The sequence below is a fragment of the Macaca fascicularis genome, chromosome 14 (genome assembly GCF_037993035.2).
Source record: "Macaca fascicularis isolate 582-1 chromosome 14, T2T-MFA8v1.1".
Lineage (NCBI taxonomy): Eukaryota > Metazoa > Chordata > Mammalia > Primates > Cercopithecidae > Macaca > Macaca fascicularis.
Window position 1 is genome coordinate 420,202 of NC_088388.1, and position 112,878 is coordinate 533,079.

General features: G+C 59.6%; 8 protein-coding genes and 2 long non-coding RNA genes across 83 annotated transcripts; 3 read left to right on the forward strand and 7 right to left on the reverse strand.

Moving 5' to 3' along the window:
* Positions 1 to 10,737: 10,737 nt before the first annotated feature.
* On the reverse strand, positions 10,738 to 16,098 carry HRAS (HRas proto-oncogene, GTPase). Of its 5 annotated transcripts, none has more exons than XR_012422878.1 (7): positions 15,666 to 16,098; positions 12,727 to 12,887; positions 12,265 to 12,443; positions 11,954 to 12,113; positions 11,777 to 11,858; positions 11,131 to 11,255; positions 10,738 to 11,022 (listed from the first exon to the last, which is right to left on the reverse strand). XR_012422878.1 is itself a non-coding variant. In XM_045372483.2 (6 exons), the coding sequence occupies exons 2-5, from the start codon at positions 12,835 to 12,837 to the stop codon at positions 11,136 to 11,138; spliced, it is 570 nt and encodes a 189-aa protein (XP_045228418.1). In that variant the 5' UTR covers positions 12,838 to 12,887; positions 15,682 to 16,098; the 3' UTR covers positions 10,738 to 11,022; positions 11,131 to 11,135. The 5 variants fall into 5 exon arrangements, 3 of the variants coding, with proteins under 3 accessions (XP_045228418.1, XP_045228415.1, XP_045228414.1); XR_010581136.1 differs by lacking the exon at positions 15,666 to 16,098 and adding an exon at positions 13,925 to 14,069; XM_045372483.2 differs by lacking the exon at positions 11,777 to 11,858 and having other exon boundaries at positions 15,682 to 16,098.
* A 198-nt stretch (positions 16,099 to 16,296) lies between these two features.
* LRRC56 (leucine rich repeat containing 56) lies at positions 16,297 to 31,444 on the forward strand. 28 transcript variants are annotated; one of them, XM_005576753.5, is made up of 15 exons: positions 16,297 to 16,394; positions 17,319 to 17,656; positions 18,076 to 18,222; positions 18,467 to 18,593; positions 19,177 to 19,367; positions 20,024 to 20,111; positions 23,571 to 23,631; positions 26,632 to 26,728; positions 26,797 to 26,997; positions 27,842 to 28,013; positions 28,376 to 28,552; positions 28,627 to 28,691; positions 28,814 to 28,956; positions 29,145 to 29,278; positions 30,488 to 31,444. In XM_005576753.5, the coding sequence occupies exons 5-15, from the start codon at positions 19,191 to 19,193 to the stop codon at positions 30,799 to 30,801; spliced, it is 1,629 nt and encodes a 542-aa protein (XP_005576810.1). In that variant the 5' UTR covers positions 16,297 to 16,394; positions 17,319 to 17,656; positions 18,076 to 18,222; positions 18,467 to 18,593; positions 19,177 to 19,190; the 3' UTR covers positions 30,802 to 31,444. The 28 variants fall into 28 exon arrangements, with proteins under 28 accessions (XP_005576810.1, XP_045228406.1, XP_005576811.1 ...); XM_045372471.3 differs by having other exon boundaries at positions 20,027 to 20,111; XM_005576754.5 differs by having other exon boundaries at positions 19,180 to 19,367.
* LMNTD2 (lamin tail domain containing 2) lies at positions 31,385 to 35,834 on the reverse strand. 7 transcript variants are annotated; one of them, XM_015434204.4, is made up of 13 exons: positions 35,491 to 35,756; positions 35,239 to 35,391; positions 34,808 to 34,895; positions 34,532 to 34,687; positions 34,202 to 34,276; positions 34,029 to 34,117; positions 33,465 to 33,727; positions 33,121 to 33,217; positions 32,823 to 33,006; positions 32,627 to 32,746; positions 32,365 to 32,561; positions 31,937 to 32,135; positions 31,385 to 31,638 (listed from the first exon to the last, which is right to left on the reverse strand). In XM_015434204.4, the coding sequence occupies exons 1-13, from the start codon at positions 35,676 to 35,678 to the stop codon at positions 31,507 to 31,509; spliced, it is 1,941 nt and encodes a 646-aa protein (XP_015289690.3). In that variant the 5' UTR covers positions 35,679 to 35,756; the 3' UTR covers positions 31,385 to 31,506. The 7 variants fall into 7 exon arrangements, with proteins under 7 accessions (XP_015289690.3, XP_073868806.1, XP_065385388.1 ...); XM_074012705.1 differs by having other exon boundaries at positions 34,362 to 34,687; positions 35,491 to 35,546; XM_065529316.2 differs by having other exon boundaries at positions 34,532 to 34,895; positions 35,491 to 35,834.
* On the forward strand, positions 35,758 to 40,703 carry RASSF7 (Ras association domain family member 7). Of its 7 annotated transcripts, none has more exons than XM_045372477.3 (6): positions 37,689 to 38,179; positions 38,465 to 38,595; positions 38,852 to 39,549; positions 39,872 to 40,000; positions 40,079 to 40,164; positions 40,244 to 40,703. In XM_045372477.3, the coding sequence occupies exons 2-6, from the start codon at positions 38,472 to 38,474 to the stop codon at positions 40,326 to 40,328; spliced, it is 1,122 nt and encodes a 373-aa protein (XP_045228412.2). In that variant the 5' UTR covers positions 37,689 to 38,179; positions 38,465 to 38,471; the 3' UTR covers positions 40,329 to 40,703. The 7 variants fall into 7 exon arrangements, with proteins under 7 accessions (XP_045228410.2, XP_045228412.2, XP_073868858.1 ...); XM_074012757.1 differs by having other exon boundaries at positions 37,689 to 37,735; XM_045372475.3 differs by lacking the exon at positions 37,689 to 38,179 and adding an exon at positions 35,758 to 35,877 and having other exon boundaries at positions 40,079 to 40,703.
* Positions 40,704 to 43,966: 3,263 nt separating this feature from the next.
* Positions 43,967 to 45,382, reverse strand: LOC102126287 (uncharacterized). 3 transcript variants are annotated; one of them, XR_010581137.1, is made up of 2 exons: positions 45,307 to 45,382; positions 43,967 to 44,807 (listed from the first exon to the last, which is right to left on the reverse strand). It is a non-coding gene; the product is annotated as an uncharacterized lncRNA (long non-coding RNA). The 3 variants fall into 3 exon arrangements; XR_012422881.1 differs by having other exon boundaries at positions 43,967 to 44,722; positions 45,286 to 45,382; XR_006692412.2 differs by having other exon boundaries at positions 45,286 to 45,382.
* Positions 45,383 to 51,637: 6,255 nt separating this feature from the next.
* Positions 51,638 to 53,713, reverse strand: LOC107127225 (uncharacterized). Its single transcript, XR_001484785.4, has 2 exons — positions 52,286 to 53,713; positions 51,638 to 52,174 (listed from the first exon to the last, which is right to left on the reverse strand). It is a non-coding gene; the product is annotated as an uncharacterized lncRNA (long non-coding RNA).
* A 553-nt stretch (positions 53,714 to 54,266) lies between these two features.
* Positions 54,267 to 93,758, forward strand: PHRF1 (PHD and ring finger domains 1). Of its 18 annotated transcripts, none has more exons than XM_074012661.1 (18): positions 54,267 to 54,433; positions 59,733 to 59,979; positions 60,334 to 60,453; positions 65,993 to 66,198; positions 70,076 to 70,159; positions 71,401 to 71,519; positions 77,666 to 77,763; positions 78,089 to 78,264; positions 79,323 to 79,452; positions 81,815 to 81,942; positions 85,322 to 85,503; positions 85,808 to 85,927; positions 86,618 to 86,772; positions 88,207 to 90,843; positions 91,959 to 92,110; positions 92,262 to 92,522; positions 92,716 to 92,844; positions 93,411 to 93,758. In XM_074012661.1, exons 2-18 carry the CDS (start codon positions 59,886 to 59,888, stop codon positions 93,552 to 93,554), a joined length of 4,935 nt encoding a protein of 1,644 aa, XP_073868762.1. In that variant the 5' UTR covers positions 54,267 to 54,433; positions 59,733 to 59,885; the 3' UTR covers positions 93,555 to 93,758. The 18 variants fall into 18 exon arrangements, with proteins under 18 accessions (XP_073868762.1, XP_073868764.1, XP_005576814.3 ...); XM_074012663.1 differs by having other exon boundaries at positions 59,733 to 59,970; XM_005576757.5 differs by having other exon boundaries at positions 59,865 to 59,979.
* A 483-nt stretch (positions 93,759 to 94,241) lies between these two features.
* IRF7 (interferon regulatory factor 7) lies at positions 94,242 to 97,765 on the reverse strand. 5 transcript variants are annotated; one of them, XM_005576770.4, is made up of 11 exons: positions 97,703 to 97,765; positions 97,038 to 97,366; positions 96,790 to 96,952; positions 96,493 to 96,706; positions 95,887 to 95,945; positions 95,585 to 95,810; positions 95,349 to 95,435; positions 95,183 to 95,263; positions 94,721 to 95,110; positions 94,514 to 94,632; positions 94,242 to 94,428 (listed from the first exon to the last, which is right to left on the reverse strand). In XM_005576770.4, exons 2-11 carry the CDS (start codon positions 97,055 to 97,057, stop codon positions 94,273 to 94,275), a joined length of 1,515 nt encoding a protein of 504 aa, XP_005576827.2. In that variant the 5' UTR covers positions 97,058 to 97,366; positions 97,703 to 97,765; the 3' UTR covers positions 94,242 to 94,272. The 5 variants fall into 5 exon arrangements, with proteins under 5 accessions (XP_005576827.2, XP_005576828.1, XP_045228399.1 ...); XM_005576771.5 differs by having other exon boundaries at positions 97,666 to 97,703; XM_045372464.3 differs by having other exon boundaries at positions 97,635 to 97,703.
* A 1,917-nt stretch (positions 97,766 to 99,682) lies between these two features.
* On the reverse strand, positions 99,683 to 107,519 carry CDHR5 (cadherin related family member 5). 8 transcript variants are annotated; one of them, XR_012422868.1, is made up of 15 exons: positions 107,395 to 107,519; positions 107,129 to 107,304; positions 106,808 to 106,858; positions 103,985 to 104,077; positions 103,736 to 103,837; positions 103,519 to 103,629; positions 103,262 to 103,432; positions 102,483 to 102,573; positions 102,220 to 102,317; positions 101,841 to 102,100; positions 101,574 to 101,687; positions 101,406 to 101,490; positions 101,010 to 101,165; positions 100,379 to 100,545; positions 99,683 to 100,200 (listed from the first exon to the last, which is right to left on the reverse strand). XR_012422868.1 is itself a non-coding variant. In XM_074012701.1 (15 exons), the coding sequence occupies exons 1-15, from the start codon at positions 107,477 to 107,479 to the stop codon at positions 99,778 to 99,780; spliced, it is 2,124 nt and encodes a 707-aa protein (XP_073868802.1). In that variant the 5' UTR covers positions 107,480 to 107,519; the 3' UTR covers positions 99,683 to 99,777. The 8 variants fall into 8 exon arrangements, 7 of the variants coding, with proteins under 7 accessions (XP_073868802.1, XP_005576824.3, XP_045228389.2 ...); XM_074012701.1 differs by having other exon boundaries at positions 101,841 to 102,041; XM_005576767.5 differs by having other exon boundaries at positions 99,683 to 100,203; positions 101,841 to 102,041.
* A 1,357-nt stretch (positions 107,520 to 108,876) lies between these two features.
* Positions 108,877 to 109,761, reverse strand: SCT (secretin). Its single transcript, XM_045372468.3, has 4 exons — positions 109,656 to 109,761; positions 109,472 to 109,573; positions 109,282 to 109,374; positions 108,877 to 109,108 (listed from the first exon to the last, which is right to left on the reverse strand). Exons 1-4 carry the CDS (start codon positions 109,724 to 109,726, stop codon positions 108,997 to 108,999), a joined length of 378 nt encoding a protein of 125 aa, XP_045228403.1. The 5' UTR covers positions 109,727 to 109,761; the 3' UTR covers positions 108,877 to 108,996.
* Positions 109,762 to 112,878: the final 3,117 nt, after the last annotated feature.

Sequence of the window (112,878 nt, forward strand, 5' to 3'; positions counted from 1 at the left end):
GGTTTCACTGTGGTCTCGATCTCCTGACCTTGTGATCCGCCCGCCTCGGCCTCCCAAAGTGCTGGGATTACAGGCTTGAGCCACCGCGCCCGGCCCCAAGGTGGTCTTGAACTCCTAGCTCAAGCAATCAGCCCACCTCAACCTCTCGAAGTGCTAGGATTACAGGTGTGAGCCCCTGCACCCAGCCGGGAGATATTTTCTTTTTTTTCTTTTTTCTTTTTTTTTTTTTTTTTTTTTGAGACAGAGTCTTGCTCTGTTGCCCAGGCTGGGGTGCAGTGGCTGGATCTCAGCTCACTGCAAGCTCCGCCTCCCAGGTTTATGCCATTCTCCTGCCTCAGCCTCCCGAGTAGCTGGGACTACAGGCGCCTGCCACCTCGCCCGGCTAGTTTTTTGTATTTTTTAGTAAAGACAGGGTTTCACCATGTTAGCCAGGATGGGCCAGGAGATATTTTCAAAAACACAATTACAGCCTGGTGCAGTGGCTTGAGCCTGTAATCCCAGCACTTTGGGAGGCTGAGGCCAGCAGATCATGAGGTCAGCATATCGAGACCATCCTGGCTAACATGACGAAACCCCCCGTCTCTACTAAAAATACAAAAAATTAGCTGGGCGTGGTGGCATGCACCTGTAATCCCAGCTACTCAGGAGGCTGAGGCAAGAGAATTGCTTGAACCCGGGAGGCAGAGGTTGTAGTGAGCCAAGATCACGCCACTGCCCTCCAGCCTGGGTGACAGAGCAAGACTCCATCTCAAAAATAAAACACAATTAAAATCAGCTGCCAAAAACAGCACACATAACCTAAATGAAGGCAGAAAAGGGGACACAGATACAAGAAACAAATAGCGTGAATGGAAAAATTTTAAAATCTAAATCCAAATATATCAATAATTACATTAAATGCAAATAGTCTAAGCATATTAATCAATGCTTTTTCTTTTTTGAGACAGTGTCTTGTTCTGTCATGCAGGCTGCAGTGCAGTGGTGCGATCACGGCTCACTGCAGCCTCAACCTCCTGGGTTCAGGTGATTCTCACTTTATCCTCCAGAGTAGCTGACACTACAGGCACACACCACAATGGCTGGCTAATTTCTGTATTTTTTGTAGAAACGGAGTTTCACCATGTTGCCCAGGCTGGTCTCAACTCCTGAGCTCAAGCAATCTGCCCACCTCGGCCTCCCAAAATGCTGGGATTACAGGAGTGAGCCCCCTCACCTGGCCTTTTTTGTTTTGTTTTGTTAAGTAAATTCTGACATTTTTTGTATACATTTTTTCTTTTCTTTTTCTTTTTCTTTTTCTTTTCTTTTTGAGACAGAGTTTCACCCTTGTCGCAAAGCGCAAAGGCTGGAGTGCAGTGGCACTATTGTCAGCTCACTGCAACCTCCACTTCTCGGGTTCAAGCAATTCTCCTGCGTCAGCCTCCCAAGTAGCTGGGATTACAGGCATGCACCACCATGCCTGGCTAATTTTTGTATTTTTAGTAGAGACGGAGTTTCACCACATTGACCAGGCCGGTCTCAAACTCCCGACCTCAAGGTGATTTGTTCGCTTTGGCCTCCCAAAGTGCTGGGATTACAGGCATGAGCCACCGCGCCCAGCAATATATAGTTTTAAAAAGCAGTCTGGGGGCCAGGCGTGGTGGCTTATGCCTGTAATCCCAGCACTTTGGGAGGCTGAGGCAGGCAGATCATGAAGTCAGGAGTTTGAGACCAGCCTGACCATCATGGTGAAACCCCATGTCTACTACAAATCCAAAAATTAGCCAAGTGTGGTGGCGTGCGCCCATAATCCCAGCTACTCAGGAGGCTGACGAAGGAAAATCACTTGAACCCAGGAGGTGGAGGCTGCAGTGAGCCAAGATCACACCACTGCACTCCAGCCTGGGTGACAGTGAGACTCCATCTAAAAAAGAAAAAAAAGGTGTTGGCGGGTGCCAGGCGCGATGGCTCACACCTATAATCCCAGCACTTGGGAGGCCCAGGCGGGCGGATCATGAGATCAGGAGTTCAAGACCAGCCTGGCCAATATGGTGAAACCCTGTCTCTAAAAATACAAAAATTAGCTGGGTGTGGTGGCGCGTGCAGTAGTCCCAGCTACTCGGAGGCTGAGGCAGAAGAAACACTTGAACCCGGGAGGCAGAAGTTGCAGTGAGCTGAGATTGTGCCACTGCACTCCAGCCTGGGCAACAGAACGAGACCCTGTCTCAAAAAAGAATAATAAATAAAATAAAAATAAAACTACATGATCTGAAGAAAAAAATTTAAGAGACCTAAATAAATGGAGAGACATACCACATTCTTAGATGGAGACATTATATCATACAGGTATCAGTTCTCAGTAATTGATCTATGGATTCATGGCAATTCCAATCAAAGTCCCAGCAGGACTTTCTGTAGATATAGACAAACTGATTCTAAATGTACCACGCATGGAAAAAAGAAAGAAGACTCACATAACCCAATGTTACGCTGACTCTGGAGTGACAGCGTGAAGCTAGCTTGGTGTTGGAGAAGGGGCAGACACACACCAAAGGAAGGTGACTTAGGTCATGGATTACTGACCAAGGTACACAAGCAATTCAATAAAGGAGGATCTTTTCAACAAGCAGCGTGGGAACAACCGTACATTCTTATGCAGAAAAAATGAATCTTGACCTAAACCTCATAACTTAGACCTATGATCCATTTTGAGACCATCTTGTGTAAGTATAAAATATAAAAATTGGTGGGGCATAGTGGCTCATGCCTGTAATCCCAGCACTCTGGGAGGCCAAGGTGGGTGGATCACAAGGTCAGGAGATCAGGACCATCCTGGCCAACATGGTGAAACCCTATCTCTACTAAAATACAAAAACAAAAATTAGCTGGGCGTGGTGGTGTGTGCCTGTAGTCCCAGCTACTCAGGAAGCTGAGGCAGGGGAATCGCTTGAACCCGGGAGGTGGAGGTTGCAGTGATCTGAGATCTTGCCACTGCACTCCAGCCTAGCGACAGAGCTGCGGCAGGCAAATCACCTGACGTTGGGAGTTTGAGACCAGCCTGGCCAACATGGCAAAACCCTGTCTCCACTAAAAATATAAAAATCAGCCGGGCTGGGCGCGGTGGCTCACGCCTGTAATCCCAGCACTTTGGGAGGCCGAGGTGGGTGGATCACCTGAGGTCAGGAGTTTAAGACCAGCCTGGCCAACATGGAGAAACCCTGTCTCTACTAAAAATACAAAAGTTAGCTGGGTGTGGTGGCGAGCGCCTGTAATCTCAGCTACTTGAGAGAATGAGGTAAGAGAATCAGAGGTTGCAGTGAGCTGAGATCACTCCACTGCACTCCAGCCTGGGAGACAGAGTAAGACTCCATCTTAAAAAGGAAAAAAAAATTTTATATATGTATGTATATGTGTGTATATATGTATGTGTATATATGCGTGTATATGTGTGTATATATGCATGTATATATGTATATGTATATATATGTACATATGTGTATATAGATGCGTGTGTGTATGTATATGTGTATACTGTATATATGTGTGTGTATATATGTATATGACTTGGGTTTTTCCTTTGTTCAAACAGAGACAGGATCTTGCTATGTTGCCCATGCTGGTCTCAAACTCCTGGCCTCAAGTGATCCTGCTGCCTCAGACTCCCAAGTAGCTGGGATTACAGGTGTGAGCCACTGCACCCAGCTAACTTTATTTTAGAGATGGGGTCTCCTGTGTTACCCAGGCTGGTCTGGAACCCCTGGGCTCACACAATCCTCCTGCCTTGGCCTCCCAATGTGCAGGGATTATAGGTGTGAGCCAACAAGCCCAGCCAATTTACAATTTTTACATAACAACATAGGAGAAGGTGGGCACAGTGGCTCAAGCCTATAATCCCAGCACTTTGGGAATCTAAGGTGGGCAGATCATTTGAGGTCAGGAGTTCGAGACCAGCCTGGCCAACATGGTGAAACCCCGTCTTTGTATCATCTACCAAAAATAGGGGAAAAAAATTTAGCTGGGTGCAGTGGCACACACCTATGGTCCTAGCTACTCGCTTGAGCCTGGGAGGCAAAGGTTGCAGTCAGCCAAGATTGCACCACTGTACTCCAGCCTGGGCAACAGAACAAGACCCCGTTTGAAAAATAAAACAACAACCAAAAAACCTGACACATTGGACTTCATTAAAATTTAACTTTTTGTCCTGTGAAAGGCCTTAATAAAAGAAAGAAAAGAACTACAGATATGGAAAAATATTTTTTTTCTTTTGAGATGGAATTTCACTGTTGTCACCCAGGCTGGAGTGCAGTGACACAATCTCAGCTCACTGCAACCTCCCCTCTTGGGTTCAAGCAACTCTCCTGCCTCAGCCTCCCAAGTATCTGGGATTACAGGTGCCCACGACCACGTCCAGCTAACTTTTATGTTTTTAATACAGACAGAATTTCACCATGTTGGCCAGGCTGGTCTTGAACTCCTGACCTCAGGTGATCCACCCACCTTGGCCTCCCAACGTGCTGGGATTATAGGCCTGAGCCACTGCGCCTGGCCAACGGGAGAATGTTCTCAAATCACACCTCTGACAAGGACTCATTCAGAATATGTAAAGAAGTGTTGGCCAGGCACAGTGGTTCACACCTCTAATCCCAGCAGTTTGGGAGGCCAAGGCGGGTGGGTCACTTGAGGTCAGGAGTTTGAGACCAGCCTGGCCAGTATGGCGAAACCCCATCTCTACAAAAAATAGAAAAATAAGCCAGGTGTGGTGCGTGCCTGTCGTCCCAGCTACTCAGGAGGCTGAGACATGAGAATCGCTTGAACCCGTGAGGCAGAGGTTGTAGTGAGCTGAGATCGCGCCACTGCACTCCAGCCTGGGTGACAGAAGTGACAGCGCGAGACCCTGTCTCAAAAAAAAAAAAAAAAGAATCTCAAAAACATAACCAAATAAAAAACCAGTTTCAAAAATGAACAAAAGGCTGGGTGAAGTGGCTCATACCTGTAATCTCAACACTAAGGCTGAGGCAGAAGGATCACTTGAGGCCAGGAGTTTGAGACCAGCCTGGCCAACACAGTGAGACCTGGTCTGTAGAAAAAATAAACAAACATTTAGCCAGGCATGCTGGTGCACGCTGTAGTCCCAGCTACTCAGGAGACTGAAGCAGAAGGACCACTTAGGCCAGGGAGGTCGAGGCTGCAGTGAGCTACCATCACACCACTGCACTCCAGCCTGGGGGACAGAGCCAGACCCTGTCTCCAATAAATAAATAAATAGGCCAGATATGATGGCTCACACCTGTAATCCTAGCACTATGGGAGGCCAAGGCACATGGATCACACTGAGCTCGAGGCTCAGGAGTTCAAGACCAGCCTGGACAACATGGCGAGACCACGTCTCTAGGGAAAAAAAAAAAAAATTTTAAATTAGCCTGGGAGGTCGAGGTTGCTGTGAGCCATGATCACTGCACTCCAGCCTGTCCGATATAAATAAAATGAAATAATAAAAAATAGGCCAGGCGGGTGGCTCATACCTGTAATCCCGTCATGATCCTTCCCTTTGGGAGGCCAAGGCAGGCAGATCACCTGAGGTCAGGAGTTCAAGACCAGTTTGGGCAACGTGGTGAAACCCCGTCTCTAATAAAAGTACAAAAAATTAGCCAGGCGTGGTGGCGGATGCCTGTAGTCCCAGCTACTCGGGAGGCTGAGGCAGGAGAATCGCTTGAACCTGTGAGGCGGAGGCTACAGTGAGCCAAGATGTGCGCCACTGCACTCTAGCCTGGGCAACAGTGAGACTCCATCTCAAAAATAATAATGAAATAAAAACAAACAAAACCAAAAATAAGATGAAGACTTGAACAAAAACTTCAGCAAAGGGCACCTGCAGCACACACAGCAGTGCTAAGGAGATGCCCAGGCTGTGGCCACCAGCAGACTGCAAACTGAAACCATAATGAGATCCCGCAACACGCCCAAGATGAAAATCACGGCGGCAGGACTCCGATGCGTCCTGGCTGAGAAGGCTGAGAAGGCAAGCGGCCTGGCAAGCTGGAGAGTCATGTGCAGAGTCAGGCACGCACCACAGGACCCAGCAACCCTGCCCCTGGTGTCTTCCCTAACAAACTGAAAGTCTATGTCCTCAGGGGCACGGTACGCAAATGCCTATGGAGGCTCCAGTCGTAACAGGCAAGACCTGGCAGCGAACTAAATATTCTTTAGCAGGTAAACAACCTGTGCTACATCCCTACAAAGAAATACTACTCAGTACGGGAGGCTGAGGCAGGAGAATGGCGTAAACCCGGGAGGCGGAGCTTGCAGTGAGCAGAGATCCGGCCACTGCACTCCAGCCTGGGTGACAGAGCGAGACTCCGTCTCAAAAAAAAAAAAAAAAGAAAAGAAATACTACTCAGTAGTTGGGTGCGGTGGCTCACACCTGTAATCCCAGCACTTCGGGAGGCCAAGGCGGGTGGATCACCTGAGGTCAGGAGTTCGAGACCAACCTGGCCAACATGGCAAAACCCCGTCTCTACTAAAAATACAAAAATTAGCCGGGTATGGTGGCAGGTGCCTGTAGTCCCAGCTACTGGGGAGGCTGAGACAGGAGAATCACTTGAACCTGGGAGGCGGAGGTTGCAGTGAACCGAGATTGTACCACTGCACTCCAGCCTGCGCAACAAAGCGAGACTCTGTCTCAAAAAAAATTTTTTTTTGCAATGTGTCATGCGCCATTGCTAACCACAGGCACCATGCACAGTGAACTCCGGGACTCACGCATCTTCCCAGACTGAAATCTGTTACCAGTTGAACAGCAGCTCCCAGCTCCGCTCCCCAGCCCCTGACCACGGCCACCCTACTTTCTGCTTCTGAGTTTGACTATTGCCTAACAGCAGAGGAATTGTGCAGAATTTCTCGCTTAGCAAAACGGTAGGGTAAGGTTTTTGTTTGGTTTGTTTTGTTTTTGAGATGGAGTCTCGCTGTGTCGCTCAGGCTGGAGTGCAGGGGAACCATCTCGGCTCACTGCAAACTGTGCCTCCCAGGTTCACGCCATTCTCCTGCCTCAGTCTGCCCAGTAGCTGGGACTACAGGCGCCCGCCACTACGCCCAGTTAATTTTTGTATTTTTAGTAGAGACGGGGTTTCACTGTGTTAGCCAGGATGGTCTTCATCTCCTGACCTCATGATCCGCCCGCCTCAGCCTCCCAAAGTGCTGGGATTACAGGCGTGAGCCACCGCGCCTGGCCTGTTTTTTGTTTTTGAGACAAGTCTTGCTTTGTTGCCCAGGCTGGAGTGCAGTGGTGCTATCTCAGCTCACGGCAACCTCCACCTACCGGGTTCAAGCGATTCCCCTGCCTCAGCCTCCCGAGTAGCTGGGATTATAGGCGCCTGCTACCACGCCCGGCTAATTTTCCTATTTTTATTAGAGACGGGGTTTCACCATGATGGCCAGGCTGGTCTTGAACTCCCGACCTCAGGTGATTCACTCACCTCCGCCTTCCAAAGTGCTGGGATTGCAGGTGTGAGCCACCGCGCCCGGCCTGAAACCCTGCATCTTTATCCAGGCCTCCCTGGATGGATGTTGGGAGAGTTTACGCGTGGCTGTGGGGGATGGCTGTGGCAGGCTCTCGGCTATCAGAGGGCTCCATTGCGAGGAGGCAGCTGGTGGCGAATCCTGAGCAGCGATGTGATCCGAGGGGCAGGCGGCAGGTGGGACGGAAGCTGATGTCACACAGATGAGTCCCCCACCTCCCGCCAGGCTTCCTCCACCCTCTTGGCAGCCCAGCAGGGTCTGTCAATCAGTGGGACCTGGTCAGCGGGCGGCTGGGGGACCTCAGGCAGGGGGCTTGTCCTTGGGACCTTGCAGCCTCCAGCAAGGGGGACATTCACGGCACCCAGGAGGGCTCCTCCAGAAGGTGAGACACGGGCACTGAACCCAGCCCTTTACACAAGACCTGAGTCCACCGAGGGAGGGGGCCAGCCCCCTCCCCGCATCTGCATCCCCATGACCACCCCAGGTGGAGAGGGCTGAGTGTGGTGCCCCTGCGGATGCTCTGACGATCGCCTCAGGCCACGGGGGTGACAGTGACTTAGACCTGTGTGCACGTGAGTGGGACAGCCAGGCCTAGCTGGAGAACACACACACACACACGTTCACCCACATACACGTGCACTCACACGCTGACAGTTCAGGGGGTGGACACTGACTCCAGGCCCGGTTGACCTGGGCAGGGCGCTGTTGTGACATCTGCAGCCACCCCACAATGTCACCGGTGCCAAGTGCCCAGCATGTGTGGAGTAGGTGGGGACACGGCGGGTGTCCGAGAGGGGCTCTGCATCCAAAGGCAAGAGGTGGGTCTCAGCACAGCTGCCCTACCCCATGGTATGGCGACGGTCACTACCAGGTGGCCTGCGCTGGCCTCCATGTGGCTGCCAAGGGTCATCCCTGAGCACTCAGCGGGTGCCCGTTCCACGCGGACTGTGCAAACGACTGTGTCATTCACCTCATGGCAACCCCATGGGGTGGATACGAACGCACGCATTTGAGAAGTGACATCCGAGGTCAGGGGGGAGGAGACAGACCCAACCTTGGCCGTGCTCTCCAGCCCTGCCCTGCGCTGGACCCAACCTAACCTCTGCAGCCTCCCTGCCCTGGACACAAATCTGGCTGAGACCCCAGACCCTGATGGGGCAGAGCCTGGCACTGCAAGAGCCGCCAGGATGGGCCCCCTGGGTGTGGGCAGAGGGTGGTCCTCAGTCCAGGTTTTTGCCAGAAGATGGGTCCCTGCAGGAGGGGGTCTCAGCAGCTCAGACTTCAGATGCAGTCACTGTTGCTTGCTGGGGGACGGCCAGACACGGAGCCCTCTGTTCTCCGGCAGTTGTGGACAATGAGAGAGCCGTGGATTTGCGGGTCAGGGTGCAGGGACGGGCTCTCCCCACACAGCCCTCCCACAGTCTTGTTCTCTGGGATTGGCAATTTGCAGGGGCGTCCCCAGCATCAGACCGGGGGGGGGGCTACACAGGGACCCAGATCCATGGGGCCTAGCCTCCGCAGGTAACCCCAGACATCAAGACCCTCCTTAAGGGGATGAGCTGGCTCTCCGCTGCCCATCAGCGCAGCTCCGGAATGCCAGGGGACAGGGCTGGAGAGCACGGCCAAGGCAATGTCCGCTCCCACAAGGGGGCCTGGTCCTCCCACACACTGGCCTGGCCAGGCTGTCCCCGAGGCCAAGGCCTAGTGGCATGAGGGGGCTTCGTGGAGCCCAGGGCAGTGGGCTGCTCTCTGGAGTCCCCAGGACCCTGGCTGTGGCTGGCCAGAGTCCCTGGACCCTGGGTATCAGGACAGACCCCAGGTTGTCCAGTGGTTCCCGTGCTGGAACTCCTGTCGAAGCCACCCAGGGACCTGGTGCTTTCCACAGTTCAGCATGGAGCAGCGGTGCTGGGCCCTGTCCCCTCCGCGTCTGTCCTGGATACCCCAGGACCACAGCACGGGTCAAGCCCTGCAACCCCAGTGGGGACCTGACACCAGGCCCTGCCCAGCCCCATAATGACCAAGAGGCAGGTCCAGAGACACCCCCCTGCACAGGGTCACCTGCATCTGACCCCCTCGGCAGGCAGTGACCGGCACGGTGTGGAAGGAGCCAGGGCAGTACCTGGCAGCCCCAAAGGGCTCCTGGCCTCAGGAAGTCTGTATCGATGGGGAAGCTGGTCACTTGGAGGCTGCTGGAGAGAAGGGCAAGTGTGGCATCTCCTGGACAGAAGGGTGAGTGTGGCGTCCCTGCAGCCCTGGCCGGCCAGCAGCACGCCCTGCAGTCTCTTGCCCAACCTCTGCGACGGGGACCCCTGACAGGGCACAAGTCCCCATCCCAGAGAGGCCTGGCCCAGCTTCAACCCGAGCCCTGGGAGGGGAGGGGCACCAGGGGTGCCGTGGGCCTCCAGCAGCAGCCAAAATGACCACACGGGTGACTGAGCACTCTGTGGCTGTGGCCAGACATAGAACTTGGCCCAAGGCAGGGCAAGCCCCTTGGAGCAGAGTGGATGGCTGAGCCTGTGCGTACCCAGCAAGGCCGAACCAGTGACGCTACCAGGCTCCAAGAGCAGCCAGCCATGAGGCAGGGGCGGGGCGAGGGTGGGGTGAGGGCAGGGGCGGGGGAGGGCGGGGCGAGAGCAGGCGGACCAGCTGCCAACCTCGTCCACTCCAGGAGGCAGGGATGGCCAGGCTCCCACGCCCTAGTGGCCGCCACCCGACCACCAATAAGGCAGAGGCCTGAGGCCAGTCGGTGCTGGAGCCCTAATTCCAAGGTCCACAGACTGCTCCAGGCCAGAGAGATGAAGAAAACTGGGTATGTGAAGGCCCAGGAGGCAGAGTCCCTATGTCTGCCATTCTTGGCAGGTGCATTTCACCATGGGAAAAAGTCAGGAAAAGCGACGCCTCTCACTGCCAAGGCGGCTCCCAGGTAGAGACCAGAGCCGCCGGCACAGATCCCCAACCCCTGAAATCACCTCCCTCTGGAGAACCGTGATGCCCTCCTAGTTGGTAGCAGCGCAGTAAGCTCTCCTTATGATCTGCCTGCTTGTCCAGAGCTCTCTGCCGGAATCCATGGACACTCTGGGGCAGGCAGGAGGAGACAGCAGCACAGCCCAGACCCCTGACCAGCCTCTCCCAACCTCCCCCTCCCAAAGGCTGTGGAGAGCCCAAGGCTGGACAGGCCCGAGGTTCCGACATACCTCACGCCAGGCCACACGTGCACCGTGTCCCACCCTCAGCCAAAATCCAAGGTCAAGACCATCCAATAATTTACTGCGATCCCATCTGCGCCTGACAAGGGCCCACAGAGGCCTGGGAGGGGAGCTAAGGGCTGGGGTTCTGGTAGCATCTGGGATGCTCAAGACAGTCTGTGCAAAGCATCCCTGGGAGGGTCTGCGGTCACTTCGGCCCATGGTCCCTGGGTGGCTGGGCTCCAGCAGCCCTTCCTTCCTTCCTTGCTTCCGTCCGTCCTTCCTCCTCCTTCCTTCCGTCTGCACCTCCTCCCTGCATCCGGCACCTCCATGTCCTGAGCTTGTGCTGGGCGGGGCACAAAAGAGGCTGCTGATCGCAGGCGAGGAGACCGGCAGGGGTGGGGAGCCCGGGGTCATCCGGTGGGCGTGGCGGCCGCCCTGGGAGCCCCCTCACCTGCGTCAGGAGAGCACACACTTGCAGCTCATGCAGCCGGGGCCACTCTCATCAGGAGGGTTCAGCTTCCGCAGCTTATGCTGCCGAATCTCACGCACCAATGTGTAAAAGGCATCCTCTACTCCCTGGAAAAGGAGAAATGGGATCAGGAGGGACAGGCCTGTGGCCCCCTGCCTAGGTGAGGGGTTCCCTGCTGTGCGATCAAGCCGTGCCTGGCCCAAGGCTCCCGACTCCACCAGCCACTTCCCCAGGCCCACCACACACACAGGAAGCTGGGCTCTGGTCATCTCGAAGAGCCCAGGGCCACCTGCACCACGCTACAGCAGCCCCTCAAAGGTCAGGGTGGCCCAGGACCCTCCTGAACTCCAGATCTGGCCAGGGTTTGACCACCCTGCACCCAGCTCTCATCTGAGCTATGGCCAGTGTCCCCAGCAGCCTCACTAAGACTCAGAACCAACAGGTGCCCGTGGGACACTCTGGGGACAAGAGGGGCTGGGCCCCAGGGTCACCGCTCCGGCCTGGCTCAGGGCAGCTCTCCCCAAGGACCTCCGCCTTCCCCGGAGCTGTGTCGGCCCAGGACTGCAGGGCGTGAGCCCAGACCCCGGCCCTTGCCTCCCTCACTGCCCTGCCGTCCCGGGAGACTTACAGCGCGAGGGGCCGCTGGGTCACATGGGTCCCGGGGGGTCCCAGAGGGTCCCGGAGCTGGAGCCAGAGCCAGAGCGGCTGCCCTGTGTCAAGGGAGAGGGGTGAGTGAGTGCTGCTCCCTGGCTGGGGCGGGGCGGGGCGAGTCCCTGGCTAGCTGTGGGCTGGAGAGCTGCCTCACCTGTCGCGTCTTGGCCGAGGTCTCAATGTAGGGGATACCATAGCTTCGGGCGAGGTCCTGAGCCTGCCGAGACTCCACGGTGCGTGCAGCCAGGTCACACTTGTTCCCCACCAGCACCATGGGCACGTCGTCTGAGTCCTTCACCCGCTTGATCTGCTCCCTGGGAGGAAAAGTGAGAGCTGGCTATAGGGGCTGCAGGCACGACTGCATCCAGGACATGCACAGAGAGGACAGGAGGCCCCTGTCTGGGCACAGCCGGCCTGACCCCACTTGTGCCTCATGGGCTCCCGGGCCAGCCTCAAGGGGTTCACCTGTACTGGTGGATGTCCTCAAAGGACTTGGTGTTGTTGATGGCAAACACACACAGGAAGCCTTCCCCCGTGCGCATGTACTGGTCCCGCATGGCGCTGTACTCCTCTTGGCCGGCTGTGTCCAGGATGTCCAACAGGCACGTCTCCCCATCAATGACCACCTGTTTCCGGTAGGAGTCCTGCAGGAGGACAGAGCTCAGGGACCCCTCAGGACCCTCCATGCGGGGAGTTCACAATGCCAGCCTCTCCCTGTACCTCTCATGCCCCTCTCATGCCCCCTCATGCCCCTCTCATGCCCCCTCTCCTGGGGTGCTGAGACGAGGGGCTCCCCTTCTCTGGAGGAAGCAGGAGACAGGCCCAGAGCACCATGCAGGGCCAGGGGCCGCAGCCACCCCTATCCTGGCTGTGTCCTGGGCTCGCCCACAGCAGCTGCCGGGACCTGGACGGCGGCGCCAGGCTCACCTCTATCGTGGGGTCGTATTCGTCCACGAAGTGGTTCTGGATCAGCTGGATGGTCAGCGCACTCTTGCCCACACCGCCGGCGCCCACCACCACGAGCTTATATTCCGTCATTGCTCCTCAGGGGCCTGCGGCCCGGGGTCCTACAGGGTCTCCTGCCCCACCTGCCAAGGATGGTCCTGCTCAGCCAGGCCCAGGCCCCACAGGGCAGCTGCTGGCAGAGCCATCTGAAGAGCAAACCCATAGCGGGCCCTGGGTCCCAACGCCAGGCAGCAAGGACTGCAGCGTGCCTACCTGTGCAGCTGCAAACCAGCGCGGGGGAGGGCTGTCGCCTCGCCCCCACTTGCTGTTAAGGACCCAGTGAGGGGAAAAGGGAGCCAGCCTCCAAAGGCAGGGCTGACAGCTGAGCGCTCTCAACCAAATTAGAAGCTGCTGGGTCGGCAGAAAGACTAAAGGGAGGCGCCCGAGGGCTGAGGTTACCGTCCTCCTAAACAGGTCTGGCCACGGCGGAGCGCGCCACGGCGTGCCCGGGCAGGCCAGTGCCAGCCTGCAGGCCCCGTGGCGCTGGTGCCTCCGACAAGTATTTGCTGAGCGCCTACTGCGTGCTAGGCGCCGCTGAGGGGAGGGCAGACCCGGGCAGCGCCCCGCGCCCCCGGCGGGGAACCGGGGGCATCTTTCAGCCACAGAAAGCTGGAAAAGACAGAGGGGCTCCTGGGAAGCAGGGGCTGAGCCACAGGAAGGGGCCGAGAGGCGGCGCGGGAGACCCGGAGAGGGGAAGGGCCCTGGGGCTGAGGCCCCCGGCCTCGTCCGCGACCTGTGATGCTGAATCGGGGGTGCCCGGGCGTGCCGTGGCCGCGGCCGCCTCCGCCCAGACGCGCCTGGTTATGAGGGCGCCGGGCCCGAGGCTCCCGGGGACGCCGGCGTGAGGACCGTGCCCAGAGCGAGGCCACGGGCGGGGCCCGGATTCCCGCAGGCCCCAGGGACTAAGGGGCCTCAGCCCGCCCCCGCCAGCCGCAGCCCCCGACGCCCGCTCACCTGTGCCTGGGGGCCCCGCCCGGCCCGGCCCGGCCCCACCCACCCACTACCGCCGCCGCAGCCGCTCACGCCCGCCGGTCCCGCGCCCCCGGCCCGCGCCGCGCGTATGGCTGCCGCCTGGGGGCGGGGAGGGCGCGCGGCCCGGCCGACCCCGGCCCGCACTCACCGCTCAGTGGCGCGACTGCCCCCGGGGCCGGGGCCGAGGCCAGGGGGGGGCGGGGGCGGGGGCGCGCGGTTCTCCCCGCGCATGGGCTCCGTCCGCGGCGGGTGCGGCTGGGGCTGCAGGCGCAGGGAGCGGGCGGCGGAGACTCGGCCGGGCTCGCGCACGCCCCACCCCGCGCCCGTCCGTCAGCCCTGCGCGACCTACCATTGGCCTCGCTACACCAGGCCCCGCCCCGCCCCGGTTGGCTGAGCGGCCCGTCTGTCAGGAGCCGCGGTCGGGCAGGGCTTCCGGGAGCAACGCGGGAGGCGGAGCCAGAAGGGCCGCGGCCTCGGGGGGTTGGGCTAGGCCGGCGAGCGGAGGCAAGCTCGGGGTTGCTCAAGGAGGGCGAGGGAGCAGGTGTCTGGGGGCCTGCGGCGGCATATCCGAGCAGGGCCGTGGACTCTCCCGGGAACAGGCCGGCGAGAGAACCCGACTCAGCGGCGCCCGTGCACTCGAGGCCCTCCCTGCGTCCGCAGCGCGGCGTCGCCCACCGCGGAGGTCCCGGGGCTCCGGCTGAGGAAAGGCTGGGATCCGTCGGGACCAAGGCGGGCCGCTCGGAGCTGGGGGCCCCCGGGTGGCCGCGGGGTCCGGTTGCCCGGCTCCCCTTCCGCGCAGGTGGAGTGGCCCCGCACCCGGACGGTGCGCACCCCGCCTCCTCCGCGCACCCCACCTACCACACGCACCCCAGCTCCCCTACTCCCACCTCAGCCCACCCCGAGGACGCCTTGCAGCTCCGGTGGGGTTTCGAGCGGCGGGCGCAGCCGTGCTCCCTGGGGCCAGGCGTGAGAACGCCCCCTCCACCACTTCTCTTACTTGGGCCTGCGTGGCAGGCGACCCTGCCCGCTCAGTCCCCCCAGACTTGAGGTTCCAACCATGCAGAAGCTCAGCGTGGTGCAGTTAAACGGTACCTACAGGTTGCCACAGGAGAGCGAAGTGCCCAGGGCTCACCCCAAGCACAAAGACCACATCCTAGCTCTTTCAAACCCCAAAAGACGTGTTTTTTTTTTTTTTTTTAACATTTTTTTAAATTGCAAAGGAATCAGAAATACATTCTCATTAAAAAGCAAAAGGGCCATCCTGGCTGACACGGTGAAACCCCGTCTCTACTAAAAAATACAAAAAACTAGCCGGGCGAGGTGGCGGGCGCCTGTAGTCCCAGCTACTTGGGAGGCTGAGGCAGGAGAATGGCGTGAACCCGGGAGGCGGAGCTTGCAGTGAGCTGAGATCCGGCCACTGCACTCCAGCCTGGGTGGCAGAGCGAGACTCCGTCTAAAAAAAAAAAAAAAAAAAAAAAAAAAAAAGCAAAAGGGGCCGGCCGCGGTGGCTCACGCCTATAATCCCAGCACTTTGGGAGGCCTAGGCCGGTGGATTACTTGAGGTCAGGAGTTCAAGACCGGCCTGGCCAACATGATGAAATCCCGTCTCTACTAAAAATGCAAAAAATTAGTCGGCTGCAGTGGCGCGAGCCTGTAGGCCCAACTACTCAGGAGGCTGAGGCAGGAGAATCGCTGGAACCCGGGTGGCGAATGTTGCGGTGAGCCGAGATCGCGCCACTGCACTCCGGCCTGGGTGACAGAGCGCAACTTCGTCTCAAAAAAAAGGCGTTTAAAAGAAAAAAAGGCGTTTTACGGTCAGGCAAACCCTGCCTCTGCCCAACCCAGTGCCCGCCCCGCCGCCACGCCCTCCTGCGCCGGTCGCCGCTGACCCGGGGCTCCACCCACGTGCGGTCCCGGGGGTCCCGCCTGCCGTCCATCCACCGCGCGGTCGCAGTCAGAGCCCGGCTCGGGGCGGACGCGCATGAACGCAGGTGAGAGGCGGCGACTGAACGGCGGGCGGCGGCGTGTCCCACGGGCCGGGCACTCGGGCGCGCTTCGGCATCCGGTCTGTGTTTCCTGGTCCTCCGGGGCGCTTGCCCCGGTGCTTCCTTTTGCTGTCGGCCTCACTTCCAATCGAAGGTCAGGGCGTCAGGCCTCGACCCCAGGGGCGACCCTTCCACGTGGGAAAGGTGGGCGGGAGCCTCCAGCAGAGACCGCCCTTGCCGGCCCCGCGTGGGAAGCGCCGGGATCGCGAGGAAACGCGACACGTGCACCGCGACGGCCCGGGCACGGAGCCGCAGGGAGCTGGCACCTGACGCGCCTGCGCCCACCCGACTTGGTGGCGCGTCACCTCCCCCGGGATCGCCCACCCAAGTGCCAACTCACGTGGCCCCGCCCTAGCGACCGTTGCTAAGGGGCGTGGCTCAGCCCCTCAGAACCCGAGCCTCCTGCGGCTTATAAATATTTGCGTATTCAAATGAGGACCCGCCCACGTTGCCATGGGACCCAGGCCGCAACCCCGCAGCCGGAAGAACAGCCTGGAGTAGGAGACAGCGCCTGGCGGCGGAGGGCGCCCAGGGCCGAGCTGCCAGGGCCGGACACCTGGGCTGAGCCCTCAGGTGAGAGCCGAGCGCACCCTTGGGGTGGGAGCCACAGGCCTCGCCGTATGCCTGGTGGCAGGAGGGAGCCTGCGCCGAGGCGAGGGCGCGGGGACTAAGCAGCACAGCCAACGGGGACCCAGTGGAGGCCCCGCACGTCAGATCTGGTCCCCTGGGGACCCTTGCCTCCACCACCCCCTGGCCCTGCACTGAAGGGGCTCCCTGTCAGGAGGCAGGAGGGGCCCCAAGCCTTGCCCCTGAGGGAGATGCAGAGGCAAGGACCCAGGGTGCTTGGAGTTCCAGGGTGGGGCTCAGCAGGGGAGCGGGCTCTGCCCTCCCAGCGTCCATGGTGAAGGGGCAAGGGCTGCAGGGGACCAGAGGTGATGAGCTACCCACCAGGGAATGGCACTAGCTGGGGTGTGGAGACAGAATTCCTCCAGTTTCCAATTTGGGGAGCATGGGGGCTCGCAGAGGGGACACAGGGTAGGAGCAGGACTGCGAAGTGTGCGGATGGGTTCAGGCCTGGGCGAGAACACCAGGAGCAGTGTCTGAGGTGGGAGTCCAGTGGGGGCTTGGGACTCCACAGCCTCCAACCCCTGGTCCTTGCACCCCTAGGCCTTGGGGCTCAGACCAGCCTGATACTCGGGCTCTTGGGCACAGAGGAGACAAGGGTGGCTGACTCAGCCCTTAGTGCCACCCATAGATGTCCTGGGGCTGCGCATGACCCGGCCAGCTCACGTACTCCATGAGGCTCAAGACTGGCAGGCCTGGGATGGAGGTGGCCAGAGTCTTTGGGGGAACGCAGTGGTGGGGTCCTGCTGTGAGGCCTGGGGCCTTCCACCATCTGGAGAAAGGCAGGCAGTGGGGGAGATTCTGGCTGGAAACTCCATGAGACTCTATTTTGAGCTTATCTTCTTTGATTCTTGGTGCATGGTCACCTTCCAGACCAGGCCACTGAGGCACCCGGAGCCTGAGCCGCGGCCCTGCTCCAACACTCCCGCCCACCACCTCTGTCAACGGCCGGCCAACTCGCCTGGCGCAGGGGCAGCTGTAGACAGGATGGAGAGGATACATCTTCAATGTCCATATGTGGTCAACAGATGAAAGCCACGGCCAGAAAGTTCTAAGTGGCTACATGTGCATCTGCCTGTTCACGGATTCCTTCCACAAATATTTGAGCGTCGTCTCCTGCGGCTGTGGATAGCAGAGGAGCACCCAGGCCACGTGCAGGCCACGTGCAGCCCACAGCGCTGGGGCGAGGCAGGCCCTCAACCGAACACATAGTAAGACACACAGGGCTCCAAAGAGAATTTGTCTCATCAGGAAGATAAATCTGGGAAGGCTGGGTGGGGAGAGGCTGGGTGAGGAGTGCTCTCAAGGAGTCAGTCCAGGTCCAGACGGAACAGAGGAAGGTGGTCAGGGAGGAGGATGCTGGATGCTCCAAGCACATTTCTCACTGCACCCCTGGAGCTCGTGATTCCAGGGTCTGCGGCCGAGGCAGATGTCTGCTTTTTTTTTTTTTTTTTTTTTTTTTTTTGAGACAGAGTCTCGCTCTGTCGCCCAGGCTGGAGTGCAGTGGCCGGATCTCGGCTCACGGCAAGCTCTGCCTCCTGGGTTCACGCCATTCTCCTGCCTCAGCCTCCCAAGTAGCTGGGACTACAGGCGCCTGCCACCACGCCCCGCTAATTTTTTGTATTTTTAGTACAGTCGGGGTTTCACCGTGTTAGCCAGGATGGTCTCCATCTCCTGACCTCGTGATCTGCCCGCCTCAGCTTCCCAGAGTGCTGGGATTATAGGCGTGAACCACTGCGCCCTGCCAGACGTCTGCATCTTTAAGGGGCAACACTAGGTAAGCCTGGTGCAGGTGGTCGATGGATACAGTGGGCTTAGAAAGAACGGGGTACAGGAGAGGGACACACTGGGCCAACACCCTCAGAGGCCTGGAGAGGGGCTCAGGAAGAACGGGGTGCAAGAGAGGACCCCTGTGGAGAAGGAGGGAAGTGGGATTTGGAATAGCAGCAGGCATCGTGTTGGGGAACCCAGAGATACCCTAGCATCGGTCACACACCTGACTCTGTCTTCCTCCTCGCCAGCTGGCCCCGTGGATGGTCAGGTCCTGGGCTGACCTGCTCACCTCTGGGTGCTGTGACCTCAGCCCGGCCCATTCCAGGTTCCCCTGGGCACAGTAACCTGGCCAGGAAGCCACCCTGACTCTTGCAGGTACTGCCTGAGGGCACATGCCGCCTCCTTGCCTGGATGTTTGACCCACAGCAGAAGAAAGCAGCTGCCTGCAGGAGAAGGGGTTTGGCTGGCACAGGGGTGGGGTAGGGGAAGGCCTGGGACCTGATCCTGGACCCCAGGCTCAGAGACCATCAGGTGGAGAAGGACCCATAGCCCACAGATTGAGGCAGCCCCGGGAGCCCCATAGCCACAGGCAGCTGGCCTGGCACCATCAGGCTCACAGCCCTCATGGTCCTCAGGTGGGGAGGCCTGGAGCCAGCACTCCCTGCATGGACCCTGAGGATGGGCAGAAACATAGGGAGGGCGTCCTACGGAGCAGAGGGGGTCGAGCCAAGGCTCGGGGAGGGGAACGTGAGGCCCTCCAGGCTGAAACTAAGCAGACTAGGGCTCCATGAGGCCCAGCCAAGCTAGGAGCCTTCTCTAGGCTCAGGGTGGGGGTGGGTGCCAAGGGCTTGATGTGTGTGTTGGCGGGGGCAGGGGGTTGAGGGCTGTGTCAGGGTCTCAGCCAGGCTACAGAGGAGGAGGAGCAACAGCTTGGAGCTTTGCGCTCTGCCTCTGTCAGCAGGTTACATGTGAATGGACCCAGGCTGGGACAGATCCCGTGGGCCTCGGCCGAGCACCTCCAGCTTCCGGGTGCGGGAGCTGAGCTGGCAAGGCCTGCACAACCCCTGCCCACAGAGCAAGGGCCCTGGCAGCCAGAGGGACAGCCTTGGAGAGCAGCTGGTGGAAGAGTACCTGTCCCCTGCCCGACTGGTGAGTGTGGGTGCTGGGGGCTGTGGCCACAGAGGCCTGTGTGGGGTGAAATCCCAGGGCTCCTTTCTGCTGGTGATCCAGCCTGCCCTCTGTCCCCCTCTTGCTGGTCTTGCCTGCTGATGGTTGGCCTCAGCCTGGCCCCTGCAGCTGGGTCCACTCCGCCCACTCTGCCTTTGGGACCCCTACCAGACCCCAAAACACCAGCAACACCAGGTGCTCGGTGACACAGATGTCCCCAGGCATTTGGGCCAGAACCCACAAGTAGGGGCTGAGCGTCCATTATCCTCCAACCAAAGAGGGGGTTGGTCCTTCACTCAAGCAGGAGACCAGACGGCTCAAAGCTCAGGGCAGGGCCAGGCGCGGTCCGGGCTCTGGGTGCCGGATGTGGTGTGTCTGCCCTGGGAGTCTCTTTGGAGATGGGCAGCCCCCAAGGCAGGTCCTTCTCTGGCAGTGGCCCTCCAGCCAAGTGCAGCCCAAGCTCTGCTCATGTCACGTCCATTTCCATCCCACCACCCAGACCAGGGCCAACATGGCCAAGGCAGGGAAAGGTCGGTGCCCACTCCAGCGGGAACCCCAGAGTCCTGCAGCCAGAAGCAAGGATGAAACTAAAGTGGGGAGAGCCAGGATCAGCACTGAGTCCCGGTTGGTTTCTACAGCAGGCCCTGGCCCGGGTGGATGACCTTCGGCTGGTGAGGGCGCTGGAGATGTGTGTGGACACCCGTGAGGGCAGCCTGGGGAACTTTGGTGAGCCTCATCCCACCCCACCATGGCCACAGCCATGGCCAGGCCTCTCCGTAAACAACGCACATTTCCTGGTTATGACAAAGCTGTCCTCACCTCTCGGGCCGCCTATTGACTTCCTTAGGGTTGATCTCTGACCTGAGGTCTGTGTCAGGTACAGGCAGAGGGCAATGCACTTAGGACCCCGCACACCACGCCAGTACCCCCAGCACACTCAGTACCCCACACACCCATGCCAGTACCCCAGCACGCTCAGTACCCCACACACCCATGCCAGTACCCCAGCACGCTCAGTACTCCACACACCCATGCAGTACCCCTAGCATGCTGAGTACCCCACACACCCATGCCAGTACCCCAGCATGCTCAGTACTCCACACACCCACGCAGTACCCCCAGCATGCTCAGTACCCCACACACCCATGCCAGTACCCCCAGCATGCTCAGTACCCCACACACCCATGCCAGTACCCCAGCATGCTCAGTACTCCAGACACCCACACCAGTACCCCCAGCATGCTCAGTACTCCACACACCCACACCAGTACCCCCAGCATGCTCAGTACTCCACATACCCATGCCGGTACCCCCAGCACTCTCAGTACTGCACACACCCACGCCAGTACCCCCAGCATGCTCAGTACTCCACATACCCACACCAGTACCCCCAGCATACACTCCACACACCCATGCCAGCATCACAGAGGAGCAGAGGACAAAATGGTGCCGAGTGCCACATGGCGTCTCCTGAAACTCATCTTGAAATAATCTCAGCCAGGCACAGGGGCCACGCCTGTGATCCCAGCACCGTGGGAGGCCAAGGCAGACGGATCACTTGAGCCCAGGAGTTTGAGATCAGCCTGGGCAACATAGCAAGACCCCTGTCTCTAAAAATAAAAAATTAGACAGGCATGGTGGCACCTGTAGTCACAGCTACTCAGAAGGCGGGGAGGTCAAGCTGCAGCGAGCTGAGATTGCACCGCTGCACTCCAGACTGGGCGACAGAGCAAGACCCTGTCGCAAAAAAAAAAAAGAAAAAGAAAACCACTCCCTCCCCACCGCCGCCAGGTTCCTTCTCCTTCGCCGTGTTCACGGTGCTGCTCGCCCCTGCTTGCTCCCGTGTGTGCACAGCACATCAGGCCGCTGTTCTTTTTCCTGAACTAGTTGAGAGTTGCACATGCAGCGCCCCTTTATCTACTGACACTCCAGTGTGTGTTTCCTGAGAGGAAGGACGTTCTCTCAAATGCAGTACAATGGCCAAAGTCAGGAATTACACCTGTATGTGAATCTCAGCCGTGCTGACGACCACGTCCAAACGTCACCAGCTGTCCCAACAGGCTGGAGGGCAGCGGCGCGATCTCAGTCCCAACAGGCTGGAGGGCAGCGGCGCGATCTCAGACCCAACAGGCTGGAGGGCAGCGGCGCGATCTCAGCTCCCTGCAACCTCTGCCTCCCAGGTTCCGTTTTCCTACCTCAGCCTCCCGAGTAGCTGGAATTACAGGTGTGCACCACCACGCCCAGCTAATTTGTGTATTTTTAGTAGAGACAGGGTTTCACCACGTTGGCCAAGATGGTCTCAAACTCCTGACCTCAAGTGATCCACCCAACTCAGCCTCCCAAAGTGCTGGGATTACAGGGATGGGCCACCGCGCCTGGCCTGTTTTTCTGGGTTTTTTTGTTGTTGTTGTTTTTTGAGACGGAGTCTCACTCTGTCGCCCAGGCTGGGGTGCAGTGGCCGGATCTCAGCTCACTGCAAGCTCCGCCTCCCAGGTTTACGCCGTTCTCCTGCCTCAGCCTCCCAAGTAGCTGGGACTCCAGGCGCCCGCCAGCTCGCCCGGCTAGTTTTTTTGTATTTTTAGTAGAGACAGGGTTTCACCGTGTTAGCCAGGATGGTCTCGATCTCCTGACCTCGTGATCTGCCCATCTTGGCCTCCCAAAGTGCTGGGATTACAGGCTTGAGCCACTGCGCCCGGCCTTTTTTGTTTTTTTTTTAAGACAGAGTCTCGCTCTTGTTGCCCAGGCTGGAGGGCAGTGGCACGATCTTGGCTCACTGCAACCTCCACCTCTTGGATTCAAGCAATTCTCCTGCCTCAGCCTCTTGAGTAGCTGGGATTACAGGCATGAGCCACCACGCCTGGGTAATTTTTGTATTTTTAGTAGAGATGAGGTTTCACCATGTTGGCCAGGCTGGTTTTGAACTCCTGACCTCGTGATCCACCCACCTCGGCCTCCCAAAGTGCTGGGATTCCAGGCATGAGCCACCGCGCCCGGCCCCACGGTGACCTTTAGAGCAGGGAAGGGTCTTCCCACCCAGGATCACTGGTTGTCTGCATTTCTCCAACCGACTGAGGTGAAACAGGCCCATCTCCGTTGGTCTTGTTTTCTGTTTTGCAATGGCCTGTGAGGTCCCTGACCACTGTGTGTGGCCACCCCGCGGCCATCTGCACTCACTCGAGCCCTGCCCACAGGCACAGTCTTAAAGCGCCTGTGCCCACACACTCTGCACCCCTTCTTTTATTTTATTTTTTTTTTTTTGAGATGGAGTCTCACTCTGTCACCCAGGCTGGAGTGCAGTGGTGCAATCTCAGCTCACTGCAAGCTCTGCCTCCTGGGTTCACGCCATTCTCCTGCCTCAGCCTCCCGAGTACCTGGGACTACAGGCGCCGCCACCACGCCCGGCTAATTTTTTGTATTTTTAGTAGAAACGGGGTTTCACCGTGTTAGCCAGGATAGTCTCAATCTCCTGACCTCGTGATCCGCCTGCCTTGGCCTCCCAAAGTGCTGGGATTACAGGCGTGAGCCACCGTGCCTGGCCACTCTGCACCCCTTCTCACGATGCAGGGATTCTGTCTGCCTCACAGGGGCATGCCCCATCCTACAAAAGACTCCGAACGCAGAGCCTTTTCCTGGGGTGGGGACGTGTCATGGTCTGGTCCTGTGCTGTGTGTGCGGCTGTGCATGATGGTCCGAGATGCCAGGGGAGGGGTGTGGAGGCAGCTCGGGGGTGGGGCCCAGACATTGAGTCAAGGGAGCACCACCCAGCCACGCCAGCCTGGCCCCAGTTTTCTGAGCCAACTCTTGGAGCCCAGTGGCCTCGTGCAGTCCAGGGACAATGGTCTGAGCTTCCCTGCTGTGTGGACACCCCTCCATGCTGTGCTGCGTTCAGGCTGTCTACAGATGGGGGCTGCAGAGCTATGAAGCTTTGGGGGCTCAGGGCCGCTGGGCCAGACCCTCTACCAGGCCCCATAGAATCAGCAGAGCCCTTTGGTGGCCAGAGGAGCCCACAGCCCTGGAGCAGCTCCTGGGTGCCACACAACCCCTCCTGTGGTGTGGGGAACGGCTTGTGAGGCTGGCCCACTAGCAACGAGGGGCCAGGGGGGCTGATGCCTCGGGGTGAAGGAGGGTGCAGACGTGGGCAGGGGTGAGGGGCCCAGCCAACCTCCTCCTCCTGCGGCCCTACAGGAGTGCACCTGCCCATCCTGGACCAGTTGAAGCTGAACGGCAGCCACCTGGGCTCCCTCAGGTGAGCGCCTGGGTGGGGTGGGCTGGGGCCCTGCCATGAGGGTGTTCCATGGGGCAGGCCCTGCAGGGATGGCGGGAGAACTTGGTGGGAGTAGACGGACTTGGGCTGGGACAAGGGACCCAGGGGTCTAGAGAACTCCATCCTGCTGACTGCCTGACTGTGAGTGACCCTGTGGAGGGTGGATGGGCAGTTGGGGGGAGCCTGGGACATTCAGGCAGGTGTGAGGGGGTCTCTGAGACGGTCTTTGTTGAAAGGACGAGGTCCTGGGCCAGCCTGACTTCCAGGGGTCCTGCCTATGCCCTGCAGCCTCTGGCTCAGCCCAGATGCACCCCCCTTGCCACGTGACCCCTGCACATGGATCTCTTGTGTCTACAATGGGTGGGAGCCCCCTGCGGCAGGTATCACCTCACTCAGAGCTGGGGCCAGGGTCAGGGCAGTCATGCCAGGTCGTGTGGCAAACTCCCCGAAGGTGCCCCTGACCTGGGCCCAGAGCCCCCACTGTGAGGTGTCCCTGGTGAACACCCAAAGCCAACCAAGGACTGGGGGCCAGGCCCCCGCACCGCTCATTGCAGCCCAGGACTTTGGCTGCACCATGCGGCCACCAGCTTGGGGTCTGGGCAAGAACAGCAACCACCAGCCAGAACCTGCGCATAGAACCCAGACCAGATGGCAGCCGCTGGGAGAAGCTCCAGCCAGAACCTGTGCACAGAACCCGGATCGGCCCCCAAGAGAAGTACCGGAAGCTCCATGCCCCGCAGCAACTCACAGCATTCGGAGCTGAAGACCTCGGCAGCTCTCATGTCATTGGAAGGGAAAGAACGAGGCTGAAGGAACATCCAACTTTATTCTGGGGGTTTGGGCAAAGTGGGTTTTGTGAAAATGCTGCTGGTTTTATGTAGCCTGTTCCCAGCAGCATAAGGCAGGGGAATTCCAGGGAGAATTCTAGAACATTCTCCAGCTGTGTGAACTGGGCTCCAAGGGCCACATCTCGTTATTTCCAGATGAGAAACAAATATCAAAATGGGCTGGGCGTGGTGTCTCACACCTGTAATCCAGAACTTTGGGAGGCTGAGGTGGGCAGATCACCTGAGGTCAGTAGTTCGAGACCAGCCTGGCCAACATGGAGAAATCCCATCTCTACTAAAATACAAAATTAGCTGTGCATGGTGGCGCATGCCTGTAATCCCAGCTACTCGCGAGGCTGAGGCAGGAGAATCGCTTGAACCCAGGAGGCAGATGCTGCAGTGAGCCAAGATCGCGCCACTGCACTCCAGCCTGGGTGACAGAGTGAGACTCTATCTAAAAAAAAAAAAATTCAGAGGAACTTGTCAGAAATAAAACACTGAAAGGAAAAACAAACTGAATCGTTGGCACTGAAACATATCCTAATAAAGTTACCGGCTTGAAGACAAAGGTAAAAATTTCGAGCAGCCAGGAAAAGAGATCAAGTTGTCTTTTTTTCTTTGAGACAGGGTCTCACTCTGTCGCCCAGGCTGGAGTGCAGTGGTGTGACCATGGCTTACGACAGCCTCGACCTCCTGGGCTCAAGTGCTCCTCCCACCTCAGCCTCCTGAAGTGCCGGAATTACAGGCATGAACCACTGTGCCCAGCCTCAAGTTTTTTGTTTTTTTCCAAGACGGAGTCTCGCTCTGTTGCCCAGGCTGGAGTGCAGTGGCATGATCTCGGCTCACTGCAAGCTCCACCTCCCGGGTTCAAGCGATTCTCCTGCCTCAGCCTCCCGAGTGGCTGCGACTACGGGCACCTGCCACCAGACCTGGCTAATGTTTTTGTATTTTTAGTAGAGACGGGTTTCACTGTGTTAACCAGGCTGGTCTCGATCTCCTGACCTCGTGATCCACCCGCCTCAGCCTCCCGAAGTGCTGGGACTACAGGCGTGAGCCACCGCACCCAGGCTCAAGTGGTTTTTTTAAGGTCAGAAAAAGCAAAGTGCTCCTCAGCTGTCACCACAGTGGACACCGGAACAAAAGCTTTCGCAGTCTCCTGGGAAGCGGTGTGAACTGAGAATCCGACACCCAGCCTAATGGCTGCATAAGCGCACAGCCAGCAGACGTCTGTGAGTGAGTCAGAGATCAAGGGGTTTCCATTAGCTGCCCTTGAAGAAATCGCTAGACACAAATCCCAGCCAATTAAGAGCTGAGTGGAAAAGCCGTTGAAGGCAGTAGGCTGAGGACAGACACTGACTCCGCAGCGCCGAAGGACGGACCACCGGGAATGCACCTGGGGGGGCCACAGAAGGAAGCTGAAAACGCAATGGGCGGAATGAAGCCCAGGTGAGACGCAGCCTACGGGTGCTGTGAGCTGGAGAGAAAGATTTCCGAAGAAGTCACCCAACCCTGGAGGAATCTGTGACTGCTCGGGGAAAGCCTGAGAGCTCAGGTGGCCCTTTCCTAAGGAGAGGTGTGGAGACGGCATGGCGGCGTTGAAGGGACGGCCTCCTAGCCGAGAGGGGCAGGTGCAGGGTCCCTGGGGACAGTGCATGGTGTAGTCAGTGTGGCTACAGTGGGGACAGGGCGGGCCTGGCAGGAAGCAACGTGTCCCTGCACACGTCAAGCCGCCCTGACCCACCGCCACCTCCAGCAGCTGGTCCCCACCAAACCTGCCAGTTCAGCACGGGGTCAGCCATCAGTGTCCAGGGGCTCAGGCTCCCAGGCAGCATTCCAGACCCTTACTCCGAATTCGAGTGCCCCAAACGCTATTGAGGGAACAATTAGAGAAGTGTGATGCCTGCAGCCTGCCATAGAAGAAGCTGAGCCACCCGCCGTGAGAGCAGCTTCCCAGGCCCGGTTCCGGGGCTTGGAGAAAGTGGGGGACATTGTACCCACACCAGAGCCAGGAGGCCAAGGCAGAGAGCCCCTTCCTCAGCCTAGAGGCCACCACAGGCGGTCACACCTGCGCCTACCCCTGGAGGCAGCCAAAGGCAGGTGGTGGCTGGGCAGAGGGCTAGGCACCGTGTCACCCACCAAACCCTGCCTTCTGCAGGGACCTGGGCACGTCTCTGGGCCACCTGCGGGTGCTGTGGCTGGCTCGCTGTGGCCTCACTGACCTGGATGGCATTGCCTCTTTGCCAGCACTTAAGGTGAGTCTGGGCACCCTGGGCTGGGGAGGGCTGGGCTGGGCCCTGGCTCAGAGCCCCGCGCTGTCCAGGAACTCTACGCCTCCTACAACAACATCTCGGACCTGAGCCCACTGTGCCTGCTGGAGCAATTGGAGGTGCTGGACCTGGAGGGCAACAGCGTGGAGGACCTGGGGCAGGTACGCTACTTGCAGCTGTGCCCACGCCTGACCACGCTTACCCTGGAGGGCAACCTGGTGTGCCTACAGCCGGCCCCCGGCCCCACCAACAAGGTGCGTGTCCCGGGCACCCGACCGGCATGTGCATGGCCAGGGGAGGCTCCCTGTGGCTCCAGCCCCGGGGCCTCCGCTCTGGCCAGGGACTTCTGTGCCCACCCACACTCTGTGGCCTGCTCACCCTGAGTTCATCTCCTCTGTCACCGGAAGTCTGACGGCTTCCAGGACATCCTCCTGGGCCAGCTCTGCCAGATCCCATAGGGTCACCTGCCCACACGCGATGTTCCTTAACCCACGCATGCACTGTGAGGTCCACACATAAGCCACGTGGAAACACAAAGAATCACGTGTACACGGCTGTGCACACACGCCTGTGTACGCCCTGTCCAGAGCCACCTCCAGCCCCACAGGCCTCACAGACCACCCTGTGCAGTATCTCGGAGCTGTGTATGCCCTGCTCAGAGCTGGCACACCTGTGCGTGCAGGCCCCGGGGTAGCTAACCCAGCACAGGCCACGTTTGCCCTGAGCTCACAGTGCTAGCCTCATTAGCTGCTGCTTGGTGCTGCCACATGCTGGGGTCAATATCTACCAGTGCCCAGTGGCTGCTGCTCCGTGGGCCAGAGCCCTGAGCTGAGGGCAGCTCCATGGGCCAGAGGGCATCCCTGGACCCGGCCTTGGGTCTGGAGAGTGGGGTCCTGTATCCTGAGCGGGTGAGAGCCCAGTCCCTGAAGTCCCTGGGGTCTGACAGTGACCCAAGCCCACCTCAGCAGGGTAGGGCAGCATCACCACCTCGGGGCCCCTGCCCTGCCCCATGGTGGGTCTGGGAAAGGGAGCCAGGGAAAGAGCCGGCCTGAGGAACCACTGGACCCAGACCTGTGCTCCCTCGCCCTCCCCCTGCAGGTGCCCAGGGGCTACAACTACAGGGCAGAGGTGAGGAAGCTCATCCCCCAGCTGCAGGTCCTGGACGAAGTGCCGGCTGCACACACAGGCCCACCGGCCCCCCCGAGGCTGAGCCAAGACTGGCTTTCGGTGAAGGAGGCCATCAAGAAGGGCAATGGCCTCCCCTGGCTGGGTACGACAGCTGCGCCCGGAGGACCCGCTGCTGAGCCCCAGCTCCCCCCAGGAAGAGGCCCCCACCCCAGGCCTCTCAGAGACGGACAGCCACATCTCATGTCCTTCCCCAGCCTTGACCCCTGGTCCCCAGAGCTAGGCACACCCCGGCCCAGGCCAGGACACTGTCTCTGAGCAGCCCGCAGAGGGAGAGAGGGGTCTGAAGATGAGGGCCTCTCTAGAAGGCTGCGGCGTCAGAGACCAGCCTCAGGCCATGCAGCGTGGGAATCGGGCCCCCTGGTCTGTGGACAGAGTCTGGGGGACGCTCCCGGGCTGACCAGCTGGCCTGAGCCTTGGTGACCTCTGCTTCTGAACCTCGGGCAGACTGTCCCCATGGAGCCCCCATCCGGAGACTCGACCCCGAGCTGTACCTGCCTGAGATGCAGCCCCGGGCCTCCAGGCCCTGGCCCTTCTCCCTGCTGGTCCATGGGGGCCCCCTGCCTGAAGGCCTGCTTTCTGAGGACCTGGCCCCAGAAGATAACACCAGCAGCCTCACCCATGGTAACTACTTGCCCCACAGCTGACCCTGCAGCCCCTCGGCCCCGAACCAGGCCCAGCCGTGTTGTCTCTTGCAGGTGCTGGCCAAGTCCTGTGTGGGAACCCCACCAAGGGCCTGCGGGAGCGTAGGCACCAGTGCCAGGTATACCCCACAGGAACCAGCCCCCCAGGGGAACCAGTGTCCAGGGTTCTGGCCCTGACAGTGCCCCGCCCTGCTGCCATTCCAGGGCCAGAATCCCCAGACCAGTCCCTTTTCCTCCCCAGGCCAGGGAGCCCGCGGAGCAGCTGCCCCAGCACAGGCCAGGAGATCTGGCCGCCAGCACTTCCTCCCCAGAGCCTGACCCTGCAGACAGCTCTGACTTCCTGGCCTTGGCTGGGCTTAGGGCCTGGAGGGAACTTGGCGTGCGGTGGGTGTCCCCCCAGCTCTACCACTGTGTGTGTCCTGTCCCATGGGGGGATCAGGGCTGGGGTGATCTACCTTGGCTGAGTCATCACTGGTCCCAAGGCTCATGGATCATCCCTGAGCCTCACATGTACTTGGGATCAACTCCAAGAAGGGACAAGGCTGGAGCTCCTCCTCCTCTCCCCACCCTAGCCCCCTCCCCTATAGGCACCCGGAGTCCCAACAGGAAGGGGCTGTAGCCCCCTGGGGCCCACGGAGGGTCCCTGAAGAGCAAGTGCACCAGGCAGAACCCAAGACTCCCCCCAGCCCCCCGAGCCTGGCCTCAGGTACTGAGCCTGCCCGCCTGCTCCCCAGTGCCTGGGAGTGACCCAACACCCCACCTCTGCAGGGGGCCCTTACCCCAGATTGGCCATGTCAGCCTGGCCCTACTTCCTCAGCCGGGCTCGGATAGGGACTGTGACAGGGGGGCCCCCTTCTGGGGGTGGGGGGCTCATGACTGTGGGAGTCCCAACCCAAGTTCTCCCTCTCCCAAGCCATGGTCCAAGCCCTGTGACCTTGTGGGACACCCGGGCTGGACGAAAGAGGGCTCCACAAAAGGGGATATGAACAGAGTCCAGAGGGGACTGGACAGAAAGAAGGAGCCACCCCAGGGTGCCGTGGCCAGGGGCAGTTTTCCGGGGCACAGGCATGTGCCCACCAGAAGACCAAGGCAGGGAGGGTGCTGCTGCTTCACCCCAAAGATGGCACGTGTACTCGGGGACACAGAATTAAGCCATGCAGTGCCCTTTCCGAAGGGCACCAGCTTCAGTGTGACCACAGCTGCAAGGCAGAGAGGACCCTCCCTCAGCGGGCAGGCAGGCTGGGCGGGCAGCACTGTGAGCAGGGGCGACCCCACAGTGGGCAGCTGACCCTCCTCTGTGCAGGAACCTGGTCAAGGGGGCTGGGATGGGCAGGGAACAGAGCAGGCCAAGCCTCTGCCCTTCCATATGGTGATGGGTGTCTGTGGAGGGGCAGAGGGGTCAATAGCTGGTTACTTAGTGGCCAGGAGCTGCAGGGGTGGAGGGAGGGCAGGCAGGGCAGTCAGGAGGAAGGGGAGCTGCAGTGGCCTCGAGGAAGGGTCAGGACAAAGGCATGCTAGGGCTCCAGTGGAGGCGGGTGCTGGGGGACCAGAGGCCTGGGAACCGGCCCGAGGCAGTCAGCCAGTGAGCAGACTCTCAGGGTCAGGACACAGATGACCCAGGGTCAGAGCCAGGCCTTGTGGTCTCCTTGTCAGGGACAGGACACAGATGACCCAGGGTCAGAGCCAGGCCTTGCAGCCTCCTTGTCTGTCCCAGAGGTGGGCCCGCCCAAGCGAGTCAGGGGTCACAGGGCTGGGAACACAGAAAGTGGGGTGCAGGGGTGCTGCCGCCTGTGGACCCCCAGCCTGGACCACTGCCTCGGGGCTGCAGGGCCATGGGTGGGCTGTGGCCTCCCCACCGGGTGACTCCCTTCCCTGACAGCCTTTCTGATGTGCTGTCACTCTGCTTGCTTTCTAGAGCCCTCCAGGACCTCGAGCCAGCACCTGGTGCCTTCCCCTCCCAAGCACCCAAGGCCACGAGATTCTGGCAGCAGCTCCCCACGGTGGTCGACAGACCTGCAGTCCAGGGGGCGTCGGCTCCGAGCCCTGGGCAGCTGGGGGCCTGGCCTGGATGATGGGGTAGCTGCGGTGCCTGTCCTGAGAGCCCTGGAGGTGGCCTCGGGCCTGAGCCCTCGAGCCCAGGGACATCCTGGCCCAAAGCCAGCACCAGATGCAGCAGCCAGACCTCCCAGGGCAGCTGAACTCTCTCACCCCAGCCCCGTCCCCACTTAGTGTAGCCCCCACTGCCAAGCTCGCCTGTGCTGGGGCCACGACCTGCCCACATATGTGGTCACGGAGCACAGACCATCTGGGCGGGTGTGTTGGGGGGTGGAAGGAGTGCCTGGCCCTGGGGAGGACCCTCTTGGTGGAGGGGAGTGGGGGACTGGAACCCGCCAGGAAGGCAGCAGAGGCTGGAACCGTTTAGGCCCACAACTGGGTTTGGCCTGGGGAGGGAGGGTCCCGCTCCCCAGCCCTTCCTTAGGGCCAGGCTTTCCCTCGGGCACGGAGGTGGGGGGACTGGTCACCGGCAGGCCTGTCAGAGGCCTCTCCTGCTACAGTTGGGCGTGGCCGAGGGGCAGGGGCTGGAGCTGCGAGTCCAGTCCGCCACCCCCTTGCTGGCCCCAGGGTAAGAGCCACCTCCTAGGCCGCTGTGGCCCAGGGTTCCAGCTGCTCGCCCCGAGGCCGCCGGGGGTGCGGCCCAGGCCTCCCGTCTCCTGGGATCTGTAGGACTCCCGCGCCGCGATAGGGCGGCCCGTTCCCTCCTCTTGGCGCAGGACGCCCCGAACCCAAGCGCAACATTTTCAACTCTCAGGTGTACAGAAATGCGGTTTACTTTGTAGGCCACGTTGGTTCAATAAATGATGCTGCGGACACAGCCCGCCCAGCCCCCGAGCCCGCCCGCGCCCTCCCTCGCGGTCCCGGCCCGCTCCTCCGCTCCTAGGCGCCGCGGCAGGTGTCCGTGGTGACCGGCAGGCAGCTGAGGAAGCGGAAGCCGAATCTGCTCTCCGCCGTGCTCTGCACCGACAGGGCCACCAGGGGGCAGCTCCGGTCCACGCTCTTCCGGCACACCTGCGGGGCGCGGGGGCTGAGAGGCGCGCGGGGCGGGGCGGGGACGGGAGGGGAGGGGAGGGGAGGGGAGGGGAGGGGAGGGGAGGGGAGCTGATGGGAGGGGAGGGGAGCTGACGGGAGGGGGAGAGGCGGGGAGGGGAGAAAAGAAGAGGGGAGGGGAGGGACGGGAGGGGGAAGGGCAGGGAGGGGAGAAAAGGAGAGGGGAGGAGAGCGGAGGGGAGGGAACGAGGGGGAGGGACAGGGGAGGGGACGAGGGGGAGGGACAGGGGAGGGGGCGCACCCGCACGCGCGCTCTCACCCGAACTTGGTGCTCCTTCCGGAGCCGACAGTTCTCCAGCCCCAGCCCGGCCTCTGCGGGAGGCGACGGCAGGGTGGGGTCACCCGGGATGGTGGGCAGGTGCTGCGGCACGGGGATCTCGGGGTTCTCGGGCCGCGCGGGCCCCTCCCGCGCGTGGAAGAGTTTCCCCGAGCTCATTGGGGGCAGCAGGCCCCGCGTCCTGGTGGGGGGAGGGTCGTGAGGGTGGCGGCCGGCCCGGGAGAGGCGGCCCTAGAGGGCTCCGTGCCTGGGGCTGAGCAGGGGCCGCGGGGCGTCCTGGAGGACTAGGGGGTGGCCGGGGCGAGGCCTGGGGAAGTTGGGGGCCGTCCTAGCGCGGGGATTCGAGGCACCGTTTCTCTGGGGCGGGGCCTGGGGAGGGAGGCCAGATCCCGGGGACCCGCGGTCCCCACCTTGGTCTCCGGCGACTGACCCGGGGCTCCCGCACCCGGCCTTTGCGCAGGGGTCGAGGTGGGCGCTGCGGCTTGCAGGTGTCAGCGCCGGGCCCGACTTCAGGGAGCGGGAAGCGGTCGATGGACAAGTCGGTGCCGTCGTCGAAGACCCTCGGGGCCGGAGTCTCGCGGCGTGGGATCTGGTGCTCACTGAGGACCTGCGGGGCGCGTCGGTCACCCCCACACCCCAGCCCCGGCCGGCCCCCCGGGGGCCCGCACAGACCTCGCCCTTGGGGCTCAGGAGCAGCGTCGCGCAGCCGCGGCTGGAGAGGAGGCGGACGGGCTCCCGGCCCGAGGACGCGCGCGGCGGCTTCTTGGCGCTGCGGGTCCCCTCGCCCCAGACCTGGAAGGGCGCGGAGCGGCGGGTGAGGGGCGGCCGGGCTGGGCCGTCGGGGCCGGGCTCCCGGGCCGGGGCGCACCGTGATGTGGTGCCGCGGGGCCAGCAGCGTGCCCGGCGGGAAGCGGTACAGGCGCTCCGGCAAGCCGCGCACCACCTGCTTCAGCACCATGCCGCTCAGGTCGGCCGTGCTCTCCTGCGACGGGTTGAAGATGCGGACGAACTTCTCCCGGCAGCTCACGGCCACGATCTTCAGGCCTGTCGGGCTGGGACGAGAGGGCGCTGTGAGGAGATGCGGCCGGTCCACCCGCACAGCTGCGCACCCCGCCGGGAAACCAGCTCCAGCCCGGCGCGGGAGGCCTGGGTCACTCGCCCCTTACCTCTGCAGGTGTTCCGGGCTCCAATGGTCAGGGTCTGTGCAGGGTTGGGGCGCCAGGAGTGGCTCGCCGTGCCTGGGTGAGTGGATTTTCTGCAGATCTAGAGAGAGCAGCGCTTTTGGGGAGGGGACCCTGGAATGGAGTGCCTCACAGGGACGTTCCCTGTGAGGCCAGAACAGGCCTGCAGCACCTGGGGGCGCGGGGAGCAGGGCCAGGGTCAGATGGGGCAGGAAAGGTGGTTGGACCTTGGGGGCTAGAGGACCTCCTTTAGGGCTCTGGGTGATATCACAGCTCTGAGGGGGCAAAGGATGGCTGAAGGGTACCGGGGGAGACCTGCCCCACTGCACCTTCCAGGTCCCTGCTGGAGCTCCTGGCCTGCACCAGCGCCTGCTTGGAGGAAGCGCGGTGGTCCCGGGGTGGGTGCCCTACCACCTGCACGAGGGAAGGCAGGCCCGGCCGGCAGCTGCTGGAGTCGGAGTCAACGCCCCCTGAGCTGCTGGTGTTCAGACAGGGCAGGCAGCCCCACTCCACGGTCTTGTGATGCCGCTCAGAGTGCTTTCCAGAGGACTCTGAGCTCCCTGTGTCCAGCTGTGGCCAGGGCCGGGGCTGCCTGTGGACCACACTCTGCTTGATGGCCACTCCAGCTCCAGACCCCAGCCCTGCCCCCATCCAGCCCCACAAGACAGTGCAGCAGGGAGCCCCTCTTGCCTCCCAGGACCCAGGCCCAGATCATGGCAGGACAGTGACGGTCCCTCAACCCTAACGCATCCTACAGGTCAGAGAACTGAGCACTGGAAGGTTGAAGGGACTTATCCAGGGACACTAAGGGGTCCTTTAGTGTTCTGGGTCTTCACCTGCCAAGGTGAGCCCTCCCTTCTGGCCCCTGGGGAGTCCCTGCTCTGTGCAGTTACTTTTGCTTTGAGTTGGGCTCCAGGCTGATGAAGAGGTTGGGGTACCGGTGGGCAATGCTGTTCCAGTCCACGTCCTCCAGCCGAAAGCCCTGGCCAGGAAGCAACAGGCATGTGGTCCTCCCCTCCCGCAGGGCTCCAGGTCCCAGACCACACACGTGGGAGGCCCAGCTCACCTCCCCAGTGGGGGCCTGAATGTTTTCAGAGAGGTCACTTGCACTTGGGTCCATCAGAGTCTCTGCCGTCACCACCTGCAAGAGGGGACCAGAGGCCAGTGGGCAGGGGCTGGGGTGAAGGGTACCCCTCCCCTACAGCACCTCTTCTCTTTGACCTCACCTGTGCTTTGAGGCCTCCTGATTCCTCCCTGCTGGAGCCCAGAGTTCCAGAGGCAGCCTGAGCAGGGCAGGCTTCCAGGCAGGCCAGGGCACCCCAGCAGAGGCACCCGATGAGAGGGGGAGGGCTGGGGAGGGCAGCCTGGGGCAGGAGGGCTTGGGGGACGGGCTCACCTCCACACTGCCAGTCTGGGATCGTAGCATGCGGCCCACCCACGAGGAGCGGGCCAGCTGCAGGAGGCAGGACTTCTGCAAGTTCTGTAGCTCGGCCTCCACCTCCTGCAGCGTGCGGGTGGTCTGCAACAGCCGCTCCTCCAGGTGCTCCTTCTCCTGCTCCGGGAGGGCCCGTGGGTGGTGGTGGGGGGGGTCTTCTGCAGAAGGCCCCCAGGCCAGCCGCAGCCTGGCTCCCCAACACCAGGACCCTGCCCACTCCCTGTGCCCCCGCCTCACCCACTGGGCTCGCTCTTTCTGTTCCTTCAACTCCAGGGTCAGCTTCTGGACCTGGTTCTGCAGGAACTTCTCCTGACTGTGGGAGCTCCTGGAGGAGGGGCGACCTCAGCAGCCCTCACCCCGCTCAGGCAGGGGGTTCCTAATGTCAGGTCAGGGGCTCCACTGCCACCTCGGCCCCAAGGGCACACAGTACAGCCCCACTGGGGCCAGCCAGCCTCTGGCTGGTCTGGGCAGGAGTCTAGCACCCATCCACATGCGCAGGGTTAGGGTTGAGGCTATAGCGTGTTAACTTAGGATCAGGGTGGAGGGTCAGCATGGGTGAGGATGAGGGTAAGGATCTGACTCAGTGGTTGGGATTGGGGTCAGACAGAAACCAGGAGTCTGGGCGAGGACAGGGCAGGGTTGGGTTGGTTGGGGACTGTGCTGCAGACCTCTTGGGTGAAATCCCTGCCACTTCCTCCAGGATGTGGCAGAGCCGGGTGTCCTTGCCATTCTGGACGGCCCACCGCAAGGCCTGGATCTCCAGTTCTCGCTGCTTCCACAGCAGCCGCAGTGTGCGAGGGTCCAGGGACTCAAGAGCCAACCTGCAGCAGCAGCAGCAACAGCAGCCCCTGCTGCTTACTCAGGCTGGGCCCCTGGCCACCTGGCCCAGGAGGCTCACCACTCCTCCCTCCCCTCCTTACTGCAGGTCAGCAGAGCAGGCCGCCCGTGTGGGGTGGGGCGTGGTGTCTGGCAGGCATGTGGGGGTCTCGGGGGCTGCAGGTGCGCCTGCTGGAGGTCCCCGGTGACCACTGACAGACTCTCGCTCTGTGGGGGACAGGAGAGCCTCTTCCTCGGCTTCTTCAACCCCCTGGCCAGACTTGGGGGCCATTCTCAATGTTCTTCAGGAGCGGAGGGGTGGGGGTCCCAAGCTGGCTATGTGTGCCTCATGTGGCCACACAGGTTGGAGCAGCCCAGGCGGCACCACTGCTCACAGAGCGTCGCTCTCTGAAGAGACTCACATGTGGATGTCCACACCCGTGTGTTTCTGACCAGGATGGGGCAGCAGGTCACCACCTGACATGTCCCTGGTATGTCCCCCTGCCACCCAGGTGCTGGCCCTTTGCCTGTGATGTGGTGTCCCTCTTTCTCTCTCTTGTACCCCCAGTTCAGGGCTCTACCCCCAGCACTCACCTGAGGCCAGACCTCCAAGCAGGCCTGGCGGGGAAGGGTTCTATACCGTTGCCATGGACACCAGCACCCAGAAAGGGAGGGGCTGTTTGTTACCAGGAGCCTCCAGGGAGACCCCAGACCAGGCCCCTGGGTGAGTTCTGGGCTGGGCCAGCCCAGCTTGGAGGTGTGAGAGGCTGAGCCACTGCTCAGCTTAGCGGGGGGACCACTTAGTGGCCAGCACCCTGAGGGAGGCCCCAGCATCCCCTACCTAGCCTGGCAGCACCTGCGGGATAAATATGGGGGCACTACTGCCTGTGGGCCAGCCCAGCATAGCCATGGGTGTGTGGGGGAAGCAGACAGGTAACAGTGACAAGCTGGGGACTGTGCTGAACGCTAACTGGGAATAGTATGCCCCTGCCCACAGCCTCTTTTTAAATTAATAATTAATTTTTTAGAGACAGGGTCTTGCTCTGGTGCCCAGGCTGAGGTGCCTTGGTGTGATCACAGCTCACGGTAACCTCGAATTCCTGGGCTTAAGTGATCTTCCCACTTCCATCTCTTGAATTGCTGAGACTACAGGCACCTGCCTCCACCACCAGGCCCAGCCCACAGCTCCTTTGACCTCAGTGACAGGCCCTCACCTACCTGAACCCCCAAACTGAAGCCTCACCTTTCCCAGCCATCTCCACACACTCTGGGCTACCCTCAGGGGACCCTGTGGGCATTCTCATTACCATGGCACGTATTCCCTCTGCTCCAGGACAAAAACGAGGTCCCAGACCTGACCCACAAGACCCAAGCATTCCAGCCTTCACCCTCCACCTCGCCCTCACTCATTCACTCTTCACCTCTGCAACTTTCGACTATGTAAGGGCTCCCTAGCGGAGCACAGGAGACAGCCGGGCAGGAGACCCCTCCACGCCCATAACTCGTTCTGAGCTGGGCGGAACTGGCAATCAATGCTCCACAATGGCAATCAATGACCGCGAGGCTGCGGGGCCCTGGGCGGGACAGTAGGGTAGGGGGTGGAGGAGCTGCTTCCAGCCAGCTTCACTGTGCGTAAGGCCTGGCACTGGGTCCAAAAGCGGCAGGAAGGTGTAGGAGAAGAGCCTCAGCCAGAGTCCGGGCCTTCCCCTGAGCGGGCACCTCCCGCACCAGGGCTCGGCGCCCGCCAGCTCCGCAGAGTTCTACCTCCCTTGCCGCGACTGGTGATCCTGCGACCCCGCGACCCCTGCGCGTCCAGGCTACTGCCGCTGCGGTGGGCTCCAAAGGCTGGCCCGGGAAGCGAGGGGAGGGGCTGGCCCCTCTGCCCCTCAACGCAGGCGGGGGTTGCGGGATCCCAGGCCAGAGACCCTCCCTGGGCGGGAACCCGCCACACACTAGAAGGCTGCTGACGAAGTCGGCCCAGGAGCAGGGTCGGACACCTGTCTCGACGCGCAGCCCGCGGGTAGCAGCCGCCGCGTTTCCGCGTTGTTAGCCGGGTGGAGGTGGGGGCGGGGACCGCGGCTCGGCCCGTCCCTCCGACCCGCCCACACCTGGAGTCTCTGGGGGCGGGGCGCTGCGGCAGGCCAATGGATCGGGGAGGGGCGTGACAGAGACAGCCAATGGGCGCGGGGAAGGGGGCGGAACACCCGCGCTGAGCAGCCAATAGAGGCGCTGGGGGCGGGGCGTGCGGGCCGCGGGCCAATGGGGGCGCGGGTCCGGGGCGCGCCGCGGCGCTGGGGGCGGCAGGTTGCGGCGGCGCCTGAGCGGGTACAGAGGCTGGCGAGCGCCCAGGTGAGCCGCGCGGGGTCCCGGGGCCTCTCGAGTGCGGGGCGCTCCTCTAGCCGGCAGGGCGCCGACTCCAACTGGGGAGAGTTTTCCGCGATGCCGGGACGGAGGGCGGGGGCGGTGCCGCACCTGCGCCCTCCCTGCGGAGCGGGGACGCCCTGGCTCCCGCCAGGCTGGGGTCGCGGCGCGGGCATCCCTGCCTGCCGCGGGGACCGGGACCTTCGGGGCGAGTGCAGCGATTGGGCGGCAGCGGCGGGGCTCCCCGCGCTGGCTGGGGCTGCTCAGACCCGGAGTCCGCTCGATCTGCAGGGTCGAGGTCTTGGTCGCGACCCCGAGCGCCTCTGCGGCCTGAGCAGGTCCGGGTGGGGCGTTCCCATGGCGGCGGCCGCGGGGCCTGGCGTGCGGGCGCCTCCGCGCCGCCCGGGGAGGGGGCAGTGCCCTCCGAGCCAGGTGAGGCGGGCAGGAAATCCTGGATCTGGTTAATGATTCTCCTTGTTCCGGGAGTGCGGGCGTGGCAAGAGTAGGCTGGTGAAGTGGGGGAGGATGCGTGCTCCGGAGGGCCGCCACCCTAGGAATGTGTGGCCGGCGGGTGGGGCTGGCACAGGAGGGTTGGGCCCATGCGGAGGGGTCGCAGCCCAGCCGTTTCTAGGGCAGGCCAGGAGAAGGAAGAGACGAGGACCAGGCTTCGATAGGGGTAGGTAGGTCCTGACCCTGTGGCCTGTACCCTCCCCACAGAACAGGGATGTTGTTGGGGCTGGCGGCCATGGAGCTGAAGGTGTGGGTGGATGGCATCCAGCGTGTGGTCTGTGGGGTCTCGGAGCAGACCACCTGCCAGGAAGTGGTCATCGCACTGGCCCAAGCAATAGGTGAGTCCTCTTGGGGTTAGGCAGGCTGGGCAGGTAGAGCTGAAGTGGGACCTGGTGGTCCGGCCCCATGGTCCCCCGGAAGGAGAGTGGTCCAGCCCCGTGGCCACCCCCCCCCGGAGGAGAGTGGTCCAGCCCCGTGGCACCCCCCGGAGGAGAGTGGGACTGGTTGCTGATCCTTTTGGTCCTCCCCAATTCCTTAAGCCAGGTGGACAGAGAGTTGGGGGGACATAGGCTGATCTTCTCCTCTCCCCCCCAGGCCAGACTGGCCGCTTTGTGCTTGTGCAGCGGCTTAGGGAGAAGGAGCGGCAGCTGCTGCCAGAGGAGTGTCCAGTGGGCGCCCAGGCCACCTGCGGACAGTTCGCCAGTGATGTCCAGTTTGTCCTGAGGCGCACAGGGCCCAGCCTGGCTGGGAGGCCCTCCTCAGACAACTGTCCACCCCCGGAACGCTGCCCAATTCGTGCCAGCCTCCCTGCAAAGCCACGGGCAGCGCTGGGCTGTGAGCCCCGCAAAACACTGACCCCCGGGCCAGCCCCCAGCCTCTCACACCCTGGGCCTGCGGCCTCTGTGACACCAACACCAGGTTGCTGCACAGACCTGCGGGGCCTGGAGCTCAGGGTGCAGAGGAACGCTGAGGAGCTGGGCCACGAGGCCTTCTGGGAACAGGAACTGCGTCGGGAGCAAGCCCGGGAGCGAGAGGGACAGGCACGCCTGCAGGCGCTAAGTGCGGCCACTGCTGAGCATGCCGCCCGGCTGCAGGCCCTGGATGCTCAGGCCCGTGCCCTGGAGGCTGAGCTGCAGCTGGCAGCGGAGGCCCCTGGGCCCCCCTCACCTATGGCATCTGCCACTGAGCGCCTGCGCCAGGACCTGGCTGTTCAGGAGCGGCAGAGTGCGGAGGTGCAGGGCAGCCTGGCTCTGGTGAGCCGGGCCCTGGAGGCTGCAGAGCGAGCCCTGCAGGTGAGCCTGGGGACCTGTTCCTCTGTCACTTCCCCACCCCTTACACCGGCAGATTCGGGGGTCACAGGGTCTGACTTGGGGAGCAGGTGAGCCTGGGGACCTGATCCCCTGTCACTCCCCCACCCCTGATACGGGCAAATATAGGGGTCACAGGGTCCGACTGGGGAGGCAGGTGAACCTGTGGACCCGATCCCTGTCACTCCCCCATCCTTGACACAGGCAGACATGGGGGTCACAGGGTCCGACTCAGGAGAGCACTCCCTCTGGGGCCTGAGCATGGAGCCCTGTGGCTATACCTCCTGAGGGTCCCATGTGCCCCCAGGCTCAGGCTCAGGAGCTGGAGGAGCTGAACCGGGAACTCCGTCAGTGCAACCTGCAACAGTTCATCCAGCAGACTGGGGCTGCGCTGCCAACGCCCCCACGGCCTGACAGGGGCCCTCCTGGCACTCAGGTCGGAGTGGTTCTTGGGGGAGGCTGGGAGGTGAGGACCTGGCCCAGCCCCACTCCAAGCTGACTTCCCAACCCACAGGGCCCTCTGCCTTCAGCCAGAGAGGAGTCCCTCCTGGGCACCCCCCCCCCCGAGTCCCATGCTGGTGCCCAGCCTAGGCCCCGAGGGTATGTCTGTGCTCCACCTCCCCCTGGGGCACTGGGCCCTCCTGTGGCTGCAGCCACCTCAGCCTGTGTCCTCCCGCAGTGGCCCCCATGAAGCAGAACTGGAGGTAGCAGCAGCTCCTGCCCCAGAGTGGTGTCCTCTGGCAGCCCAACCCCAGCCTCTGTGACAGCCTAGTGAGGGCTTCGAGACCAGCCTGCCCAGACCACAGAAGGAGAGTTGGTGGTCACAGAGGGCTCCTCCCCCACACAGTGGGAAGCCCTGGGTTTGGCCTCAGGAGCTGGGGTACAGGGGGGGACTGCCCTAGTCCTTGCCGGTCTGCCAGCACCCTGGAAAAGCATGGGGCGTAGCCAGCTCAGAACCTGCCAGGCCCCCAAGGCCACGACTGCCTGTTGGGAACAGGAGATGCATGGACAGTGTGCTCAAGCTGTGAGCATGTGCTTGCCTATGGGAGGGGTCCTTCACTGTGTGTACACGGCAAAAGCACGTGTGTGCCACTTCCCTTACCCCAACGTGAAAACCTCAATAAACTGCCGGAAGCGGCTTGATTGTGTGCCGAAGCTGCGCCGGGCAGGGTCTGAGGCCTTGAACTTGAGCCTCCACGGGGTGCCACTGAGCAGTACCTTGAGACACCTGGGGCACGCCACAGCTGGAGTGTCTGAGAATTGGGTCCCTCAGGCACCAGTGCTCAGTAGGGCCCAGGGCTGGGGCTTCCTGGGCTCCACATTCCACCTGCTCTGCCTCACCTAACCCCAGGGGCTCTCCTGTGAGGCCCCAGCCTGGTGGGCCTGCTGGTTCAGCCCAGCCTGACTGTCCTGGGCTTGTCTGCACCCCCTCCCACCTGATTTCCGTCATCCTGTTGCCTGGGCCCCACCAGCAGCAGGAACTGAGGACACCAGGACAAGCTAGACCCGCCCGTCAGGTTTACTGAGAACTTGTGGGGGCGGGTCCCAGACTCAGGTCAGCCAGGCCCAGGCCACTTCACCAACCCAGGGAGGGCATGGGTACTAGTGGGCAGGGGCTCCCTCCTCCTCCCCAGGTGGGTGTGAAATGTCTGCTATGAGCTTGAAGCTTTGATATTGGGGCAGGGGCCGGGCACAGTGGCCCATACCTATAATGCCAGCACTTTGGGAAGCTGAAGGGGGGGATCACCTGAGATCAGGAGTTAGAGACCAGCCTGGCCAACGTGATGAAACCTCATCTCTACTAAAAATACAAAAAATTGGCCAGGCGCGGTGGCTCACACCTGTAATCCCAGCACTTTGGGAGGCTGAGGTGGATGGATTACGAGGTTAGGAGATCGAAACCATCCTGACTAACATGGTGAAACCCTGTCTCTACTAAAAATACAAAAAATTAACCGGGCATGATGGTGGGCACCTGTAGTCCCAGCTACTCGGGAGGCTGAGGCAGGAGAATGGCACGAACCCGGGGTGTGGAGGTTGCGGTGAGCCGAGATCCCGCCACTGCACTCCAGCCTGGGTGACAGAGCAAGACTGTCTCCAAAATAAAAAAAAAAAAAAATCGTGTCCACATCCCAGCCCAGCCCCTGCCTGGGCCCTTGGGCCAGCTGTCACCTCTCCTGGTCCTCATGGTAAGCCATACACCCCCAACTCCAGGGGCCATGGTTAGAGTTAGAGAAGAATGTGGGGGACCCCTACAGCTGGGTACAGCCATGGGTGGGACTGGGACAGAGGATGGGGATGCCCTAGGTCAGGGGTGTCCAATCTTTTGGCTTCCCTGGGCCACACTGGAAGAATTGTCTTGGGCCACACATGGAATACACTAATAGCTGATGAGCTTAAAGAAAAAATCGTTAAAAAAAATATTGCAATGATGGCCGGGCGCGGTGGCTCAAGCCTGTAATCCCAGCACTTTGGGAGGCCGAGGTGGGCGGATCACGAGGTCAGGAGATCGAGACCATCCTGGCTAACACGGTGAAACCCCGTCTCTATTAAGAAATACAAAAAACTAGCCGGGCGAGATGGCGGGCGCCTGTAGTCCCAGCTACTCGGGAGGCTGAGGCCGGAGAATGGCGTGAACCCGGGAGGCGGAGCTTGCAGTGAGCTGAGATCCGGCCACTGCACTCCAGCCTGGGCGACAGAGCGAGACTCCGTCTCAAAAAAAAAAAAAAAAAAAAAATTGCAATGTTGGCCAGGCACAGTGGCTCATGCCTGTAATCCCAGCACTTTGGGAGGCCGAGGTGGGCGGATCACGAGGTCAGGAGATCGAGACCATCCTGGCTAACACGGTGAAACCCTGTCTCTACTAAAAATACAAAAAATTAGCTGGATGTGGTGGCAGGTACCTGTAGTCCCAGCTACTCAGGAGGCTGAGGCAGGAGAGTGGCGTGAACCCAGGAGGCAGAGCTTGCAGTGAACCCAAACTGGACCTCTGCACTCCAGCCTGGGTGATAGATGGAGACTCAGTCTCAAAAAAAAAAAAAAAAAAAAACCTCACAATGTTTAAGAAAGTTTAGATTTGCGTTGGGCTGCATTCAAAGCCACTCCATGGGCCGACAGTTGGACAAGCTTGCCCTAGATCATGGGGTCTTTGTACTCTGAGAGTGGGCGAGTTTGGGATGGACTCAGCTTTCTCTTGGGTGGCCCTGGATCTGGGTCTGGTGCTGCCCCCTTTCCCTGGAGCAGACAAAGGGAACGAGGAAGTCCTGAACTTGGGCAGGGAAGCCATCCACAGGGCTTCCTAGAGGCCAGGACCACCAGGAGCTCACTGCTGTGCAGGTGCAACTCAGCTTGGTTATTTCCTGCCTGAGGCAGGGAACAGGGAATGCAGGGAGGCCAGGCAGCAGCGGAAGCCTCCAAACGCTGGCGTCAGCAAGCCGGAACCCCCACCTGACCTCACTCCTGTCTGCCCGGCTCACAGTCGCCTGTCCCTGGGAGGTCCTTGGGGGCCTGGACCTGCCTGACCTGTGGCCCCAGTTGGAGCTAAGCCCAGGGTCACAAGGGGTGGAGCCTGGAATGCATAGGCCAAGTGAGTTGTGCCTGGGCAGCAGGCCTGGGGTCTGAGGGGCCTACTCCTCCATCCACAGCCCCCACTGACATTCTGGAGGGATGGTTGTACCTCTGTGACCAGCCCTCCACACCGTCACACAGGCCAGCAGGGGGCAATACCAGGTGCCATCCGGAGCCCACCCCCATGTCCTCCCGGGGGTCATGAGCTCTGCCCCACATGCCCCAGTCCCCCAATGGGAAGCAGGCATGGAGCTGGCAGAGGACGCAACGCGCTGTTCCTTTGTGTTTTTGAGGAACACCTGTTCCTTTTGAGGCCACTACCTAGGTGCCCGTCCCTGGTCTGCTGCTGCTAGCTCTGATGAAGCTAAGCGGCCTTCTTCCCCACCAAGAGGGTGTCCCAGCAGCCGCTTTGTTCCGGGGTGGGGAAGGCGGGGAGCCTTCCTCCTCACTGGCTGTTTCATTTTTTATTTTTTGAGACAGAGTCTCTCTTGCCACTCAGACTGGAGTGCAGTGTCGCAATCTTGTCTCGCTGCAATCTTCACCTCCCAGGTTCAAGTGATTCTCTTGCCTCAGCCTTCCAAGTAGCTGGGATTACAGGTGCCCACCACCATGCCCAGCTAATTTTTGTATTTTTAGTAGAGACGGGGTTTCACCACGTTGCCCAGGCTGGTCTTGAACTCCTGATCTCAAGTGATCGATCACCTGCCTCCGCCTCCTGAAGCACTGGGATTACGGGCGTGAGCCACCGCGCCCGGCGTCTCACTGGCTGTTTCAGGTGAACCAAATCCCATGGCCCCAAAAAGTTGCCAGAATGCTTCAGATCACTCAGCAAACCTTTGAGTTGCTGAAAAGTTTACTTTTGAGTTTTAAACTATACTTTGAAAACTATATTGTGAACTGTGCTGACGTGAGGAAAGGCTGGGCTCCCTAAAATCATACAGTTCCACAGCAGGGTGGACCCAAGCCCAGCCAATCCCCAGGCGATGCAGGGCAGAGATCCCACCTGGTATAAGTATGGGCAGAGGGCAGAGCCAGGCTGTATCGAGGGGCAGTGCTGGCGCCCTTCTCGCCCAGAGTTCCTACTCATCCCTAGCACAGAAGTGCTCTGTAGGGCCAGCTGAGGACACCCTGGTTCACTGAGCGTGGCCCACAGTAAGTCACCGTCTGGCAGTAAGTCAGCTCTGCAGGTGTGGACCCCAAGGCCACACACAGCCTTTCCCAGGTGCAGGTCCTGCCAAGCCTTGGTACGCAGTGGTGACAGGCAACCCCGTCAGGACAGGGAGCTTCCAAAGACCAGTTCGAGTCCATGCCAGGCGTCCACTAAATCTGCCTCTCCCTCTCCAGCGAGCGGGTGCAGCCCTCAACTCCTGCAGACCTGGGAAGGGGGGACAGGGCCTGTAGGCTCGGACTCGCCCTGGTCCCGATTTTCACAGTGGACTTCAGAAGGCAGGCTCAGCAGACAGGCTGCTGGAGGGTCCATGCGCCGATTCCTGCAGTGGCCCCACTGAAGCAGCAGACACACACAGAAGCACCAAATCCCTCACTCTCTTCCAGGAGGAAGTCCCCAGAGGTGGCCCTCAGGAGGATGGTCCTGTTGGTTCAAGATATGACCACAACACCTGTGCCTGCCCAGGGCCACCTTCGGCTTGGCAACAGGAACTCCGCACACCGGTACCCTGGACACACAAGGAAAACAAAGTTCCCTCCAAGAGGGTATCTAGCCCAGCCTCAGCCCCAGTAAGCGGAGGGCAGCAAAGCCCCCGAATGATTCCGCTTCCCCCCACCCGCCGTCCCTGGTGGCCAGACAGGCACACCCCGTCCACAGGGCACCCCCTCCCCACAGTGTCCAGCTGCCCTCGCGTCCCCGTGTGGCCGGTCGCCTGCCCGCCAGACCCGGGTCACGGGGCCAGGAGGGTCGCGCTGCCCAGGCACAGATCAGCCGCTGTCACACGCACAGTGGGTCTGGGGCAGCGCAGTGTGCGGTGGGCAGGGGCTGCCCTGCGCCTGGAGGGACTGCCGGGTGGGCGGGCGGAGGGATCGACCCCACCCCCGTCCCCTCCAACTTGGGCGTCCGAGCCCCGCCGCCCCAGCCCAGCCCGATCCCCCGCAGCCCCTGCGGGAGGGCGGCCTCTGAGGGGCGCCCCACCCGCTAACCTGGGATCCCTCGCGCGTCACCTGCGACCCCGGCGCGGGGTCGTCGCCGGCTCTCGGTCCAACTTCAGCTGCGGCCGCGGGCACCCTCGCGCCCCCTGCCCGCCCCGGGCCCAGCCGCCCCACGCCCAGCCCCGTATGCAAATGACATGGTCCCATAGCCAATGGCCGGCCGAGCCGGGCCCGCCCTACCGCAACGCAGCCAGTGGGCGCGAGGGGGATTCGCGACGCCCCGCCCACCGCCGCGCGGCCCTTCGCGGGCGAGGCTGGCGCGTTCTTTTCTGCACGTCGGCCCGGGGAGGGGCGGCACCTGCCGGGCGGGGCCTGCGGGGCGCCAGCTGCGAGGGCGCGGCGGGGCCAGGGCGGGTCCCCCAGCCTGGCGGATGGTACGGCCCGAGGTGGCCCTCCTCCCGCCTCGCGGTGGTACGGCCCGGGCTCGCGGGGCTTCTGGGCTGGGCGTAGGGCACAGCCTGGCGCCGGGTCCTCCGCCCGCGGTTGTGTGTGGGGCGGCAGGGCCGGCTGGGAGCTGCCCCTCTCCCAGCGGCGCGGTGGTACGACCCGGCCGCCTCCGTGCCCCGCACCCGTGTCCCGCGGGCCGCCCCCCCGACCCCGCTGGGTGCCCGGCTCACGTATCCCGGGCCGTGACCCGGGAGGGGCCTGCGCGAGCCCGAACACGGCGTCCTCGGGACGCACGCGCCATCCCCCGGGCGACCTGGGGTCCCCATACTACGCCCGGGACCGTCCGGCTGGCGAGGAGGGGGCTCTGGCTCTGCCTGTTGCCTGGCGACCCCCACGGGGCGCCCTTGGGGACTCTGGGTCCCTCCTGCGCGCTCTGTCTCCGCGGAAGCCTCTGGAGCCTGGAGCGGGTGCTGCACGGGGCTCGGGGGTCCTCGCAGCCCCGTGCCGGTCTTTTGCAGGGGCGAGGCGAGAGTAGCCTGTCTGTGCCCTGAAAAGGTGTAAAATCGAAGGAGCCTTGACAGTTTGACCTTCGTTAGGACGCGCAGGGCCAGCTTCAGACCTGGAAGTATCGGACTCCGGGGTGAGGCCCCAAAGTGGCAGCCAAGGGAGATTTGGCCGCTGGTCCCCCTTGGCACTGTCGCCCTGGTCCTCGGCCCGGGCTGCCCCCCTTCGGCTCCCTGGCCCTAAACTCACCGCCCTGCTCTTTGTCCTCCCCTGGCCCCATGACCTCCCTGCGTTGGCATCCGTGCAGGCCTAGGCCGCAGCCTGCTCGCTTCCCCAACCCCAACCCCGATGGAGAAGTGCTGGGGCCCCAGGGAGGCTCTGACCCAGCCCATGTCCTCAGGGGCTTGAAGGCTGGGAACATAAATTCAGGTGCAGAGTCTGGAGTGACTGAGACATGATCAGCAAGACATGACCGAGGTCTTTCTGACCCCTTGACCCCTGGCCCCCAATAGAACCCAGTGGCTCCTTGCACCTCCGGCCGCCTGTGGATGGGGAAGGTGCCCAGAGGAGCCTGGAGCCACTCTGTTCTATTGGGGGTCAGAGGTCAGCAAGATCTCGATCGTGTGGGTCATGAAGGAGCCCCCAAGAGTGGGTGGGAGCCCTGAGAAGGCCCGTGTCTTCATGGCAGGGCAGAAGCTCCCAGGGCAGTCAGACTAGGGGACAAGAAGGGGCAAGAGGACAGGGCAGCTCTGTGTTCCTGTCGTGCCCTGCTGACATGAACCCACTTCTGCCGCAGTCCTGCCAATTTCACAGGCACCTTTTTTCACCATCTGTAGTGAGTGGGATGGTGCCCCCCGAAAAAGAGGATATATCCACATCCTAATACCCAGGCCCCCCAAATGTGCCCTCACTGGGAGAAAGCGTCTTTGCAGATGTCATTAAGGGAAGCATCTTGAAACGAGATCATCCTGGACTACCTGGGTGGGTCCTAAATCCAATGATCAGTGTGCTTAGAAGAGGGAAAACAGCCTGGGCACAGTGGCTCAAGCCTGTAATCCCAGCACTCTGGGAGGCTGAGGTGGGCAGATCACCTGAGGTCAAGAGTTTGAGACCAGCCTGGCCAACACAGTGAAACCCCATCTCTGCTAAAAATACCAAAAAATTAGCCAGGCGTGGTGGTGTGCGCTTGTAATCTCAGCTATTTGGGAGGCTGAGGCAGGAGAATCGCTGGAACCCAGGAGGCTGGCAGTGAGCTGAGATCACGCCACTGCACTCCAGCTTAGGCAACATTGTAAGACTGTCTCAAACAAACAAACAAAAAAACAAAAAAAGAGAGAAGGCTGGGTGCGGTGGCTCACGCCTATAATCCCAGCACTTTGGGAGGCCAAGGCGGGTGGATCACCTGAGATCAGGAGTTCAAGACCAGCCTGATCAACATGGAGAAACCCTGTCTCTACTAAAAATACAAAATTAGCCAGGTGTGGCGGCACATGCCTGTAATCCCAGCTACTTGGGAAGCTGAGACAGGAGAACCGCTTGAACCTGGGAGGCGGAGTTCGTGGTGAGCTGAGATTGCGCCATTGCACTCTAGCCTGGGCAACAGAACAAGACTCCATCACAAAAAAAAAAGAAAGGCCGGGCACAGTGGCTCACGCCTGTAATCCCAGCATTTTGGGAGGCCGAGGCGGGTGGATCACGAGGTCAGGAGATAGAGACCATCCTGGCTAACACGGTGAAACCCTGTCTCTACTAAAAATACAAAAAAATTAGCCAGGCGTGGTGGCAGGTGCCTGTAGTCCCAGCTACTCAGGAGGCTGAGGCGGGAGAATGGTGTGAACCCAGGAGGCGGAGCTTGCAGTGAGCCGAGATGGTGCCACTGCACTCCAGCCTGGGTGACAGAGCGAGACTCTGTCTCTAAAAAAAGAAACAGGCCGGGCGCGGTGGCTCAACCCTGTAATACCAGCACTTTGCGAGGCTGAGACGGGCGGATCACAAGGTCAGGAGATCGAGACCACCCTGGCTAACACAGTGAAACCCCGTCTCTACTAAAAAATACAAAAAAACTAGCCAGGCGAGGTGGCGGGCGCCTGTAGTCCCAGCTACTCCGGAGGCTGAGGCAGGAGAATGGTGCAAACCCGGGAGGCGGAGCTTGCAGTGAGCTGAGATCCGGCCACTGCACTCCAGCCTGGGCAACAGAGCGAGACTCCGTCTCAAAAAAAAAAAAATAAAGGCCGGGCGCGGTGGCTCAAGCCTGTAATCCCAGCACTTTGGGAGGCCAAGACGGGCGGATCACGAGGTCAGCAGATCGAGACCATCCTGGGTAACCCGGTGAAACCTCGTCTCTACTAAAAATACAAAAAAACTAGCCGGGCGAGGTGGCGGGCGCCTGTAGTCCCAGCTACTCCGGAGGCTGAGGCAGGAGAATGGTGCAAACCCGGGAGGCGGAGCTTGCAGTGAGCTGAGATCCGGCCACTGCACTCCAGCCTGGGCGACAGAGCGAGACTCCGTCTCAAAAAAAAAAAAAATAAAGGCCGGGCGCGGTGGCTCAAGCCTGTAATCCCAGCACTTTGGGAGGCCAAGACGGGCGGATCACGAGGTCAGCAGATCGAGACCATCCTGGGTAACCCGGTGAAACCTCGTCTCTACTAAAAATACAAAAAAACTAGCCGGGCGAGGTGGCGGGCGCCTGTAGTCCCAGCTACTCCGGAGGCTGAGGCAGGAGAATGGTGCAAACCCGGGAGGCGGAGCTTGCAGTGAGCTGAGATCCGGCCACTGCACTCCAGCCTGGGTGACAGAGCAAGACTCCGTCTCAAAAAAAAAAAAAAAGAAAAACAGAAAAAAAGAGACATATACACAGAGGGAGGCCATAGGAAGTTATAGCCAAGGAACGCCTGGAGACGAAGCTGGAAGAGGAAGGACCTCCCCAGATCCTCAACAGGGAGCATGGCCCTTCCAGCCTGGATCTCAGACTTCTGGCTTCCAGACTGAGAGAATGCCTTTCTGTTGTCTAAGGCCCCTGGTTTGTGGCCGTTTGATATGACAGCCCTGGGACACACAGACATCTGCCTTCACTAGATACAAAATGCAGCCCTGCCGATCCCTCCCCCAGCTCTGAGAGGTTTAACTCTTTGTTCTCACCCCACCCACCTCCTCCAGCCACCCCTGCCCCCGCCTCCCCCAGGCATCCACCTGGCTCTGGGGCCCCCTGTTGCGGGGGGGGGTGGGATGAGTATCGGTAGGGGCGATGATGGAGCTCACTGCCCACCAAGCCCTGTATGTGCACACAGACCTGATGGCAGGGTGGGGGGCAGGGGTGGGAAAGGGCTGGACTGGGCCCTCCGGGAGAAGCTGGCCTGGGCTGGACAGAAGCAAGGGAGCTCCCAGCCCAGCTCCATCCTCCCTGGGCACACCAGGAGCATGCACGCCATGCTTGTGTCTGCAAGGGGCACAGGCAGCACATGGCAGCATTGACTAGCAATCTGGCCAGAGCCTCAGTGTGCGGGTCTGTGTGAGGCTGTGTGGGCAGAATGCACGTGTGTGCACACTGACACTAGCAGGTGATGGGGTGGTTGGGGGTGACCTGTCAGTGTGCAGGGGAGGTGCTGTATGCGGGAGGTGTCTGCCTGCTGGTGTGTGAGGCATCTATCCATGTATGAGCAGGTAAGGAGTCATTTTGTGTCAGGACAGTGTGTGTGGGGGGGGTGGGAATCAGTAGGTTGGAGGTATAGGTATGTGCCCGTGCTCTCAAGCACCACCACCTATGCACAGTTTAGGCCTAGTTTGGCTCTGGGCAGCTGCCTGGGGGTACTTCTCACACCTGAGCCTGAGTGTTACGTGGCATACCTGGGTTGGTTGTGCACTGACCAAGGATTATGCTCACTGAGGACGTCCTTCGTGTCTCCATGTGGATGCATGTGTTTATTTTTGAGACAGAGTCTCGCTCTATCGCCCAGGCTGGAGTGCAGTGGTGCAATCTCGGCTCACTGTAACCCCTGCCTCCCAGGTTCACAGCATTCTCCTGCCTCATCCTCCCAAGTAGCTCGGACTATAGGCACACATAACCATGCCCAGCTAATTTTTGTATTTTTAGTAGAGATGGGGTTTCACCGTGTTAGCCAGGTTGATCTCCAACTCCTGACCTCAGGTGGTCCTCCTGCCTCAGCCTCCCAAAGTGCTGGGATTGCAGGTGTGAGCCACTGCACCTGGCCCTATTGTTTTTTTTTTTTTTTTTTTTTTTTTGAGACGGAGTCTCGCTCTGTCGCCCAGGCTGGAGTGCAGTGGCCTGATCTCAGCTCACTGCAAGCTCCGCCTCCTGGGTTTATGCCATTCCCCTGCCTCAGCCTCCCGAGTAGCTGGGACTACAGGCGCCCGCCACCTCGCCCGGCTAGTTTTTTGTATTTTTTTTAGTAGAGACGGGGTTTCACTGTGTTAGCCAGGATGGTCTCGATCTCCTGACCTTGTGATCCGCCCTCTCGGCCTCCCAAAGTGCTGGGATTACAGGCGTGAGCCACCGCGCCCGGCCGGCTCTATTGTTTTTAAGACAGGGTCTCACTCTGTCGCCCAGGCTGCAGTGCAGTGATGCCATCACGGTTCACTGCAGTCTCAGCCTCCTGGTCTCAAGCAATTCTCCCACCTCAGCCTGCCGAGTAGGTGGGACTACCGGTGTGCACTACCGTCTCAGGCTAATTTTTTTTAAATTTTTTGTAGAGAGGAAATCTCACCATGTTGCCCATGTTGGAACTCCTGGGCTCAAGTGATCCTCCCGCTGTGGCCTCCCAAAGTGCTGGGATAACAGGGCGAGTGCCACGGTGCCTGGCCTGGGTGCGTGTGTTTATTATGACAATTACCAGCAGTCCCCCAGGTGGCCTGTCCTCCTTCCCAGGAGCCTCGGCGTGTCTGTGGATACCCCTGCATCTAGTGTCCAGCAGGCAGACACATGGCACATGCAAAGGTAGGGGAGGTGCCTGGTGCAAGGCAGAGGGCGGTCCCTCAGCCCGCTGACCACACGGGACCCCACCTGAGGCGTACCCATCTTGTCCTCACAATGACCGAAGAGGTAGCCATGAGCACCCACATTCCTGTTTCACAGCCAAGGACACAGAGGCATACAGAGGTTGAGAAACTGAGACTGAAGTGTGTGAGTTCAGGAGGCTGGCCTGGGTGACCGCCCTGACACCCAGCCCCTCTGGCCCACCAAGAGTAGATTGCTCCAGAGTCCTCCGCAGTCTCTTCGGCACCATCCACTCCTCCTTCCTTCAGGGGCATTTTCAGAACCCATAAGTGCCTGGTATTTCTCTCATTGCAAACAGAAAACTGTGGGCGAAATATTACTTAGGTGCCAAGGCAAGAGACTGAAGGCACAAACTGTTTCAGTATAATAAAGAAAAGAGAATAAGAATAGTCATAATACAAATTACATATAAAGATGATTATGGACAATTATCAATCATTGTTATAAACATTATTAACCACTAGCTTTTAATATTACTCTTTGTTGCATTACTAATATAACCAAGGAATAACCGACGGGCCTAGGGTCAGGTGCTGAAGGGACATCCTGAGAAGTGACGTAGAAGGCAAGAGGTGAGCCCTCTATCACGCCCGCATAAGGGCCGCGTGAGGGCTCCTTGGTCAAGCGGTAACGCCAGTGTCTGGGAAGACACCCGTTACTTAGCAGACCGCGAAAGGGAGTCTCCTTTCCTTGGAGGAGTCGGGGAACACTGCTCCACCGGCTTCTTGTGGAAGGCTGGATATTATCCAGGCCTGCCCGCAGTCATCCGGAGGCTGAAACCCCTCCCTGTGGTGCTGTGCTTCAACGGTCACACTCCTCGTCCACTTTCATGTTCCTCCCGTACTCCTGGTTCCTCTTTGAAGTTCGTAGTAGATAGCGATAGAAAACATAGTGAAAGTTTTAAAGTCTTTGATCTTTCTCATAAGTGCATTGAAGAAAACGCCGATGTATGCTGCCTTCTCTCTGTGCTTCGGCTACCTAAAACGGAAGGGCCCCCTGTCCTATGAGCACAGGACTTACTTCACCTTATCACTTAGAAGATCCACCCTCCTTACCCCGCCCCCTTGTATGCAATAAATATCAGCGCACCCAGCCATTCAGGGCCACCGCTGGTCTCTGCGTCTTGATGGTAGTGGTCCCCGGGGCCCAGCTGCTTTCTCTTTCCCTTTCTGTCTTGTGTCTTTACTTATTACAATCTTTCCGCACACGCGGAGAACACTCACTAAGCCCCCGTAGGACTGGACCCTACAGAAAACCACACCCCTCTCTTGCCCTGCTCCTCAGTTACCTCCACCTTTACCTTCCCCTTTGCAGTAAATCGACCTGAAAGAGAAGCTGGTGTTCACAGCCCCGCGCGCTCTCTGCTCACTCTCCAAACTCCAGCCCCTGGCCCCAGCGCCGCCGGCCCTCGGTGAATGGCAGCGACCCACCCTGCTGCACCCAGGCTCCCTCCCTCCCTCGGATGTGTGTGCAAGCCCTCCCCGGCCTCCAGAAGCCCCTCTCCTGGTTTTTCCTCCAGCCCTCCACCCCTAGCACCCCTGTGCTCCTTCTGGTCTCCTTTGCAGATTCCAAACCTCTTCAAGTTGGAGTCCCAGGGTTCAGGCCTTGGTCCTCAGGCACACCCCACATGCGATTCCACATATTCCTCTTCATCCAGTGCAGCAGCCTCTGCCCACTCCATCTCTGGCACGTCCCATTCCCCCAGGGGCGCTAGATAAAGGGACACCTGCGGACACACACGCTGAGGCTCCTGGGAAGGAGGACCGACCGCCTGAGGTCAGCTTGGGCCCCCCCACCCCACCATCTGTCGCTGCTCCTCGGGAGCTGCTGGTAGTTGTCGTAATAAACACGGAACCCACGATGAAACGTGAAGACGCTCCTCAGTGAGCATCCTTGGGCAGTGCACAACCTCCCCAGCCATGCCAGCCCGCGCTCAGGCCTCCCCCGTCTTCCCCATCTCTCCGGTGTCGGTTCTCAAGCTCGTCCTTCCCCGCCTCATTCCTCCAAAAGTCCTCAGCAAATCCTGGCAACTCCGCCTTCAGCATCTACCGGGAGCGGGCACTTCCCACACCCGGGCCCCAGCCCCGGCAGCCCCTGCACCGGGCGCCCGCGGGTCTCTGGCGCCCGCTCTGGACGCCTCCCCAGCGCTCCCCGCAGCGGCCAGGGGGTCTCGCGAGCCTGCGCCTGCTCGGGACCCCCAGAGCCTCCCCGGGTGCGCTGCAGCCACGCGGGCCTGCGTCCCGAGGCCCGTACGGCTTCTGCGCGACATCCTCAGGGCCACCCGGCGCCAAATCCACACGGGACGGCACGGCCGCGTCCTGCCGAGCCCGCCTAGTTCGCCAGCGCGCACGTTTCACCGCGCCTGCTGCGGGACGGACAGACGTGTGGCTAGGTTGGAATAGCCGGCTCACTGAAGGCTCCCGCAGTGTTTGGTCAGAGGAGCGCGGCGCTAGTAGCAGCGGACGCCAGGACAGCCCTCCCCAGGGCTCCGGCCGCGCGCGGGCCTGCGAAGGGGCTGCGGGCAGGGGGGCGGGGTTGCAGTGCGGGGGCGGGGCTGCGAGGGTGGGGCGGGGCTGCGGAGCAGCGGGCGCCAGACGGGGCTGCGAGGGTGGGGGCGGGGCCGTGGGGCTGCGGGCCCGAGGCGGGGCGGGGCTGCGGGCGTGGGGGCGGAGCTGCGGGCGCGGGGTGGGGCGGGGCTGAGGGTGTGGGGGCGGGGCTACGTGCGTGGGGGCGGGGTGGGGCTGCGGGCCCGAGGAGACACAGGGCTGCGGGCGTGGGGGCGGAGCTGACGTACAGGAAGCAGCTCCCATTCGCTCTGGGCGGTGGGCGGAGATCCGGGCGGTACCAGCTGTCCCGGCCGCGGGGGGGGAGGGCCTCGACCAGCCCACGGTCGGGGGTTAAACAGTACGAGCTTTTCCAGGATACTGATCTCTCCGGGCAGCAGTCCTGCATTAGACAGTGTTTCCAAGGTGGAAGGGAAACCGTTTAAACGCCTCGAGATCCCTGGCTGCAGGGAGTGGTACCTTCCTCATTTCAGCCATTTATTTCCCGCTCTGGTCCCAGTGGTTCCAGTCAACGGGCGGGACGGGACGCAGGGGCCCGGAAGAGGCGCCGTGCACTTCCGGGTCGAAGAGCGCGCGGCGGCGGCGGCTGCGGCCGGGCCGGGCCTAGTAGCGACTCTCGGTCGGGCAGCGGCGGCGAGCCCTCAGGAGCGGCTGCGGGACGCGAGGTTTCCGGGTACGTGCGGCGGCCGCGCCGGCCCTGGGGTCCCTGCTCCTCCGGGCCGCGGGCCGCCTGTGGGCGCCACGCGCTTTGTCTGCGGCCTGCACCGTGGGGCGAGGCCTGCTCCGCGCTGGCCGCGGGCCGGGAGGGCGGGCGGGCGCGCGCGCTGGGAGGCCCCGCCGAGACTGGGAGGCCCGTGGCCTGCGGGCGGACGTCCGGGGCTTGCGGGGACGCGGCGGGAGCCCACCTGCCTCGCCCCGTGGCACCCACGCGCGTGCCCCCTGCGAGTCCGCCCTGCCGCGTTTGGAAGAGCGCTGTGACTTCGCTGCCTTGTTGCCAGCCTCTGTGCGTGGTTGCCTTCATGGGCTTCGAGCCTTGTCTGCATGTCCACAGGCCCGTGTGGCTGGCGGTTTTCCTATTCCTTAACTCTTGCAGTTCTCACAACAGCCCCTCTGGAGTAGGCATTGTTCCCGTTTTACCGATGAGGGGATTGGAGCCCAGAAAGGCTAAGTAACTGGCCCGCGCCACACAGTCGGGGAGGGGCAGAGCCGGCGGCCGGGTCCGCGCCAGCCCCGACTCCGACCGTGCTCTTTTTGACGCTGCTTGTGTTACCCCTTCTTTGGAGTTTCCGCGCTTTACTTGTTTCGACAACAGCAGAACAGCAGTCAGCTGGGTGAACCACATTGTGGCCTGTGGTCACTGGACAGGCTCTGAAGCTGAGCTGAGGTTTGACTTCGGGGTTGGCATACTTGACCTCTCTCCTGGACCACCCGGTTTTCTTTCTTATGGGAAGAATGTTAAGTCAGAGTACTAGTGGATGGATGACGCCTCAGCATCATGGCTACGACAAGCCTGGCCGTGGCCCTCAGCAGCGCTGTGTTCATCTCAGGCCCGCGGAGACCTTTGTTCATACCTGACTTTTTGACTATCATTGCAGTTTACAGTTTTGAGGTCTCCTAGCTGATACAGCAAATGGTGAATACAAGAATAAAAGTTGGCCTGAGTTGAGATGTTGGACTTGGCTGCAGGCTTGTTCAGTGCCTGAGATGGGCACTCAGGTTCGAGGACTGGCATGGAAAGGGATTGCAGGCACCCCGGACACCAAAGGCCCTTTTCATTCCTCAGTAACAATTGGGACTGCCAGTGCGTTGGTTCCCCTGAATTCGAAGAGAGAGAGAAATAGCGTTTCCGGTTTTCTTTTCCCCTTTAATCCCCCAATCTGGAGTCTAAGCAGGAGAACCACAGTGGTCCCTCCACCCCAGAGCTCTGCTAGCCCAGCCGAAGGTGGCCAACAGCTGGGAAGGGCTGTGGTCTTTTCTGCGGAAATGGCTTCCTGGCCTGTGGCCTGGGACACGGCAGAGGTGGATATGGGGAAGGGAAGATGTGGAGCTGGGGCTGCTGGTGCAACCAGGAGGTCCTAAACTAGGGGTTCCCATTAACCCGCATCCTGACTGCGGGGTTCTTGGTGGTCCCAAAATGTCTTGTTTCTGGTGGTTGTGCTGGAGGGTATCTGCAGAGACTTCCTGGGTTATTTTCTCGTCTTTGGCAAAATAACCCCTAGTTACTGTTGTGGGATACCCAGGAAAGGATGTTGTTCAGCCTCACATAACCTGAACCTTCCTGCTGCTGTGGTGGAGGATTGTAAGAGGCCCATGGAGGCTTCCCTCACCAGCTGTGGTAAAGTTCAAAGGCCTCAGGACTTAGCCCCACAGGTACACGGACTCGCAGAGTTCAGCCTCTTTCCTGAGCTGGTATTTCTGGCGAGCTCCTATGTGCCAAACCCCACATGGCCTCACTGGTCTCTTCTGGCAGCCCTGGGGCAGGCCCAGCCATTGCCTGTCGCCCTTCCTAACCCTTGGAGGTGGTCCTCAATCTCAGTGCATCAAGGGAGAAGCCAGGAGCTATTTGTTCACATATTATGGCTCACTGCAGCCTCAACCTCCTGAAGTGAAGTGATCTTTGCACCTCAGACTCCCAAGTAGCTGAGACTACAGGCGGTTTCCACCACACCTAGCTGGTTTTTAAATTTTTTTGTAGAGACAGGGTTTCGCCATGTTGCCCAGGCTGGTCTCCTAACTCGCAGGCTCAAGTGATCTGCCTGCCTCGGCCTCCCAAAGTGCTTGGATTACAGGCGTGAGCCACCGCACCGGCTAATTCACTTTTTTTTTTTTTTTTTTTTTTAAAGGAGACAGAGTGTCGCTCTGTCACCCAGGCTGGAGTGTAGTGGCGCGATCTCAGCTCACTGCAACCTCTGCCTGCCAGGTTTAAGCAATTCTCCTGCCTCAGCCTCCCGAGTGGCTGGGACTCAGGCGCATGCCACCACGCCCAGTTCATTTTTTGTATTTTGGTAGAGATGGGGTTTCATTGTGTTGCCTAGGCTGGTCTCGAACTCCTGAGCTCAGGCAATCTGCCCGTCTTGGCCTCCGAAAGTGTTAGGATGACAGGCGTGAGCCACCGCGCCCGGCTGCCGATTCACTTTTTTTTTTTGAGACGGGAGTCTCGCTGTGTCGCCCGGGCTGGAGTGCAGTGGTATGATCTCCACTCACTGCAAGCTCCACCTCCCAGGTTCATGCCATTCTCCTGCCTCAGCCTCCCGAGTAGCTGGGACTACAGGCACCTGCCACCGCGCCCGGCTAGTTTTTTGTATTTTTAGTAGAGACAGGGTTTCACCGTGTTAGCCAGGATGGTCTCCATCTCCTGACCTCGTGATCCGCCCACCTCTGCCTCCCAAAGTGCTGGGATTACAGGCGTGAGCCCCCGCGCCTGGCCCGATTCACATTTTTTACTTTCTGTGTGAAATACATCATCAGAGTGAGGATTTGCACTCGGAGTAGTTGGACCCTGGGACTCCCCCCAGCCCTGCTCTGTTGTCTCTTAGGTGGTCTCCTTGAAGTGCTCCCTGGTAGATTCATGTGAGAGAATCTGCCTCCCTCTTTCAGATATGTTTCTCCAGGGCAGGGACTGCATTCACCTTGTGCTGCACAACGTAGGGGCGCAGGGTAGGTGTTGTAGCAGGCGTCCCAGGAGGATGTGGGGTCCGTTGTTAGGGTGGTCACAGCTATTGCCAGGGAGTTAAGGTCCTCTTAGCTGCGGCCTGAGAGCTACGGCCACTCTAGGTCTCAGTGCACGCCATGGGAGAGGGGTCACCCTCCTGTGTGGGCCGTGGCCCTTGTGTGTCTCTGAATGGAAGAGGGGTCACCCTCCTGGATGGGCCGTGGCCCTTGTGTGTCTTTCAGAGCCGGTGTCTCTAGGATTCAGACGCAGGACAAGCAGGGCGTCTCTGTGGAGTTGCTGGGTCCACCAAGCAGCAGGGCTGCAGACTCCCTTGAGCGGGGATCATGGCCAATTGTGTTCACCTTAGGGCAGCAGGCAGAAGAAAGGTCAATTACTGATTTGGCAAAACCACTTCTACAATTGCTGTTTCCAGGCGGTAGTCACATATGGCAGTTGACAGTTCGGTGGAGTTGACATTCGTCACAATTTTAGAAGGCATCATCTTAGAATCTAGGGTTGGCCGGGTGCAGTGGCTCATGCCTGTAATCCCGGCACTCTGGGAGGCCGAGGCGGGTGGATCATAAGGTCAGGAGATCGAGACCATCCTGGCTAACACAGTGAAACCCCGTCTCTACTGAAAAATACAAAAAAAAATTAGCCGGGCGTAGTGGCGGGCGCCTGTGGTCCCAGCTACTCGGGAGGCTGAGGCAAGAGAATGGCGTGAACCTGGGAGGCGGAGCTTGCAGTGAGCCGAGATCTTGCCACTGCACTCCAGCACTCCAACCTGGGCGACAGAGCAAGACTCCATCTCAAAAAAAGAAGAATTTAGGGTTTTGCACGGTCTTGTCAGATGGGAAGTGAGGCTGTCCTGCTCTCTGAGCCTTAACCCCATTAGGGATTGTTGTCCAGGGGTGTCCGGACAGCAGTGGCGGTGACAGCCCCTTTCCCCAGTTGCTGTGGTACACGTGCAACCCGCGGTGGTGGCAGGAGCTGAGCTCCAATGCGAGGAGGCCCTGAGCTCGAGGGCCCCTGGCTGTGGCCCCCCACTTCCTGGCCTCTTGTGCGATGCGCTTTCGTCTGACCATGGATGGAGCTTGGACCTGGTGGGGAAACAGTGCTGCAGGGCCGGCTTCACTGCCTCGCTGGATTCCTGGCTCACTCTCCTAGTCGAGAGACCTTTCCTCCCAGGGTCGCCTGGGAAACAAGGTGAATAGCACTGATGAGAAATGAACCACGTGCGCGCATCTCATTCCTTATCTGGGACCAAAGTTTGAGGCCCTGGTGTGGAAGGAGGAGCGTGTCCAGCTAGATTTCCCAAGGCTTTGTATGGTGTCCTGTGTAGCTTCACAGTGACCTTGCACAGTGGGAAGGGCAGGGGTCCTGGCTGATGGGTTAGTGCCTTGAGCAAGTGGCTTTGGGAGCCGAGGGGTGGGCGTGGCCTCTGTGCCTTCTGCCTCCTCAGCTCTGGGTACCACCGGGGACTCAGCAACACCCTGGTGGATGGGGTTGGGGTGCGGTCAGAGGAGCCTCCGGGCCTCCCGACACTGGCCAGCCTTGGCAGGGAGAGCACCCTGCGTGTCACCGAGCCCCCTCTTGTGCGCAGCTGATAAAGCCCGGCTCTGCCTCAGCTCAGGATGAGGCCATTTTGTTTGTATATGGTGTTGCGATTCCTCAGGAGTGTTGCAGTTCACTGGTCAGTGACCTTTTTTTTTTTTTTTGAGATGGAGTTTCACTCTTACTGCCCAGGTTGGAGTGCAATGGTGCGATCTCAGCTCACCGCAGCCCCCTCCTCCCGGGTTCAAGCAATTCTTTTGCCTCAGCCTCCTGAGTTGCTGGGATTATAGGTGCCCACCACCACGCCCAGCTAATTTTACTTTTTTTTTTCAGACGGAGTCTTGCTCTGTTGCCCAGGCTGGAGTGCAGTAGCACAATCTCAGCTCACTGCAACCTCTGCCTCCCAGGTGCAAGTGATTCTCCTGCCTCAGCTTCCCCAGTAGCCGGGATTACAGGCACCTGCCACTACGCCCGGCTAATTTTTATATTTTTAGCAGAGACAGGGTTTCATCATGCTGATCAGGCTTGGTCTCAAACTTCCGACCTCAGGTGATCCACCCACCTCGGCTTCTCAAAGTGCTGGGGTTACAGGTGTGAGCCACTGCACCCGGCCGACCTATTTTTTTTTTTTTTTAGTTAAAAACAATTTTTTTTTTTCCTGGCCGGGTGCAGTGGCCAGCTGGGATGTGGCTTCTCAGGTAGCTCTGTAAATGTGAATTGTGTGCAAGGCTTACTGGTGAGGGTTGTTCTGTGTGTGATGTCTTAGGGCTCACCCTCCACGTGCTGTGGCGGTGGATGTGACACTGGGATGCGGCCTGTGGGGAGAGGTCATCGCTCTTCAGAGGGCTCTTTGCAGCCTGGGACAGTTTCGAAGTTTCCCGGCTCTGGTTTCTTTCAGAGCTGAGCTCAATGTGCAGCAATGGATGACGACAGCCTGGATGAGCTTGTGGCCCGGAGCCCGGGGCCGGATGGACACCCACAGGTCGGCCTTGCGGACCCGGCAGGTGACTTTGGTGAGCTGCCCAGTGCCGGGTAGGGGCGTCCCCAGGAGGAGCAGGGTGCCTGGTGTTTCCCCGTGGAGGTCGTCTGTGTGTGTCGCTTGTCAACTTTCAGTCTAAAAAAAATTATCCTTTGATTTTAAATTGTGGAAGTAGTGTATTCTTTTGTCTTATTTTTAATGCAAACAACACAAATGTTGAACGAAAGAATGTTCCCTTTCCCTGCGTGTGCCCCCACCTTGCCAGCCCTGGGGAAGCTGTTAGCCGTTTGGCAGGTGCTCCTGATGCCTCTATGCCTGTGCAAAGCTACCTGCTCTCTGCTGCATGGTCTTGACGCCCCTGCGGCTTGTGTCTCACCCTGTTGTCTAGACGAAAGCAGCGAGGGCAGCAGTGGGGACTCCGGGGATGACAGCAACAGCGAGCACGGAGATGGCACAGACGGAGAAGATGAGGGGGCGTCTGAGGAGGAAGACCTGGAAGACAGATCTGGTGAGACAGCTGGTGTTCACGCCGGCTTCTGTGTTTCCTCTTGTCATGGTGGGGGCAGCCTTTTATAACACATCCTCCGTGAGAGTGCTGTCCTCACCACAGCTGGCCCCGTCCCCATGGTCACCTGCAGTGAGGTCTCGTCTTCAGCTGTAATGACAGCTTACTTTATTTGTGGTCTTTTTTTTTTTTTTTTTTTTTTTAAGACGGAGTTTTGCTCTGTCACGGAGGCTGGAGTGCAGTGGTGTGATCTCAGCCCACTGCAAGCTCCGCCTCCCGAGTTCAGGCCATTCTTCTGCCTCAGCCTTCCGAGTAGCTGGGACTACAGGTACCCGCCACCACACCTGGCTAATTTTTTGTATTTTTAGTAGAGATGGGGTTTAACCGCGTTAGCCAGGATGGTCTTGATCTGCTGACCTTGTGATCCGCCTGCCTTGGCCTCCTAAAGTGCTGGGAATACAGGTGTGAGCCACCGCACCCAGCGTTTTTTTGTTTGTTTGTTTTTTTGAGACGGTGTCTTGCTCTGTTGCCTAGGCTGGAGTGCAGTGGTTCAATCTCAGCTCACTGCAACTTCCGCCTCTTGGGCTCAAGCAGTTCTCCTGCCTCAGCTTCCCGAGGAGCCGGGATTACGGGCGCCTGCCACCACGCCTGACTAATTTTTGTATTTTTAGTAGAGACGGGATTTCACCATGTTGGCCAGGCTGGTCTCGAACTCCTGACCTCGTGATCTGCCCGCCTCAGTCTCCCAGTGCTGGGATTCCAGGTGTGAGCCACCGTGCCCGGCTGTGGTCCTTCATTTTGAAGTTCAGTTTGACAACGTAGTAGGTCTCTTCTCTGTTGAGGGCAAAAAATTAAAATGTCTAAGAACACTGAACAACATCATCTGTGATGTTTTTGGAGAGAATGTAACCGAACTGGAATTCCCCATGGAAGGAGCAGCAAGATCTTGGCAACCGCCTGCCCCCCAACACCCCGACAAAGGCATGCCGTCATCACCTAGGTACAGGATGGGTTTAGCGTGACCCGGGGTTTGCCATGACCGGGGACCTCCTGACCCGCTTGTGGTTCATACTGTCATCTGAACAGAACTCCTAAGAACTGACAGATGCATTGTGCGATTTTATGATTTTATTAAGAAATTCAGGCCAGGCGCAGTGGCTCAGGCCTGTAATCCCAGCACTTCAGGAGGCCAAGGCAGGTGGATCACCTGAGGTTAGGAGTTCGAGACCAGCCTGGCCAACATGGTGAAACCCCATCTCTGCTAAAAACACAGAAAATTAGCCTGGTGTGGTGGCACACACCTGTAATCCCAGCTGCTCGGGAGGATGAGGCAGGAGAATGGCTTGAACCTGGGAGGCAGAGGTTGCAGTGAGTAGAGATTGTGCCATTGCACTCCAGCCTGAGCAATAGAGTAAGATTCCATCTCAAAGGAAGAAAGAGAAATTCTGGCTGGCTGGGCACGGTGCTCACGCCTGTAAGCCCAGCACTTTGGGAACGTGAAGCAGGCGGATTGCTTGAGCTCAGGAGTTCAAGACCAGCCTGGACAACATAGCAAGACCTCATCTCTACAAAAAATACAAAAATTGACCAGGAGCAGGGGCTCATGCCTGTAATCCCAGCACTTTGGGAGGCCAAGGTGGGCAGATCACGAGGTCAGGAAATCGAGACCATCCTGCCTAACATGGTAAAACCCCGTCTCTACTAAAAATACAAAAAAATTGGCTGGGCGCGGTGGCTCACGCCTGTAATCCCAGCACTTTGGGAGGCTAAGGCGGGCAGATCACGAGGTCAGGAGATTGAGACCGTCCTGGCTCACACGGTGAAACCCCGTCTCTACTAAAAATACAAAAAACCGGGCGTGATGGCGGGCACCTGTAGTCCCAGCTACTTGGGAGGCTGAGGCAGGAGAATGGCGTGAACCCGGGAGGTGGAGCTTGCAGTGAGCCAAGATCGCACCACTGCACTCTAGCCTGGGCAACAGAACGAGACTCTGTCTCAAAAAAAAAAAAAAAAAACGCCCCACAAAAATTAGCTGGGCACAGTGGTGTGTGCCTGTAATCCCCACTAATCAGGAGGCTGAGGTTGGAGGATCACTTGAGCCCAAGAGGTCCAGGCTGCAGTGAGCTGTGATCGTGCCACCACACTCCAGCCTGGGCAACAGAACGAAACTCTGTCTCAAAAAAAAAAAAAAAAAAAATTAGCTCACTTACGATTGGTTGATGATTGTATGTACCCTTGAAATTCTTTTCGGAGAACAGTGCTTTAAAGGGCAGGTCTGGGCTGGGTGTGGTGGCCCAGGCCTATGGTCTCAGCTACGCAGGAGGCTGAGGTGGGAGGACCCTGGAGCCCAGGAAGTTGAGGCTACATTCCAGCCAGGGTGATGGAGCGAGACGCTGTCTCAAACAAAACAAAGGGGAGACAAGTCTGTGGGGTGCACTGGTGGTACCTCCTTCCCTGTGCCCGTTGCTGTCACCCTCCGTGGTGCGTAGTCTGTGAGGCCACCAAGGAGGCGGCCTTGCCCCAACCCTGCCCCGGTCCTGCCCCTGCCCTGCCCCGACCTTGCCCCGGCCCTGCCCCAACCCTGCCCCGGCTCTACTGTGGTGGCATCCTCAGAGGGAGGCTGAGCTCAGCCTCAGAATTTTGCCTTTCCACTGACATCACCCTTGGGCTGGAAAATCCGTGGTCCTCAAGTGGCTACTGTGATCTGTGTGTCACAGTCTTTCAGGATAACCCTGTGGTTATCAGGGTTAGAATGTTCCGGAAAGGTAACCCTTCTGTTTGAGACTGTTGGTGAGGGAATGGCGCTCATGGCCTGAGCCAGTGTGTGTTGGCCGTGTCCTTCCAGAGTTCGATGTTTAGCTCTGCACGCGACGTGCTCTTGTGGGTCTGCTGGGTCTGCAGGTCCCAAGGGGGCTCCCCTGCTTACTCCCAGCGCTGGGTTAGGGCTCTGGTTCGTCTGTAACAGGTCTGCGCACGGATTCTGGCATTGCCAGGGCTGAAAGCATGGGCCGTCAGGGTGACTCTCTGTCCTTGAGATCCTGAGGGCACATCGGATGCCAGCGACTCTGGGTTGCAGGCTGGAGTGAGGGTGACAGGAGCCTCAGCAGTGCCCCCACCGTGTCTGCGCTCACTTTCTAGCAGCAAACACAGCGCGTCAGGCAGCAGCTGGGGGACAGGGTCATAGACACTGAGAGCTGTGGGGCGTCTGGGAAAGGGACAGGCTCCGTGGACCTGGGGTGGGGACAGGCTTCTGGAGAATACAAGCTGCCACCGGAGGGGCAGGAGGAGGTGGCTGGGCAGGGGCAGCAGGGAGGCCAGGGCTGGGGGCTGTGAAGAGACAGAAGGTTTACAGAGGCCTGGAGCCCGAGGGCTGAGCGCCCTGAAGGAAAGGGATGGGAAGGCACCGGAGAGGTGTTGGTGTAGCCAGTGTCTGCAGAACTTTAGTGAACACCCCTCCCCTCTTTATTCCTCCAGGAACTTTTTTTTTTTTTTTTGAGACCGAATTTCGCTCTTGTTGCCCAGGCTGGAGTGTAGTGGCGCCATCTGGGCTCACTGCAGCCTCCACCTCCCAGGTTCAAGCAGTTCTCCTGCCTCAGCCTCTCAAGTAGCTCGGATTACAGGTGCATGTCAGCACGCCTGGGTAATTTTTTTGTTTTTATTAGAGACGGGGTTTCACCATGTTGACCAGGCTGGTCTCGAACTCCTGACCTCAGGTGATCTGCCTTGGCCTCCCAAAGTGCTGGGATGACATGCGTGAGCCACTACGCCTGGCCAGGACTGTTTTTTAATCATGAAGAAGTAGCCAGTGGATCCCTAACTGGTGGGAAACATGTTGAGGAGGGAGTTATTCCATGGGCAAGGCCCACGTCGCTGGGCCCAGGAACTTTCATTCTCGTTGCTTTTCCCACCCTGGTGTTTCCTGCTGGAAATCACTTGTTACACTGCCCTCTCCAGCTTGAGGTAGTAGCTCTTCAACTCTTTTTTTCTTTTTGAGATGGAGTCTCGCTCTGTTGCCCAGGCTGGAGTGCAGTGGCGTGATCTGAGCTCACTGCAAGCTCCGCCTTCCGGGTTCACGCCATTCTCTTGCCTCAGCCTCCCGAGTAGCTGGGACTACAGGTGCCGCCACCATGCCCAGCTGATTTTTTGTATTTTTATTATTTATTTGTTTATTTTTGAGATGGAGTCTTTGTCACCCAGGTTGGAGTGCGATGGCACCGTCTAGGCTCACTGCAACCTCCGCTCCCCAGGTTCAAGCGATTCTCCTGCCTCAGCCTCCCGAGTAGCTGGGATTACAGGCACACACCACCACACCCGGCTATTTTTGTATTTTTTGTAGAGATGGGTCTTGCCATGTTGGCCAGGCTGGTCTCAAGCCCCTGACCTCGCGGTCTACCCTCCTTGGCCTCACAAAGTGCTGGGATTACAGGCTTGAGCCACCACGCCCGGCAATTTTTTGTATTTTTAGTAGAGACGGCGTTTCACCGTGTCAGCCAGGATGATCTCGATCTCCTGACCTCGTGATCCACCTGCCTCGGTCTCCCAGAGTGCTGGGATTACAGGCGTGAGCCACTGCGCCCAGCCAGTAGTTCTTCAACTCCTAACATGAAAGATGAAAACTTAAAACTCTTCTGCTGCCTCCCTCGCAGCTGTCACTTCTCCCAGCCTCCTCAACAGTGTAAATTCCTGTTCTGGGTGTGCCTTTCCCTTTGCCGGGTAACAGCAGGGTCCTGGGAGTGATGCCCCACTGCTGGCAGGTCCTGCCCATATGTGTGGAACCGGGAGAGTCTCGGGGCTGAGGAGGAACCTGCCACCCATACCGAGTCTGCTCCTCTTCCCATGTGAACTTGTGTTCTGTTTCCTTTAGCGTTGTTTCAGTGGAGTTTGGTAGGAAGAAAAGAGCAGTGCACATGTGGGCTCTGCCATGTTGAACTCAGAGCATTTTCCTGCTGCTAGTCAGAGTGTAGCCTCAGAACCACTCCAAATTGACCAGAATGGTTGTGGTCAGTGGCTCAGTTAGGAGCCTGTGCTCTGCCTCCCACAGGGAAGAGGAACGGGCGACCTCAGAAGGAGGTCCCGTCTGCAGGCAGATGGTTCATGGTCTTCAGGCTTTGAGAAGGGGGCGTTGGAAACGGGGGCTGCTGTCAGGGGGCTGTTGCACTGAGGGGCTTGCTTGGAGGCTCCGAAATGAACCTGATGATCTCTGGGACCTATGCTGGGCCCCAGGGTTGCCGCTCCTCTTGAGGTCTGCCTCAGACCCAGGCTCAGCTTAAGAGGAGCTGATCTGGCACTCAGGACGCTCAACTTCCCACGCCTCGGTGCAGGGCGCCCGAGGCTTCAGGTTAGGTGCGGGGAAGGGCTCCTGGGGTTGTGGATGTGCTAAGCGTGCACGTAGAGATAAGTGGCAGGATGTGAGCCCCTGGGGAGGCGGGCTCTGCGTTGCAGACCTGGTGTCCGGAGTGCAGCCTGGCCTGCTTGCCTCCAGTGCCACAGTTCGCGCTGCCAGTCCTGCTTGCACCAGTTGGAACATTTCCTCTCTCTCCAGGTTCTGAGGATTCTGAAGACGATGGGGAGACGTTGCTGGAGGTAGCGGGTACTCAGGGGAAACTGGAAGCTGCCGGCTCTTTTAATTCTGATGATGATGCGGAGAGCTGCCCCATCTGTCTCAACACATTCAGAGACCAGGCCGTGGGGACGCCAGAGAACTGTGCCCATTACTTCTGCCTGGACTGCATTGTCGAATGGTCCAAGGTGAGTTCACCTCTGGTTGGGTTCTTCCTCCCTTCAGGATAGCCTCCCTGTTTATAGGTGACCCAGCCTGTGGTCAGCCTCTTGCGAGGTTCTAGCTCTCTGCTCTGCGGCTGACCCTGGAGCCACAGGATTGAGTCTGGCTTGGCCTTTGCTTTGTGAGCATCATGGCTCTTGGGAGTGTGGGTGAGCTCATGTGAGGCGTTTGTGGTGTATCGGTCAGTGGCAGGAGAGAGGACGGCTGTGGATCTCTCGGGACCAGCTGCAGAAACCCTGGATGACTTAGGGGCCATCTCAGCCTGCCAGCCAGAGAGGCAGGTGTGCTGTGGTGCTTGGGCGGTTTGCTGCCTTGACAGGTGGTTCTCTCAGTTGATACAGAAAACACCTGTAGTAGTCGGGCGCGGTGGCTCAAGCCTGTAATCCCAGCACTTTGGGAGGCCGAGACGGGCAGATCACGAGGTCAGATGGAGACTATCCTGACTAACACGGTGAAACCCCGTCTCTACTGAAAAAGTACAAAAAACTAGCTGGGCAAGGTGGCGGGCGCCTATAGTCCCAGCTACTCGGGAGGCTGAGGCAGGAGAATGGCGTAAACCCGGGAGGCAGAGTTTGCAGTGAGCTGAGATCCGGCCACTGCACTCCAGCCCGGGCGACAGAGCGAGACTCCGTCTCAAAAAAAAAAAAAAGGAAAAAGAAAACATCGGTAGGATACAGCACTCAGTCACAATAACCGGCATCAAAAGGGACTGTCCTTAAAACAGGTGAAGAGAGTTTACTGTAAACATGCAGTGTATTTTATATTTCAAAATGAACTTTTAGAAGCAATCAGCTCCCCCCGCCCTTTCTGAATACTTGATTGTGAAAAATGTCAAAAAAGTAGAACTTGCAGTCCGAGGATGACTGATGAGTCCCTGACCTCTGTACTCAGGGCTGAGCTCTGACACTGCCACCTCTTGACTCGCTCCCCTCCCTGCGGGTGCACCGGCAGCCCGTGCTGTCCCCGACTCTTCTCAGGACCATGACCTCACCCAGGATTCCCAGTGACTGGGTCTTCCTGTTCTGTCTCCCCGAGTAGCTGAAAACTGCCCGTATGCTTAGTCTGAAGCAGGACCCAGACATTACTAATGCTGCTGGTGGGGGCAGGCTGTGACATCACCCGAAGTCTGGCTCTGGTACTTCCTAGTCCTGTTCTGTTGTGGTGAGTCCACAGCCCACAGTAGATTTAGGCTCAGATTTTTCTTTTTTTGCGGGGGGGAGGGTTTCGCTCTTGTTGCCTAGGCTGGAGTGCAGTGGTGCGATCTCGGCTCACTGCAGCCTCCACCTTCCGGGTTCAAGTGATTCTCCTGCCTCAGCCTTCCGAGTAGCGGGGACTACAAGCACCTGCTACCACGCCAGGGTAATTTTGTATTTTTAGTAGAGACAGGATTTCACCATGTTGGTCAGGCTGGTCTTGAACTCCCGACCTCAGGTGATCTGCCCACCTCAGCCTCCCAAAGTGTTGGGATTACAGGTGCGAGCCACTGCACCCGGCCACTTTTTTTCATTTATTTTTTTGTAGATTTTTCTTTTGGTAAGTGAAGCTTTCATTTAAATTGAGGAACAAGATATGGTGTTTGCTGTGTATTTTCTGTCTGGCATTTATTAGATAAGTATTGGGCAGGAGAGGGAGAGCATTTACAAATAAGTTTGTCAGTATAGAAATCTTACAAATGAGTCCGAGCACAGTGGCTCATGCATGTAATCCCAGCACTTTGGGAGGCCGAGGTGGCTGGATCATGAGGTCAAGAGATCGAGACCATCCTGGCCAACATGGTGAAACCCATCTCTACTAAAAATACAAAAATTAGCTGGGCATGGTACCACATGCCTGTAATCCCGGCTACTCGAGAGGCTGAGGCAGGAGAATCGCTTGAACCTGGGAGGTGGAGGTTGCAGTGAGCTGAGATTGTACCACTGCACTCCAGCCTGGGCAACAGAGGGAGACTCTGTCTCAAAAAAAAAGAAGAAATCTTATAAATAAACTGTTAGAATACTGCTTAGCAAGATTGCTGGATACAAGGTTAATAAAGATTAAACATTGTATTTAGAAATAAGTCATAAAGATGTTTAAGACATTTAAAGAGCTTTTCCAACACAGCTGTGATTGAAGGAAGCAAGGCCCCTTCCCTTTCAAGACGTCTTACTCCATAGGGAGGGCGGGATGCTGATTCCGTCCGTCCCAGCAGGAGTTCAGAGCGCTTGATGTGTTGTGAAATCAGCACATGAGGACAGGAAGGCACCAAGAATTGCCAAGATAGCTTTGAAAAGGGGAGAAATTGCCTACTGGATATTACGGTTTATAAAACTACAGTGATTGAACTGGCATCAGTCCAGGAATGAAAACCAGTCCTAGGGTTTTGCAGGGGCCCTGAAAGAGACCTGGACATACTTGGGGAGACAGGCAGTGCCTGGGGGACCAATCAGGTGGGGGCTGCTCACAGCACACACACGATGCTGGATGGATTCAAGATTTTGAATTAGAAAGCAAAACTGAAACTTGGAAAGGAAAGCACGGGCAGCTCTGTGATAAGAAAAGGGAAGGATTTCCTAAACAATCTGAGAGAACATCTGCAAACAGGCTCTGAGCATGCGGGGCCTAGCCTGAGAGAATGTCTGCACACGGGCAGTGAGTGTGCGGGGCTCCGCAGCAGGGCTCCTCTGGGAACCCCAGTCCCACCACGGGAGGTGCTGCTGGGGAGGATGGCGCCCCAGACTCCAGAGGGGGGATGTCACACGCACAACCTCAAAGGCACATGTATTCATGGGTGTTTACCCGAGAGAAACAGAAGTGCACCCACACAAAGACACGTCCGTCGATGTGCACCACGGGGGAAGGGACACATGAGCCGTTTGTGTGGTGGCGTCTCTGCAGTGCTAGGGAGGGCAGAATGCCGTGAGCAGGAGTCCATGCCGTGACTCCACTCCTGAGAAACCCCAGGGAAGACGCACCTGGCCACACCCGAGACAACAGGAAGAAACAGCCAGGTGGGAGAGGGAAGGGCCCGAAGACCAGGGTGGGGACTCTGCAGGACATGCATTTGTTATTCAGTTAAAATCAGTGTTTTCTTATGTATGGTATAAAATTAATTTAAAGATCTTATGTGGGTCAGAACACTATTAATAAAGGCAAAAAAATGTTTGCCACGCATACCTGACTGTTATCCACACTATGAAAAGAAATTTTTTTTGAGATGGAGTTTGGCTCTCGTTGCCCAGGCTGAAGTGCAATGGCGCCATCTTGGCTCACTGCAACCTCCGTCTCCAGGGTTCAGGCGATTCTCCTGACTCAGCCTCCTGAGTAGCTGGGGTTACAGGCATGCGCCACCACGCCTGGCTAATTTTGTGTTTTTAGTAGAGATGGGGTTTCTCCGTGTTGGTGAGGCTGGTCTCGAATTCCCGACCTCAGGTGATCCGCCTGCCTCAGCCTCCCAAAGTGCTGGGATTACAGGCGTGAGCCCCTGCTCCCGGCCTATTAAAAGAAATTCTAAAAATTTACTAGTGAATGTCCAACAATCTTTTGGAAAAGTTGGCAGAAGATTTGAACAGGGCTCACCGCAGAGGGGCCTGTGCACGATGCCGCCCCCCTGCCTCCCCGTCCTCCCTTTATTGTCACCAGATGCTTCGCGTTCATGGAGCTGCTCTTCCCTCCCCCTGTCAGGGCTGGCAGCTCTGCAGGGAGGCAAGGCTCGCTGTGGTCCCTTCACTGCCATGTTGCCAGCAGCTTAGTGGAGGACCTGGCACACGGAGGCACGGAGATACTTGATTTTTAATGTAAAATAATTTTTTGACCTCTAAGTGAAAGTGATTTATAAGATTCTCATCCCGTTTCTATTTCTCACAGAATGCCAATTCCTGTCCAGTTGATCGAACTCTCTTTAAGAGCATTTGTATTCGAGCTCAATTTGGTGGTAAAATCTTAAGGAAGGTGAGTGTGGATGCTGCTGTGGAGACCCCAGGCGTGCTCACGTCCCTGCCCTGTGGGACAGCGTGCTTTCCAAAGTGGGCTTGCTCTCCTGAAATGAGTGTTGGTTAAATGCTTCATAGCAGTCAACTCAAGTGCCCCTTGTGGCCCTGAGCAGGAAACCTGGAGCTTGAGTTGTGCCCAGTCTGGGGGGTTTGGGGTCCGGGTTGGGGGTGAGAGGCAGAGATGTTGCCAGCTCCTGGGATGTCCCTTCGACCCCAGCCCTGTACCCATCACATCGGGGAGCGGCTCTCTGGCCCGTCTGCTCAGAGCTTTTTATTTTGTTTTTGAGACACCGTCTTGCTCTTTCACCCAGGCTGGGGCGCAGTGGCATAATCACAGCTTATTACAGCCTCAGCCTCCTGGGTTCAAGCCATCCTCTCCTGCCTCAGCCTCCTGAGTAGCTGGGTCCACAGGCGTTCACCACCACACCTGGCTATTTTTTTTTGTTTAAGTGGAGACGAGGTCTCACTGTGTTGTCCAGGTGGGTCTCGAACTCCTAGGCTCAAGCCGTCCTCCTGCCTCAGCCTCCCAAAGTGCTGGGATTACAGGCGTGAGCCACTGTGCCCAGATTTTTTTTTGGAGACCGAATCTTGCTCTGTTGCCCAGGCTGGAGTGCAGTGGCACAGTCTTGGCTCACTGCAGGTTCACGCCATTCTCCTGCCTCAGCCTCCCAAGTAGCTGGGACTACAGGTGCCTGCCACCACCACGCCCAGCTAACTTTTTTTTTTTTTTTAAGTAGAGACGGGGTTTCACATGTTAGCCAGGATGGTCTCAATCTCCTGACCTCGTGATCTGCCCACCTTGGCCTCCTGAAGTGCTGGGATTACAGGCGTGAGCCACCACACCTCGCTTTTTTTTTTTTTTTTTTTTTAAGAGGCAGACCTTGCTCTTACGTGGCAGTCCGGCAGCTGCTGCCTTGCCTTGCTTGATGACTCCACTTAGGGGCCACAGGGCTTACCCGCTCCTTTCCATGCATCATACTTTGCTTTCTGTTGAATATTTTCCTCTTAGATCACCACCCTGAGATGGTAGAAAACATAAAAATTCTTGTGTGCACGTCGAGGGAGACCCTCTGGGCCTGTGGAGCCCACTTAGGAATCTGAAGCCGATCGATCGATTCTGGATTAACTGTGTATCGTGATGGGAATTGACCGTGGGGAGTCTGGGTCCCATGTGGTGTGTGACCGCTGGTTCTGTCCTAGATCCCAGTGGAGAACACCAAAGCAAGTGAGGAAGAGGAGGAGGACCCCACCTTCTGTGAGGTGTGCGGCAGGAGTGACCGCGAGGACAGGCTCTTGCTCTGTGATGGCTGCGATGCGGGGTAAGGGACGCTCGGGACTGGCACACGTGCCCTGCTGCGTGCGAGGTGGGCCAGGGGCAGGAGGGACGCAGAACCTCCTCCTTCTGTGAAGTCTGAGTCCCAGCACCTGGAGCTGAGCTCACCACCCTCAGCAGCGCGGTTCAGTCCTGCGGACCATTGACACCTGCAGGCCTTCCTATTACACCCATTTACACCTCCATCTTTCCCCAAAAAACATTCTGCGGCTACTCACAGAAATGCAGGTAATACATCAAGACAAAAAAGAAAACAGCCAGACAGGAGGCTGTGGGGCTGGCCAGCCAGAGGGTGGGATGTGTCCTGGTCCTGGCCTTTCTGTGGGGGAGGAGTGGCTCTGCCTGCGTCCATCATCCTGGCTGCCTTGGTCCCTCACCTTTCACCCTGCTCCTCCGTCCCCCTCGGGTACGCATCCAGTTACACTGCACCTGCTGCTCTCCCTGGCACAGCTGAGCGCCTGCTCTGGCCCTGCGTGGCCCTGGCTTCCCGGGAGCCTGTGACACTCGTCTCCATATCCCTGCTTTGTCTCGTTGGCTGTAGGCAGGTCCCTCCTTCCCCATTAGCCTCCTGCGAGGGGCTCTCCCTGTTGATTTGAATGATTTTTCTGCGTGAAATTATGGTGAGAGGATTCTGGAAATGTTTCCCTTGTTGAAAGAACCAGTGAGGCTGCTCAATCTGGAGCCTTCTCTTGGGCGGAAAGTAGCTGGGTCGGGGTTTGGACTACGGAACAGCCAGAGCCAGGAGGCCTGGGCATGCTGTGGCTGCAGCCGCACAGAGGGCAGGCTCCTGGTGAAGGCCTTTGCTCCGTGGCATGTGGTCCTGGTCATCCCAGCTTTGACTCGCCCTTGACCACAGCCGCTTGTGCCCCCACCTGTCACCTCGTTCTTAGCCACATACCCAGGCCTCTGCTCCACTCACGCTGCTGTTGGTGCAGGAATCGCTGGCTATCCTTTCGCAGACACTGCAGGGGCCTCCTTGGGGGTCCTGCAGGCCGCCACCACGTTTGTCTCGTCATCAGTTCGCCCTCCTTGTGGCCTGTGGGAGTGTAGGGGCCTTGCAGTGCGCTCCACCGGCCCCTCCAGGTCCCAGCCCCTGCTTGGTCCTGCTCTCTGCTCTCAGCAGCCAGGGAACGGCCATGCCTCTGCTCATATTCGCAAACATCTTGCCTTCCCTCCTTTCTTACGAGTCTGAGCCTAAATCCACGTTTTGTGACAGTTTCCTGAGTGCTCTCCCCTAATGGTCTTCACCTCCTTGGAGTTCCTGGGAGCATCTGCTGCCAACTGTCCCGGCATGTGCTGAGCTGGTGCCGCAAGTCTGAAGGGCAGGGCTGCTGCCTTGAGTATCCCAGGAGCCTGGTCACTGCAGCCCTGGGCACAGTGCTTATTGGCTGTTGATTACTGAGTTACTCCTCAAATATACGCAGAATACTTTTTTTGTTGTTGTTGTTTGAGACGGAGTTTCGCTCTTTTTGCCCAGGCTGGAGTGCAATGGCGCGATCTCGGCTCACCACAACCTCCGCCTCCCAGGTTCAAGTGATTCTCCTGCCTCAGCCTCCCGAGTAGCTGGGATTACAGGCATGCGCCACCACGCCTGGCTAATTTTGTATTTTTAGGAGAGACGGGGTTTCTCCATGTTGGTCAGGCTGGTCTTGAACTCCTGACCTCAGGATATCCACCCGCCTCGGCCTCCCAGAGTGCTGGGATTACAGGCATGAGCCACCGCGCCCGGTCAAGCGCAGAATGCTTAAAAATAAAAAAAAGGTGGAGGGGTGGCTTAGCGCTCCCTGCCCGTGCGTAACACTAGTCCTCTGTGTGGCTGTGGCCACTCTGGGCATGTGAAGGAAGGGCCTGGGCTGGCCTGGAATCGCTGGACACGGCCCGAGGGGCCATGGTGTGGTAGGAGAGACCTGGTCCTGGCTGCCATGGGCACCATCCTGGGCAAGGCCCTCATTGCAGGCCGGGGCCGTGAATCTTCTAGTGGCTGGAGGGCAGCTGGTAGGCCAGATGAGGCTGTCGGTTTTCAGGCACAAAGCCTAGTTTTCATGTTAGCTTTTATTTTACTCATTTATGTATTTTTTTCGAGGTAGAGTCTTGGTCTGTCACCCAGGCTGGAGTGCAGGGGCACCATCTCGGCTCCCTGCAACCTCTGCAGTGAGTCACTGCAGCCTTGGTTCAAGCTTCAAGTGGCTCTCCTGCCTCAGCCTCCTCAGTAGCTGGGATTACAGGCATGTGCCACCACAGCCGGCTAATTTTTGTATTTTTAGTAGAGACGGGGTTTTGCCATGTTGGCCAGGCTGATCTTGAACTCCTGGGCTCCAGTGATCCGCCCACCTCGACCTCTCAAAGTGCTGAGATTTAAGGCGTGAGCCACTGTGCCCAACCTAGTTGTAGTACCTTCTAACAAGGCTCTTGGGGATGTTTAAAATTTAAGGCCGGGCGCGGTGGCTCAAGCCTGTAATCCCAGCACTTTGGGAGGCCGAGACAGGCGGATCACCAGGTCAGGAGATCGAGACTATCCTGGCTAACCCGGTGAAACCCCGTCTCTACTAAGAAATACAAAAAAAAGGCCGGGCGCGGTGGCTCAAGCCTGTAATCTCAGCACTTTGGGAGGCCGAGACGGGCGGATCACGAGGTCAGGAGATCGAGACCACCCTGGCGAACACGGTGAAACCCCGTCTCTACTAAAAAATACAAAAAACTAGCCAGGCGAGGTGGCGGGCGCCTGTGGTCCCAGCTACTCGGGAGGCTGAGGCAGAAGAATGGCGTAAGCCCGGGAGGCGGAGCTTGCAGTGAGCCGAGATCGCGCCACTGCACTCCAGCCTGGGCAACAGAGCGAGACTCCGTCTCAGAAAAAAAAAAAATAAAGAAAGAAATACAAAAAAAAAACTAGCTGGGCCGGGCGCGGTGGCTCACGCCTGTAATCCCAGCACTTTGGGAGGCCGAGGCGGGCGGATCACAAGGTCAGGAGATCGAGACCACGGTGAAACCCCGTCTCTACTAAAAAAATACAAAAAATTAGCTGGGCGCGGTTGTGGGCGCCTGTAGTCCCAGCTACTCGGGAGGCTGAGGCAGGAGAATGGCGTGAACCCGGGAGGCGGAGCTTGCAGTGAGCCGAGATCGCGCCACTGCACTCCAGCCTGGGCGACAGAGCGAGACTCCGTCTCAAAAAAAAAAAAAAAAAAAAAACTAGCTGGGCGAGGTGGCGGGCGCCTGTAGTCCCAGCTACTTGGGAGGCTGAGGCAGGAGAATGGCGTAAACCCGGGAGGCGGAGCTTACAGTGAGCTTAGATCCAGCCACTGCACTCCAGCCTGGGCAACAGAGCACGACTCTGTCTCAAAAAAAAAAAAAGAAAAAAAAACTTAATTAAAATTTTTTATTATAAGTGATCTTTACAAATTCAATATGTTGATTTTCTTTCTACCTACACTGCTTGAATTACTTGGCAGATAAAACAACGCAAGTATATAAAAACCCTGATGGATATAAAACATTAAAACTGATCAATATAATGATTGTCATACTTCTAAACATTTCCATGCTGTTACTGTTTGCAGTCTGCTAATTTTTTTTTTTTTTTTTTTTTTTGAGACAGAGTCTCGCTCTGTCGCCGAGGCTGGAGTGCAGTGGTGCGATCTCGGCTCACTGCAAGCTCTACCTCCCAGGTTCACGCCAATCTCCTGCCTCAGGAGTAGCTGGGACTACAGGCGCCCCCCAGCACGCCCGGCTAATTTTTTGTATTTTTAGTAGAGATGGGGTTTCACCATGTTAGCCAAGATGGTCTCGATCTCCTGACCTCGTGATCCGCCCACCTCAGCCTCCCAAAGTGCTGGGATTACAGGCATGAGCCACTGCACCCGGCCCAGTCTGCTAAATTTTCTTAAAAATCACACGTCTGAAGTTACTCAATTCCTCATGTCAAAATGGAATCACAGTGGGCCGAGGTGGGTGGATCACCTGAGCTCAGGAGTTCGAGACCAGCCTAGCCAACATGGCGAAACCCTGTCTCTACTAAAAATACAAAAATTGGCCAGGCGTGGTGGTGCATACCTGTAACCCCTGATCTTTGAGAGGCTGAGGCACGAGAATATCTTGAACCTGGGAGGCGGAGGTTGCAGTGAGCCAAGATTGTGCCTCTGCACTCCAGAGAGACTAAAAAAAAAAAAAAAAAACCGAAAACCCAAGGCTATCTATAGATACACTGATAATACATGAAATAAGGTACAGTTTCTTGATTTTTTTTTAAGTTACAATCTAATTTAAAAGTCTGTTCACCAGGAAGGCAGTACAGGGGCTCGCTGAGGCCTGTTAGATGTGGCCCTCCCCTCCCTGGGCAGGTCAGATCTGAGCACCTTCAGCTGCAGGGCGATTCTGCTCTCAGCAGGGCCACCAAGCTCCCCATGCAGGTGGAGCCATAGGTCCCTGCACTGTAGGTGGGCAAGTCTTGGCAGCTCTCCTTGTCCCTGTGCTCGCATTTAAACTTGCAGCCAGTCTCTTCGGGGTGAGTGTGGGGGACACAGGCCTGGCCTGGCTGTGGATGGGCGCCTGCCAGGCACAGAGGGGCCTTCTGCTCGGGCCTCAGGTCGAGCCGCAGCCTCCTCCAAGGTTGCTGGAGCTCAGTGGTGGGAAAGTGGGTTGGACCTTTTCAGACTTTGGAATTCTTTGAAAGAAGGTACTGCTCAGTTCTTGCCTTTGCCCCCAGAGAACTTGTGTAAGAGCAGATGTTAGGAGGGGACCTAGTTAGGGCTCTTCCTACTGTCCCCGACCTGCCGCCCCTCTGTGCTGGCCTGGCAGGGCGTGTCGTGCGCGCGGGAGTCTGCTTCTCTTCCTGCATACCTGTCTCCTGTCTTTCTTGTGTGAGGCCCCAGTGAGGGCCACACAGCGGACACCTTCTCCTAGGTGCAGGATTTTTTTTTTTTTTTTTGAGAGGGAGTCTCGCTCTGTCGCCTGGGCTGGAGTGCAGTGGCCGGATCTCAGCTCACTGCAAGCTCCGCCTCCCGGGTTCAGGCCATTCTCCTGCCTCAGCCTCCCGAGTAGCTGGGACTACAGGCACCCGCCACCTCGCCCGGCTAGATTTTTGTATTTTTTGGTAGAGACGGGGTTTCACCGTGTTAGCCAGGATGGTCTTGATCTCCTGACCTCGTGATCCGCCCGTCTCGGCCTCCCAAAGTGCTGAGATTACAGACTTGAGCCACCGTGCCCGGCCCTAGGTGCAGGATTCTTGGGGGAATGGGTTTACTTTTGTTTAACTCGTATCTTAGATCCTAGAACAGTTCAGCACTGTGGTTAGTAAGTGGTAGTTAAGCTCAGTTGAATTCAGGCTCAATTTTCAGGGACACCATCAGCTTGACTCCCTTCCTTTGATTGTTTTTGCCGTACTCAGGGCTGTCTGGGGTCTTTGGGGTGAAGTTTCAAGGATCTCGGCACAGACTCCCGAGCCTCGGCTGCTTGGAGGGGCACAGATACCTCATACCAGTGGCAGCACTTCCCAAACTACTTTCCTACAAGGCTTGATAGAAACAATTAAAATATAGTTTCCTTTCAGCAAAGAAACCGTCTCCTCCTTCACTGGCTCGGTGTGAGGCGCGATGTTTGAAACCCCGTGAGTGCGGGTGGGTGAGACGAACCTCTCTGGGAAGGCCCCAGAGGCAGCACCTGCCGCAGGGGCTCAGCCTGAGCCACTGTCGGCCTCTGGGTGGGCGTCGCGGTCGGCTCAGCTGCTGTCAGGATACCACAGGCTGGGCAGCGTAAACCACAGGTCTTCCTTGTCTCGGTTTTGGAAGCTGGACGTCTGAGATAGCAGCAGGCCTGGTTCCTGGGGAGGCCCTTCTTCCTTCTCACAGACGGCCGCCTCCCCGCTGTGTCCTCCCCTGGCCTTCCTTCCTCTGAGGACACCAATCCTGCAGCCTTGTTCAACCTGAATTACCCCCTTAAAGGTTCCATCTCCACCTGCTGTCACATTGGGGGTTAGGGCTTCCTAGGAACTGTTGAGGGACGCAGGTCAGCCCCTAACGGAATGCGTCACAGACTTGGGTGCTGTTGGAGGCCTGCTGTGTGGTCCCCTCACTGGAGGAGGTTTGGGAAAGCTGTGAGCAGCACCCGGACGCTCTGCTCTGGCCCTGCTCTCTCCTGCAGGTACCACATGGAATGCCTGGACCCCCCTCTCCAGGAGGTGCCGGTGGACGAGTGGTTCTGCCCGGAATGTGCTGCCCCTGGCGTCGTCCTTGCCGCTGGTGAGGACGCTGCTCCCATCTCAAGGCGCGCATGGGCCTTCTCACCGTCTGCTCTGCGGCCCTGGGGTTAGGGTCGGCTGCCGCGTGGGGAAGACGTCTCGGGCTGTCTCGGGCTCGTCTTCTCGGGGCTGTGTGTGGGGTCCATTGGCTGGGGGGTTCCGGTCCTCAGTGGTAGAAGCACCAGGCTCCATGAGCAGCCCTGTGTCCCATGCACAGGTCAGCCTAAGCCAGGGCTGCTGCGTGGCCGGCAGCCACGGGGGGAGCCGCTGGGGAAGGTGTGTGTGGCCTGTGAGTGTGGCACATCAGCCCTGGTGATTCTTCCCAGATGCGGGTCCCGTGAGTGAGGAGGAGGTCTCCCTGCTCTTGGCCGATGTGGTGCCCACCACCAGCAGGCTTCGGCCTCGAGCAGGTAGGACCCGGGTGATCGCCAGGACGCGGCAGAGTGAGAGAGTCAGAGCAACCGTGAACCGGAACCGGATCTCCACGGCCAGGAGGGTCCAGGTGGGTGGCCCAGCCCTGATGCCTGCCCAGAGTGGTCTCAGCGGCCTGGGTGGGTGGCCCGGCCCCGACGCCTGTCTCAGAGCCTCAGCTGCCCAGTGTGGTCTCAGCGGCCCAGGTGGCTGGGAGAGGCGTCGCTGGCACTGTGGGGTCTGCCTGGCCCCCGTGGCTTGTGTTCCTCGGCCTGCTAAGGGGAGCAGGTGAGTGCACCCCGGGGTGAGCCCAGCGGCCCAAGGTGAGGCTGCCTCTCCGAGCAGCTGGAGCCAGGTGCTGAGGGGCAAATGGAGCCTGGCCCTGGGGGTGAGGGCTCTAGGAAACCCCCTTGTTCCCCAGGCCACGTGCCAGCACCACTCCCTCCAGGCGCCTGTGAGCGCCTTCCTCTTGCGCTGGACCTGGTGCTCAGTTTCAGGTGCTCCCTGCGGCCTCCGTCCTCACAGCAGCCTTTCTCTGGGCATTGGACAAGCCGGAGGGTCTGGGCTGTGGGCATCTGGTGTGTGCCCTTGGCAAGCCTAACGCTGAATTTGGAGGGGACTGAGAAGCCTCGGTGGGGTGGGGGCTGTCCCTCTCCAGTGCCCTGCCCAGCACCTGTGCCGCACCCACCACAGTGACTGGTGCTCTCCCCTGTGCCCCTGGGATGCTGTCTGTCCCCCACCTGCCTGCCCCTTGCCTTGTCCCTGCTGCGTACCGCCCCACACCTGTGCAGGAGCCCAGCTCTCAGGGCTTGCCATGGGCTCTGCTCTGAGCTCCGCCCTGTGTCCCTCTTCCTCCACCAAGAACTCCACTGTCCTTGGTGTCTGCCTGTCCTCGCCCTCCATTCTGGCCCTGAGCTTGCCCCCCAGACCCGTCCTAGGCTGTCCTGGCCTTGCCCCCGTGGGAGTGCTGGGCAACCTGTCTGGCAAGGGAGAGGAAGGCCGGGCCGTGGCTGCGGTGGGTGGCGGGTGGGGAGGCTGTCCTGCTTCTCTGGCTGCCATTGCGGGCTGTGCTCTGGGCTCCAGTTGGGGTCTGCGCTGGCCCGGCTGAGGCCCCAAGGGCACCTGACGGCTCCGCCCCTTTGCCTGTAGCACGCACCAGGACGCCTTGGGTCTTCCCTGCTGGACGAAGCCATCGAGGCTGTGGCTACTGGCCTGAGCACTGCCGTGTATCAGCGCCCCCTGACGCCGCGCACTCCCGCCCGACGGAAGAGGAAGACAAGTAAGCCTCGCGGGATGGACTCTCCCGCCAGCCATGTGCTGGGACCCACGCCCAAGGTCCACTCGCTGCTTCCCTCAAGGCCAGGGCTGTGGGCATTTCCGTTTCTTCTGTCTGCAACTTAATCTTCTCAGCTGAAAACACTACACGATGTAGGTTTGACGTGCCGATCTGTGACCACACTGCCTCTGGCGTTACCAGGATGGTGCCAGCCTTCCCAAATTGTTCCCCTCTGCTTTCTGGAAGGACTGCTTCCTGAGGTTTATGGAAGCAGTCTTGTTATTTTTGCTGTAAACATTTGTCTCAATATGCTCTGAAGCCATCAGGGCCTGGGCTTTTCTGTGGGGGCTGAGTTGAGATGAGTGATTTTGCGTCTTGTCTTGCTTCTGCCCTGTTCAGGTTTTTCAGTCCTTTTTTGTGAGTTTTGGTAATTTTGTCCCAGTGCTGGTTAACTTCAATTACTTGGTTCTCAGACGTCCACTGTGAGGTGACTAATTCTCCCTTAAAACTAACGGGCAGCTCCTGGGGAGAGCCGTCGACCGCGCCTTGTCAAACACCCCAGGAAGATGAATTTGGACTGAAATGCTGGGTGTTTTTGCGGTTAAACATTTTTTAATCTTTATGTCACTACAGATGTGCAGCGAGTTCATTTGTGTTAAAGTCTCTCAGGAGAGTTCTTCTCTGGTGTTTGTACCAAGGGGCACAGCTATAGTTTGTTTGTATCATTTTACTTTCCATTGTCACTGTGTGCTTTTTTCTAATTTAGTTTTCTTTCATAGTTTCTCTCTCTTTTCTTTTTTTTTTTTTTTGAGAGAGAGTCTCACTGTGGAGCTGGAGTACAGTGGTGGGATCTCAGCTCACTGCAACCTCCACCTCCCCAGTTCAAGTGATTCTCCTCCCTCAGCCTCCTGAGTAGCTGGGACTACAGGTGCACCACCAGCATGCCTGGCTAATTTTTATTATTTTCGTAGAGACAAGGTTTTACCTTGTTGGCCAGGCTGGTCTTGAACTCCTGGCCCCAAGCAATCCACCTGCCTTGGCCTCCGAAAGTGCTGGGATTATGAGTGTGAGCCATGGTGCCCAGCCCTGCTTCATAATTATGTAACATATTTAATGGTACACTCAGGGAGGTCAGGCTCTGTTCTTAGATGCTGCTCATTTTCTGTCTCTCCCCCCAGTAGGAACATGTTATTTTTATTCCTTTTTTTATTGAGACAGGATTTCATCTTGCCCAGGCTGGAGTGCAGTGGCGTGATCTCAGCTCACTGCAACCTCTGCCTCCCAGGCTCAAGCAGTTGTGGTGCCTCAGCCTCCTGAGTAGTCTGTAATCCCAGCACTCTGGGAGGCTGGGGCAGGTGGATAGCTTGAGGCCAGGAGTTTGAGATGGCGCCACTGCAGTCCAGCCTGGTTGAGAGAGTGAGTCTTTGTCTCCAAAAATATATATACAAATATATGGTTTATTTCTCCTTTTAAAAAACTTTAGGGCTGGGCGCAGTGGCTCGCGCCTGTAATCCCAGCACTTTGGGAGGCCAAGGTGGGTGGATCACGAGGTCAGAAGATTGAGACAATCCTGGCTAACACGGTGAAACCCCATCTCTACTAAAAATACAAAAAATTAGCTAGACATGGTGGCGGGCACCTGTAGTCCCACCTACTCAAGAGGCTGAGGCAGGAGAATGGCATGAACCTGGGAGGTGGAGCTTGCAGTGAGCTGAGATTGCGCCACTGCACTCCAGCCTGGGCGACAGAGTGAGTGAGACTCCGTCTCCAAAAAAAAAAAATACAAAAATTAGCCGGGCGTGGTGGCGGGCGCCTGTAATCCCAGGTACTCGGGAGGCTGAGGCAGAAGAATTGCTTGAACCCGGGAGGCAGAGGTTGCAGTGAGCCAAGATCACACCAGTGTACTTCAGCCTTGGTGACAGAGCAAGGCTCCATGTCAAAAAAAAAAAATCTGGGCAGGGGCAGTGGCTCACACCTGTAATCCTAGCTCTTTAGGAGGCTGAGGCAGGAGGATTGCTGGAGCCCAGAGACCAGCTTGGGCGACATGGTGAGCCCTATCTATAAAGACAATGATCTGGGCACGGTGGTGCATGCCCGTAGTTCAAGCTGCTTGGGAGGCTGAGGCAGGAGAATCACTTGAGCCCAGGAGTTTGAGCCTGCTGTGAGCTGAGATCATGCCACTGCACTCCAGCCTGCGTGACAGAGCAAGAGCCTGTCTCAAAAAAAAGAAAAAAAAAAAATGCAAGGCAGTGCTTGTCGTCCTGCTGTGCCGGCTCCTGGGCTCCGTCCTCTGGGCTGGACTCGCAGGAATGGGGTGGGGAGGGCCCAGCACAGGTAAGCACAGACTTCAACCTCTTCTCCTTAGGAAGACGGAAGAAAGTGCCGGGAAGAAAGAAAACCCCGTCCGGACCATCCGCAAAAAGTAAGGGCTCAGCGACAAGATCTAAGAAACGCCAACATCGAGTGAAGAAGAGAAAAGGGAAGAAGGTAAAGGTGAGCGTTGGGTGGCAGCGCCTGAGCCTCCGCCGGCCTCAGCACCCTCGCGGTTACGGAGCGGGGATCGTCATCGTCACTGCTTCTCTGTATTTACTCAGCGATTTGCTGATGGAAATGAACGTTTCTGTAACACAGACTGAAGATGGGCTTGAGGCCAGCTGTTTCCTAAGGCACACGGAGGGGCTGAGGGCCGGTCGTGTGTCCCCCAGGAACCTTCCTGAAGCCATCCATCCCGGTGTGAGCCAGGCCAGTGCAAGCCCCTCTGGCAGAGGCCCCTGGGAGCAGTTGTGGGTTTCAGGCAGACCTGGCCAGCCTGGCTTTGAGGAGTGACACAAGCCGTGTCTGACAGGCCCCGTCCACCTCCTCTGACCCACGCTCGCTGGGCCCTGGGGGCAGCCTTCTTGGTCTACATCGTGGCCTTCGTTGTCCCAGGCCCCTTTCATCCGAAATCATGGACCAGACATTTAATATTTATTTTTAGTTGATCCCTAATTATTGTCTGTGTTTATGGGGCGGAGGGGGGTGTGTCATTTGTGTGCATGTTTGTGATGCTCAAACCGGGACTAAATGCATAACCTCCTCGGACTGCATATTTAAAACACCTTAATATATAAAAACTTGAATTGCGGCTGGGTGCAGTGGCTCACGCCTGTGATCCCAGCACTTTGAGGGGGCCGAGGCAGACAGATCACCTGAGGTCAGGAGTTCAAGACCAGCCTGGCCAACATGCTAAAACCCCATCTCGACCAAAAAGACTAAAAATTAGCCGAGTGTGGTGGCAGGAACCTGTAGTCCCAGCCTCAGGAGGCTGAGGCAGGAAAATCACTTGAACCCCAGGAGGCAGAGGTTGCAGTGAGCCGAGATGGCGCCACTGCACTCCAGCCTGGGAGACGAGAGAAAAAGTCTACCTCAAAAAAACAAAACAAAACAAAAACTGAGTTGCAGCCATTGTTCAAGTGTTTGCTGGATCTTTTTGTTTGTTTGTTTGTTTTTGTTTTTTGAGATGGAGTCTCGCTCTGTCCCTGGGCTTGAGTGCAGTGGTGCGATCTCGGCTCACTGCAACCTCCACCTCCCGGGTTCAAGCGATTCTCCTGCCTCAGCCTCCTGAGTAGCTGGGATTATACGCATGCGCCACCAAGCCCAGCTAATTTTTGTATTTTTAGTAGAGACAGGGTTTCACCATGTTGGTCAGGCTGGTCTTGAACCTCCTGACCTTGTGATCTGTCCGCCTCGGCCCCCCAAACTGCTGGGATTACAGGCGTGAGCCACCGCGCCCGGCCTTTGTTTTGTTTTTTGAGACTGTATCACTCTGTGGCCCAGGCTGAAGTACAGTGGCGCAATCCCAGCTCACTGCAGTCTTGGCCTCCCCAGGCCCAGGTGATCCTTCCTGAGTAGCTGGGACAGCCCACCATGCCCAGCTAATTTTCGTATTTTTTGTAGACACAGGGGTTCGCCATGTTGCCCAGGCTGGTCTTAAACTCCTGGGCTTAAGCAGTTTGTCCACCTCAGCCTCAAAAAGTGTTTTTGTTTGTTTTAGGTTGGGGCGGAGACAGAGTCTGGTTCTGTTACCCAGGCTGGAGTGCAGTGACATGATCCTGGCTCACTGTAGCCGCCTTGACCTCCCAGGCCAAGGTGATCCTCCTCCGTCAGCCTCTCAAGTAGCTGGGACCACAGGCTCACACCACCTCACCCAGCTAATTTTTTTTTTTTTTTTTTTGGTAGAGACGGGGTCTCACTATGTTCCCCAAGCTGGTCTTGAACTCCTGAGCTCAAACAATCCTCCTGCCTCGACCTCCCAAAAGTGCTGGGATTACAGGTGTGAGCGCCAAGTCTGCTGCATTTTTATGTGAATTTATACTCGAGATTATTATTCATTTCCTAGTGAATATAAACTTATATAGTACACATTTATATAAAACTATATTTTAGTTTTTTTTGTTTTTGAGACAGTTTCACTCTTGTTGCCCAGGTTGGAGTGCAGTGGTATGATCTCAGCTCACTGCAACCTCGGCCTCCTGAGTTCAAGCAGTTCTCCTGTCTCAGCCTCCCAAATAGCTGGGATTACAGGCTTGCGCCACCACGCCCGGCTAATTTTGTATTTTTAGTAGAGATGGGGGTTTCTCCATGTTGGTCAGGCTGGTCTTGAACTCCCGACCTCAGGTGATCTGCCCACCTTGGCCTCCCAAAGTGCTGGGATTCCAGGTGTGAGCCACCATATCTGGCCCCCTTATTTTAGTTTTAAATGGAGTATTCGAACATTTGGTTATTCATTCAGACAGAATTCCTGGAGTGAGTAGAAGCTAAAGCCATGACCAGGTGTTGGATAAGGACCTGCCGTTTCCCAGTTCTCTGGTCCCCTGGGCTCTCCCTTTGCTTTGCAGGGTGTCCTGAGCGTGGGTTGGAACCACCTCTTCCATCCCTGTGCCCGGAACACTCCTGGGCGTCCTCCCGAGCTTTTTGTCCTCGGCCGGCCTGCGTGCCGTTGCTGTGGGTCCTTTCTTCTCCTGCAGAGAGTGTGCTGGGACCCCTGCCTGGGGGCCTGGTGGCAATTGAGGGTGCTTGCCCTCAGGAGGGATGGCGCCTGCCTTCAGGCCGTGCTGTCCCAGCCACAGCGGGAGGCTGCTCTGTCCGCTGTGCCTGCAATCAGAAGGAAATAGCTAGTAACTCTTAGGAGTTTTCATAATTTAGGAGTAATGACAGCGCTTAAAATCTAAATTTGTGTCTTCTTCTCAAAGGTTTTTTGGTTTTTTTGGTTTGTGTTTTTGTTTTTGTTTTCGAGACGGAGTCTCGCTCCGTCACCCAGGCTGGAGTGCAGCGGTGCGATCTCTACTCACTGCAGCCTCCGCCTCCCAGGTTCAAGCAATTCTGCTGCCTCAGCCTCCTGAGTAGCTGGGATGACAGGCACCCGCCACTACGCCCGGCTAATTTTTGTATTTTTAGTAGAGATGGTTTTGCCATGTTGGCCAGGCTGGTCTCAAGCTGGCCTCAAATGATCTGCCCGCCTCAGCCTGCAGAACGCTGGGATTCCAGGTGTCAGCCACCGCGCCCGGCCTTCGAGGGGTTTTACTGTCAGCCATCAGTTGAATTTTTTGTTTCCCTCTATGTGAGTTTTCACTTAATGCTAAGTACCACGTAATGGTGACACTGCAGCGCCCCGGTAGCCTCTCATAACCTGCAGTGAGCTTCGCAGCCGACGTGTGCGGCGCTGGGTGTGCTTGTCAGTGATCAGTGCCTGCGAAGCCTGTTGACTTTGGCTTAGTGTTTTCCCGCCCTAGTGTTCGCTGTTGCTGATGAAGCCTTCACATGGCATTTACAGAGCCCTCGTAGATGCCATCCCCGTCTCTCTGTTCATCTTTTTCTTTGTTACTGGATTCAGAGTGAAGCCACCACTCGCTCTCGAATTGCGCGGACGCTGGGCCTTCGCAGGCCTGTTCACAGCAGCTGCATCCCATCAGTGTTGAAGCCAGTGGAGCCCTCCTTGGGGCTGCTGAGAGCGGATATTGGAGCTGCATCTCTGTCTCTGTTTGGAGACCCCTATGAGCTGGACCCCTTCGACAGGTGACCGAACTGGTGATGGTCCTGCCTGGGCACCCGCTCCTCTCTCTGGGGGCTGTGGGCATGGTACCCGAGGTGCATGTGGAGGCGTTAGGTTTTGTGTTTGTGAGTGAGGGTGACCATTCCTCCACCACCACACTCAGTGCAGGTGGGCAGCGTGGAACTTAGAGGTCTGGTGCGGGGCCCGAATCACACGTGCCGCCACGTGGCCAGTGCTCGGCCATCCTCGTCCGTGCCGTCTCCCTGGGCTGCGGGTTCTGGGAGCTGGGAGTCACCCGTTCCCTTTGGCCTGTGTTCTCCCCTCTAGCAGTGAAGAACTTTCTGCAAACCCTCTTTCCCCTCTGAGTGCCAAGAGACGGGCTCTGTCCCGGTCAGCCCTGCAGTCCCACCAGCCCGTGGCCAGGCCCGTCTCCATGGGGCTTTCCAGGTGTGTGAGAGCAAAGGCTTCTGGGGAGGTGAGGGCAGCAGTGGGGCAGCGGATGGGGGTTCCAGGGTGGCCCTGGGTGGCCTCAGCACCCCCCCTCAGCTGTCACGCTTATCAGTCGGCTCTTGGCGTGAGGCAGTGCTGCAGCCTGTCGTGAGTCAGAGGCCACGGCCTGCCCGTGAGCGTGGACTGGAGTTGCTGCAGCTCCACGAGGTTGGCCCCTCTGTCCCCCACCCTGGCTTGAGAGCCACCAGCACAGGGACACCACCTCGGGCAGGAGCAGTGGCTCTGGTGAATAAGGCTGTTATCAGAGGTCACCTTTTGGCCAGTTCTTTTGTTTCGCCACAAGAACAAAAAAAAAATTGACCAAAACCAACAGAACAGGTAAAGATGCTTGTCTGCCCCTCCCGCCCGTTGGTGGAGTTGGGGGTGGCAAAGGCACCAGAGGTGACTTCTCCCAAAAACACCTGGTTTCCCTGGAGCCAGAGCTGGAGGGTGGGGCTCCCTCCCTCCCTCTGGGAGGCCCTGGTGGGCACCTCTTAGAACAGCAGCCGGAGCCAGGACTGTGGGGGAGGCGCAGGCCCCGCCCAGCCCCACTCTTCCCGGCTCCTGCCTGCTGCAGGGCTCTGCCTGGGTGCCGGTCCTCAGGCTGTGGGAGGCAGTGATGGCAGGGCCTTGGGTCTGTGCCCACAGGAGGCATCTCCCTGCTGCGGTGCCAGAGCCAGACTTGGAGGAGGAGCCAGTGCCTGACCTGCTGGGCAGTATCCTATCGGGCCAGAGCCTCCTGATGCTGGGCAGCAGTGACATCATCATCCACCGTGATGGCTCCCTCAGCGCCAAGAGGGCGGGTGAGCACCTCCGTGCCACAGCTGCCTTCCTCTGTGGGCTGCTGGTCCTCAGGCTATTCCCAGCACTCAGCCCATGTCTCAGTCACAGAAGATGTAATTGAAGTTGGGGGACTATTCCTCAGCCATTTTTCTCCATTGATTTCCCTTCTTGAGCAGTTTCCCAGTTAGCTCTGAGTTCTTACCGAGCCCCACAGCTTCAGAGTGCGGCCCCTAGTACCTGGTTAAGAACATGTCGGCCGGGCGCGGTGGCTCACGCCTGTAATCCCAGCACTTTGGGAGGCCGAGACGGGCGGATCACGAGGTCAGGAGATCGAGACCATCCTGGCTAACACGGTGAAACCCTGTCTCTACTAAAAAATACAAAAAACTAGCCGGGCGAGGTGGCGGGCGCCTATAGTCCCAGCTACTCGGGAGGCTGAGGCAGGAGAATGGCGTGAACCCGGGAGGCGGAGCTTGCAGTGAGCTGAGATCCGGCCACTGCACTCCAGCCTGGGCGACAGAGCGAGACTCCGTCTCAAAAAAAAAAAAAAGAACATGTCCTGACCGGGCGCGGTGGCTCAAGCCTGTAATCCCAGCACTTTGGGAGGCCGAGACGGGTGGATCACAAGGTCAGGAGATCGAGACCATCCTGGCTAACATGGTGAAACCCCGTCTCTACTAAAAAAAAAAAAAAATACAAAAAACTAGCCGGGCGAGGTGGCGGGCGCCTGTAGTCCCAGTTACTCGGGAGGCTGAGGCGGGAGAATGGCGTGAACCCGGGAGGCGGAGCTTGCAGTGAGCTGAGATCCGGCCACTGCACTCCAGCCTGGGCGACAGAGCGAGACTCCGTCTCAAAAAAAAAAAAAAGAACATGTCCTGACCGGGCGCGGTGGCTCAAGCCTGTAATCCCAGCACTTTGGGAGGCCGAGACGGGTGGATCACAAGGTCAGGAGATCGAGACCATCCTGGCTAACATGGTGAAACCCCGTCTCTACTAAAAAAAAAAAAAAATACAAAAAACTAGCCGGGCGAGGTGGCGGGCGCCTGTAGTCCCAGTTACTCGGGAGGCTGAGGCGGGAGAATGGCGTGAACCCGGGAGGCGGAGCTTGCAGTGAGCTGAGATCCGGCCACTGCACTCCAGCCTGGGCGACAGAGTGAGACTCCGTCTCAAAAAAAAGAAAAAAAGAAAAAAAAAAAAAAAACATGTCCTACTGGGGAACTGCCCCTGCCCCGGTTAATAGCATCCTAATGGCCTCAGGCCCTGTACTTTGTCATCCACAGAGCGGCTGTTGAAGCAGCTCTCCGGGTGTGGAAAGACGAGGTGTCCACCTCAGCAGGCAAACGGGAGTTTAAAGTGCACGACCTCACAGAAAACCAGTTGTGATAAAAGTTAAACCACTGACATTTAAGAAGAGTGGGTGGGAAATGATTGCCATTGACTTTTTTGTTTTTTAGCTCCAGTTTCTTTTCAGCGAAACTCAGGCAGTCGGTCCAGAGGGGAAGAAGGATCTAAGGACTGCCTGCGGCCCCAAGCACTGCCCTCAGGGAGCCCAGCCCAAGGCCCCTCAGGAAACAGGCCACAGAGCACAGGGCTAAGCTGTCAAGGCAGGTCCTGCATCCCCGCCCGCACCTCGGGCGCACCGGTGAGGCCGGACTCGTCAGCAACCCCTGGGTCGGTTCAGGCTCGGAACTTGTCCAATGGGAGCGCACCTGGCTTCAGACAGAGTCCCAGCCCCCGGTTCAACGGCACCAACAAGCACACTTTGCCCCTTGCTTCTGCCGCGTCTGAGATCTCAAGCAGAGATTCGAACCCCCCGTGTCGCCGTGCGGTGCCAGGGCCTCCCCTGAAACCCACGCCCAAAAGAACAGACATCTCTGAGTTGCCCAGGATACCAAAGATCAGGAGAGAGGACGCTGGCGGCAGATGGGGCGCGGCCCCAGCCCACGGGCAGAGCATCGAGATCCCCAGCGCCTGCATCAGCCGGCTGACTGGCAGGGAGGGCGCCGGGCAGCCAGGGCGAGGCACGCGGGCAGAGAGCGAGGCCAGCAGCAGGGTCCCCCGGGAGCCCGGCACGCACACAGGCAGCTCCCGGCCCCCAGCCCCCAGCTCCCATGGCAGTATGGCCCCGCTGGGACCATCAAGAGGGAAAGGGGTTGGGTCGACCTTTGAGAGCTTCCGGATCAATATTCCTGGAAACATGGCCCATTCCAGCCAGCTCTCCAGCCCCGGCTTCTGTAACACGTTCCGGCCCGTGGACAGCAAGGAGCAGAGGAAGGAGAACCCCTCGCCTCTCTTCTCCATCAAGAAGACGAAGCCGCTGCGGAGTGAGGTCTACGACCCGTCTGACCCCACCGGCTCCGACTCTAGCGCCCCGAGCAGCAGCCCCGAGAGGTCTGGCCCTGGCCTCCTGCCCTCTGAGATCACACGAACCATCTCCATCAAAAGCCCGAAGGCCCAGACGGTTCAGGCTGTGCGCTGCGTCACCTCCTACACAGTGGAGAGCATCTTTGGGACAGAGCCTGAGCCCCCTCGTGGGCCGTCCTCTACTGTGTCCCAGCTCCGGGGGGCCTCTGACACGGAGCGAGAGGAGCCTGCGGAGAGCCAGGGCCTGGCTGCCCGGGTGCGGAGGCCATCCCCGCCGGAGCCCTGGGACGAGGAGGATGGGGCGTCTTGCAGCACCTTCTTTGGCTCTGAGGAGCGGACGGTGACCTGTGTGACTGTCGTGCAGCCAGAAGCCCCGCCCAGCCCGGACATGCCGCAGGCGGCCACCCACAGAGTGGTGGAGCTCAGGCCCCCTTCCCGGTCCCGCTCCACATCCAGCTCCCGCGGCAGGAAGAAGGCCAAGAGGAAGAGGGTGGCCAGGGAGCACCGACGGACGCGCTCTGGGACGCGCTCTGAATCCAGGGACAGGAGCTCGAGGTCAGCGTCACCATCAGTGGGTGAGGAGCGCCCCAGGAGGCAGCGGTCCAAGGCCAAGAGCCGGCGGTCCTCCAGCGACCGCTCCAGCAGCCGAGAACGAGCTAAGAGGAAGAAAGCCAAGGACAGGAGCAGGGAGCACAGGCGGGGCCCCTGGGGCCACAGCCGGAGGACGTCCCGGTCGCGCTCGGGGAGCCCCGGCAGTTCTTCCTATGAGCCCTATGAGAGCAGGAAGAAGAAGAAAAGGAGATCGCCGCCCAGGCCTCGGGGAAGGGAGTGCTCCCCCACCAGCAGCCTGGAGAGGCTCCACAGGCACAAGCACCAGAGGGAACGCAGCCACGAACGGCCAGACAGGAAGGAGAGCGTGGCATGGCCCCGAGACCGGAGGAAGCGGAGGTCCCGGTCCCCAAGCTTGGAGCGCAGGGCGCGGGAGCACAGGCGGCCACGGTCCCGTGAGAAGCGGCCGAGGCCCCGGTCCCATTCCCCAGAGAGGAAGGGGCCTGTGAGGGACGCTTCCCCAGCACCCCTTGCACAGGGGGAGCCAGGGCAGGAAGACCTCCCCACCAGGTCGCCAGCCTTGGGGGAAGCACATGTCTCAGTGGAGGTGGCTACGGCAGACAAGGCCCCCCAGCAGGCCCCCCCTGTCCTGGAGGTGGCAGCCGAGTGTGAGCCCGACGACCTGGACCTGGATTATGGCGACTCCGTGGAGGCCGGGCACGTCTTCGACGATTTCTCAAGTGAAGCTGTTTTCATCCAGCTCGATGACATGAGCTCGCCACCTTCTCCCGAAAGCACAGACTCCTCCCCAGAGCGAGACTTCCCACCGGAGCCCGCGTTGCCCCCAGCCAGCCTGGCCGTGGCCGCCATCCAGAGGGAGGTGTCGCTGATGCACGATGAAGACCCTTCACAGCCCCCACCCCTGCCAGAGGACCCCCAGGAGCCACATCTGCTCAGGCCGGATGTGGCTGAGAAGGCTCAGGCGCCCAGTGCCCTGGATGTGGCGCCTGTGGGGAAGGAAGACGGCCCCTCCGTGAGCGGGAGGGCACACGAGGCAGCCCGGCCTGAGGAGGTGGTTTTGCAGACCCCCCTGCTGCGGTCCAGAGCCCTGGTGAAGCGCGTCACCTGGAACCTGCAGGAGTCGGAGAGCAGCGCCCCTGCCGAGGACAGAGCCCCCCGTGAGTAGGGCCCGGGCCCCGGCCCCCGCTGAGGACAGAGCCCCCCGTGAGTAGGGCCCCGGCCCCCGCTGAGGACAGAGCCCCCCGTGAGTAGGGCCCCGGCCCCCGCTGAGGACAGAGCCCCCCGTGAGTAGGGCCCCGGCCCCCGCTGAGGACAGAGCCCCCCGTGAGTAGGGCCCCGGCCCCCGCTGAGGACAGAGCCCCCCGTGAGTAGGGCCCCGGCCCCCGCTGAGGACAGAGCCCCCCGTGAGTAGGGCCCCGGCCCCCGCTGAGGACAGAGCCCCCCGTGAGTAGGGCCCCGGCCCCCGCTGAGGACAGAGCCCCCCGTGAGTAGGGCCCCGGCCCCCGCTGAGGACAGAGCCCCCCGTGAGTAGGGCCCGGGCCCCGCTGAGGACAGAGCCCCCCGTGAGTAGGGCCCGGCCCCCGCTGAGGACAGAGCCCCCCGTGAGTAGGGCCCCGGGCCCCGCTGAGGACAGAGCCCCCCGTGAGTAGGGCCCGGCCCCCGCTGAGGACAGAGCGCCCCGTGAGTAGGGCCCCGGCCCCCGCTGAGGACAGAGCCCCCCGTGAGTAGGGCCCGGGCCCCGCTGAGGACAGAGCGCCCCGTGAGTAGGGCCCGGCCCCCGCTGAGGACAGAGCCCCCCGTGAGTAGGGCCCCGGGCCCCGCTGAGGACAGAGCCCCCCGTGAGTAGGGCCCGGCCCCCGCTGAGGACAGAGCCCCCCGTGAGTAGGGCCCCGGCCCCCGCTGAGGACAGAGCCCCCCGTGAGTAGGGCCCCGGCCCCCGCTGAGGACAGAGCCCCTAGTGAATCCAACCCATGTTGAGAACAGGAACCCTGAGTGAGTAGGGTCCTGCGCACCACAGGGAGCTTCTGGAGCCAGGGAAGACTGGGATAGTGGGTGCGGGGGTCTCCTGCAGGCGGGCAGAGCAGGTCATGGTGGGGGATCAGTGGCTAGGAGCTGGCGCACCTCGCAACCTTCCCTTGCTGCTGGGGGTGGATCTGAGGGCTGCTCTGTGGTCCTTGCTCCTGGCGCTTTTCTGGATTTTTCCAGCCGTGAAACAGCATTCTGGGCAGGGGCGGGCACAGAGCACCCACCTCCCTGTCTGTCGGGCCCCCAGGGGCACTGTTTCACAGGCCACAGAAGCCCCGAGAAGGAGCCTGGGATGTGGAGGACGTGGCCCCCACAGGGGTCAGGCAGGCGTTCTCCGAGCTGCCCCTTCCTAGTCATGTGCTTCCGGAGCCTGGTTTCCCAGACACAGACCCCTCTCAGGTGGGTGCCTGGGCTGGAGGGCTGTGGGCTGTGGGCAGTGGCCTGGCACCCGTGCCACACACGCCACACGAGGCTGGGGCTGAGGCCTCACGGCTCCTGGGCAGAGCTGCCAGCCGTAGGGCCCGGTGCTCAGCAGAGGTGTCCTTCCCAGGTTTACAGCCCCAGCCTGCCACCTGCCCCAGCCCAGCCCTCAAGCATCCCACCCTGTGCGCTGGTCAGCCAGCCCACGGTCCAGTTCATCCTGCAGGGGAGCCTGCCGCTAGTGGGCTGTGGGGCAGCACAGACCCTGGCCCCAGTGCCCACTGCCCTGACCCCAGCCTCAGAGCCAGCCAGTCAAGCCACTGCAGCCAGCAACTCAGAGGAGAAGACCCCGGCTCCCAGGCTGGCTGCAGAGAAAACCAAGAAGGAGGAGGTGAGTCCTGCCTCCTCCCACTTTCCCCGCGTTCCTGTCTTATTGTGAAACTAAAATTGTCGGGGCTGAATTTAGGGGTGGAAGCCAGTCCCTGTGCCTCCGGAACTGGAAAGGTGTCCAGAACCGCAGTGCCTCTGGCCAGAGGGACTCCAGGGCCCCTGCCTGGCCGCGTCACACATTTGTCCCCCTCTAGTACATGAAGAAGCTGCACATGCAGGAGCGTGCTGTGGAGGAGGTGAAACTGGCCATCAAGCCCTTCTACCAGAAGAGGGAGGTGACCAAGGAGGAGTACAAGGACATCCTGCGCAAGGCCGTGCAGAAGGTGGGCTGCGCGCGAGCCTGTGTGTGGGGCTCGGGGTCACGGGCAGCCCGTCGCTGCTGTCTCGTCAACACGGACTTTGGGGTGACCGTGAATGCAGGTCCGAGGTCAGCCAGCCAGGGCAGGTGGCTGTGTTGCCACATCCTGCAGGCCTGGGGTCAGGTGGGTTCGCCTGTGGCTGCCCCTGGCAGATGGTTAGGAAGAAGGGTGCCTCAGTGCCTGCAAGGCCCACGCAGACGTGTTTTGCAATATGTAAAATTACCCAGCCCACGCCCAGCGTACAGGTGGGAGAACAAGACCCCCAGAGTGAGCAGGTGCCTGGTGAAGTCTCAGTCCATGCTCCCCCCGACACCGTGGAACCCTCGGTGGCCCTGTGAGCGGCATAGCGAGCAGGAAGGGGATCTCCCATGCCAGGAGGGCAGGTGGGGCGGCCCCTGCCGCTGTCTGCGTGCCGCACCCGGGGCCTGCTTCTGAGCAGGGCAGGCGAGGGACCCCAGCTTCGGCCCTGGGCTCCGGCCCGGAACATCTGGATGGGAAAGGGCGTTTGGTGATTGCTCCTCTTTCTCCAGATCTGCCACAGCAAGAGTGGGGAGATCAACCCCGTGAAGGTGGCCAACCTGGTGAAGGCGTACGTGGATAAGTACAGGCACATGCGCAGGCACAAGAAGCCAGAGGCCGGCGAGGAGCCGCCCACCCAGGGGGCCGAGGGCTGAGGCCAGGCAGTCACGGGCCTTGCCCGGGGAGCTGTTGGGAGTGGTGGGAAACGGGGGCACCAGCATGCCCACCATCAGGTTCCTGCGCTGACACCTGGTCTGTGCGTCTGTCTTGCTCACAGTTGAAAACTGGACACTTTTGTATGTATATTATAGATACACTGTTTCCATTCTAATTTATCAAAAATGGATTTTCTTTAGAAACCTCTTGATTGATTTAATACTTGGAAGATAAAGCGTTTGGTGGCCAGGACGGGCTCCTGGTAGGGTGGCGTGTCCTTGATAAATCTCTGGTGGTCTCCCGCCAGCAGCTGCTGTGTACCTCTGCCTCTGAATTAGGAATCTCTTTACTTTCTCTTTTCCGATTACGTTGTGCTCTTGTAAATAATTGCTCAAGTTTGCACTCAACACAGTTGCCTCCTGGAGGCAGGGTGCAGCAGTGGCAGCCCGAGGGCTGGTGACAGGTGTCGGGTGTGGGAAAATGTCGTCCCTGCCCTCAGCACAGCTGGTGGGAGTGGCTTTGGTGGCCACCTACCTCTCAAGGGCCTTGTTCTTTGAACAAGGCTTGGATGTAATGTGTGTGGTGAAGACAGAAGTGAGTTGGTGTGCAGGGAGGTCCCCTCCCTCCCTGGGCCTCACCCGTGTTCAGCCTGCACCCATTTCCCCGCCAGCCAAGACATCAGTGTGTGTGCTGGAGTTCTCTTTATTAGACTGGGCTCTAGACGGGCTGCTCCAGCTCCATGAGCAAGCACTCAATGTCATCATAGAGGCTGTTGGTGCTGGACAGACAGAGGCTGAGGCTGCTGCTATCCAGGGAAGACACACCCTCACGTTGCGTGCCCTCCAGGTGCACTCGGCACAGCCAGGGCTCCAGCTGCCAGGAGGGCATCGGGCGTGTGTCAGTGACCCAGCGTGTGGCCTCCCCTCCCCCTCCCCAGGCCCTGAGGCTCTGGTCTCACCTTCACCAGGACCAGGCTCTTCTCCTTGGGCCTCCTGGCTGACAGGTCCTGCCCGAAGCCCAGGTAGATGGTATAGCAGGGGGAGCCGCGGCGCTGCCGTGCCCGGAATTCCACCAGCTCTGGAGAAGGGGGCTCTGCTGAGTATCTGGCAGACACATGCTCCCAGGGGCCCCTGGAGACAGCCCCCCAGGCAGGAGCCTCACTGACCTTGGAAGAAGACTCTGAAGTCAAAGATGGGGGTGTCGCAGTTCCGAGGCAGCAGGCAGGCTGGGGTGGAGGGGCTGGCGGAGCCCGGGGGGCCACCCACCTCCCAGTACACCTTGCACTTGCCCATGCGCCGGGCCCACAGCTGTGGCCCCCGAAGCTCCAGCTGCAGCCCAGGGGCCACGTGCCTCAGCAGTTCCTCCGTGTAGCGCAGCTGCTTCTGGTCGGGGAGCTCAGCAGGGCTGGGGAATGCTACCTGCTGGGGGTCTGTGGCCCGGACAGCTGGGTCTGGGGGGCCGTACAGGAACATGCAGCTCGGGTGCCCCACCACCTTCTGCAGCACTGTGCGGCCCTTGTACATGATGGTCACGTCCAGCGCCCCTGGGCTGGGCTCTGTGTGGAGACCAAGCTGTGAGCGGCAGAGGTGGGCAGGGACAGGCTGTCCCCTTCCCAGGACCCACTCACCTTGCACCACAGTGCAGGCACTTGGGGAGGGTGCCAGGTATGGCTCTGCCTGGTGCGGGGGCTCTGGGGCCGTGGCCTCGCCTGCATCGGGAAGGGAATCCTGTGCTGGTACCTCATCCCCAGCCCCTCCCTGTGCCCCAGGCCCCCCAACCCCTACCCCTCTCACCTGTCATTAGCGCCGCGGGCTGGGGCCCGGGGCTAGGGGTTGCTTCTACTGCCCATGTGCACAGCTCCCCAGCAGGGAGCCCTGGACCTGAGGAGGGGAGGTCAGTGGGAATGTGGTCCCTTCCTACTTCTCCAGCTCCCCAATCCCCAGCCCCCTTCTTAAGTGTCCGTCCAGGTGCACTGGCCCCTCCCATGCTTTCCCCCCACACACACACCCCTCCACGGCACTGCCCACACCTCCAGCACAGGCCCCAGTCAGGGGAAGACCCTCTTGTCCCTCTCCAGGAGCCTGGGCTGGGACTGGGTCTGCCCCCCATGACGCTGTCAGCAGATGGTCCGCCAGGCAGCTCTGTTGCACTGCCTGGAGCAGGAGGTCCCCCTTGTCACCAGCTGGGGCAGGGAAGGGGCCTGGGGCTTGGAGTCCAGCATCTCTGTGTGCCAGGAATGGCCCTGGGGGCCTGCCCTGTAAGGAAAAGTCAGGGTCAGCATAAGCAGCTCCGCGGCCTGGCAGGAGGAGAGGCAGGCAGAGAGAAGACTACCTGCGGTGGCCGGACAGCCGCGGGGGCCTCTGCCTCAGTCTGGTCCGTGCCTGGGCCTTCTGAGGGAGAATGGGGCAGGTGTTAGGTTCCGAGACCAGGGTGAGAGACGCAACAAGAGCCTGGCGTAACCCGCACCAGCTTCCTTGTGCTGCGGCCTAAGGAGGTGGGTATGCGGCTCCAACTGTCCTGGGCCTGCTGGCAGCCTCTCCCAGAACGGCTGCTAAAAACCCAATTCTGATCCAGAGAATGTTCTTTTTTTTTTTTTTTTTTTTTTGAGACGGAGTCTCGCTCTGTTGCCCAGGCTGGAGTGCAGTGGCCGGATCTCAGCTCACTGCAAGCTCCGCCTCCCGGGTTCACGCCATTCTCCTGCCTCAGCCTCCCGAGTAGCTGGGACTACAGGCGCCCGCCCCTGCGCCCGGCTAATTTTTTCTATTTTTAGTAGAGACGGGGTTTCACCATGGTCTCGATCTCCTGACCTTGTGATCCGCCCACCTCGGCCTCCCAAAGTGCTGGGATTACAGGCGTGAGCCACCACGCCCGGCCCAGAGAATGTTCTTTCCCCAGGCAGGACGAATGCCAACGCGCTTGGCAGCCGGCGTCGCTCACCTCGCCAGCCCAGCTCCGGGCTCAGCGCGTACACCTTGTGCGGGTCGGCCGGGTCCCCCGAGTTATCTCGCAGCATCACGAAGCGGCGCGTGCTGCGCAGTGCGCAGCGGAAGTTGGTTTTCCAGCCGGCGCGCTCCGCAGCCTCGGCCTCGGGGGGCGGCGGGTCACCTCCTCTGCTGCTAGGCGGCCACCTGCCGCGGGCCACGGCCCAGGCCTGAAGAGGGGGAGAGAACACGTGGGCTGGGCCCGCGGGGTCCTAGGCGGGTCCTCCCACCCGGGACGGGGCCGGGGTCCCACCTTGAAGATGCGCGCGTCAGCCTCGCTCAGGTCCTTGCGCGCGAAGTGCTTCCAGGGCACGCGGAAGCAGGTGCGGGCCTCGTCCAGCCACTGCAGCCCCTCATAGCAGCCGCTGCTGATCTCTCCAAGGAGCCACTCTCCGAACAGCACGCGTGGGGCCGCCCTGCGGGTGCCCGGCCGCGGAGAGTCAGGGCTGGCTGCAGGGCGCTCGGGGACGGGCATCTGGAGAAGGTGGGCCGGGCTCTTACCTCTCAGGAGCCAAGGCCATTGCTCCCTCTGCAGGGGCAGTTGGGTGGCGGTCAGGTGTTACAACAGGGGAGGTAAGGGCTCCTGTCACTGCAGACGCCAGGCCGCGGCCACAGGTCGTGTGGCCAGGTGTCCACAGGTGTGGCCAGGTGTCACAGGTGGTGGGGGTCACAGGTGTGGACTGAGGGCTTGTAGCCACCGACGCTGCCTCGGTGTGGATCTCTTGGCAGAGGGGGCTACAGGTGTGACTGCAGGTATGGCTGGCGCGCACACGTGAAGTCACAGGTGTTGAACCAGTGTCCAGGCCTGCCGGGCCGGTGCAGGCCGGACCCTGCGGAGACGGGAAAAGCCACGTCGGGGGCGGGCCAGGCTTCCGAGAAAGCGAAACTTAAAACAGTGGCGCTTCCACCCTCCCCGATCCCATCTCCGTCCGGTTCTCATCGCCGCAGAGCCCCGCCCCCGCCTCCGCCCCGGGCCCCACCCCCGCCCCCGCCTCCGCCCCCGCCTCCGCCTCCGCCTCCCTCACTTCCCGACCCTCATCCATCAGGCTCCCCCAGCCCTTGGCTCTACCCCTCCCGGTGAGTCTCTCACTCCCGGACCTGCACCGCGTGGGTCCGGGGTCCCGAGTACCTGGGTGCCACAGTCGCCGGGGCGGGAGGTTTCTTACCGCGGAGAAGCGGAGGGCCGGCGCTTTTATGGTGTCCGGGCCGGGGGCGGGGCCCAAAGAGCTGCAGGTGCAACCAAGGAGGTCACGTGACCAGGCGGGCGTTTCCGGGAAGGGCGCGCGCGGCCAGTTCCTGCTCTCGAATGCGACCAGCGGAACCCCGTCCGGGGCAGCGCGGAGTAGGGAGTGGCGGCGAGGGGGCAGCGGTGGGCCCTGTCTGCCTGTGTGGCTCGGCCCTGCAGGGTCCAGCCGCTTCTCTGGGAAGTAGCCCCTACACGCCTGGGGCCGGGGCGCCGGCAGTCATCGGAGGTGGGGGACACAGTGGGATAAGGCGGGGACTCCCCCAAACGTAAGCGAAACCGGACCCGAGGCAAAACCAGGCCCTTCTTGTTGTGCTTTTTTTTTTTCTTTCTTTTTTTTTTTTTTTTTTGAGGTGGAGTCTCGCTCTGTCGTCCAGGCTGGAGTGCAGTGGCCGGATGTCGACTCACTGCAAGCTCCGCCTCCCGGGTTCCCGCCATTCTCCTGCCTCAGCCTCCCGAGTAGCTGGGACCACAGGCGCCCGCCACCTCGCCCGACTAATTTTTTGTATTTTTAGTAGAGACGGGGTTTCACCGTGTTAGCCAGGATGGTCTCGATCTCCTAACCTCGTGATCCGCCCGCCTCAGCCGATCACTTGAGGTCAGGAGTTCGAGACCAGCCTGGCAAACGTGACGAAACCCAGTCTCTACTAAAAATACAAAAATCAGCCGGGCGTGGTGGCGCAGGCCTGTAGTTACAGGTGCTTGGGAGGCTGAGGCGGGAGAATCACTTGAGCCCAGGAGGTCGAGGCTGCAGTGAGCTGAGATGGAGCCACTCCACTCCAGCCCAGGGGACAGAGCATGACTGAGTCTCAAAAAAGGGAAGTGGGTAAGGGGAGGTGGATGTGCCTCTAAAAAGGGGCAGCTGCACCGTTTGGGTTCCTTTTTTTGAGATGGAGTTTCGCTTTTGTTGCCCAGGCTGGAGTGCAGTGGCACAATCTTGGCCCACCACAACCTCCACCTCATGGGTTCAAGTGATTCTCCCGTCTCAGGCTCCCGAGTAGCTGGGATTACAGGCATGAGCCACCATGCCCGGCTAATTTTGTATTTTTAGTAGAGACGGGGTTTCTCTAAGTTGGTCAAGCTAGTCGAACTCCTGACCTCAGCTGATCCACCCGCCTTGGCCTCCCAAAGTACTGGGATTACAGGCGGGAGCCACCATGCGGCCCCCTTTGGGTTCTTTAGATTGTTCAGACAAGAATATCAGACGCTCTCGCAATTAAAGCATTTGGAAAGGAATTAATAGTGTCTTTTCATCAGGGACAGTGCTGACGACCCACAAGGGACCCCTTGATGGTTCTGGGCATGGGTGGCCAGCCTGGGCTCTGGCCTTGGGAGAAGCGACCGGGAGGTGTCTCTCACCCCTAGGCCTCCTGGTCCGGCTCCTGCTCAGGCCACTCGCGCGCACCGACCCCCGCGTGCCTCAGTCCAGGCCTCTGGGTGGGTGTTTAATGCTGCGCCCCAACCCAACCATGTAGATTTCAGAAGGGGACTAGGACCCCCAGCCCGGCAGATGTTTGAGACCACTGGCTTCCAAGCGCATCGTCTTGGGGATTTGCGTTGGCTCTTCAGCCTCCCCAGGCAATCTCTGTGTCGGGTCGGGAGTGGTAGGTCTGAGTTGAGCGGGTGCCTGAGATCCCCAGTGCAGACTGGGGGAGGGGAGTGCCCTCTCCGGCTGTGGTGAGAGCAGGAGAGGAACTTCGCGGGCCAGCTGGCGCGGAGCCTCGGGAAGACGGCGGGCACAGCAGGTGGTTTACGGGAAGCGTTGCAGCCTTCGGGTGGGGACAGCGCGGCGGGACCCGCCACCCCCGTCTGCACACCCGGGCTCGAGCGCCGAGGACGATGGGGGACGCGAGCAAATGGGGCCCGCACGGACCCGCGCGCCCGCCCCACGCCACGGCCTGGGTTTGGGGAGCCTTGCTTTATTCTGCCTTGGGTCGGGGGTTAGGGGAGCGGGACCTCTAGCGCCCGCGCGGCAGGGGAAGAGGGTGGAGGGGCCGCTTAGATGTACGAGTCATCGCCGCCGGGCTCATCGTGGGGACCCCTGCCAGGCCCCGCGCCCTCGCCCTCGTCGCCGCTGCCGGAGTCGCTGGCGCCATCCACGTCCAGGGTGGGCGTGTTGAGAACGACCACGTCTGCCTCCGCCCCGATGTCCTCGCCGAACCACACGGCCTTGTACCCGCCCTCCGGCCGCCGCTCCTTCGTCAGGATGGACCTCACCGCTGCGGGGCTTCCCCCGGCTACGGCCGCTGCCGGGGCCTCAGGGGCACTGCCCGGGGGCGCGGGGCCAGGGGGCGCGGGCTCCGCGGGCGTCGGCGGTGCCTCCGCGGGCTTGGCGTCGCTCGTGGGGCTGGGGGCAGGCGCCCAGTTGGCCTCGTCGTCAGGGAGGAACGCCTGGTTGTCATAGCCTGAGGGCTGGGGTTCCTGCTAGCAGGAGTGAAGGCGTCAGCGGGGTCCCTGGGTCTCTGCTGCCTTGTGGCCTCTCCACACCTTCATTCCACGGTGGACACCCCTCCGCCTCCACATATTCCCCTCTGCCCTCCCCTCTCCTGTCCCCCACTCCCTGCGGGTCGCCTGCCCTGCCCTCCACCCTGGGCCTCACCGGAGCTTTGCCGGAGCAGCACTTGAGCCGGGAGCCGTAGTGCTTGTGGACAAGGACAGTGAGGCCAAGGAGAGCCAGCAGCAGCAGTGCACCCAGCACCCCACCCAGGGCTGCCATGTCCACCACTGAGAAGCGCTTGTCCTCCGAGGGGCCGCCACCTGGCATCGCTGTGGAAAATGCCATCACCCCCGCACTGTTGAGCACCCCAGGCATTCCCCATGCCAACCTGTGCCAGGCTTGAGACACTTGGAAATCACCCAGGCCTGGGCTGTCTCCCAAATCTCAGGCTCTGCTGACCCTGGCTGGAGGGGCCTGTGTGTCCCAGTGAGACCCTGGGCTCCCCCCACCCCGACCAAAGAGGCTGCTCACAGGAGGGGCAGGGGCCTGCAGGGTGAGCCGGCAGCTGTGGGAATCATGGGATTCGTTGGACCCCAAATCTGGCCTCTGTCCTACACACATCACAGTTCACCTCACTGAGGGCCTTTGGCCTGTCTGTGTCTGTCAGTCCCAAACAGACCCCTCTGGGATTTCATAGTCAGGCCAGGTCAGCCTGGGGTGGACCCTTCCTACAGCATTTCCCTACCACCCAGTGATCTGAGCCAGGGAGGGAAGGCAACGGAGTGGGTGCTACCTGAGGATGGGGTGTTCCTGCTGGGGGGCATCGGCAGAGAGGTTCCTGGCTCTGGGGTCTGAGCTGTGCCACCACCGGGTGTGGCTGGTTGGTGGGACGTGCTGGTTCCCACACCGGGGGGCATCGGCTGAGAGGTTCCTGGCTCTGGGGTCTGTGCTGTGCCGCCACCGGGTGTGGCTGGTTGGTGGGAGGTGCTGGTTCCCACACCGGGGGGCCTCCCGGGTGTGGACGAGGTTGGTGGCCTCAGAGTTGTGCCAGAGGGTGGATGAGGGCCTGTGCCTCCCCCAGAGCTGGTTGTGGAGGGTCCCTGGGAGGGCACAGGGGGTCTGGGGGCCTCGGAAGTGGTGCTGGTCCAGGGCCCAGTTGTTCCTCCAGTCTCTGGGGATGGGGGCTCACCTGTGGAGGGGGGCTCCTGTTCGGAAACTTGTATCTCAATGACTGTGGTCGCAGTGCCAGAGGTCACTGTATTTTTGGCCTCAACCTGGGGCAGGAAGGGGCTTGTCTCTCCTGGGCACGTCTTTAAGCCCCACACCCTTGGAGATGCCCACCTGCCCTGCCCTTCACCTCTGCGTAGAAGGCCCCTGCCTGGGTCAGTGTGGTGGTGGTCAGCACAACCTCTCCCTCCATCCGGAAATGTGAGTGGTTGGTAATTCGATACGTGATGGCCGAGTTGAGGTCCTGGACAGGGTTTCATTGAGTCCCCGGCCAGGCTGCCTCCCATCTGCAGCCCTGACCCACCCACAGAGGGGAGGCCGGGTGGACCCAGGGACCCTGGGCAACAGGAAGGCTGCCGTGGGGGCGGCAGGCATCAGCCTTGCGTGTGCTACCTACCGAGAACTCCGGATCCCGAGCCTGGACCCTCAGAGGCTGAGAGGGGGCAGCTGCATCCTTGACCACAACACCTGCTCCAGCGCCAAGTGCCACGGTGCCACGGTACAGGCTCTGGGGGAAGCGGGGCGGGCTCCCGGCTGCAGCCACAGCCTCCACGGTGACCTGGGTCACTGAGTAGCGGGCAAGGTCGGCCTGCTGGCCCTGGAGGCGGGGGAGGCAGCCGTGACTCGTGGGGTTGACGGTGGAGCTGGTGCTGAAGCCTGGGGCTCAGGAAGAATAGATGCAGACTTGGCAGGGGCCCTGCCCCCCCGCCCTGACCCCCGCCCTACCTTCCACCCTGCCCCCACTGCCCTGCCCCCCGTGCAGGTCCCTACCTCACCTTCACCAGCAGAAGAAAGGTCATGGCTCTGGGGACACTCCTGGCCATGGTGAGGTTGCCGGAGTCTCGGTGGATGACAAATGTACTGTTCACATTTCCTGGGAGGACGATGGAAGTGCTCAGTCCCGGCCTCCTGAGGCCCAGGGACCCAGCCAGCTCTGCCTTGCTGGCAGGTGCCCCTGGGGCTTCCCCAGCCCAAGGTGGGGACAGAGACAGGGACAGAGAGGGGTCCGGGGCATTGTTGAGGGCTGGGCCCCACTCACCACTGAAGATGCTGTAGATGATGGCTTGGTTGATGCCGCGGTCTCCATCCTCGGCGTAGATGGGTCCGGGACGCAGGACGAGGGGGGATGGCTTCAAGGATGGTGGAGAGGAGGGCACGTCGTGAGGCTGGGGTGAATGGCCCCAACCTGGCCCCTCTGGCTCCCCATCAAGGTCAGCCAGGGCAGGGCTGGCTGAGGAGGGGCCCAGTCCCGCTGGTGGCCGGGCATCCCTGCCTGTCTAGGACTGTCCCTTGTCCCAGTATCACAGTGAGTCACACCCCTGTGGGTCCCTCACTAACGAATAAGTTGCCCAAAGATACTGAGTGCCATTTGCACGATGCTTGTCTTGACGGCTAAGCAGACATTTAGGAAGCGGGGGGTTCCCGGGGTCTGCGTTTCTGCCTCTCATGTGCTGTTTGGTGGCCCCGGGTGCCTTGGTGCTGTGAAGGTTTGCAGACAGCCTGTGTGGGCCTAGTGGTGACTGTGAGCAGGGCAGAGATCTCACCATCCCTTAAGAACTCCAGGGCCCCAGCCCACCTCCCCAGGCCCCTGAGACCGCCTGGCTCTGGGGCCCACACTCCTCTCTGTGTGTTCAGGGTTTGCTCCCTCAAGATGGGAAAGATTGGTTTATAAGGAGAGTCTGTATTTGTTTCAAAGTCACAACCAAACTTGGCCCCACCCGCTGACCCTGACCCTGCCCTTCTTCTGATCCTGGCCGTCCCTGCCTCCAACCTGCCTAGAAGGCCCCGCCCCGGGCACTGCCCCTCCCTCCCCATTACCAGTGTGTGCCCCGTGGGGACAGCCCCGTGGTACTGAGCTTGGATGCAGACGTAGCCGTCTGAGAAGGTGCAGGGCAGGAACCAGGGGGGCCGCAGGTCGGCAGGCACCACGTTCAGCACCAGCGTGGCGGTGGCCGTGTGGCTGGGCTCCACATTCTCCTCCGGAGTGTCCTGCAACAGCCAGATCAGGCCTGGGAGCAGCTGGGGCCAGGGGGACCTCAAGCATGTGGGACTCAGGGCTGGGGTGAGCCGCTCACCCGCACCAGCAGCCGGAAGGCCATGTTGGGCCGCTCGTAGAAGTCCAGGGGCCGGTCCAGCCTCAGGGCGGGATAGTTTACACCCACCAGGGAGAAGTAGTCACTGGCACCCTGGGGAGGATCAGGGAGGACACAGCCTAAGAGCCTGGGAGGGCGAGGGCGGCTGCGGGTGTCAGTGGCGAGGGGCTCACGCTGGGGCAGGGCAGGCGGCACTGACTGCGGTCGCTTCCTGGAGGGTGTAGAACAGAAGGTCATCCTTGTCTTTGTCCTTGGCCTGCAGTTCTGTCTCAGGGATGACGGTGGAGTTTACTTTAGTGTCCTAGGGAGGGAGAGGGGCTTGGTCTGGCCACACTCTTGGCCCCTGTGGACCCCCGCTGTGGTTGAGCCCCCGGCCACCACTCGCCCCTTGCCCTCACCCTGGGCTCCCGCACCCCCTGCCCAGCCCTGGCAGCTTCGCTGGCCTCACCTCTTCCACCCTTATCTCCTTGGTTGTAAAGGGGAATTCGGGGGCGTTGTCATTGACGTCCAGCACTGACACGAACACCCTCAGCTGGGTCACCTGCAGGATGTGGCCGTCAGCCTCTCCCACAGCCGCTCCCCATCATGAGTGAGGTGTACCCCTCGACGCTATCCTTCCCCATCGTGAGTGAGGTGCACCCCTCGACAGCTATCCGTCCACTCGCTCAGTGGTGTTGGGGGGCTGCAGGGGGGCTGCACAGCTCTAGGTGCTGGGATGCAGAGATCACAAGAGACAAATCTCTGCCCGGTGGTGCCTGTCCTGGCAGGACTTACAACAACAGACAAAAAGGACTTTATAAAGCCAGGAGGTGGCAGGTGCGCCACAGAAAAATAATGCAGGTACTTGGGGATGCAACCAGCAGAATCTCAAGCGAGGAAAGACAATCCAGTTCTTTTCTTTGTTTTCTTTTTGGATACAGAGTCTCATTCTGTCACCCAGGCTGGAGTGCAGTGGCGTGATCTTGGCTCACTGCAACATCTGCCTCCCAGGTTTAAGCGGTTCTCCTGCCTCTGCCTCTCGAGTAGCTGGGATTACAGGCGCCGCCATCACACCCGGGTAATTTTTTATTTTTAGAAGAGACGGGGTCTCTCCATGTTGGTCAAGCTGGTCTCAAACTCCCGACCTCAGGTGATGTGCCTGCCTCGGCCTCCCAAAGTGCTGGGATTACAGGTGTGAGCCACCGTGCCCAGCCGACAACCCAGTTTCTTCACAAATAAATCTCCAAGAGAAAAGATGGGAGAAGGAAACGTGAAGATGAACAGAAACTCAGGAGAATTATCAGCTAGGTACATAACGTGGACCCTGATTCAAACAAACAATTGTTAAAAAAAACCCTTCAGAGACCATGGGGAATGCGGCATCCTGAACATTCGAGGTAGAAAGTGACCACTTTTCCCAGGTGTGACGACATTGTGGTTATGTTTTAAAAAGAAGAGTCCTTGCAGGCGTGGTGGTTCACGCCTGGAATCCCAGCACTTTGGGAGGCCGAGGCGGGCAGATCACCTGAGGTCAAGAGTTCGAGACCAATGTGGCCAACATGGTGAAACCCCGTCTCTACTAAAAATACAAAAATTAGCTGGGTGTGGTGGCAGGCGTCTGTAATCCCAGCACTTTGGGAGGCCGAGGTGGGTAGAGGCCAAGGCAGGAGAATCGTTTGAACCTGGGAGGCAGAGGTTGTAGTGAGCGGAAATCGTGCCACTGCATTCCAGCCCGGGCGACAGAGGGTGACTCCATCTAAAAAAAAAAAAAAGGCCGGGCGCGGTGGCTCAAGCCTGTAATCCCAGCACTTTGGGAGGCCGAGTCGGGCGGATCACGAGGTCAGGAGATTGAGACCATCCTGGCGAACACAGTGAAACCCCGTCTCTACTAAAAAATACAAAAAACTAGCCGGGCGAGGTGGCGGGCGCCTGTAGTCCCAGCTACTCGGGAGGCTGAGGCAGGAGAATGGCATAAACCCGGGAGGCGGAGCTTGCAGTGAGCTGAGATCCGGCCACTGCACTCCAGCCCGGGCGACAGAGCGAGACTCCGTCTCAAAAAAAAAAAAAAAGAAGGATCCCGGCCAGGCACAGTGACTCATGCCTGAAATCCCAGCACTTTGGGAGGCTGGGGCGGGCGGATCACCAGGTCAGGAGTTTGAGATCAGCCTGACCAACATGGTGAAATCCTGTCTCTACCAAAAATACAAAAATTAGCCAAGCGTGGTGGTGGGCGCCTGTAATCCCAGCTACGCGGGAGGCTGAGGCAGGAGAATCACTTGAACCCGGGAGGCGGAGGTTGCAGTGAGCCGAGATCTCGCCATTGCACTCCAACCTAGGTAACAGAGCGAGACTCTGTCGCAAAAAAAAGAAGCATCCCTCTCTTTCAGAGACACATGCCAAGATATATGTGGGTGATGTGCTGTGGTGTGCGGTGGGCACAGAGCCCTCTGTCTGCTGGTAGGTGTGTGGGGGGGGCGGGGGCCTGTGCTGGCCTCAGGATTCTGCAATTTTCCTTAATAAAGCTGAAAAAAATGCCGCTGGTCAAGAAGTAGGATGTCGGGGGAGCGGGGCTGGGATGCAACTATTCCCTAATAGGGCGGTTGGGATTTCTCTGAAGACTGCAGACCTGAGCAGGTGGGGGAGGAGCGTGCCTGCGGGAGCTCTGAGGCTGCAGCAGAGCCTCCGCACAGTACATCTGGGTTTGACTCTCAGTGAGAAAGGAGCTGTGGAGGGCTGGGGTGGACTGGGCAGCCTTGGTTTACAGCGTCCACAGAGGCTGTTCCGCCACATGGAGTGGACTGGGACTGGCAAGGGGCAACAGGGAAGCCAGCGGGCCGGCTGAAAGTTTCCCAAAATGAGTGCTGGTGTCCCGGCCCTGGTGGGACTGGAGGTGGGCAGACGATGGATTTCTGGGTCGAGCTGGGGCAGAGCCAAGTGATTTACCAATGGGGAGCTTAGCGGGGGACGTGGGGAGGGAGGGCGAGTGGAAACCAAAGTGGTTCCAGTGGCTGGCAGGATAAAGGTGCCTCCCTTGTGGGGGCAGTGGTGGTTGAGGGAGTGGGTGGGAGTCTTGGGCACACTGGGTGGGGGTATCTGCTGGACAAGGGATCAGTGACGGGGACGCCACAGTTCAGGGCAGAGTCTGGACTGGAGGAAATGTGAGCATCACTCTCGGAGGGATGGCATGTGAAACCACACCCTAGGTGAGGTCATCAGAGACTGGCCCTGGACCGGCAGGGCAGAGCCCAGCTGAGGTGGCCTGGTGGGCGGGGAGAGTGGGGCAGGGACTCACCAGTGTGCCTGCGCTCTGACACAGCAGCTGAGCCTCAAGTAGTGAGTTCTCCTGTGGAGGCAGACGGGTCTGCAGTCACTGTCCCGCCCCACAGGTGGTGAGACTGAGGCCAAGGGGGCAGGCGCTGGCCCAGGGTCCCCATCATCAGTGGTCAGTGCTGAGGGTGTGGGCCCAGCCTCCTGGGGCAGGCACCACCAAGCATGGGTGTTAGTGGATGCCTGCAGGCATAGAACTCCTGGGCCCCCCGGGGAAGGTGTGGCCTGAGGATCCAGGCACCCTTCTCCCGGGAGCCCCCACTCCCCACCCACCTCCCGCCCACACCTCGTAATCAGGAGACACGTTGAGAAACAGCTGGTTTCCCTGGATCCGAAATGCGAAGGGGGTGGACAAGGGTCCGAGGGTCACCTCCTGGCCCTCTGGGACATGGATGTCCACCAGCGGCTCGGTGACATTGGTGTTCTCCTCGACTTCAAAGAAGGACTTGTTCACAGAGCAGTCTGTAAGGTTGCAGAGGAGGGGTCAGCGCCTCCCAGCCCCTGGCTCCCCCTGCCCTGTGCCCCCACCTACCTACCCCTGCCCGCACGTACACTGGACCTGGGCCACGGCCCCCGGGGATCGGCCAAGCAGCCCCGTGAGCAGCAGGGGAGGCCACAGCAGGGCCCAAGACCCCATCTTGGCGGCTGTCACCTGGCGGGAGGGTCCGAGTGGGTTTGGCGTCCAGGACTGGCGCAGTTCCTACCTCAGCGACCTTCGCCCCAGCCAGACGCCGCCCACTTTATGATCCTTTACAACCGGCCTCTGCCAAGGGGGCTCCCGCTGGCCGGCGGGTCCGGCCCACTGCCAGAAGGGGGGCAGTCATTTGGCCCAAGTTAGACTGAGTACAGGGATTAACCAGGGGGCTCAGGCCACAGGCACTGAGGCACAGGGCAGAAAGGACTAGAGAATGGCTCACGGGCGCCATGGGGCTGGGGCAGGGCAGGGGCAGAGCTAGGGTGTTGGAGAGAAGCCGTTGGTGTTGGGGTGTCTGAAACCTGCCTCCCTAGCCCAGGCTGCCCTTGCTTGGCTCCTCCCCTAAGCTCTACCTCAGGCAAAATTCCTAAGGCCAACCCTTGAGGCTCAGAACCTGGGTGTTCGCCCGGGAGTACCTCCCTGCCTGCCTGATGGCAGGTTCTGAAGGAGGAGACTCTCCTCACTGTGTCCTAGGGACACCCCTGCCTGCCTGCCCCAGAGACAAGCCAGCTTCTCAGGGTGGGGCTGGACAGGGCCTTAGTGACCAAGGCTAAGGCGGGGCTGTGGGGGGCAGCTGGGAGCTCCTGGGGAGCCCTGGTGCCCAACAGAGGGGGTGAGGTGAGTCTTGACACTTGCCCTGCTCTTTTCATTGGCCCCCGCAAGCCCCCAGCTCTAGGGAGAGGCCACTGGCTGGGGTCAGGGCGAGGAAGGGGCTGTCGTGAGGCGGGGAGTGGAGTCATTCCTCTCCAGGCCTGTGCACCGAAGCTTCTGGCCTCTCGTGGCTGGGGCTGGGCTCAGTGTCCCAACCCTGCACTGTACCCTCATGGTCGCCTGCAAGCCCTGCACGCTCCATACGCCACAGGCTCTGAGGGGTCAAGCCACTGGTCTGAGGCCACACAAGACAGAGGGTCCGGAGTCCTCATGCCAGAGTGGACTCCTGGCACCCCAGGTGACACCTCTGCCCTCCCCTCTTCCTGCCCGCCTGAGCCTCCCTGGCCCCTCCACACCCTCCCCACTGCCCCTTCCGGAAACACTGACCACACGCCACCCCCCACCCCCCTGCAGGAGCTGAGAGTCTGTCCGGGCTCCCCCTGAGCCCTTGACTGTTTCCTAATGAAGACAAGGGGGGGGCGGGGCCCTGCGGTGCTTAGTCGATGTACAGGAGGCGGCACTGATGCCAGAGATAAGGATGAGGGGCCCGCTGTGGCCGCCAGGTGTAAAGGGCAGCTGGGTGTGGTCACAGTCCCGGCTGGGTGGATGGGGCCCCCTTCCATCTGACAGCCCTGCTACACAGGGGTTGCCTCGATTACACCAAGTGGACACAACCAACTCCCAGTGTCTGGATCTGATTCTCCTTTATTGGTGCCGAGTTCCACCCCTCCCCCTCTCCCCCCAGCCTGCCCACCACCCCAAATGCAGCTCCGCTCGTAGGCTGGGCAGGTGGTGAGGGGGTTCCTTCCTCATCTCGGTCGCAGGGTTCCTTCTGCAGCAGCACCGGCAGGTTCTGAAACCATAACCCCAGGCCTGGGCCCGGGGGGCAGCCAGGGAGACCAGGCCCCGCCCAGGGGTATCCTGCAGAGACAGCACGTGCGGGGTTGGGGGCTGGGGCTGGGGCTGGAGACCCCGGCCCCGCCGCTGGAATTGGGCCTCCGGTGGCCACCAGCGCTGACCCAGGGAGGCCACGGACAGAAGGAAGGGTCTGGGGTGGGGTCTGGGGTGGGGTCTGCGGTGGGGCGGGCGCTCACCAGGCCTGCAGGGTGGGCGTGTCGGACCCGGACGGGCAGAGCAGACCCGCGCTGAGCCTGGACCAGGCCGTGCTGTTCTCTGCGTCCTGCTCGCTGTCCCCCGCCCCAAAACAGAGTTAGTCCTGGAGGTGGGGGGTCGCGCGTTGCTGCCAGGGCACCACGGCAAGACCCCCGCCCCACCCGGCCTCACCTGCGCTTCCCCACCAGGCCCTGCAGCAGCCGCTGGAGCCGCGCGCCCTCCCGCAGGCGGCTGAGCTCGCTGGTGAACGTCCCGTCCGAGTGTCGCCGGGCCCTGGGGGCGGGCGGGGGTCGGGGTCAGGGCCGCGCGGGGGGCGGGTGCGGCCGGGGGCGGACGGGCCTGGCGGGCGGCTCACCTGGGGGGCGCGGGGCGCGCGGCGGAGCCCCCGAGGAGCAGCAGCAGCAGCAGGAGGGGCCGGGGGGCCATGGCGGGGTCGGGCGCGGGAGCTGAGCGCTGCGGCCACGGCCAGAGCCCCGCGAGGCCCCTTTATGGCGGCGCCCGGAAGGGGGACGGCCCGGCCGCGCCCAGCGATCCCGGGAAGGTCAGGGCCGCCCCCCCAGCTGTCGCCCCGGCCCGGCCTCCCGCCCCCTCCGCCGCGCTGGCGCCCCTCGGCCGGCTGGGGGAGGGGGACGTCCAGGCCTGGGGGGCGAAGGGGACCCGGGCCGGGACCCGCAGAGGGAACCGCACCGCGAAGCCTCGGAGCCTGCGGGGCGCGGGGACGGAGGGGCCGTGGGACTTGGGGGAGGATTTGGGGGGACTGGGGGACCCCGGGAAAGGGGCGGCGGCAGGAGCTCCGGAGGCCCCTGGAGCACCCGGCTGGGGCGAGTTCGTCGGGAAGGCCTGAGCGGCGTGACTTTGTTGTGGGGGCCGGTGTTGCCATTTTATCCGCTTTGAAGTGCAGGGTTCAGGATCATTGGGTTCGCTGACATTTCCGTGCATCCGTCCCCACCATCCGTTCTCAGACTCTCCCATCCTCCCAAAATCCGTTCTCAGGCTCTCTCGTCCTCCCAAAATCCCTTCTCAGACGCTCTTGTCCTCCCAAAATCCGTTCTCAGACTCCCCATTCTCCCAAAATCCGTTCTCAGACTCTCCCATCCTCCCAAAATCATTCTCAGACTCCCCATCCTCCCAAAATCCGTTCTCAGACTCCCCATCCTCCCAAAATCCGTTCTCAGGCTCTTTCGTCCTCCCAAAATCCGTTCTCAGGCTCCCTTGTCCTCCCAAAATCCTTTCTCAGATGCTCCTGTCCTCCCAAAATCCGTTCTCAGACTCTCCCATCCTCCCAAAATCATTCTCAGACTCCCCATCCTCCCAAAATCCATTCTCAGGCTCTTCCATCCTCCCAAAATCCGTTCTCAGGCTCCCTTGTCCTCCCAAAATCCTTTCTCAGATGCTCCTGTCCTCCCAAAATCCGTTCTCAGACTCTCCCGTCCTCCCAAAATGAAGCTCTGTCCCCATCAAACGCCCCCTCCCCTCCCCAGCCTGGCGGCCCGTCCACTTTCTGTCTGTGGATTCAGGGCCTGCAGGGACTGCGCGCAGGGGGAGCCTCACGGGATTTGTCCTTTGGAGACCGGCTGGTTTCTCAGCTCAGCGTCCTCCGCCTTCGCCGCCGCAGCCTGGCCTGTGTGGGAATCCCCTTCCCTTTAGGGGGAACCGTGTCCCGTTGTGTGCAGGGACCGCGTCGACCGCGTCCGTTCATCTGTGGGCCTCTTCATGGACACCTGGGCTGCCTCCCCTTTGGGGCGAGGGCGAATAACGCTGCTGTGAACGCGGGTGTGCAAAGGGCCCTTCCCAATCCCGTTTTCAAGCGTTCTGGGTGTATAGTTATGAGGGACTTGCTGGGTGACAGAGTAATGATGTGTTAATTGTTCTGAGGAAAACAGCCAAACTGTTTTCCACAGCAGCGTCTCAGACGGACACGTCCCCCAGCAGCACAGCAGGGACACGGCTCTTGTCCTCGCCGACACTTGCTACTTTCTGGCTTTTTGTTTGTTGTGTACTAACGATGCTGGTGGGTGCAATGTGGTGTCTGGCTGCGGTTTTTATTTGTGTCTCCCTAATGACCAGCACCTTCTCGGGTGTCTGTGAGCCATTTATACCTCATGGAGAGGACGGAGAAATGACCGTCAAGCCCTTGATGTTCTGCTGTGGTTTCGAGCCACGCACTGTATCCATCTGTTAAATCGGCCACACTATTTACCCCAGCATTTGCATCACAGCCCCGCCAGCCACGTGGGTCCTTCCTTCCTTCCTTCCTTTCTTCTTTCCTTCCTTCCTCCCTCCCTCCCTCCCTCCCTTCCTTCCTTTTCTTTTTTAGATGGAGTTTTATTCTGTCACCCAGGCTGGAGTGCCGTGGGGCCATCTCCGCTCACTGCAACCTGCAACCTCTGCCTCCCGGTTTCAAGCAATTCTCGTGCCTCGGCCCTCCAAGTAGCTGGGATTACAGGCGCCTGCCACCATGACTGGCTAATTTTTATATTTTTAGTAGAGACAAGGTTTCACCACGTTGCCCAGGCTGGTCTCAAACTCCTGACCTCAAGTGATCCACCTGCCTCAGCCTTCCAAAGCACTGGGAATTACAGGCGTGAGCCACTGCACCTGGTGGCCTCACTTTCTCTGCACACTGTCAACCTTGCAGCAGTTGCTATTTTTAACCTTCAGCCATTCTCTCTGCCACAACACCTCCTTGTGGTTTTAGTTGCATTTCCCCAGTGGTGGGTGATTCGGAACCTCTTTCCAGGTGCTTGTTTCCATTTGCACGTTGTCGTGGGTTAAATGTATCTTCACGTCTCTTGCCTGTTTTTAAATTGTTCTCTACTGCTGAGTTTTTTTTTTTTGTTTTTTGTTTTTTGTTTTTGTTTTTATTGCAGGAAAATACGCAAAACATGAAACTTACCATTCCAGCCATTGTAAACAGTCACGGAGTTGTACAACCATCACCACTGTTTAGTTCCAGAACTTTTCACTCCCCAGATGGAAAACCTCAAATCCAAAAAGCATTTACTTCCCCTTCCCCAATCCCTTCAGCTTCTGAGTAACAATGAATTTGCTTTCTGTCTCTGTGGATCTGCCTATTCTGGGTATTTCATACAAATAAAATCATAAAAGCTGGGCATGGTGGTGCATGCCTGTGGTCTCGGCTACTTGAGAGGATGAGGCAGGAGGATGGTTTGAGGCCAGGAGTTTGAGACCAGCCTGGGAAACATAGCAGGACCCTGTCACTATTTTTATTTATTTCTTTATTTTTATTTATTTTTTTTGAGATGGAGTTTCACTCTTGTTGCCCAGACTGGAGTGCAATGGCGCGATCTCGGCCCACTGCAACTTCCGCCTCCTGGGTTCAAGCAATTCTCCTGCCTCGGCCTCTGGAGTTGCTGGGATTATAGGCATGTGCCACCACACCCAGCTAATTTTGTATTTTTCATAGAGGCGGGGTTTCGCCATGTTGGTCAGGCTGGTCTCAAACTCCTGCCCTCAGGTGATCCGCGCGCCTCGGCCTCCCAAAGTGCTGGGATGACACGCATAAGCCACCACGCTTGGCCCCAGAGTTTCATTCATTTTAATGGCAAAATCACACT

What these genes read in the sequence shown, in the direction of transcription:
- HRAS (XM_045372483.2), bottom strand. Translation starts at nt 12,837, where the DNA reads ATGACGGAATATAAGCTCGTGGTGGTGGGCGCCGGCGGTGTGGGCAAG. An exon ending in GAGGACATCCACCAGTACAG is followed by an intron (nt 12,114 to 12,264) that starts GTGAACCCCTTG and finishes TTTTCCTCCCAG; the next exon opens with GGAGCAGATCAAGCGGGTGA. An exon ending in CCTCGGCCAAGACGCGACAG is followed by an intron (nt 11,256 to 11,953) that starts GTGAGGCAGCTC and finishes CTCCTTTTCCAG; the next exon opens with GGAGTAGAGGATGCCTTTTA.
- LRRC56 (XM_005576753.5), top strand. Translation starts at nt 19,191, where the DNA reads ATGGACCCAGGCTGGGACAGATCCCGTGGGCCTCGGCCGAGCACCTCC. An exon ending in CCCCCGGCCCCACCAACAAG is followed by an intron (nt 26,998 to 27,841) that starts GTGCGTGTCCCG and finishes CTCCCCCTGCAG; the next exon opens with GTGCCCAGGGGCTACAACTA. An exon ending in CCCCCCGAGCCTGGCCTCAG is followed by an intron (nt 29,279 to 30,487) that starts GTACTGAGCCTG and finishes CTTGCTTTCTAG; the next exon opens with AGCCCTCCAGGACCTCGAGC.
- LMNTD2 (XM_065529314.2), bottom strand. Translation starts at nt 35,678, where the DNA reads ATGGCCCCCAAGTCTGGCCAGGGGGTTGAAGAAGCCGAGGAAGAGGCT. An exon ending in GAGCCCAACTCAAAGCAAAA is followed by an intron (nt 33,728 to 34,028) that starts GTAACTGCACAG and finishes TGTGGTCCACAG; the next exon opens with GCAGCCCCGGCCCTGGCCAC. An exon ending in CTCCAGCAGGGACCTGGAAG is followed by an intron (nt 33,218 to 33,464) that starts GTGCAGTGGGGC and finishes TGCTCTCTCTAG; the next exon opens with ATCTGCAGAAAATCCACTCA.
- RASSF7 (XM_045372475.3), top strand. Translation starts at nt 38,472, where the DNA reads ATGTTGTTGGGGCTGGCGGCCATGGAGCTGAAGGTGTGGGTGGATGGC. An exon ending in CGCACTGGCCCAAGCAATAG is followed by an intron (nt 38,596 to 38,851) that starts GTGAGTCCTCTT and finishes TCTCCCCCCCAG; the next exon opens with GCCAGACTGGCCGCTTTGTG. An exon ending in CTGCAGAGCGAGCCCTGCAG is followed by an intron (nt 39,550 to 39,871) that starts GTGAGCCTGGGG and finishes ATGTGCCCCCAG; the next exon opens with GCTCAGGCTCAGGAGCTGGA.
- PHRF1 (XM_074012661.1), top strand. Translation starts at nt 59,886, where the DNA reads ATGGATGACGACAGCCTGGATGAGCTTGTGGCCCGGAGCCCGGGGCCG. An exon ending in GTGGTAAAATCTTAAGGAAG is followed by an intron (nt 70,160 to 71,400) that starts GTGAGTGTGGAT and finishes GTTCTGTCCTAG; the next exon opens with ATCCCAGTGGAGAACACCAA. An exon ending in TGCCGAGGACAGAGCCCCCC is followed by an intron (nt 90,844 to 91,958) that starts GTGAGTAGGGCC and finishes TCGGGCCCCCAG; the next exon opens with GGGCACTGTTTCACAGGCCA.
- IRF7 (XM_045372463.3), bottom strand. An exon ending in ATGGCCTTGGCTCCTGAGAG is followed by an intron (nt 96,953 to 97,037) that starts GTAAGAGCCCGG and finishes GGGCACCCGCAG; the next exon opens with GGCGGCCCCACGCGTGCTGT. An exon ending in GCCCGCGGCGCTAATGACAG is followed by an intron (nt 95,264 to 95,348) that starts GTGAGAGGGGTA and finishes TTCCCGATGCAG; the next exon opens with GCGAGGCCACGGCCCCAGAG.
- CDHR5 (XM_015434220.4), bottom strand. Translation starts at nt 107,479, where the DNA reads ATGGGGTCTTGGGCCCTGCTGTGGCCTCCCCTGCTGCTCACGGGGCTG. An exon ending in GTCAGAGCGCAGGCACACTG is followed by an intron (nt 104,078 to 106,807) that starts GTGAGTCCCTGC and finishes CACATCCTGCAG; the next exon opens with GTGACCCAGCTGAGGGTGTT. An exon ending in CCCTCCAGGAAGCGACCGCA is followed by an intron (nt 103,630 to 103,735) that starts GTCAGTGCCGCC and finishes GATCCTCCCCAG; the next exon opens with GGTGCCAGTGACTACTTCTC.
- SCT (XM_045372468.3), bottom strand. Translation starts at nt 109,726, where the DNA reads ATGGCCCCCCGGCCCCTCCTGCTGCTGCTGCTGCTCCTCGGGGGCTCC. An exon ending in GCGCGCCCCGCGCCCCCCAG is followed by an intron (nt 109,574 to 109,655) that starts GTGAGCCGCCCG and finishes GCCCGCCCCCAG; the next exon opens with GGCCCGGCGACACTCGGACG. An exon ending in ACGCCCACCCTGCAGGCCTG is followed by an intron (nt 109,109 to 109,281) that starts GTGAGCGCCCGC and finishes CTGTCTCTGCAG; the next exon opens with GATACCCCTGGGCGGGGCCT.